The 137,065-nt window shown below is 41.7% G+C and overlaps 2 protein-coding genes and 1 long non-coding RNA gene across 8 annotated transcripts; 2 read left to right on the top strand and 1 right to left on the bottom strand.

Annotated features, from left to right (window-relative positions):
* Positions 1 to 19,573: 19,573 nt before the first annotated feature.
* Positions 19,574 to 53,489, bottom strand: ptpn18 (protein tyrosine phosphatase non-receptor type 18). 3 transcript variants are annotated; one of them, XM_085443602.1, is made up of 17 exons: positions 53,066 to 53,489; positions 41,982 to 42,090; positions 41,475 to 41,551; positions 41,122 to 41,217; positions 39,758 to 39,796; positions 39,341 to 39,409; positions 39,111 to 39,173; positions 38,272 to 38,414; positions 37,853 to 37,919; positions 37,354 to 37,431; positions 35,378 to 35,467; positions 35,199 to 35,234; positions 32,443 to 32,480; positions 25,377 to 25,502; positions 24,614 to 24,798; positions 23,794 to 23,883; positions 19,574 to 20,075 (listed from the first exon to the last, which is right to left on the bottom strand). In XM_085443602.1, exons 1-17 carry the CDS (start codon positions 53,135 to 53,137, stop codon positions 20,002 to 20,004), a joined length of 1,452 nt encoding a protein of 483 aa, XP_085299728.1. In that variant the 5' UTR covers positions 53,138 to 53,489; the 3' UTR covers positions 19,574 to 20,001. The 3 variants fall into 3 exon arrangements, with proteins under 3 accessions (XP_085299728.1, XP_085299727.1, XP_085299726.1); XM_085443601.1 differs by lacking the exon at positions 35,199 to 35,234 and having other exon boundaries at positions 39,111 to 39,170; positions 53,066 to 53,488; XM_085443600.1 differs by lacking the exon at positions 35,199 to 35,234 and having other exon boundaries at positions 53,066 to 53,487.
* Positions 45,632 to 49,017, top strand: LOC146685191 (uncharacterized). The gene is made up of 3 exons (XR_014917199.1): positions 45,632 to 45,685; positions 46,687 to 46,747; positions 48,878 to 49,017. It is a non-coding gene; the product is annotated as an uncharacterized LOC146685191 (long non-coding RNA).
* A 1,123-nt stretch (positions 53,490 to 54,612) lies between the features above and the next one.
* gripap1 (GRIP1 associated protein 1) lies at positions 54,613 to 99,973 on the top strand. 4 transcript variants are annotated; one of them, XR_014917044.1, is made up of 30 exons: positions 54,617 to 54,814; positions 56,248 to 56,314; positions 57,693 to 57,754; positions 57,929 to 57,955; positions 58,668 to 58,775; positions 58,865 to 59,030; positions 60,212 to 60,378; positions 60,705 to 60,744; positions 62,497 to 62,663; positions 65,440 to 65,487; positions 65,623 to 65,654; positions 65,991 to 66,038; positions 66,188 to 66,287; positions 67,390 to 67,467; positions 68,222 to 68,314; positions 72,444 to 72,578; positions 72,702 to 72,797; positions 72,899 to 73,009; positions 73,271 to 73,372; positions 73,511 to 73,624; positions 73,864 to 73,941; positions 79,760 to 79,855; positions 82,795 to 82,851; positions 83,132 to 83,231; positions 86,654 to 86,784; positions 89,645 to 89,761; positions 90,169 to 90,262; positions 93,133 to 93,305; positions 97,111 to 97,331; positions 97,428 to 99,973. XR_014917044.1 is itself a non-coding variant. In XM_085442805.1 (29 exons), the coding sequence occupies exons 1-29, from the start codon at positions 54,767 to 54,769 to the stop codon at positions 97,189 to 97,191; spliced, it is 2,736 nt and encodes a 911-aa protein (XP_085298931.1). In that variant the 5' UTR covers positions 54,617 to 54,766; the 3' UTR covers positions 97,192 to 99,973. The 4 variants fall into 4 exon arrangements, 3 of the variants coding, with proteins under 3 accessions (XP_085298932.1, XP_085298931.1, XP_085298933.1); XM_085442805.1 differs by having other exon boundaries at positions 97,111 to 99,973; XM_085442807.1 differs by having other exon boundaries at positions 54,620 to 54,814; positions 62,593 to 62,663; positions 97,111 to 99,973.
* The last annotated feature ends 37,092 nt before the right edge of the window (positions 99,974 to 137,065 follow it).

The following is a 137,065-nucleotide window of genomic DNA, read 5'->3' on the forward strand; positions in this document are numbered from 1 at the left end:
GCTTGGCTCGGCTCGGTCTGCCCCTACTCCACCACAGACAGCCCCCCAGCTGGAGCGTACCACTCTGCGCTGAGCTGGGAGGGGATACGGCCAGTTAGAAGCGGTCATTTAAACCAATTATCAATAGATTAATCTGCTTATCAAAGGCTCGGTGCTCCTCTGAGGACGTTAGCTAACGCGGAGAGGAAACGAGCATCGTTGAGAGGAATGGGACAGTGAGCGCGCTGTCTTTTTAATTGAAAACCAGCTGTTGTACCCCCTCCGAAAAGCCTCTCATGGTTCAGTCCAACTCCTTAATCTGCTGTTTTTCTCCTCCCAAAACCAGATGTGGAGAGAGAAACTGAGAGAGAGACATATAAGTGCTGTGTGTGAGAGAGAGCCCTATAGAGAGGTGCGGTGGAAATGTATAGTCTGCAAATGTATAAGAGAGAGAAAGAGGGGGTGAGGAGATGCATATCAAAATAAAAGGGGGGATGGGGGAGTGAAGAGAGATGGTGTAAAGACACATGGAGACGAGAGGGATAAAGAAACACAAATGAGAAACTGAGACGTGTGAATGAGGGAGGGAAGAAGCAGAGCAGTGAGAAGAAACCGAAGCAGAGCGATCTGATGGAGAGAGAGACACACAAACTGAGCAACACATTCAGGAGATTTCATTGTGCCTGATGATAAAATTGCTGCTGCGTCTCCCAACAGGTGTTGAGTCATCGAGAGATACTGAAAAATAACAATAAAAAAGTTTAACCCTGTAAAGCCCGGCACAGCAGATCACCTGCCTCCAGCTCACGTCTGCCACACCAACCTCTGCCTGTCCTCCTTCACCACCAGGAATCGTCTCTGTGGTCTTCCTTTTCCTTCCTGCCTTCAACGAACTTTGTCCAGCACATCGGTCTTCCCTCCTCACACATGTCCAACCTGTCTTTGTCTGACCTGTCCCTCAGATTCTTTCTTTTCCAATTCTGTTCTCCCAACCAGGTCTCACTACGCTTTCACTCTTGTGTCAAAATCACCCCTGACACTCATCTCCACCCTGCCTGCTTTCTCACCCCCCCAGCTTTGGATGGGCACTCCCGGATATGTAAACACATGTATCTGTGTTGCTTCTGCTCTTCTCTTCAGTTCATGCCTCCACATCTCCAGCCTCTCCTCCACCTGCTCCATATTCTCACCACAGATCACAGAGTCATCTGCAAACACGATCGTCCACAGAGACTCCTTCCTGATATCATCTGTCATCCTGTCCATCACCACCCCAAACAAGAAGGGGCTCAAAGCCCATCCCTGATGTAATCCCACCCCCACCTTGAGCCCATGTGCCACTCCTACCTCTCACAGCTCACCACAGTCTCCCTGTCCTCATACACGTCCTGATTTCCTCACGCAACACCACACTTCCTCTCTTGGTACCAATATCATATCTTTCTCTCAATCCACAAAGACACAGTAAAGCTCCTTCTGACCAGCTCTACACTCCATCAACACACCCTCAAAGCAAACATCACATCTGTAGAGCTTTTTCTCAGCATGAAGTCACACTGCTGCTCGTGGATCGTCACCCACAAGCCAGTTTCCTCCCGAGGCCGGATAAATAAGGAAGGTAGAGTCAGGAAGGGTGTAAAATCTTTGGCAAATCAAAAAAAACACTCGCGAGAAAAGAAATAAGATGGTATTTTATAGGGGTGCAACGATATTCGTATCGATATTGAACCGTTCGATACAGTGCTTTCGGTTCGGTACGCATATGTATCGAACAATACAACATTTGTAATTTATTTTATCAACTTTCCTTCTGACGATGCTGTCTGTGTTGAGCGCTCAGTGAATCTGCGTTCGACTACTCCGCCTAGGCTGCACTGTCGAGCGCAGATCCACTGAGCGCTCCACACAGACAGCATCGTCAGAAGGAAGAGCGCAGGGCAAGCTAGCGAGACAGAAGTTAAGCTCTCCTTACAACATGGACCTCCCCCACCCTCATTCAGATCTGGCGTTTGGAATTATTTTGGTTTTCATGTGACGTATGACCCTGAAGGTAAGCGAGTCATGGACTAAAGTAAAACAGTATGTTGGATGTGCCACTCAATGCTCAATTACATGGGTGGGAACTAGTGTGTTAGCGCAGTTAGCTCGTTAACGTGTTGGCCGTCTAGCCCCATGCACGGAGCGATCGGCGGTAGCTCGTTAACGGAGATTTGCCGTGTTGTGGCGTTAAGGTCATTTCAACGAGATTAACCTGAAAGCACTAGTGGGAACACAACGAATATGACTGCACATTTACACCGACATCATCCTAGTGCAAAGACAAAAACAACAAGCATGCTACTAACTTTAGCCGAGTCATTTAGACAGCTGTTAGCACGTGATTCTCCTTATGCTGCTGAGAATATAGCCCAGAAGAAGCGGATAGTATAGCTTTTATTTTGGAAAGAGACATTTCTCTGTAATAAACTCTCTTTTCCAAAGATGAGTGATTCCTCAATCAGATACAGGGCTTGCAATATCGCTAGCCCGACGTCCCGGAGCTAGCGATTTTTTCAGTCGGGCTACCAAAATCTTTCTCTTCCCTGCCCGTCGGGCTATTGTAGGAAAAATATATGTCAATGCTTTTGCATTCTTTCAGAAATGTAGCTGGGTAATTATGTCATTGGCATCGGTGAGCCACTGTCAATATGTGACATATTGAAGTCGCGTTTGAATTTGCGCTTGTTTTTTTGCTTTCACTTTGCAATCGTGCGAACTGTGTATAGAGAGCGACAGCACTGATCTGTGAGTGATGATAATTTGTGCACCAATTCCTCTGACATCGTCTTATTAATCGTTAGCTTACTATGCAAACATGACAAGTGAAATCTCCCGCAGCTTAAACATGTGAGAGGTTGATCGCGCAGAGAATCGCTGAGCTTATGTGAGTGAGCGTGTAAAAGCATTTCAGTTCTGCTGAGCCAAATAAGACAGGTCAGGGTGAAGAAGTGACAGCCAAAGAAAAGCTTACCACAAAACGGAGAAGTTATGACAAATCAGACTATAAGGCAAAAAGAAAGTGCAGCTTTATGGTTTCATGGACAAAAGAATTTCTGTCAGCTGCAATATGACGAGCTAAATAACCAGGGCTGCACATAAGTGGTCCGCAGGTGCGCATTCGCTGTCAAAATAAAAAACACGCACAAGGGTTAGGGTTAAATTTAAAAACTGTACTTTTGAGTTAAAATATATATTTATAATTTTAATAAATGACAAATTAAAAAGGCATGAACATTTTTTTTTGTATCGAAGAAATATCGAACCGTGACACCAAAGTATCGAACCGAACCGAACCGTGAATTTTGTGTATCGTTGCACCCCTAGTATTTTAAGCTCTTAGTGTGATTTCTTTTTCTCTATCACACATGATCATGAAGCCTCTGAGCACAGGTGTGAAAAGGACCCCCCAGAGTCTCACAGAGGAGACAGAATTAAATCAAGAGCGTTAATTAAAGTCTCTGTTTAGCTGTTTTAAGTTGCTTCTGCTGATTTCTGTCTCTTTATAGATATTTTAAGTCTTTTAAAGTAAGCTACTTTCAGCTGCTGCCTTACCACAGGCGTCGCCACAGCTGGCAGCGCCTGAGCGTTACGCTGCATGGCCTTCATGCATGCAACAGGAATCAAACCAGCAGCTTTTCTTATAAACGTGCTTTTAGTTGTTTTAAGTCTCTCTGTCGTAATTTCAGGGGTCTTTCTCATTTGTGTCTCCCATTTCTTGATGCTTTCGTGTCTTTTGTAGTTAAGTCTCTTTTTAATTGCTTTATGTCTTTATGATGTCATCTTAAGACTCTGTCATCATTTAAAGGCTCTTTGTAATGTTTTCAATCATTTTGTGGTTCTAAATCTTCTGTTTTGTAACCGTTTTCATGTCTGTTAATTTTTTAACTGTCATCATTTTTTAATCTTTTACATGTTTTTTTATTTTGTCTGTTTATTTTTAATTTGCTTTATAGTTGTTTTCTGTCTCTTTGCTGTCATTTTAAGACATTTTGTAATCTTTTACATCATTGTGTAGTTTTAGATGTCCGTTTATATATTTCATAGCTTTGTCGGTTTTTTATGTCTCTTCTCATCATTTTAAAATTGTTTTTCTGGTCTTTTAGAGTTTTAAAACTATTCATATATATTTTAAGTTGCTTTGTAACGTTTTATTCCTCCTGGTAAGTGTTGGTAAGACTCGTCTGTCTTTTGGAGGCTTTTTGTGATGTTTAAATCCTTTTTGTAGTTGTGTGTCATTTTTACTTGTTTCAAGTTGCCTTGAGTTGTTTTCTGTGTCTTTGCTCTTATCTTTTATAATTTTTTAATGTGTCTCTGTAATCTTTTACATCATTTTGTGTCTTAAAATCCTTTTTAAATATTCTAAATTGCTTTGTAATTCTTTTATATTCCTTTATGTATTTTTTTACCGCTTTCTTTTTCATTTATTTGTGGTCACTTTATGTCTAATGTATATCCATATGTACTTGTATAGAGTTATACTGACTTTGTCTTGCACATCCGTGTACAATAACACAGACGTGTCTACTTTTGTAACGAGTAAAAGTCTTTTTATTTGACATAAATGTGCAAAGATATTTAAAATACAGTTGTGGTAAAAACGTTGCTCAGTTTAGAATAATATGGATTATTACTGAATGTACGTACAGACCCACTCATATGTTTATCACCATTAGTAAAGGGTAACTAAAGCAGTCAGACACACTTTTTCGCACACACTTGGACGTCACAGGTATAATTAAGACAAAATGTAGATGCTTGTGTAAAATTTTAAGCACATTTCATCGCTGCCTCTTGAAATGCAGCTGAAGGAGAATCTAACAACAACAGAAAAACACACTCCCTGTAATAAAGCAGAAGTGCGTGATTACAGATTAGTCACATCCTGACTGACTGATGAGTCAGTCGACAACCAGACAATAGGTGTGTTTCCACTGCGGGACTTTTCCTCGAGAAACAGAAACCTTTTGAGGAACTTGGTTCCACCATAAGACAAAAAGAAGAAGGTCCGTACATATTTGGACATTAATGCTTTTCTTTTTTTTAAACTTTTAATTCAGTCACAGTTATCTGATGTATGTGGGGTTTAAGTGCAGGCTTGCAGCTTTAACTTCAGGGCTTGAACAAAACTATCGGACACCCACTGAGGATTATAGTAGCTTCCAGTAGCTTCCAGTAGCTAACAGGATCTTCTGATATGAAATTTTCATTGTGTTGAGATTTCTTTGTCTGATGTCTGGACGGCACCGACATCCCCACAGATGGTGTTTCCTCCTTTGTGGTGCTTTTATTGCAGCTCTCTCCTGTTTTTGTTGTTGTTTTCTACTTTTAGTTTTGTCTTCACTGAATGAAAAACAGTTTGATTGGCTGGAGATCCGGTAAATCTCTTTGTCATTGGTCAATATTTTAATTTTACCTTTTCCTTTACCTACAAAAACTCGACAGTACTTTGGGGTCATTAGTGTGGAGTGCAGTCAGCTTGGCTGCATTTGGCTGAATGTGAGCAGAACATAACTCTGAGCACTTCTGAATTCATTCTGGACACATTAAAAATCAGAATCAGTAATCAACAGTAAAGCGAGGCCGAGTAGACGCCGCATGTTCTCACGCATCGCCCTGCCTCATGTATGTTTCAGGTTATCAGCTGTTGTTGGTTCAGAGAAGCCTGAGCAGCTGATCTGGGCATCTTAGCTTTTTAAAGGTGAGATGTAAGCACCACAGATTTATTTAATTATTTGTGTCATGACGCTTTTCTTTTTCTTTTTCTTTTTTAACTGAACCTAGGAAGTAAACCCAGACGGCTTTAGGCAGATTTATGGAGTTTATTTACAACAAGCGATGTAAATATGAGTGAGCCGGGTGGCCAGGAACAAAAGAGAGCGCCAGACGTCCGAGCGGGTTTGATGTCCAAAGACAGACGATGATCATGGTACTTGCAAGAGGGCGGGCAGAGTCTACAGGTGAAAGGAAAGTTTGTGGTGCTGGATGAAGGGCTGGACTTGACCGGTGACTGGAAACTCCTCCACAGGTAAGAGTTTTCTGGCTACAAAGCTCCCCAGAGTGGAGGTAACGATCAAGCAGAGATCCATCACCATAGCGGGATCATAGCAGCCTCTGAATGAGACCTGCCCAAAGGCAGAGCCTGAAATGATCCCTCCCAGAGCCACCCAGAGGGAGAGGAGGGAAAGAAGCGGCCAGCCTGGCCCAAACATGAAAATGTAGTTATTTAACTTTTTGTTTTATTTTGTCAGTAGTTTTCACCTTTGTACTTTATTAGGTGGAGACTTCCCTTCATAAAAGACATGGACAAAGATCTGTCTACTTCCTGGAGAGGGCTCTTCACATAATTCTGAAGAAAAGACCTTGTGATTGTCTTCAGGGTCATTCTTCCAGGACTCCTTTATCGTGCCGAGCACACCACAGTGTTCTTGTCTCTGTTTAGTCATCTCTCTGATGGTTTCTGTTCACTTCACAGTCTAAGGATGACCTCGCCGCTGCTCTGCGCTCTTCTGTGGATGTTCTGGGTTTGACACAACTGGACGACTGTCTACGACTTATATATCATCTTCCTACTCAGCTGAGCACCCAAAGCGCTTCTCATTCACCCAATCTCACACACACACACACACACACACACACACACACACACACACACACACACACACACACACACACACACACTCAGACTGGATGCTTCAGGGGTTCAATATCTCGCCCAAAGATACAAACTTCGGGGATCAACCCCCTGACTTTCCACTTGGTAGACGACTCGCTCCACTTGAGCCACAGCCGCCCTCCTAAAAGCAGACACACATTTAAACCCCTCATTGATTACAGTTTTTTACAGACGCTAGGACACATTTCCCAATACTTAGGTCACTTTTGCAAAACTCTTCACACATTTCTCCTAACTGACCCTCAGCCTGGCAAAGCAGTTCATTTCACATTCAAAATGCACTACAACTACCAAAACACTTCATTCAGGTCTCAAATAAACTCATTCTTCCAGAACACTAGCAAAGGTTGACAGCCGACAAACACACTTTGTCACCCACAAAACAATGACCTAAAAAACACTAACAACATGTAGCATTACACAGTGTTTTCTTGTGTAAAACAAGGACACATCTCTGTTTATAATTTCAATATATGTTACTGGAATGAATCAGACATCATGTATTTATGTTTATGTATTTTTATTTTTTTGCACTAAGTAATCCCAAAATACAAGAATTTGTATACACACCATCCACTGATACACATACAGTAGTAATGCTAATCTACTCGGTCTTCCCTATTTGGCCACAGGTTCTCATCCACATCACATCTTATGTCATCTAGGGCAATACACCTAGGAAAGAATCTTCTGGCTGCCAGAATTGAAGGAGTTGAAAAATTGAAGGAGTAACACCTGTGTAGATGTTCATCTACAATGAGAATCAGCTGTGGCTGGTTAAACTGCATTTTTAGATTTAAAATATGTTTCACTAAAATATTGCTGTTGCATTTTGCTGTCTTTTCAAGTTTTGCATTGTGTTATTGTTTTGACCATGAGTTTAACAGTTTTGAAAACAGTATGTAAGCACATGCAAAATGTCCTGTCCGTACAAAGCTTTTTGGCAGTTGTTGTGTCTGAGTGAGAAGATGATTCATGAAATTTGAGAGATGTAGTCATTGAATGCATTTTGTGCCAAAACAATGATAACTGGTCCTCAGTTTAGCCCACATAGACTTCTGTTGTGCTCACTGTGTGAGGAGTTTTGCAAACGGGACCTAAGTATTGAGAAATGTGTCCTAGCGTCTGTAAAAAACTGTAATGGTTATTATAATGACATATAATCAAGTTAAGCATCAAAACAGTAAAAACAATAATTTTTCTATCAGACACTAAAATCAACCATCTAAAGTCAGCTATCAGAAGCTAATAGAAGCTAACTCCAGCTGAGGCTACGCGATCTGTGTCATTCAGGGCGTCGTGAGGATGATTTAGGGCAAATAAAACTGAAATAAAAGCAGCAGAAATGAGTGAAGTCGGAGAGAGTTGGATGTGGTCTGTTAGCAGCAGACTCAGTGTTTCCACACCGAGCATGCTGAGCCTAAAATAACGAGAGGGGGGACTCGGGCTGGTCCGGGTTCAGGTTTAGGCTGGGGTTACTTCTGGGTCTGCAGCACAGGGTTGGCCCTGTAATCAGCTGACAGCTCTGGTTTCGCCTTCGATCTCTCTGTAATTTTCTTAATTGAAGCCACTTGAGGGGTCGAGCGCTCAGTTCATCCTCCTTTTTTTCCCTTCTATGTTGCCTGCATCCTGCTTCCTTTATTTGGTCTCCTATTTGGTTTCCTTTCAATATTTCTTTGTCTTTATTTTTCTTCTGTCCCCTGACTTGGTTTCATTTTCTTTCTTTTCCTATTATTTTGATTCTTAAGTGCATTCCTTTCCTATCATTCACTTTCTCCTTTCTATGTTTCTTCAGTCTTGCTTTGTTTACTTTTCTGCTCTTCCTTTCCTTTCCTTTCCTTTCCTTTCCTTTCCTTTCCTTTCAATAGTAACTCGGGGTGAGAAAGAGGAGGAGAGTATAAGGGTCAAAATAAAGTGATGATAAATGTTTTTGTTTTGTCGTTTTTGTTTGTTTTCCAATTTAAAAATGAAAATAAAGCTTGGGAAAAAAAGTGACGATAAATGTTTAAATTAATGCTCATTTCCTTTTTTTATGTCAGTTGAACCAAAACTTTGTGAATTAAAAAAAAAGAAGATAAACTCTCGTCTCCTGCATTTGTCTTTTTATTTCTCCACCAGGCTTGTTTTCGTTCTCTCGATCATTTTCTTCTCCCCCTCCCCCGTCCGACCCCCATCTCCCCCAAAACTCCCATTCTTCAGTGTAAATTGATGCTGATCACCCGTTAATCTTTTTAAGTTGCTGTGAAACAGCCAGCAGCATGCATGACAATGGTCCTCTCTGTGAGTCTATGTGCGTAAATGACAATGGCTCTGTGTGTGTGTGTGTGTGCGCGCACATTGTGGTTTCAGGGCCTACTGTATGCTTCCTTTTTTACATCGCTGCTACTATTACTGCACATCTGGACCCTGCATGTGTGCGTGTACTCAAATTACTTGTGTTGTGGGAACTCTCCTCCATTACAGGGACTCAGCCCCGCTGTGTAAATTAGATTTATGCATGTAAACACAGTTTTTGGTTAGAATAAATCTTTGGAAAAAGAATCAAAGTTAACATAATGTCCTCTCAAGTCTATCAGCCATGTTGTGAGGGCAAAATCCAGATTACACATCGCATTGTGGGGACTTGATTTCCTTTAAGAAAATAAACAAAGTTATTTATTCATTTTTGGTGTGAAGACTGAAGGAGTAAGTCGTCAGGAAATGAATGGAAAACGGCGTAAAGTCCTCTGAAGTGATGGAAAACACGTGTTTGTGTGTGTGTGTGTGTGTGTGTGTGTGTGTGTGTGTGTGTGTGTGTGTGTAGCTGTTAGTTTAATCCTGAGTGGAGTTTACGAGGTTGAAGCCGCAGAGCAGAACAAATTCTCTGTGTCTCTGTCTTTATTTATTTTTACTTCTCTTGAGGTTTGCCTGATATCCAACACATCTGCTTGTTTGTTTGTGCGTGTGTGTGTGTGTGTGTGTGTGTGTGTGTGTGTGTGTGTGTGTGTAATCCAGAACCCAAACACACTTAGAACAGGGAGCACAGTTTGCAGCTCTAAGCTTGACGTGCGCCCTGCCCTCGTAGATTTGTTTCTGGCGGCGTCTGTTTTCAGTTTAGGAGCTGTAAAAACCTCTGACTCTGACCTGCCCATGAGCAAACAGCAGAATGACACAGTTAGAGACGAGCTCGTGAGCAACCAGTGAATCATTCACCAGCTACTTTCCCTCAGGCACTGGTGGAGGCCAAAAACTGAGCTAAAACATCAGGACTCCTTTACTAGGACTCATCAGCCTAACCAGATCATCCATTGCCCATAAGCACTGCAGTAGCATTACATGTTTGTTAAATCAATCAATCAATACACGAGTAGGGATGGATATTGATACGATTTTTACGATTCTGATTCCATTTTCGATTCTTATTTTTAAAAAGGAGAACACTAAGGTCGATTAGCTCAGAACTTTGTTTTATATCTTCTCTTTGAACAAGATAGAAATTTAGGAGTAACATGGCCTTACAAACCCAACAGTGAGATCTTAACAGAGCCACAGCCTACGGCTCTTCAATGGGTCACAGGGTCCCCAGGAAAAAAAATTGTAAATGTAAAATAATAAAATAAATATTCTTCTGTAGCAATAACAAAGTATAACATAAATTATTCTGTAGCAATTACACAAGAATATCCAGTAATGTCCCTGCCTACAATTAAACACTTACTGAAAATCGGGGCATCTGCTGCGGCAAATGGGTGCAAGCCTTTGACCACAAACTGAGTCACTGCTCGGTGACATTCGTCTATCCTGGCCTGAAAGGAGACACTACTGGTAGATACTGGTAGAGCGTCTGAGCCGCCATGTTTCCTGCCAGGTAAATGACGCGCCGCAACGTGGTGACGTCATTCGGGGCGACTGGAATCGATAAATCAGAATCAGAATCAGAATCAGAATACTTTATTAATCCCGAAAGAAATTAGGGTTACAGCAGGCAGCACGCTAATGGCGAATGCACACTTACAAAGGAACCTTCTGACCAACTTTACACAAACATCACATTGGGGAGACATGTCAGAAAGGTCGGCTGATAGGAAAAAAACAACGAAAATACATAACATTAGGTAAGAGAAGGAGAAAAAAAACTCCACTCAGACTGAGCTCCTAATGGGAGAACAGTTTGATAACAGAAAAAACACCTCAGCACAAAAGCACATGACTATCAATACAGCATAGAAACACAAGACAAGCAACAGGGGCGGGTAAAGGGTAAGAGAGAGCCGGTGTAGACAGCGCATCCGGTCCTGCAGCATGTCTGCGCTGGTCCAGTCGACTGCCATCTTCCCCGGTAGGGCACAAGCATCGAAGGCGTTTGGAAAGGGAGGGGGGATCAGTGTGTGCATATCAGTGTATGTGTGTGTGTGTGTGTCCAGAGTTCAGCTGAGACAGTGTCCTTCGCCCCGCCAGGCTAAGTAAACAGTCTTCCAGCCAACCCAGGTGGCCTTGCATGGAATGGGAAGGAACAGACTAAACACAGTCGTTATCAGGGTGTTTTGTTCAGCTCCAGCCTTGAGACCACAGCTGGCGCCGAAGGGGTCTCCGCATGAAGTGATGATAGTTTTTACTTTAGTGCGAACAACTCATATGAATTTCAAAGCAGTTCTAACAGTCCAACACTGGTCTCTCAATCTCCCGTTGGAGAGCCGTGAGCTTTCTATGATGTTATCCAAACTTACGTTCCGTGATGTTGTCGTTCTTTTTGCTCAAAGAGCAGGTTCTGAGAACTCACGACCGCAGTGCACATCCCCAAGATGTGATTGAATTTGCGCTCAAAGGTGTTGTTCGAGCTAGCCCCTCCAGATGTAATCCAGTTTTTCACTCAGAGGTCTTATTCTGAGTATTCACGGCAGCCATCAGCCTCTCCAAGATCTTCTCCGTGCTGCACTCAATGAGCCCATGTTTAGAAACTCACGCCTCATCCCATGATTTCAATCCCAGCGGGCAGCCTTGTGGGGTTTGAACAGCCGGTTCCGCTTCCTTAATTCTTCGATAAGTCAGGGCCGAGCCAGCTCCGATCAGCAAGATCCCTGTTATCATGGTTCCGAATAGGTAGATATCTTCAGCAGTCAGGCTCACCCGAGCCCAGACTTCTCGTTGAGAAGGGGTGTCAATTGCATTCAGAGACCAGTTGATCAAATCCAAATCCATAATTCCTCCTTTAGGTTTTAGAGAACAGACTGTGAGAGAGTGTTCCAGGGAAACGTAATACAAAAAACCCCACGAGACTAGACAAGGACATAAGAGGCTAAGCAGGGAAGCTAAGGGAGAGGAGGAGAGGAGAAAAAGTGCGACGGCTGAGAGCCAACTACTCGTTGGGAATAAGGGAATCGTTTGCAAAAATGTCAAACAATTCCAAGGAATTGAAACAGTGGGAACCGGTTCTCAACAAGAACCGGGTTTTGATACTCATCCCTGTACACGAGTTGTGAAATTAGCTGCTTATTGGACTAAATAAGACACATTACTAAAGACACCTTTTTGTCTTTGGCCCTGCACTTATTGTTTGTGGCACAGTTCTACAAGGAAACAGAGATTGAGGTCCATAATAACATGTTAGCATCACACAGATTTGCCTGTCAGCTGAGATTCTCCCACAGAGGGATTTCCTGAATAGAAACAAAGGACAGACTCATTGACCCTGTTTTACAGCACCTGGAACTGAATGGTCCAGCTTTGCTTTGATATCACAGGAAGTGATTTAAATGTCTCAACTTCAAAGCAAATAATTGAGACATCAGTCAATGAAAGTGCAGCATATCTTTTATTGACATGTCAGAGGGTGGGGAGGGTTACCAAGGCAACCAGAGCCTGGAATGCCTGCTAGCGGTCGACCATCATCAACAAACTGATGTGCGATGAGTAAATCGTTTCTTGTCTGGACCCCCTTAAGTTCTGGAAATGTGTTACTGTAACTTTGGTCCATCCAACATTCCTCCTCGTCCTGTGGGTCGTTACAGGTGAACATTTGCGGCTTCCTGCCTTTAGCGTGGTCCAGGATCAACATTGCAACTAACCAATCCTGTTGTCTGGCAGTTCAGTTAGCGTTAGTGAAAAAGTTAGTTAATGCAATTAAAAACAACCATGAACAAGTTAAATTTGGCTAGCAGCAAAACTACTTTAATAATATATATTTTTATATTGCATAAATTAATAAAGGAAACACTTTAAATGCTTAGAGAGTTTTATATAAACAAAGACATGTTTCTTTCTTTTCCCTCCATATTCCAAAGCTTTGACATCACCACATGATCAGTCAGTAGCAATGCTGATCCTGGGCCGACATTATAATGATGATGCAAGGACAACAGCAAAACTGGGATATCATATACAACTTTAGTTTATGTATGTAGCTGTCATACTGCGGTGTGTTATTAATGTTGCTGACTCAAATGCAGGAGGTGAGAATCAGGAGCTTAAACACAGAGCAGAGCTTTTAATGTCAAACAATCGTTACAAAGTCCAGAAAACAGGAGAATAAACTAAAGCAAGTCTGGGAATCCAAGGTTTCCAAAAGTTAAACATACAAATACTGAACTAAGAGACACACGCAGAGGAGGACTTGACAAAGGACAAAGGGAGACTAGGCAATATATACAAAAGACAAAGACTGAAATGGAAGCAGGACAACTAACCAAATCAGACGAGAAGCAAAATTCAACACAAGACAGAGAGCAACTAAACTATAAACGGGAAGAGGAAAGGGAAAACATGGTCAACTAAAAAGGGGAAGAAGAAGGACAAAAAGGTTAACACAAAGATGAGCTCAGAACAGAAAGGGAACCCTCAAGTGGTTTCTGCTAAACCACCATCTGTCTTTTATAACAAAACAATAAAGAATAAATAGTCATCAGAAGATAATAAAGCTCACTATAGTGCAAGGAAACACAAAACCACACTAATAAGCAGAAAACTGTAGAATGTGAACATAAATCACTTCTCAAAACCCAAAAGGAATAATGAACTAACCGCAAAACCAATGGCCCCAAACCAAAGACACCATAACAGTAACAGGACGAAAGCCTACATTTCATATTTGGTGTGAACGCACCGTAACAGAAAGCACCTACGAAGATTAAAAATAGTTATCCACTTAAGGGAAGGAAGGAAGGAACCACAAACTGACCCGGATAAGAGTAGAGGTCATGATTTCCTCATGTTGCAACAGCCAAGTGAAACCACCTTTGAATGGCTGCTGCAACATTAGGCAACTACAGCTGAAACACTTGGTTCTTCAAATATTTGGATGCAATCTATTCTTCTTGGCTTTGTGACAGTGATTTCTGACAAGTTGTTCAGGGAAAACCAAGCAGCGATTTAAGGTAAGTGCTAACTTAGCTAGCAGCGTTGTCATTAGCCAAAGCTAATGACAACAAAGAAGAACTCGTAGACTGCGGCTCGCAAAGGTGAAGAAATCGTGACAACGAACGCCATGAACTCATGCCGTGAGGTTTTCTTTAAACCTTAGAAGTATGCAGCACATACGAGGAATAAGATGAAATACTGTGCTGAACAGGTGTCAGAGCTGAGCTATGATTAGCTCTGACTAAAGAGGATGTTATACTGAATAGATGTGTCTTCCAGAAAAAGAATAAAGCTTCGAGATAAACTTCTAATTCTAAGACAAAATCGTAAGTGAACAGCCCGAGGTTATTAAAAGAGGTGCTGAAGGATCAGATTCATGTTCTTTGTCTACTTTTGGTTTGGTTTTTTTGTAAAAAAGTGGGTGCTTGCATTATTTGAGGTTAACGCGTCACCGAGCTGATCATCAAGCTTCTTAGTGACAGAGTCAGCCTGAAGGAAGTCTAAGCTGCCAGGGTGAAGACAGACACTCTGTTGTTAACAACAGAGACAGAGTCATTGTTATTTACCGATGCATAGGATGGATTATGAATTAAGTTGTTTGAGGAGGTCTCCGCAGAAGTTGCTTGTCAGAAGTTTACACACATCATGGGCATGGTGGTCACAGTAATTTTGGACTTTTAATAATATTTTTGGACTGTTCTTTTCCCCGGGCTGGAATGATTGTACAGCACGAGTTTAAAAAAACATAAACTGGTTGCCCAAATTTGAAGACATACACAGAAATACATACATGCACTCACTTATTTTAATGAGTGGTGCTGAAGGTTCTGCAGAGTCTTTTAATTTGACAAGGCCAAAACCTATTAGCTTCCCATTAGTGACCATGATTGACTACAACTGGTAGTTTCACTCTGCCAGCATACAAAGGTTTTGTTTAACACTCTTCATCGGAGTGGCCAATGTTCCAAACAATGAGAAACTCCAAGAGACTCAGTAAAGATAATAGAAGGAAAACTGAAACAGTTGTACGCACGTTATTTGAATGTGTAACCACTTTGTCAGCCTCTAGTTTCACTGCCAGGAACTAAGAGGACCAACGAAGGAAGGTCTTTCTCCAAATTCAAAACATTCAAAACCAGCTGAAATTTAAAAGCACTCACATGGAGAAGGCAAATATCTTTTCCAGAAAAGTTTTATGGTCAGACCTAATTGACCAAAACAATAAAAGGTATGTTAGGAGGAGTAAAGGTGAGGTTTTTAAACCCAAGACCACGATACCAACTGTCAGGCATGGTGGGGGTAGCATCATCCTCTGGAAGAAGGAAGGAGAGGAACTATTCAGTTCAATTCAGTTTTATTTATATAGCACCAAATCACAACAACAGTAGCCTCGAGGACCTTTATTATTAAAGGTAAAGATCCTACAATAATAGGGTCTACTTCCAACTTCTTCATCTTCACCTCAGATCAACAGTTAGATGGTTGAAACTTGGATCAGGAGTTTGGTGATGGCTACCAAAAGGATATGGTCAAGGTACAGCTCGCTATGACCAAATATTAGTGGGGGGTTCTGTAAGCGTTTGACCCTGAATGGATTACAGAAAATCCAAAAATAAATTCAAACTTGTTCACCTAATTCTTGAGTTTTTAAAAGTCATTGAAAATGTAGGAAAAAGAAAAGCTCAAAGAAATAATTAAAAGAAGAAAATTGCCCTGACACTATGCCCATGATGAGTGTGTGTTCAAAAGTTTGCCCTGTGACTATGATAACTTATGGATAAGATTTCCACCACACAGTTAAAACTAGTAAAACTCTACTGCGCATGTGCCAGCACAACAATACGATTGGTACATTTGCTTCCTGGGTCAGCTGTGGATTGGCTCTCTTTGACAGGAGGCGGAGGCCAACTGCCATCTTTGCCATCACACAGATTTATATTTAGTGTCCTCTGAGTACCCGATGTCTCCGTTGTAATGTGTCTGCCCCCAGCTCTCCTACACAGGATCACCACCTCTAACTGAAGGAGACACAATATGTTGTTTTCAAGGTTTTTAAGATCGTTTTCAACTCCAAACATTTGGTGAATGTCTTGTTTGTGTCTACAGACACTGGTAAAGTCGTCTCTGCTGACACCGTGCCATCTGATTGTGGTTTAACTTCAACCTCAGAGTTTCCCCCGGCCCAGAGTTTCTCTTTCTCTTCAGGGATGGGATGGCCACCAGGCGTGGTGCTGAGGTGGTTGCTATGGTTGCCACTAAGCCTCGCTCTGACCTGATTGTTCAAAAAGAAAAAGAAAAAAAAAACAAAAAAAAAACAAAACAATGAGGGAAAACTTCAAAGAGGAGCTGCTCAGTTGCCTAGCAACAAGGCTCAGTGGCAGGACTGCGCTCTCTCTCTCTCTCCCTATCTATCCCTCTGTTTCATCACTCTCTCTTTCTGCTAAACCACTATCTGTCTTTTTCATCACTCTGTAGGTCTGCTTCCATCTGTCTCCGTCTCTCCTTCAGCCCTCACAGGCTTTATCTCTTCTCTCACTATTTTATCACTCCATTGCTAGGCTTCTGTTTCCCTCTCTCTCTCAGTCTCTCTCTTTGAGTTTCAGCCCCTCGTCTCCTCATTCATCTAAAGTTGCTCTTTCCCTCGGCCCCCCCATTTTTCCCTCTCTCACTCTCTGTCAGCATCATGTAATGGAAAATATGTGATGAACATTTATTTTTTTATAATTTAATTATGGATAAAAAAAATAAAAACAGGGATAGATTTAAGGCACGAATGTGGGATCTGGAAAGGGAAGCTAATGCAGAAGAGACTGCATGTCCAGCAGGGGGCGCCTCCTGTGGCTGTAAAAAGAAGTCCCTGGGTAAACGGCTCAACTTTTCCCTTGATCTGTGAGCTCAGCACGCACTTTCATTATCAGTGTGTGGTGTCTAGTTTCAAGTCCTAATGAATAAAACATGATTTTAAAAAAATTACTGCTCCCAAGGTTATGCTTGATCATGTGACTGACAAATTCGTTACACCAACTGCACAGCACACGATCAGTACTGTGACACAAGTTCAGTCAGAAGCTGATTAACCAAACGATTAGAGTTGGAACTATTCCACCATTTTCTTTTCATCACACTACACTAATAAAAAACTACACACACACAAACACACAAACTTCTGTTAATTAAGGTAACAATAACTCACTATGCAAAGACAAACTGTGTTTCCAACTGTAGAGTGAGCCCTCCACAGTCCACCAAAACCCCCTACCTCTTTCCTGAAATTACCAGGAAGAACTGGAAATGTATAAAACTTTGTGGAGGAAGAATTTATAGCAGTGCTGTTGGATTGGATTGCATTATACTGCACAGGTGTTCCTAATAAAGTGCCCGGGAAGTGTACAGCTCACACATACACACAGGCGTAGATATGTGGACATGTGAGTGATGGGTTTAAAAAAAAATCCTCCTTTAATTTCCAATATCGCAGTCTATCACTCGATTTCATCGCTCTCCTTTTCCCTTTCTCCCTCCCTCTTTCTCCATCTATGGATGCCTGTGGTCTCTCCTCCACTGAAGAAGCCAACACCCATGACCTGTGTGTGTGTGTGTGTGTGTGTGTGTGTGTGTGCGCACGTGTAAAATGCCTGTAATAAATGGAGTGTGCTTTGCGGCAAACTGGCAGCGCAGCTGGCAGCACGAGAGTTGCATTTAGTGGTTTTTTTAGACTCAAACCAAGGGACAGACAAGTGTGTGTGTGTGCATGTGTGTGTGTGCATATGCATGTGCATGGATGCGTGCGTGTGTTGGTAGACTTCTTTGATTACAGCAAGGCATGATAGAGAGCTCAGCCCTGTGGTTGCAAAAGACAAAAGACACAAAAATGCACACACACACACTTTGTTGTACAGTGTGTGTGTGTGTGTGTGTGTGTGTGTGTGTGTGTGTGTGTGTGTGCTGAATCATCTCCTCTTTTTTTGAACCTGATTCAGATCTGATGATGTCAGTCTCTCTCTCACACACACACTTTTGTGTTTCCATCACTTCAGAGGACATCACTTTGACTCATTTCCAGCATCACACTAAAAGTTGATGATTTGCTTTATGGGGACTTCTTTTTATCCAATTAAAAGAGTTGCGTTCCCACAATGTGGTTGTGTGAACACATTTATGTTCCCACAACACGAGTAATACAAGTGTGTCCACATGTCGCTGTGGCAAATAACCCAAACCTGAACCCTGAAACCAGGTCTGAACCCTCACATGGCTCTTTGAAGCTCTGTGCCAAAGTCAGCAAATGTCCTCACAAGGTCTTAAACTGACAGTGGTTCTCACAAAGACAGCCCCACACACGTGCACACACACACACACACACACACACACACACAGTGACCACAGTCCAGTGAAGCCAAAAGTTTAATTGAAACCACCTTTTTCCCTCCCTCAGTGTGTTCTTTCTGTTCATTCACACTGCTTCGGGAGCCTCTGTTCTTCTTCTTCCCTTTATTGCTTTCACACACCAACAGGCTCCAGGCCTTCCTGCTGTTGGTTGGTGTTGCTCTGCTGCCTCCTGGTGGTCATCTGGGACACTGTGTTTTAGACACCAGGTTCAACAAACATACACAACAAGTGAGTTTCATAGGGAACATGTGTAATGTCATCAAGGTTGCTTTGGAACGGGTTACTTGAAAGTCTGCATTACAAAGTGAAGAGGCTGCCTCTGCATCCCATGTGTTCTTTGCCCCCGTGTATTAAAGAGGGGCGGTACTCCTCAGGAGGAAGGACTCCTCTACAAACAGCCAGGCCTTTGTATTCAGCAGCTGTTTCAGCTTCATGCTCAGACTTTGTTCTTCACCATGTGTTTGTGTTTTAAAAACAAATGTGTTCATGTTGTTGTGAATTTAACCCTAAATATATTTTAAAAAGTCAGGAGCACTAAAATGAGATGATAAAATACAGCTGCAGGGCTCGAACAAAACTATTTATGATGCAGTTGGCTCAAATATATTTAATTGATTTCATTTAATTGCTTTAAAATGAGGCTGCAAAGCAAGGTGGTTTTATTTTGTTAAATCCCAGTTTCCTTGGCTCATCCTTAGAGTGACAAGAGGAGTCAGGGATGTGCAATCTAGCACATGAGGAAGGCCAATATGAGGTGTGGCGTTTGGACAACCTGGCTGCAGGCAGGAGCTAATGAAAAATCCCATCAGGTGTATGATGGGAAATGTAGGCAACCAACCAGGAATATTATTCCATAGTGACTGACTGTACTGAGATTAGCTCTAAGGACTTCGAGGACTTCTGCTTTGGTGTGTTTGAGAGTACTTCACTTGTTGATATAATTTCCTTTTTTTAGGTACTTCACAGACCAAAGAACCATTTTGTGAAAAGCAATCCTGCGTGGATCAGCTTCTTGTAGCATTTGTTTAAAATGTACAAAGCACAAAACCTTCAAATATAAAAACTTAAGGTGTGTTGAGCCAAATTAATCCTTTTCCCCCATGAAACCTTATAGTTAACAGAAATCCTTTATTAGTAAAAAAATTAATTACGCTCAGCAGATGTGATGTTCCATTTTTATTTTTACAATTTGTCATTAACACTCACGTTACAAAATCAAATGTTAGTGATACTGAGCTTTTGTGTCTTCAAATGATAGTGACAGTGAAGATTCAACATCTAAAATAAGATAAAGCCCCTGGTCAGGAGGTCAAATATGATTTAAGATTGTGGTCAAAGTCTGTAAACGTCTATTCGAAATAATTAACATATTAAATTATTCCCACCAAAAAGGTAAATTGAACCTTTAAATACATAAAATACAGACACGTCAAGCATGATTTCGATAAATATTTACAGGCAGCTTTCTGAACCCGGTCAGATGATCACAGTGACACCAGTTTAGCAAATCAAATCACACAAACAGTCAGATTCAAGTCTAATTCAGTCCAGTCCAGTCCAACAGTCTCTGATAAACCAGTTAAACCAGTTCATCTCTCCACCCGAGTCCACTCAGCTGGAGGATCTCTGGGTCCTCTGGGCTTCTGAATCCGACAGTTAAACCCTGAAAAATAACAAAATAAAGAAAATCAGAGAAAGTATAACTTCACTATGTGACACACAAATGCAGCAATAAGAGAGCAGTCCAACTGTGAGTAAACCGTCTTCTCTTCTGTCATCACCACTGCCAACTAGCACATTTTTTATCACCATCACCTCCCCCATACCACCTACACCATGTTCAGTATTCATAAGCAAAATTTAAAATAGTTAGTAGCACACCACAGTGTAGCTGTCAGATAATAGTAATAAACATAAAACAATCCTTATTTCTGAGCAGCTAGAAAAGCTCCAATGGAACACCCAAAAGGTTTCCAAGAGCACCTATTTGACATCTTTACTCATTTTTGGAGCAAAATCTTCCTTCAGTTCTGAAAAACAGAGACCAGAGAGTTAAACAGTCCAAACTCTTTCTCTCTTCGCAGGACTACTGACCAGATCGCGACCCCCTGATAATCCTCAGTCACTTGGGAAAATGCGTTTTCCCCAGCTGGTCAGCAAGTGGTTCCCAGTCAGCAAATAAGTCAAGTCAAGTCAACTTTATTGTCACTTCAACCACAGTTAATACACAGTGAAGCGAAACAACGTTCCTCCAGGACCAAGGTGCTACATGCAACATAAATTTACAACATAAATAAACAGAAAACACTAAACTAGCTAACTAAGAGGCGTAGTTAGCTGGCTAGCAGAGACAAGACAGACTGACCTAACATGAATTACAACATAAATTAACAAAAACTAACTAACTATCTAAGGATGACTTTTTTTTTTCTTTTTTTTTGTTAACAGACAGCAGACAACAAAATGCACGTGCAAATGTGCAAACAAGAGCAGCAAAGTGACAGTGTGACAAAACAAACAAACAAACAAACAAACAAACAAATAAACATTTTTAACTAGACTGACAGGTCTCCAGGGTTGGGCAACAGAGTTTAAATGATCAGTGTAACTAGTCACAGGTTTTATAATATTGCTTAATCCTCTTTCATCCATGAAAGAGAGGATTTACAAAGTTTAGCTAGATGTTTAGCTAGACGTTTAGCAGTTTAGCTAGAAGCTAGCAGTTTAGCTAGTTTGTTTCCATCTAAAGATTAAATACATCAGTAAGAACATGTTTTAAACTTTGGACACAAACTAAGATGGAAACTAAATAACAGTTTGGAGAGTTAGTATAGTTTGAATGGCTGACAAACAAAGATGTGATACCTGGTGACTAGCTATGGTTAGACTGGTTAAAAACACATTAGCACAGCTGTGTCTATGCTGAACGAGGGTTAAATTGTTCTTAAAGAAAGTTCATTTTTAAGGTCCCTGATGGGCAGAGTGTAACACATTAATCAGGCGGGAAGAAGAAACTGAAAACCGACCAAACTTGAGCCCAGACAACGTCTGAGACGATCCATCTACACAGAGGTCAGACATGGTTCACATTACTCTCTATAAAAAAGTCCTGACCCAAAGCTTAATGTCCACACCGAAATCTCAGTCTTAGTATTTCTTGTCGTTCTTGTCACTCTTATGCTTAGCTTAAAGACTTTCTGCCTATGAGCAGCAGCCAGTCAGAAGTATGTTAGCTTAAAAGTGGCTTGAGTTTGATTGAGGATGAACAGCACCAGTAAAAGACATAATTATTTTGAACTGCAAGTCCTGCCAACTACCCATTGAGTCCTTGGATAAAAAAAAATAATATATGAAGCTAGAATGAGCACAATACATGCCCTTAAAACACTAACATGCAACCACTATATCATTACATACACATTAAAATGACATTTCTTAGTTGCTATTACTCAACCTATATTTACACACATGCTTTTTAGACACACCGACTCTCTAATTGGCCTAATGTGACACAGTGAGCACTACAACACACATATTGTGTAGTCCGAGCCCGGCACCGAGAGTGTGGAATCTCCCATTCAGGATCTTGTGTTTGTTTTCTTTTTTTGCTCTATTTTTTCTTGTGTGTTAGCTGGTTAGTTACAGAATCCACAGAGTATTTGATTAGGTTAGGAATGAGTTGGACTGGGTTAAACGATGCCCCTTCTCTGTGTAGAAAGATGATGCTTACTGAGTGTGTTCAAATGTGTCAAGCGCAGTGTTAGGTAAGTTACTTTAAAATAGTAATTTAGTTACATTACTAGTTACTTCTATCAAAAGTAACTCAGTTACTTCAAGTTACTCGTTACTTTCAAAGTAACTAGTTACTAGGCAAAGTAACTTTGACCGCCGCCATGATTCTAGCCTACGTCACAGCGTCATGTTCCCTTTTACATCCAACACAAAAACTGCAGTCGTGGTGCTTTGATTGTACTCAGAACTCAGAAATTCTGCCGTCTGAATAGGAAGATGTAGGTAACACCAGACTGCAGATGAGCTGCTTACAGGGCTGGACTGGGACAAAAAAATAAATAAATCGGCCCGGGCATTTTGACTAGAGACCGTCCCGCCATTATAGGAAAAATCATAAAGCCTTTGAATGAAAACAAACGCTGTTGTGACAGTGATGTACACTGTTCTGATGGTATATATGCATCAATCTATCAATCATTTGTTGCAAGATTCAGATAATTATTTTTTAAAAGCGAGACATTTTAAATGAGAATAAGAAAGAAAAGTATTTCTTTGTGCCCCCCTCTCCCTGTTAATGCCCTACCTGCCCCCTGGCAACACTTTGCTAGAGCCGCCCCTGCACAGTTACCAGCTGTCAGCTACTTAGAAAAGGATCCTGGTGTTCTTTGTCTCTCAGAAACAGTTCATAACTTCCCTTCAACTCATTCATGTCACCTAAAAGGTAAACCTGTTTCTCCATCACCTGTTCAGCTCTGATGATTCAGTAAGGACATCTCCTGGTTTCATCTTCATGTTTCCCTCTCACCACATATCCAAACCAACATCATGACCAGCAGCTTTACAGCTGTGGCTCCAGCAAACATCAGCTGATACTAGAAATTAATATTAAATAAATTCTAACAACAGCTGATCAAGCTTAAACGTGCTGCTGTTGTTTAACGCGATATCCGCTGGTTTCCTCTTTCTGGCCCAAAGTGGGCGATAAACAAACAAGAGAGAAAAGCCGATCAGCTGATCACTGATCAGTTTCATGATTGAAGTAGAAACAGGAGAGAGAGGGGAGACAATGAGAGGAGAAGAGGCAGCTGCAGCGTAAAGACGCAGAATAAATCCAGCTTTGTGTCTTTTTCATTCTAGCTGAAGTCACAAACTGTGTTCCTTTTCACCTCAATACGAAACGAAAATATTACAAAACGAGACTGCAGGTCATAACTTCTTACCTGAAGTTCAGTTCACCTGACACTCGGACCGGCGGCCGCTTCGGGTCTCTCCTCCTCCTGCCTCCCCTTTCCCTCATCCACCTGCTGGCCTCCACCACTTGCTAATGTTACTGAATCTGTGGAAGCTCCGCGATAGCCACCACACGAAGCAACGAATAACGAGCCTATCTAAATCCCAGTAACGACTAACGCGTTCCTGGTTTTGGCATAATAACTAGTTACTGTGCTCGTTACCACAATAATTACGTAGTTACTGTAACGCGTTACTTAATAACGCGTTAGTCCCACACTGGCCAAGCATAACTTTACAAGTGTCTATATACAAAAAGTTGAGAGGGAAAGACCTGAAATTATGAGTCTGTGAGGTGTGACAACATGAACAACAAAATGAGGTACTATTACATTAACTGTGAGAACAGGTGTACTGACCGATGCTACCAGGCGAACAGAAGCTGGTCACATCTGAGACTGAAGAGGAAAAATCTTCATAATCGTTACAGTCCATTGAAGATTTCTCAGCTGCAGGAAGAAAAGAGTGAATTTACTTCTTTAGTAGGCTTGATTACTGTAACAGCATCTTTACAGGTCTACCTAAAAAATCAGTCAGACATCTACAGCTCATTCAGAACTCTGCTGCTCGAGTCCTCACTAAGACCAAAAAAGTGGACCACATCAGTCCAGCTCTGAGGTCTTTACACCGGCTGCCTGTCCGTCAGAGGATAGACTTTAAAGTCCTGATGCTGGTCTATAAAGCTCTGAATGGTTTAGGACCAAAATACATCAGTGACCTCCTGACCCAGTATGAACCTTCCCGATCCCTCAGGTCATCTGGATCCGGTCTTTTATCAGTTCCCAGAGTCAGAACCAGACACGGAGAAGCTGCATTCAGCTTTTATGCTCCTTATATCTGGAACAAACTCCCAGAAAGCCTCAGATCAGCTGAAACACTCAGTTTATTTAAATCCAGGTTGAAGACTCACCTGTTCTCAGCTGCACCAAATCCACACTTTTAAGCTTAAATTTCAAAACTTATATTTTAACTACTGATTTTATCTACTGATTTTTTTAAATCAATTTTAAATCATGCTTTTTATTGTTGTTTTTAATGTCTCTGTAAAGCACTTTGAATCACCTTGTTGTTGAATTGTGCTATACAAATAAACTTGCCTTGCCTTACATTTCGAGTCTTCACGTCCCCTTAAATCCCAAACAGCACTCGCCCGCCCCTCCTTCACCACCCTCTTCTTACCTGCAACCAGCTGATAGTCTGAGCCCTCCCCAGGCTTTTGACCGGTCGGTGATGCTATGTCATAGATGGGTGTCACTGAGGGTGGCAGGCTCTGCTGTTTAGCTCGGGGTTTGACGGTGCTGTAGATGGGAGCAGCTGACACACTCTTGGGGTCGTTGTCATAGTGATGGGAGGTGGGCATTGTCCTGAAAGGACAAAACAGCCATGATCAGTGAGTGGAGGTCTTGTGGCTCTATAGTGTAACAAGTGAAAGATCCTGGGACAAATCCCTTTGCGGTTGTGTCAGGAAGGGCGTCCAGCAAGCATGCCACGCCTTTAGGGTGGAGGTGTAAAGAGGCAAGAGGGAGTGAAGGGGTCAATCAGCCAAAGCAACAAAGAAAGGTCGGGAATAGACTGCAGGCAGAATGGCGAGGATAAGACAAAGTTAGAGAGGCAAGGCTGCGATTGGTTGGACATGTCCAGAGGAAGGAGAGCGGATACACTGGACAAAGGAGCTGAAGATTGAGCAGCCACTACCACAGAGAAGGATCATGTAGTGAAGGAGGACCAGCACAGGGTTAGTGTGACAGAAGATCTGTCCACACAGGATGCAAGCGATATGCTGAGACGACAGCAGACGAACTGCTGTGGTGAAGTAGAAGACGGCGAGGATTTAGGGTGTGGAATGAGACTTTTCATAAACAATAACCATTTATTCTTTTTACATGTTTGTGCATCACAAAATCCTAAAATGTCTGCATAAAGCACACTTTAGTTTCTTTACCTGCTTCCAGGATTGGATCTGGACAGGGGTACAGCTGAGTAGGTGGGAGCCGATGGGGGTGGATGGGCGTGTTTGGGCTTGTTGACCACAGCGTACGTATCATTCATGACAACCTGCTGTGATAATCTGCATGCAGACAGAGAGAAGGACAAGTACATCTGAGCTGCTGTATGAGGCCACATTTTCAATCGTGTGCAGCTCAGTGATGATCAGGACCAAGCAGTGGTAAAAATTACAGTAAAACGTCCAAGTTTACAGCAGCAACAACTCCACAGCCTGTGACTAAAAACAGCTTTGGTTTCTGCAGCTAGTTTCCCCCTTTGCAACACTTCTTTTTAGGGGAATGACACGTAACCGACGAACGCTAACACAGGAAGCTGTAGCTGCTGCTCACCCCAGCCAAGTCTCTAAACTGGACCATGTTTGTGCTGTTGTTGCCTTTTGGACTGATTTTAACAACGCACCAAATAACATGTCAGAAAATTCCACAGCTTGTCCACAAAGTTTATTTTCCAGTTTTGGGGTATTAAATCCCAGCATTTCAATATGTTAATTAGTAAGTGCGTGTTTATTTGTGTACATTGCACCTGTACGGCGCACCAGAATTAGCTCCTGAGAGCACCTGTCAAATGTGGCCACATTTAGTTTCAGAAGACCAGATATAGAATCCACAAAACCCCTGCATCACATCTTCCTATTTACGTCAGCTTGTTTCCAGTTTGGATTCTTTGTATCCAGTTTGGTTTTCACAGAAACATCTTTATATTCTGACTTCAGAACAAAGATGCACCACGTTGTTTATTAATAGTAGGTATGTTTCTAGTTTTGGACAGAGATAGGTGACCACTTCCTGACAGTAGCAAACACAAAAGCATGACGTTAGCTTCCTAAACTAACCTGAAAATGACTGTTTAAGGCGTGACATGCTTTCACTCTTCTCCCACCAACAATATGACTGTTGATTAACAGAAGAAATAAAAATGTTGAAGTAGACACAATTTGAAAAGTGCCAGAGGCACACCAGAAGTGCGAAGAAACTGTTAGACTGGTGCGATCAGAGGAGAGGAAGCTTGAGTTTCACAGGCAAAACTAAAAAAAAAAAAAAAAGAAAAGAAAAGAGAACTCCCCTGCCCCCAACTCAAAAAAAAAAAAAAAGAATTAAATATCGCAATTAAAAGTAAGAACTCAACAGCAGCAGTGTGGTTTCATATGTGATGAGCTGCAAAACTGAGCAGATGGGGAGTGCTGCCAATGTGCTACTCAACACCACATGCAACAGCATACCATCCCACTCGTCAACAGCTTTTCATTTTTATTTTGAGAAATGTAAGTAATATACAGTACTGTGCAAAAGTCTTGTGTCAGTCTTTGTCCGGGCTTTCCGAAGGTTTTGTGGCTGCTGTCTCACCCAACGTCAATGCAAACTTATTACTGAGCATTTTCACATGAGTGGTTCATTTTTGGGGTTTGTTTTTTTTAAACGCCATTTAACACTGACCGATGAACCATTTGCTAAAAATGAACTCAAAGTAGCGTCAGTCAGATTTTGCTCCACCATAACATCTAACTACAAAATGACAAGAAAGCCGTCTAAGAGCTGGGATGAAGAAACAATGTGGTCAAACTCAGTACAGCAGCTAAATGCTAACACGTATGTTTGCATTTATGAAAGCTGATGAGTGCGTCTTGGATATGAACACAGTTTCTAATACTTAAATGAGTTCAAAGCAGTGGGTGTATCATTTGATCCTCTACTGTTAACTGAAAGGTTTAAGGATGGCGTGACCTTTTAACTCCTATTATTAAAACTTTAAAATAAGCTTCGACTCAAATGTGACAAACGAGTCATGTACACGAACAGTTTCTTCCGGCTCTAAAACCTACAGACTAGAAGCTTTTTTGAAAACCCATCAGATTGTGGAAAAGGTTACGCATGGTTACATTTACTCAGGTTAGTCAGTTTCACTTCCTCATTTGCAGTCAGCCCAGATTAATCACTTGGACTCAGATTACTCAATGTTAGCACCTTTGCATGGGATCCCTGTGGTGCTGCTTTAATTAAAGCCTTAACACTCCCTCCAGACGTCCGTCATCCTGTGCTCAAAGTTCACCTCAAAAGGGCCTTTTGGACTGTGGGAATGATCCATGTGACCTCAGACAAGCATCAGCTGTGACCCACTTTAAATCAAAGATAATTAAACACTTCCTTCTTGGTCGAGCTTTTGGAAAGTGCTGATATCCGAGTTGTCATTTTATGTAACTAGCAGAGCATCTCTTCACCATCTACACTGCAGACTTCTCCCACAATTCCACCCAGTGCTTCCTGCAGAAGTTCTCTGATGACTCTGCAATAGTCGGCCTCATCACTGATGGGGACGACAAGGAGTACAGAGGTCTGACCCAAGACTTTGTGGACTGGTGCCAGCTGAACTACCTCCAGATCAACGCCAGTAAAACCAAGGAACTGGTGGTAGACTTCCGCAGGCACAAGCATTCTCCACTGCAACCACTGAACATCCAAGGTATGGACATTGAGGCTGTGGACAGCTACAGGTACCTTGGTGTTCATCTGAACAATAGACTGGACTGGACTCATAACTCAGACGCCCTCTACAGGAAAGGGCAGAGCAGGCTGTACCTGCTGCGGAGACTCAGGTCGTTTGGAGTGGAGGGCCCACTCCTGAAGACCTTCTATGACTCTGTTGTGGCTTCTGCTATCTTTTATGGTGTGGTCTGCTGGGGCGGCAGCATCTCTGCTGGGGACAGGAAGAGACTGAACAGGGTGATCCGAAGGGCCAGCTCTGTTCTAGGATGCCCTCTGGACCCAGTGGAGGTGGTGAGTGACAGGAGAACGGCGGCTAAGCTGTCATCCCTGATGGACAACATCTCCCACCCCATACAGCAGACTGTGACAGCACTGAGCAGCTCCTTCAGTGGGAGACTGCGGCACCCACGGTGTGGGACGGAGAGATTTCGCAGGTCTTTCCTCCCCACTGCTGTCAGACTCCATAATAAATACTTTAACTGATCAAGCACACACATCCATACATATGCAATAATACTAAGTGCAATAATCCTTTCTGTCATCGTTGTATTTTTACTCAGTTGTATATAGTATTTGTATTTGTATTCTATTTTTATCTTATTGTATATTTATTTTATTTTATTCTACTGTATATAGTATTTTATTCTATTCTGTACAGTTGTGTACTGTATTTATTCTTATTGTATTCTAATTTTTGCCTCATAACTTTTGCACTGTCCACTTCCTGCTGTGACAAAACAAATTTCCCACGTGTGGGACTAATAAAGGTTATCTTATCTTATCTTATCTCACTGGTGATGTCCACAGGTTCTAGACTTCAGCCACTCGCTGAACTTCACACAGTGGACAAAACATGAAGTGAGTTTTTACAGCACAGCACTGTGGAACTATAAAAATGTATCGTTGTAAACTACAAGCCCCATGATGCATTGCAGAACCGAGCGTTCACATTAACACCGTCGATCTGATATCTTTATATTGTGGCTCATGCTGTCACTGTAGCACTGCTGCCGTCGGTTAAAATTTGCATCTCTGCAGGAAATCACAACTCTACTTCCTGCTGCAGCCTCGTGATCACGGTCGTCGTGGTTACAATGATTGCAAACACTGTGCACCAACTGTGGTCCCGGAAGGAAGTAAAGACTGTTTAATTGATTGAGCTTTGATCTGAGTTTCATCATTTGCTCCTACTCTAACCTCCTTGCTCAGCTGCTTCCTTACTTCCTCATGTTTCCTCTGCGCTTTCATCATTTTCTCCCTCTCACATTTCCCTTCAGTTCTCCTTTTTTTCCTTCCCCTCTTCTTTTTATGTCATTCCTTCAGCATCCCTGTCCTCCAATTCTCACCTCCTACATCTACTTCCTCACCCCGTTTCCTCCCCTTCTTTACCCGCTCACTCTGTCTCCACGGAAACATGATAGCATATGGGAATGGAGGGTGGGAAGGTGCTAATTTAACACCTCGGGGTGAAGCATGCTGTCTATATCGGTCTCTCTGCCTACACAGACGGGTGTCAAATTAAAGAAAGGGGCTGAACTCTCGACCCCCTAAAACGAGGACATTTTCCTGTGTGGTGAATTTTTATGCACCAATTTACAATCTTGTGCATGAATTTATGGTGAAAATGTCTTTGCAAAAAGAAAACACACAAAAAGACTCTTAGAAAGCCTAATTCTCCTCGACGTTCTCATTTATTATTGCCCCTCACACACATGCAGGCGTGATTTACTCTTCTGGTTTTTTGCCCGTTGTCTCATATGAAGCTGCGTGTGCGTCTTTTGTTTGGGAAAGAAACCTGCTTTAATGCGCGTGTGGCACCTGTCTCCCTCTGTGATATCTTAAATCTGTGTAATTGATTTTTGATCCCTGGATTCTAATAGCTCAGGTAGGTTTTAATTAAAACGTGCTGCACAGTCACAGATCTCTTATCGCTGCGCTTTAGATCGCAGCTTTGTCACCGAAGCTGACTGAAAACAAAGATGACAGGATTATCTAAAGACTTGGTTTAAAGCCTGACTGATATTAGGCCTCCTGATTTTCCTTCTGGCTTCTCCACGTTTGTGATCGCAGCTCTGAATGTGTGCAATGCAGCTGGGATGACCACTTATCACAAACACACTGGGAGTTTCCATGAGACTCAAAAATACCGACTGATACCAGCCGAAAGAACATTGTGAATAATCTTGTAACTATTCTGCCTCCTTAATGCTTTTACTGCAGCAGGATGAATGCATGCATTATAAACGTGTATGCGGGACTAAAATCTTTGCCCCTGAGTGAGGGGATGAGGTGACTCTGCTGCCGCGGGGGTCGTTTTGCTGACATGGTTTGGGTGCTCTTGTCTCCTCAGGGCAAAAGGTCAATACAAATCAATGAAAAGCTGTTTTAGTGAAACATTTCCAATCTGATGGATGTGCCCTTCTCTGCAATGACAACGTCTCCATTCATAGGACATGAGTGCTCACTGAAAACGATGTCAATCTAATGCCATAACTCGATCTCAGACCAATTCTACTCCTCTGGGAAATACAAATCACATGAGGGCCCGTCACGCAGTTTATCGACAAGCTTTAATTTAGTCAATAGCGCACGTGCCATAAATCATTTCCTTGTACATTTTGGTGCATATAAAACCCTCAGTTCTGCTTCCAGAACAACTGATTACATTTCTATTCAGCTCATAGAGCTGAATCTGACAGCTGCTGGTTCTATGGAGCACTCGCTAACACCAAATATATCCTGACGCTAAATCAAAATAATGGACCCTTACATTTGTTCTTGCAAATGTGCATGCAAATGTCTCTCAGCCTGATTCGCAGGCCTGAACATGAAAGCTCCCTGATGGCATAGATCACTGGTAACAAACAGTCCAGCATTATACCATGAAGCTGGCTGCACATAAAACTTAAACCAGCCTTTGGCGCTTCGTCCCTTTGAGATTTGCCTTGAAGTAACATTCTGCTGTAGCTGCATGCCTCTTTTCAGCTCAGTGACTCTCCGGAGCGCCTGTTCTCTCCCTGTGACTCCGTCTCTCTGCTGGTGTGTGGATTCGAAAATCAAAACAAGAACGCAAATTATGCTCTTTGAAGACAAGGCGGCTACACGGGCCTCCGTTTACACCCAGTAAAGTTTTCAGTCTCCCACCTCAGTGAAAACCTTTCAGACCACAGCTATGCTGGTTGGGCCAAAACAAAGAGAGCAGGTCAGCTACTATTCTGCAAAATATCCTTGTTCTAGAAACGAATCCCAAGTTTCTCTCTGATGCCTTCACTGGAGTATTAATGTGTGAATGTTAGAAGCACTTAAGCATAGAAAAAAGTGGTTGTAAGAATAGATGAACGGGGCATGTTGTATAAATAGCTTTGAGTGCTCAGAGTAGAAAAGCGCTATAAGAACCATCCATTCACCTACTTAACCTGACACATGTGCCTAAGATGGTACAGGCCACAGTCTGCTGTTCTGAGACCATCATGGTAAATATAACTGACTCTTTTCTGGTAGCACCTGATGGCTCTACAGCTTCCTCTACAACTTTTCCACACGTTACCTGCAGGGCACGCAACAAAGCAAATGACTCAAATTCAGCATTAAATGGCCTTTAATCTACTGGCTCCCCATTACGATGTGTGTGTGAGTGAAACTGGTGTGTGCCTGCGTTGTGTCTGACAATGAAAGGTTAAAAGAAAGACCTCCGAGTAAACAACTTGCCTGCTCCAACTCCTATAACCAAAAATAAACAGTTGGGTCGAGAGTTAGCTCACCTCACTACAACTTCCAAGCTAGCAAGACGTACTAACAGTGCCTATACACACACGCATCACATATTCACAGCATCTAGTAAAGACAGGTGTAATGACGACAATAACAAACTAAAACACACAATCAGAAACATCAGGGTGGATAAAGATATAATTAGTTTTTGGAAAATAAATGACACCGACCTCTCCCACAGGGGAATTGTAGCAAAGGGGAGAGGCCAAAGGGATACCCCAAACCTATAGGGCTGCACCAAAGAAGAAGAAAAGGATGAGGAGGGGCTCTAGCTTAATAGTCTGGAGCATTCACAGCTAGTGAGTGTTTGTCACGCTCACTGGCTCCATGTTCTATCCGAGCAGCACCCTCACTAAACCCAACGGAGCATTTCCTAAACATTGTAGAGACCAAAGAGGTCCACGTGAGGAGGTCGGAGGGTTGGCAGGGGCACGTGCAGGAAACCTTTTGTGTTTTGGGACTTTTCCAATTACACTTTACTTTCAGCTTTACTCACTGGAAAGGTTTTGACACCATGAACTACGTGGTTAAAGTGCTTTGGGTTCACATTACCGACAGACACCTCTCACCAATGACAGCATTAGGCACGGATACCGAAAGACACATTTTGTAGAAATCAAACACACCAGCAGCTTTGGCAAAACCGCATTACCAAAATTGCCGGGAATGAGACAGATTCATGTGTAAAAGCAGATTGTGTGTTTTTTTTAATATATGTATGGTGCCTCTCTGTAGATAACATGCACGCACCTGTTGCTGGAAGATGCAGCTGTTGTGGTTTTCTTTGTCTGAAAATAGAAAAGAACAGTTCAGTTCATCTTGAAGAAGAAATTAAGGATTTCTGTACAGCAGATGGAAAAGGGCTTCTGGGCAGAGTGAGACAAAGATGACTGAGTAAACGTATGTAGCACACAGGCCTCCAACTGTGGAGCCAATCATCACTTTCATATTTATGGGGTGTGTCCCAACGTTACCCCTCACAGAGTAAATGCAGCAGCAGAAATTCAATTCAGTTTTTTCAGATCACCCGTGTTGACAATATGCACATCGATACGTCTCATTTCTGAACTTAAGCGCTTTCCTTTTATTTATTTCGGACCTAAATCCACAGAAATGAGGTCACGGGAGATGAAGATCACCTCCGAGTCTGACTTGAAAACGTGTCGGCTTCGCAGGCTGGGATTTGCATGTTGCAGCTTTAGCAGAGACTGCTGCAAGTGAGAGAAGATGCTCGTCAGCTTTGTTTGCGTCGAGCACTGTAAGTGTAGATCAGAATAATTCAAACCACAACACTGGAGAGGCTGCTTTTAAAACTCTGATGTCTGTTGTGTGTGTTTAGATCTAGAATAGCCATTGTGTGTCTGCAGACAGCAGCTCAAACTGGGGAAGGAACACTGATTTAAGAGGTTGTTTATGGGCTTTTTTGTGCGTTTTTTCCCCCCCATTTGCCGTCTTTGTAAGGAAACAGGACGTGCCGCTTCATGTGCTTTGATGCAATGGTTAAAAGGTGCATGAAGTTGTCATTTATCTGATGATCATGATGTTATGTTGTCCAGTATAATTCAGCAAGTCCTTCATCAGATCCTTAATCCAGTCACAGGTACAACATAATAAGGACGGCCCAACAAACCTCTGACTGTGTTTATCGTGCTGTTCGGCTATTTTAATACACGGATCACAAACCTGCAGCTTCCCCCGTCTCAAGAGGTTTGATAAAACATAAATAGAAATAACACAACATGACTGAGCTATATTACTAAAGCTAACAACACGTTAGCCTTCAATCAGTTGGACTTGGAGGGTAACTACACACCTAAACAGCACACTGCAGAGCACTCGTATGTGATAAAATAGGATTTATTTGCATCTAATAGTGATGTTGAGAAGCTAATTTATATGTAACAGTCTAAAATATGTTTTGTTACTCTATTCGTGTGGTTTTAAATTTAAAACTCAATATAGGTTTTTCGATTGTAAACGTCCACAAACCCACTGATGGGCGAAGCTTCTTTGTCCTGAAAAAGACCCGATTGTTTAGAAGTCGATGGGAAACAGCCCGGCGTGGCTCTGTGACCTGTGTGGCCTGTTTGTGCTGTTGCAACAGTGAAAACACAACCTTCACAACTGAGTGCTCTAACCCCTGCATCTGTCCATCATTTATCTACAGTCTTTGCGCAGAAATAAAAAAATATTTTAACCTAAAATTCAGAAAATGGTTCAGAAACGCTCATTCTGGTCTGTTTAAAAACTTACTGCTGTATTCAAAAATTTACATCAGAGTTTTTAAGAGGTTATATAAAATGAACTAAAAACAACAAACGTGTTAGTCATTTAAATATACTACATAAACTCTTAAATTTATTTACTTACACTAACACAATACACAGTTTTAATGTGGCAAATTTTCTGTAAGAAAAAGTAACATGAGGCAAAAGCTGGTTGTACGTTTGGTTTGCATACGTTACAAGTTAGAACTGCACTGAATTTCTTTACACGCTCACGCAGCACTAATACTGGGTCCTGTCCCCGGACAGGCTTCCAGAAAGCGAGCTTTTGGAAGAGAAGCCAGTTAAATTTCTTTAATGCAAATACTGTGTACATATATTACTTTACTTATCACAGTAAAGACACAGATAAGTGTACAGCTGTCATTTTTCCTCGGGGTCCTGTGTCCTTAAAGTGAACTCTCACAGTATTTATGAGAGCTGCTGTTCATGTCGGCGCTCTGGATCGAAGGTTAATGAATCTGTAACGTCACAAAACGGCGCACATTTGTAGCTGAAGGTGGTGAAATAAAAGGATAAAGATCATGAATGCTATTTTGTGGCAATGTCGACAAAAGTTTGATGCCCAGAAGAGCTTCGAGAATGAAGCTGTAGTACCAGGTAAAGAAAAATATTTACTTTAATAATGCCAATATGATCCACTGGAAATCACCCCATCAGCCTTAAACGTAGAAATAAATAAATAAATAAATAAATAAATAAATAAATAAAGGCATTTGAGAAAATTTGGAACTACATTTACATTTAATAAAATTAAATGTCAATTATTAATAATTGTATTTATGCTACTATAAACAGAACCATCTGTGTGCTACTTCCTATCAGAGTTTCTCTCTATTGTGTGACCCACTGCTGGATTTTTGTTCCATTTGTACTCATTTTTATTATGTCAGCTTAAACACAAATACATTAAAAACCATTCTTGCACAAATAAAGTACAATTCTAACTTAAAAGGCGGCTCTCAGTTTAAATTCAAGTCCAAGATAAAAATAAAAGAAGGAACGTGCCAGTGTTTCTAAATATCACCAATTCCCTTTTTGTTCAGCAATAGAAAAGCGAGCCATGGCTCTCAGCTCGCGAGGTGAAAGCAGAGATACCACTGAAGCAGAGACATAAACAACAAGGTTAAACTCAGATCACCTCAGAAAACTCTACAAAACTGATGTAGCACAGAAGAAAAGCACAACAAAAATAAGCCATGTTTGTTGGAGTGGACCTACCTTCCGCCTCTGTGCTCCGAGCACTCTGCTGTCAAACTGCGTGCAGCAGAGGATTTGCAAAGAGGAACTCGGAGTTAAAGAACATTTCCTCTTTCTGCAGCTGCTCTCAGTCTACTTCCTCTGACTCCAGCATACTCATTTTGTTGTTACTGTAACACAAATAGATATTCGTGTTTTACCTGTAGGGTGCTGTAGACCTGCTCCTTAGATGTCTGCAGGAATTGTTCAAACATAGAGATGGCAGCTGTGTAGATGAACTGGAACTGATCCTGCGAAGAACAAAGGAAGAAAAGTTTCCTCTCAGCGTGGAAGACTGATGGAAGCTGACCGCGCTGGGGTCGGAAAACAAGACGAGTCATAAATGCAGAAATAAAGCCACTAACAAAAAAAAAGAAAAAGAAAGAAAGAAAGCCACTGTTATTCTGACGCTGTGCAACACAATACATTTTAATCTAAAAGTCACAAAGTAGGGAATGAAATGTTTCCATTACAGAAATCTAAAGTACGAGGAAAAGAGACAAACTTTCTCCATAAATATACACCAACCAGACGTAACATTCTGACCACTGACAGGTGAAGGGAATAACACTGATTATCTCTTCATCATGGCACCTGTTACTGGGCGGACTCAACCTAACATTTTATCCTCAAAGTTGACATGTTAGGAGAAGGAAAGATGGGCCAGTGTAAGACGGTGTGATGGTTAGACGACTGGGTCAGAACATCTCCAAAAATGCAGCTCTCGTGGGGTGTTCCCAGGCTGCAGTGGTCAATCCAAAGTGGTCCAAGGAAGGAACAGTGCTGAACCGGTGACAGGGTCGTGGACGGCCAAGGCTCACTGATGCACGTGGGTAACGAAGGCTGGCCCGTGTGGTTTGATCTGACAGATGAGCTACTGTAGCTCAGACTGCTAAAGAAGCTAATGCTGGTTCTGTATAGCAAGAGACCCGTCAGGGTGCCCGCGCTGACCCGTGTTCAAGAATGGAAACATGAACATCAGAAGTAGACCATGGAGCAATGGAAGAAGGCGGCCCGGTCTGATGAACATGCTTTCACATCCTGGTGGATGGCTGGCTGCCTACATCGCTTATCTGGGAGGCAGCCAGCTGGTGGAAGCAGTGTGTTGGTTTGGACGGTGTTCTGCTGGGAAACCTTGGGTCCTTCCATCCACGTGGATGTTACTTTGACATGTACCAACTACCCAAGCATTGTTGCAGAAACCGTGCTCGCTGATGGCTGTGGCCTCTTTCAGCAGGACAGTGTGCCCTGTCGCAGTGCTGCCCCTCAGCCTGTCAGCAGATACAATTATGGTATCAATTTCAAAAACCATTGCTTTGTTTTCAAGTTGTTGCATTCACGAGGTTTTCAGAGAACCTGAAGCCGACCTTGAGGTTCACAAACTAAGATGACCATGCTGCATGCCGCTGACAATACCCCATCAGCCTTTTACGGGTGAAGGGTAAAAATGGTTGAGGAATGGTTTGAGGAGCACAGCTACAAGATTGTGATGGTGACTTGTCTCCAAATTCCACAGACCAAATCCAATCAAGCATCTGTATGATGTGCTGGACAAAGATCCACATCCCAGCGTACAGGACTTAAAGGCTGTGTTGCTAACATTTTTGTGTGGACACCACAGCAAACCTTCAGGAGTCTATGCTTCAGGGGGGCATTATGGCATGATGCTATGCCTGATCAATGTACATCCATCCATGCATTCCTATCCCAGCTACCATTGGGCGGAAGGCGAGGTAAAGCCTGGACAGGTCGCCACACAGGGCTAACACAAGGACACCAGAAACATTCACACCTATCCACAATTTAGAATCCCCAATTAACCCAACCCCACTAAGCACCTGTCTTTGGACTGTGGGGGGAAGCTGGAGCACCCGGAGAGAACGAATTCATGAACTGAAAAAGAATAAAAATTTTAAACTTTAACTTTTTAAGCTAAAGAGTTACAAAGGGAAAGATGTTGTGTGTCATGGCTGCTGTTGCGTTATGAGATAAAGTGATTTCACAACATTTTAACCGAATACCATTATAATGTGAAATTGACTCCCTTGCTGTTAAAAAGCAGCTGATGTTCTTTAAGTGCTGTTCCTGGGGATTAAATAACTCCTAAACTCTCACACTTGCTCGATGAAGCACTTACTTTAGTTTGCACTGTTGAGGGTCTCTGCCTCCTGAGCTCCAGGACGATGTTCAGGATGCTGAACTCTGGTGTGATCTTCTGCAGAGCGAGCAAACAAACACTGAAGAGCCGCCCCAAAACACAGAGAGGCTGCAACATTCACACGTTACATCTGACATGCCTGATCTCCTGGTAAAAAGACTACGTGCTTTTATCCGGCCTCATCTTCTGGTTTCATTAAAAGGTTTACTCGTCACATTAGGAAGCTTTTAAACACACTGATATTAGCTCAACTCAGGCTTCTCAATCTGAGACGTTTGTATCTTCTGATCAAACTCCATTTATTACTCTTAGGTCACTAAAAGAAAACCATTTAAAATCTTTAAAAAGGGTGAAATGTGTATTTAAAAAAGTGAAAACATGAAAAGAGAACAAAGATTCAGGACACGTCAGATTCAGACATTCAGCAGCCACACGGCGGACCAGCACTGAGGCCATGTGATGTGTTATCATGTGTTACCTTGGTAACCAGCAGGTCATGGATGTAGTCTAGTGCACAGATGACTCCTGTCCTCCCACAGCCTGCGCTGTAACACACACACACACACACACACACACACACACACAAACATACACACACACACACACACTCAGCAACAGATGCAGCATGCATGTTAACTGTGCCATCGTTAGCAGGTGTTACCTGCTGCATATTCACAGCCTCCTGCTTTCGATGTGTGGGCATGTGTTTGCATGTGTGTGTGTGAGTGCGTGTCTGTTTGTGCACGTGTGTGTGTGTGAGATAAGCTGCCATATGTGTGATCTATCCTGCTGAATGTTAATGACCATCTGACCTGCGATATGCACCAATTTCACAAACAAGCTGCAGTAATGATGAGGCATTACCAGCCGTGTGTGTGTGTGTGTGTGTGTGTGTACCTGCAATGTATCACCAGAGGTGAGACGTTGGCTCCACGGCTGCTCCTGGCTCTCTCCAGCATGTCCAGGACTCCAGCAGTCTCGTAGGGAACGTCATGATCCGGCCATGAAAGGAACTGATAATGAATCACTGACCGGCTGGCCTGGAGGAGGAGGAGAAAACAAATTATTTTAAAACTGAAAAGGTCAAGTCATTAATATTAGCATTCATAATGATGCTTTAAGTTATTCAAAAGGTCCGTTTCCAAAGAAACTTCGGAATTAAAAACAAAATGCAACGAAAATGAAATCATTCTCCGTTTAACTGAAAATGGTACAAACTGAAAAAAAAAAACTGAAATTGAGATCATTGTTGGATGTGATGCCAGCAGTTCTTTCAAAAAAGGTTTTGATGGCCCAGAAAATCCTGTAAAATGTTTGTAAAACTAAAAGGAGAAGAAAGTTTTGAGTGCATTAACCCATAAACTCGAAACACTGCTGCCTCCTAATTAAGACTAAAGCAGAAACATCTCGTCAGAAGGAAAACGTCTCCTAGAAATCGCTGCCACTGTGTCCTCTGGAGGCTGTGCGTCTAAACTGGTTTATTCCAACAGGATGGCTCTGTATTGAAAAATTTGGGAGCTTAAGTGGCCTTTCCAGATATCCCGCCCATTGAAAGCACAGATTATGAAACAGAAAGGAGAAGTTTGGATTTTAAAGAACAGTTTCCAAACACACAAAAGAAGGCGTGATGAAAAACGTTGTCTTTGAACTATAGCCAATGAAAGCATTCTGCTTTGTAAGGTCCAAACTTCTTGTTAAGCTTTTTGAAACCACTCACTCATGTGAAAACTTCCTACCTGCTGGAATGTGACGGTCAGATTTCTCACCACTATATCTTCATTGGGATGTGTCTCCTCCTGCTGGAGACACACAGGAACAACACGTCAGAATCACTCCAGATTATTCTGGATTTGTATTAAATAAAAGGACTCAATACAGTCTGAACAGTTAACATCGTTAATGAGGAGGTGAACTGTGCTGTATGTTCTGTGTTAATCAGATTTATTAGCAGCCTGTTTGTTCTTACGTTGCTGACAGTAAACGGTCCAAATGAAGCCGACTGCTGAGCTGCAGCCCAGTAACACTCACACTTTCTCTGCAAAGGAAAATACAGACTTGTTAGTTAAGAACACGAACCTTTAATTCTGTTTTTATTATTTCTGGTTGCACGCAGCTGTTCCACATGTACAATCAGTGATGAAATACATGCATATGAAGTGTGAGATTCCCTTTCATTATTCAGGTAAGACTATGCCATACTTCACTCACTAATGCAATGATATTTTGGTAGTTATAGATTTGCATATTTGCTCTATTTGAGTAAACTTGAAAAAGCTTTGAGGTTCGAGAGGTTAAAGAAAATAAAGTAAAAGAGAAGAGTTTTTAAAATCTGAAGTCAAAGGTCTGAGCCAAGAAAGAGATCAAAGGGCAAAAAGGAGTTTACCTTTCCCATCTCTATCTCTCTGCAGGCCATGACTATCACCTGAAACACAGAGTCAGATGTTAGTCAGAGCCTCCTGAGGAGAAGCTGCTGATCTGATGAAGAAAACGTCCCTGTGCCTCAGCGATCACCGACTTCAGCTTAACAGTGCGTCTGACATGAACAACCTCAGAAGCTGAAAAGAGCACAGCTGTGTGTGTGTGTGTGTGTGTGTGTGTGTGTGTGTGTGTGTACGCTTTGTTCCCCTGCTACACATTTTGGGACACATTTCTAAAATCTGGCTTTTATTCAGCGCCTGTGAAAAACAGGGAAGGCTGTAATCGTGGGCTGAGTTCAGGTGGCAAATTTCAGGACACTGCAAATCTCAAGTTCTCCAGATTTCAGCAAATATGATGAACAGGACAACAAAGAAAAAGAAATGCAGCTACAATAATTATTTACTTAGAAATGTAGAGGCATGCAAACAAAAAGGTGTAAATTTATGCTTTGTGTGCTAAACCTGGAAATCCAGGCTACCTTCAGGGTATGAACAACAAAGACAGCTTCTGATTTCCTATTTTCAAGTCTAGACTTCTACACACAGCTCACATGGTCCAGACAATCCTTAGTTTAAACTAGCAGACCCTACTTTCAGTCACTGTATTTGTTATCATCAGAAATACATTTCTTTGGGCCTTTCTGGATCCATATTTTGGATGCTTGCAGTCACATATTCAGCCACCATCAGCCACCATCAGAAGAACATTAAATAAGACGGAGAGAGTTTAACTGGTTACTAGTCGTCCATTCGTGTGTAGGCAGCATTTTATTGCACCGTCTGGTTGGATTAGAAGCAGCCAATCACATCGCGACACATTTGGGATGCTGGATCTGAAAGAACTGGCAGACTGTTACAGCGCTGCTTACTAATGTGAAGTTTAGCGTGAGCCAAAACATCATGCTTCATCTGTTTGGAATCCAAAAATCTGAGCACAGAAAACACTTAAAAATTTTCCCTTTAAATGCAACAGAGTGGAAGCCCTAAAAAAATAAGATAAAATAAAAATCTAGTGTTTCTGCCAGAGTGGCTTTGGTTGATTTACATTTCAGTACAAGCCTTGTTTGTCTCATCATGCATCTTGGAGCAGCTTCCTTTTAAGCCAGCTTTTGCTCTGATTGGCTGCCCCCCGTAAGCAGCAGGGCTGAACAGTATAAGACCTGCTCTTTGTGACGTCATACCAAAACCTGAAGCCTAAGTTTCAGGAAGAAAAACAAGAAAAAGAAGAGTCCGCTTTAATGATTAAACTAAAGTTTATAAACACCATTTGTAGCTCAGACTAATTCGTGGATATTAACTGAATGCTAATGGTTTGCGTTGTGCGTTTGACCTTGACGTTGTACTGCCAGATCATCCTCCAGAAATCAGTCACAGTGGAGCTGAGGGGCCCCTGGCAGCCAATGTATTTGCAGTCTCCTGTCGCCCCCTGCAGGACAGACGGCAGCATTACAACCCCATCAGAAACAGCCAAGCACGAATCGTTAAACACAGCAAACTGAACGCAGTGTGACATAAATCTGATTGTTTGACAGGTGTGGAGTTAAAATGATCTAAAGAGCATGCCTAATAGAATACAGAAACATGTAAGGGGCCTCAAACCGTGCTGCACGTGTGAACCAGGTGATGTTTTCACATTTAGAGGAACAGCTTTGAATGATTTGTGTGAAGGCAGACAGCGTTTACCTTGATGAAGCTGGCGTTGATGTAATCAGAGTTGGAGTCTGTGGTCGGCAGAGAGAGCTCCACCCGAGACTGGTCATCTACAGACAGACAGACAGACAGACAGACACACACACACACACACACACTTACTTAAAGGACACGTATTTGAGACCATTAAAGCAGGTTTCACTATAACTGTTCTTCATAAATATTCGATCAGTCTCTGCTGAGCCCAAACTGATTTCGTAAAGCACTTTGTTAGGATCCGTGTTCACTACAAGCAGTCGAGCTACAGAACAGCCACAGGGACCCACAACAACCAGAAAAAAATGCACGGCAATTGAAAGATTTCATGAAAGTTTCCAGAGATGCAAAACAAAGCTTTGTGTCTCTTGATAAAATGTTTTCCTCCTTCGCTGTTCAGCTTGTTTGCAACTTGAAAATAAGCTAATCCTTACAGGAGAGGGAAACAAAGGAAAGAGGATGGAGGTATGAATGAGAGAAAGGCTGAGAAGGGTGAGGACATACATGGCAGGATGTCTTTATATCTGTTCTTCTTGATGTTTTCCTTCAGAGCTCCAGCCTCAGAGGTCAAGCCCAGCTCTTTCTTATACCCCAAAGACCGTGAACGCACCATCTGTCACAAGACACAACAACAACAACACACAGGTTAGTGTGTGTGCAGGTCTAATGCACACCAAGTCCAAGTCACAAAGAAATGAACTTTTTCAATTCATTCATGTTTATTTCAGGGACAAAGTTGATCCTTTTTGCTCCAGAGTATGTAGTTAGAGGTCTATTCGCACGTGCATGTTGTAATTGTGTAAATGTGATGTGAGAATTTACTCCTTATGTATGAATGCAGTGCAGCACATTCATGTATAAGAGACAGGTGTCAGCAGTGAGTCAGGACTGTGTTCACATCATGAACTGAACATTTTGTAAACTTATTACACGGTGCTGTTAAAAAAATAACATAAAATAAATTATGTGCGCGCGCACACACACACACACACACACACACACACACACACACACACACACACACACACACACACACACATTATAGCATTTGAAAAAAAATGTTGAAAACTATTCTCAGTGTTTGAAATGGTTACAAAAAAGGTTTGTAAATTGAGTCCAGTCTAATAGTCCACAAAGTTCCCTCCTCTTATTCCCATAATTTTTCTTTGACCTGGAAAATATCACGAGGTGAACGAAAGGAGTGAAGCAGACTTAAAGTGTTAAATTGCTCAGTATCAGTTTTCTGTTGCATGTTTGATGAGACCAAAGACTCATACATCAGGGTACTTTTTTGTTGATTACAGCTCCGCCTTCAGTACCGTCATCCCACACAAGCTGGCAACACTCGGCCTGCACCCCCACCCTCTGTGACTGCAGGACTTTTTGACTGGCAGGCCTCAGTCCGTCAGGATCAGCAACAGGACCTCAGCCAGCATTATCACTAACACTGGCGTTCCACAGGGTTGCGTCCTCAGTCCCATCTACACCCTGTACACCCACGACTGTGTCGCCTCCAACAGTGATAACAGCATACTGAAGTTCGCGGACGAAGGTTCAGGAGTGTGAAACCCAGAACATCTCGACTCAACAACTCCTTCTTCCCCACTGCTATCAGACTCTTGAACAGCTGACCTATTTTAACAGTAATAATAATTTTTGCACATCAGGTAATCTCACATATCAAACCAGCATATTAAGCTCATTGATCTTTTGCACATAAATCTATTTAATACTTCAATTTTTTGTCTCCATTTATTTATTCATGCTATTTGTATTGTATTTTTTATTGTACATATTAACTGGCATCTGTGTGTGGACAGCAGAGAAAGAATTTCATTATACAGAGAAATACTTTTTCTTTGCACACATGACAATAAACACTTTGAATCTTAAATGTTTGGAAAAGCAGCCTCAGATTGAATCATTGGAATTTTATTTACCATTTAAATAAAGTCCTTCTTGGGGATACATGTCAGTTTCACAGTCAAACTAAATTGTAAACATGTTTTAATTAGTTTCATTAGTATAACCTACACCGGTGGGACAAACAAGCATTCATTTAAATCCATTTAAATTCTGAAGCAGACATGGACCAATCTGACTGCAGGCGTTTTACCTCAAGTGACCACATCTTTAACTGTCCTGTGAGAAATCAAGCCTCACTGCCTCAATGGAAAATAAGAGGCTCAGTAGCAGCAAGGTTCAGCATGTCAGCACCTCTGCAAAAGCAGACGCTTTGGCAGTTTGCTGGTCCGGAGCGTTCAGCTGTGTTAATGACACGATGACGCTAATCAGAAAAAGACTGAACAAAGGAGGGTTGCTAGCACAATGCCTCTTATCTCTAAAAAGAACATGGCAGTAAAGTTTAAGCTTGATTTAGACTTCTGCAGGAAATCTAGTTCCAAACTTACAGTTCACCCAGAAACCTTTCAACCCTAGACCGCAACTTTCCCCTCCGTCTTTGCGGGCTGCGTCCACCTGACGCACAATGACATCAGATTATGTGAAAGGTTGTGGCGTAAGATGAAAAAGGGGTTTCTGATTATGTTGTAAGTTACTCATTTGCTACAGAAATCTACGTGATGGATTAGGTTTGCAAAGTAACATCTCAACAAACCACAAGTCTTCTGGTAGAATGTCCTGTGGACAGACGAGACCAAAGTGGAGTTTTCTGGCTGTCATGCAAAATGCCACAAGTGGAGAAAACCAAACACAGCGTATCGGCACAAACACCTCGGACCAGCTGTTAACCACAGCAGTAGATGGGTGATTTGGTTTAGTTTGGCAGCCACAGGATTCTCGGCACCCTGCAGTCATCGACCTTGAACTCTGTTTCGGATAATTTCATTGATAAAAGTGAGGACGTTTGTCTAATTGCTAAAACTTTGGGTTACTTAGCTGTGCTCGGACAATGATCCTGAGGTCAGCTGCAAATCTCTACGTCCAGACCCCGACATGATTGAAAGGCTGTGGTGGGACCTTCAGACACCTGTGCATAAACAGGTCTCAGGTTCCCCACAGCGATATGAAAGACTAATGATAACTTATGTATTGTGAAAATTATTTTTCACATGTCATTTTGCACAGTTTATATAATGTATTGCTTTATTGTAGGTGTTTCTGCATGTTTATCGTTTATGGCTTCCTATCTTTAAATAATAAGGACATCAAACAGTGATGTCACAGTTGCTTCAGCCTTTTATATACAGGTCACGGACCCGGTGTCTGTGAGCAGTGTGGATTATTATTATTATTATTATTATTATTATTATTATTAGTAGTAGTAGTAGTAGTAGTAACTGTCCCTGAGACAGTTAAAATAAAGTTGTTTATTTCATGTTGCTGTAATAGATTCATGCTTAATTTAGTTCATTTATTTATAAGATACGATGATAAAAGTGTAACACTGATTAAAAAACATGTCTAAAATATGTGATTACAAAATATGGGTTTGTTAAATATGTAAAGTGCTGTAATGTTTGTAATGGTCACATGACCAGGTTTGGTTGAGAGCACAACCATGGCACGGTGGAGCTAGCATGGATACATGGCTACAGATGCATCTACAGCCTCAACGTTAATGTCATTCTGCATGTGGTCCAAGAGGCGCACACGGTATGCTTTCATGTATATTGTTTGCATAATGTTGCATACGTGTTCTACACTGGTAATAAGAGGACATTTATGTTGTAAACATAAATGTAAACTTTGTGTTTCTTCAGTTTTCACGGTGTCTGAAGACAAGAGTGAGAGAGAGAAAAATAAATTTGATGCGTGGCCATTGTTTGTTGGACCCCTGTAGTTACATTATTATTATTATTATTTTTGTGATGTGTGCGTCTTCTGCACGATGCTGTCATGTCTGTGTTGCACTTATTGTATGTATGCATGTATGCATGCATGCAGGGGCGGAGCGTGGGGTTGGCTTACTGGGCTTAAGCCCGGGGTGTTTTGTCAGAAGCCCGGGGTCTTTTGGAGTGTAATTTTTTCATAGTTAGATGTCTGGCTGACAACAAAAGTACACACAATATTCGAAGCACATAGTGCACACTGTGGGAATTTACGACTGTGCGTGAATCCCCCCTGATATTGGTATGATCTGAGCTCAGGCACTGAGGACTGAGCAGAGGGCGGGGCAGCTGCTACCTGTGAGTGCGCTGTTGGAGAAACGGAGCCAGCCATACTAAGGAGAGCTTAAGTTTGACCAGGTACCAAAGCAAACCATTCGTACCGTACAAATAATGTAAATATGACGGTGAATCACGAAAGATTGATATCAAACTGATCGCTTGACCCATATTACGTTACTTGCTCTTCAAGTGAATCAACAAATGGCGAAATGAAAAGCCGAACAACAACAATGCTGTTTTTTTAGAGTCTTAGCTTACATGTGTTTATTTTATATTTTCAGTTGTTTCCCTCCATGGCTAAATAAATCGGTTTCAGTTATGTACTGATATACAAGAATGGACATAAGGGGCTTCTTTCAAAGAAAAAACTCTGGTAGTATTTTATATATTATGCTTTGTATATATTTTGTATATATATTTCTATGCAAAACAAGAGGAACTTCAATACACAGCAGGATATTCACAGTTGAAACCAGATATTTACACTTTATGGAAAACACAAGAACATTTTTTTACTGTACAACATCAATTTAGAGTAAACTTGTTTGTTTTGGTTAAATAAATATTGAAATATATTTTGAATTAGTTAAATGTCAGAATAAAGAGAGACAGCTGTCTATTTTTTTATCACTTTCATCAAATTTAAGAGTACATATACACTAAGTTTATTGTTAATTAATAAGAAACTCCAGACGATTCCATTCTGAGCTGAAGAAGCTTCTGATAGGTTAGTAGAGTCCATGTGAGTAAACTGGTGGCACAGCTGTGGATGCATATAAGGCAAAACACAGAGGCTGTTTCTGTGACATGGGAACATCAGGAGATGTCAACCAAAACACCAGGAACAGAATTGTGGAGCTCCATAAGTGTGGCTCAGTTTTGAATACAATTTGGTGCCATTTACAATTAAGAAATACAGACAGTTTCTCTCTTTACTCTTAAAGTTAACAAATATGTTATTGATAAATAATATATTTATCAATCTAAAAAAAACAACATTTAGTCTGATTTGATGTTACAATTAAAAAGTGTTTTGATCTGAAGAGTTTGTAAATATCTGTATATTTGATGATTGTCAGCACAAAGAGGGACAGAGAGGGAGATGGAGAATGAGGACAGAACAGAGATGAACAAGAGCAGGTGAGACACACATGTTAGTCAAATGGTTGTTTACCAAAAGTATCATAGGTACTCATGTATCTCGTACCTAGTGTTTCTTTTTAGGTTTGTTATTTTTCAAATTCTACATTTATTAAGTTATGCAGCTTGTTTGCACAACAAGGATAAATAATTATATAAACTTTTCTCAATCTAAATAGTGGACTTTGGTAGAATTAAAAAATAAGTGTAGTGCAGGTCTATGATGATTTTTAGTGCTGCTATCATCTAGTTCTGATTCTGGTTCTGTCTTGGTTAAGTCCTCAGTAGTCCTGATTTTGAACTCTTGTAGTCCTGTTTTAATTCCGGATCAGTTCTGGGTCTGGTTGAATTGAGGTTTAGTCCTCGTGTCTTGATACAGCCCCGACTTTGCATATGTGATATATATTTTTCCCTATATGAAGTCATTCTTTTTTGAACAAAACTCAAAACAGAGCCAATTAATCTTTCAGTCATTTCAGCCGTACCAAGGTCGAGGCTGGTTCATAGAGGCGATCGAGCATTTGCAGTCGTAGCGCCTAAGCTGTGGAATAATTTGCCCCTATATGTCAGACAGGCTCCTACTGTCGGTCTCTTCAAATCTTATCTTAAAACATTTTTATTTACTGGCTTTTAATACAGAGTTATTTGTTATTTTATTAGGTATGTTGTATTCTTGTGCAGCACTTTGGTCAACGCTCCTGTTGTAATTAAATGTGCTATATAAATAATTAAACCATAATAATCATGTAGTTATGTTGAACTGCAGTGAAACAGAAGTGCAAAGGCACCACAAACAGGTCCCTGTTCCCCTCGTTCCAAATCTCACTTGTTGCCTTATTAAACCTTGCATCGACATGTCCTGCACCAGTAAGCAAACACCACACACTTACTGCAATCTAAAGCTGAGACCAGTGTGAGGAACAGTGGTGTGTCCCTCAGCACTTTCACTGGATGAGTCATTTCAGGAACAACAACAAGGAAGCTGCTGTGGTGGGTTAATCATAAACCAACCTGAGGGACAGAATGAGGAAGCAGGATTATTGACTAACCAACTTCTGCTGCCACACAGGAACAAAAAACCAACCTAGCAGCTCACCTTAAAACAGACAGCCAGAAAAAAGCTCAAGAAATGCAAAGCAGCCTCTGTGTGCACGGCTAAAACAAGGGTGTGTCTCTGTCGAATTAGAAAGTCCCTCAGGGTTTCATATGCTCCGACAGGTTTTTAGAGCAGGAAATTAAAATCTTGTAATGCGTGAAAAATAGTAGGCTACTCAGCATTTCAAATGAGCTCGAGGCTTTTTGTCACGTGAAGGTGGTTTTATTTTAGAAGCAGGTTGTTTTCAGTTAGATGCTGAAACCAAAAAAGGCTGCTGCCGTAGCCAAACTGAAACTCAGGACATTTCCTCTCCGTTTCGATCTCATTAGCTCCCTTCAAATAAACAAGTTCTCTCCTTTTTCCAGAGAAATCTTGGCGATGTTTTCAATCATAGTGTTTGGGAGTCGCTCCAAATCACAGGAAGTTTGGGAAAACCAGGTCTTATTAACGTGATGTTTCCTGAACAGCTCAAGGAGACATAATAATAAAAAGATATTGAAGTGATGATGTTTTAAAGCCACATGGTTATGCACATAGACTGTATATAAAAGATGGACAGTGTCACCATGGCAACCACGATGAGACTGTACCTTTCTTAGTGTTTTGAAACCAGATGTCACAAGTCTGGAAACATGTCTCAAATGAGCAGTTTGAACTCCTGTGAGTCAGCCTTCTTCTGGTTGGTTGCCCCTCTCAACAGAAGTTGTGAACTACAGGTGGGTGGAGCTTCTGTGTCTGAAGTGGAATTTATAGGCCAGCATATATCCATCTGCATACATGTTTCGGTTCCGAGAGGGGGTTTCACACACCAGAGTTGCACTCCTGTGCAGTCCTTCAACATCTTGACTGGGTGTTGCTAGAAACAGATGATGTATGCGTCTGCCGAATGCTGATTGGTTAACACGTAGTCCAGAATAGGGCGTAGAGCAACAGAAGTTCACCGAGAACGTGCAAAAAGCACAGACAGTAGCTTCAGTGGACACTTTTCATTGTTTTTAAAACACCAGTTTTCACTTCAGCTTCTTTGTTTGCAGCACAAGCAAGAGTGAGCGGTTGTACAGACTTTGTACAGCGCCTCCATCTGGCAGCGGAGCCCTCTGCAGACAGACAGGCCTGATCCCAGACTGGAGTAGACGTGTTGATGATGATGTTTGCACTGCTCTGTTCTGATTAAAGAACCAACACATTTGTCTAGTTGAATGTGTCGTCATGCTCGCTGGAGCACTCGGTGCATCCCACTTCCTTCTCTTTGGGGTAAAGATTATTTCTGGTGTTCTGTGGGTGAGTATTACACACTGTTCTATGAAAAGTTTTTTTTTTTTAGGTGAAAGAAAAATCAGAAGAAATGAATCAACATTTCTTAGAATCAAAATAGTTTTTCCAACATGTTAAGATTATAACGAGGCACGGAGGATGCTGCTTTGGAGACTCAGCTGCGGTACTGCTCTTATATTCACCCTTTGAGCCTTGCTCACATACTTGGAAAATGGCTTTGTAAGAATCACTCAGCCTTGATCATTTAACGTGTCACTCAAACACAGCAGTCTTGGTTACTAGAGGGAAGCAGATTTAATCTTAAATGATTGTCATTGAGAGCATGCTCACCTCATTTAATGCTATATTACATGAAGAACACTTTTTTTCATAAAAAGATTGTAGTCTGTATAGACGTGTGTAAATTGTAGCTTCATGTTTTCTGCTGCTGTCATTTAATTACACGAAAGACAAAAATAGCATCATTAAATGTCATTATCCAAAATAAAACCACACAAATTTGAGACAAATAACAGCTTTACCTACAAAAGCTACAAAAACAGAAACCTAGGCCTGTGGGTTAAGCTAAATTTATGTCACAAAGTAAGTCTCAGCTCATGTTGGATATTTTAAGAATATTGACCTAAAATGAAACCAAGTTCTAAAATAGAAGGAAGACAAAATAAATTTGAACCAGTGTTTAGATTTAATTACTGGCACTTCATCGCTAATATAGAGCTACAAAGGCAGAAACAACAGAAAACGCCTAAACTTAATTTAAGTTTTCATTTTCACATGTTTGGTTTGAATAAAATGTGATTGATTTTTATTGTAGTCCATGAGTACATGAGTTAGCGTCATGGCCCCTGAAGAAAAAACAGCAGCTTGCGTGCGTATGTTTTGTGGTGAATGGTTTCAGTGTAATGTTGACACTAAACTCTGCTTTTAGTAACTCCGCAGGTTGTTTCTGCTCATTTCTAACCTCACCGTGAGTTTAAATTCATCTTCTCTCAGAAATATGTGAGCAGAGCAGCAGCGGCAAAGTGACAGGCCTGAACACAAATACATTTTGTGCCCCAAAATAATTAATTTAGCAGCGCCATGCGAGTTCACATCACTATTCACTCGATCCAATTACATAGGATGTAATGCCCGATCAGGCCATGTGACTCAGCCACACACCGATTAAAAAGTAGCAGAAAAAAGGCCCTAAAAGGTGTGAACTGTACTCTGATATAAAGAGACAGGAAAACAATAGCAGGGTGACCATTTTAAATATTGGATTATGAAATATGCTGCACACAGATTAACCTAACATCAATAAAATTAAAGAAAATTTGCAGAAAGCTGCAGTTTCCTTGCAGCTCAGCAGCAACAGCTGCACAATGTCACCATGCTTCATCGTTTCGACTAAGAGTTGTAATGTGTACTTAAATGTATGAAGATAAATAACACATTTAGAGGACAACACCGTCCTGAAAGGATTGTTTGGATGTTCCTCTGACCAGTGAGCCTGAGAGCAGAGGACAGCATCAGTTTGATGTCAGGAACATTTCATCTTAATTAGCGAGTACCGCGCTGCACTGCAGACAAAGCAAAGGTGGAAATCTCTCAGCATTGATATTTCAGACACTCGTCTGCTGTTCCTCCACAGAGGGACGTTGGGTTTGACATGTTAAATAATGGAAAACAGTTTGAGCAGTTTAAGGTCAGCGCTCACGCGACATACATGACTTTCAGACTGACCACAGCATTAAAGCATTTATAGTCCGAGTTATTGTACGTCCTGCTGCTGTAAAATAAATTAGCCAGTCCTCTCAAATAAAATGCATTTCCTTCTTGTTTTATGTTATAAAATAAGGATGTAGTTTTAGTTTCACAGAGAAATAAGATGATAGTTGGACAATGTCAACAGTTTGTTTTAGCAAAAACAGGCTTCCTTGTTTGATTCAACAGTAAAATGGAAAATTAGTTACCTGATATTTAAATTTATAATTACACTGGATTTGTTTCTGGACATAAATTGTATGTGACTTTGAAGCTTCATTACACAACGTTTTTAAAGAGTCTCTTATCCAAGCAGCCATTTTGGAAAGACAACAGGATAAAGGATACTGTGCAGTGGGGTCGGGTTCATTCATGAACAGAGCACAAAGTGGACCCAGAAGATGCAGATGGAGGACAAGTTAAAATTTCTGAAAGCCACAAACGAGGGAATTTACTACAACCCCCCCCCAAAAAACAACGCCTTGATCCCCGAGTCTGACAAAAAGCCAAAGACTCACCAGCACGTATATCGACACCTTGACATCCACCTTTGTTGTAGCGTTCGTGTTGCATACCATCACATTACTGTGACAATGACCACGAGCATTAGGTGGCACTTGATTGCAATGGAAAACTGGTCAGTCCAGCTCGCCCTGGCGAGTTGATCCAAGTAGGTAGTGATGGAAAAGAGGCTATACAAAGTTGATGGAACAAACAGGGAAAACAGACAATGATGGAGACACAACTCTGGGAGACCAGACAGACATGGGGACGTGACCGGGGAGAGAGAAAGGGTAACGACACAGAAACAGGAGTGACTTCCACAGGAGACGCTGATGATTGAATTTTTATGCAAACTGGCCACCTGCATATAAATCTAGTTCCTGCAGCTTTTTCAGGAGCACGAGTGGATATTCTGTCAGTGTCTATCTGGCACATGATGATTTGGACCATCTACAGCTTTGCTGGTAAATTACCATAAGTGTGTCTGTTTGTATGATCATGGTAAAACATCAACCTGGAAACGCCTACAGAAGTGAGTCTCGTCTCTTTGTCATGTTCCGATAGCTCACAGTTGCTGTGGCTTTTGTGATCCAGTGGAAATTATTTTTAGTATTTTCTTGGCCTGAGTTTGACCTCTGAGGCTGAACATACACTTAATAACATACTAAAATTAAAAAGAGACATTATTTTTGTTTTCACTCACTGTTCGGGTAAGGTACCAGTGTGACTCGGTTCAGATTAGAAAAAGGCCTTATTTTGGGTTCAGATAAGCATGTTCACAGTCTTAACCCTTTGCATTTTAAATGGCATGCCGAAGAGTATCGTGTAATTGAAAGTGACACAGAGGAGTTTGACGTATGATGGACCGAGTCATAACCTTTCTGACAATGAAGAGGACTATTGGACCTGTGTGAGGTTTGTAAAGAATTGGTCTGGACCGCAGGTGTTTATTCTAAAAATAAACTTTGAAGAGAAATGGACCGAGATTGGACCCCTGAGGAACACCCGTGCAACCTGTCAAAATCTGGTTTGAGGTCATTGAGACTTAACTGAAGTGAAAGCAGGAATCTTTGTGTTGAATGAAGACAGGTAGGATTAACAGAGCAGGTTTTTGAATAGGTGGAGGAAAAGCTGGAGCTCTTAGAGAATTCAGGACCCTCTTAATGTCTTAATGTTAATGCTTAATACTAAAAACAGGGTATAGTGCTGATGGGGGTTCATGAAAATAAGAATATCTCCAGTCTGAAAACAACCTAACATGGTGTGCATGTTAGACTCGACCTATTTAGCTTTGCATGTTTTACACACACCAGCCTCACGTGACTGAGTTTATCTGATTATTGGCTGCAGCTCATTTAATTAGATGGGTCAGAGTTGAAACTAGGGGCAGGTTTTTCCAGGAAAGCACATAAAAGAAGTCATTGACAGAGATGAAAAGCAGCGAAAGGTCCACAACATACAGAAGTTTGTGCATTGCGTATAAATGTGGCGTATAGGAGAAAACCTAACGTCAAGCACGACCTCAGAGTTACTCAAGCTGTTCTCAATCGTTATCTGAACTTCACAGTGCGTTATTACTGCACTTTTATTTCTATAAATACTTTTCTGACAAATAAGACGTTGGACTAGATTGTCGAGGATGTGAAAGCTCTCAAGCCGGCTTTCCCATAAACTGAGGAATGAAAACAAACACTCACACTGTACTCCTGATCCACAGTCCTGGAATCGACTGTCTTCAGTCTGGACAGCAGCGAGGGCAGCAGCTCCATGTCGAGTCAAGTAACATCCAACACCTGAGCCGAGCTCGTGCGCCTCACTGACTCTCCTCTCCTGGCTGCAGGCTGATCAGCCAAAACTGAAATTGAAATAAGCCTCTCTCTCTCTCTCTCTCTCTCTCTCTCTCTCTCTCTACCTCTTAGTTGTCTCTTTCCCTCTCTGTGTCTCAGTTCTGCCTCTGTCTGTCAGTTAATAATTTAACACCAGCTAATTGAGCCTCTCTCTCTCTTGCTCTCTCTCTCTCTCCCTGTCTGAAGAACAAGGAAGTATGTGGACAGTTTGAAGGAAATACAAAAACTTTATGACTGGTTACTTCACTGAATTTTAAAGCGTGTGTTACAGAAATATATTTCCTTCCTGAAGCACACAGCTAGTGAGTAATCTGGTACAGGCTGCATACCCATGTATGCAATCAGGCAACCTGTTTCACCTGTGTGTTCACCAGACAGCGTGCAGAGATAGATAATCTTGATAGAGAAGTGTTGACAGACGTGGAATTTAAAACAACTGCCTTGTCTGAAGCTGAAAGATATAGGCACGTGTTTAAAAACACTGAACTGTGATGGACACGTGATTAATTCTGCTTTTTGCCGACCAGGCGTGGAAAGGTTACTAGATAGAGATCTTATGTAGTTCAAAAGTTGAATAACCACTCTCACATAAATTGGAGGCAATCTTATCTAGCTCTTTTCTGTTCTACCTGAACACACCTCATTCACACACACTCATATAAGCATTTTTCTTTTCCTGTCCTTAAGTGCTTTCTATCTAACAAGGATATTTGGCATGCCAGGGCTCAAACCACCAACCTTATGGCCTGCGCTACCTCCTGAGCTACAGCCCCTAAAAACACTAGAGGCAAAAACCATCAAATACACTCAGACACCTTGCAAGAAACAGGTTTGACTCCCTTTTACCTTCTTCAGTGAGTGCTGGAAACACTCCTCAACAATTTTTGTCCATATTAACATAATTAAATATGGATACATTAAAAGCCACATACACAACTAATTCCCATTACTCTGGATGTGATATTTTCTTTATTCATTTATTAATTCAGTAATGAAATGACCCTGGCTCACCATTGCACATCTATTACAGCTGTCCAGAACCTAAAATGACACCTCAACAGTGCTTGTTTTGCTCAGTATTCAAACAACAGCCTTAAGGAAACCCAGAGTTAATCTATAATGAAGAACCTCAGAAAGAAAAGGACAGCACGCCCTCACATGTGAGAAGCTGGGAGCGAAAGGTTTTTAAATTTATTTACTGGAATTATTTTGTAAAAGCATCACTCATTTGGCCTTTGAATGTTAAACAAAAGTTCGTATTTCGTTATCTTTCATGACATTTATATGGACATATCGCCATATATTTAAATCTGACCTCTTAATATTCGCAGGTCTTGAGTAAATGTGATTTGAGTGATCGAGGTTTCTCTTAGGTTCTCGGAAACAGCATCAGAGTGAGCGCTCTGTCATGGCGGCTACTCTGTCAGCTGCTCGGTTCTCAGAAACTGCGTCAGAGTGAAACCTCCATCCTGTCTCTTCCTCTGTGTCAGCTGCTGCGTCTCCTCCTCCGCTAGCTTAGCCTGCTAGCTCGCAGCAGCAGGGAAGGTAAACATGGCTATGTCGCAGGCTCTGTCCGAGGAGGAGTTCCATCGGATGCAGGTGAGAAAAACTACGGCGATTGTTCTTTTGGTGTGTAGGTGTCAGTGTGGTGAAAAACACCTGTGCGGTGCAGCATCACTGCCAGGGGCGTTTGCCCAGTCTGCTAATCGTGAGCCGTTGCTAGGTGGGAGCGGTTAGAACGGCTAGCTCGGCTGACATTATTCATTTAACGTTGGCAGGAAGGTAACGGGCAGCCAGAGCTTTGACATGCCTCCGGGCGATATACTTAAGAAGGGGAGGAAGCAGACACAATGAGAGAGAGCTCAGTTCAACACTTAGCCTAGCTTACACCCCCCCTGTAAAGAAAAGCACAGCGTAGCTAACCGTTATTTCTATCTGACAGCGGGCTAACATGTTAGCATTCACGGGACTCTCGCCCTGCTGAGAGTCACGGGGTCCTAGGCAAGCTGCCGTGGGCTCCTCTGTATCGGAGACAGGGCCGGGAAGCGCAAACACCTGTTAACATACTAACCACTGACCTCCCCGACTACTTTAATAGGACTGTTGTTCTCTGTTGTTGCACGAAGTGTAAGAACAGGAATCTTGACTGTCTTCACACATGGTAAACAGCAGTAGGGAAGAGTTCAAATATATTTACCACAAAAAAGCCGTTAATACAGCTGTTATACTGTAGTAAACGCATTTTTTAATTTCTTTAAATGCAGCTGTAAGGCCCCTCTGGGGCAGTAAGGTGGGTCCCCTCAGAACGTCATGCTGTTTATGAAATATTTAGGAAGAAAGATCTTTCTAAAAGATGGAGGTAGCCACTGGTGTCAGCAGCTGGTTTTGGACTTTTATAACTGTCATTGTTGTGTTTTTTGGTGTCAGCAGTGAGTGTATTTAGGCAAGTGAATAGAGTGCTCTATAATGAGCATAAACAGCATTTTGGGTGGGTGTAGCTGCCATGATGTCACCCGTTGGTTTGCGAAGTCCTGCTACAAAGCTTCAAGATCAGGGTGTTTAATGTCGCCCTCTTGAAACTGGATATCTGGGATGGATCCGACTATGAATCCACTTGTGTTAAGTGCTTCAGTTGAAGGCAGCTGGACTTCTTGGTTCATGAAGACATTTCATCTCTCATCTCAGGGGCATCTTCAGCTCTGAAACCTGATAGGGGGTCCCAGGTATTTAACTCTTTGGGGAGGGGTGGGACCACCTGTGCATCACCAGCGGTTATTTTGCCTCTTGCTGACATTCATTGATCTCTGGTCACCATGCTGCTGCTTGTTACAGTAATCAGTTTATTTACATGTTAGATTTGTTTTTAAAAAGATGAATAAGCTCATCTTCAGTTGACCTACTGGCCAATCAAAAACACAACATGATTCATGCAGTTTCTAAGTAAAGCCGGTCATAAATTAATACTGGTGTGTGTGTGTGTGTGTGTGTGTGTGTGTGTGTGTGTGTGTGTGTGTGTGTGTATCCTTGTGCAGGCCCAGCTGTTGGAGCTGCGGACGCAGAACTACCAGCTGTCTGATGATCTCAGGAAGAACACGGCAGGTAAAACCTTTCACTCTTTGTCCTTCTTGTTCCTGCTGTTTCATCTCATCAACACTTGAAATGACCACAAGCACACGAGAGGCTCTTTAAAGCAACAGATTTTTTAAAAACACTGATTAGAAGACCCACAGCATAAAACCAGTTTTCCTGCTCCACCTGAGCAGTTTTTGTCCAGGTGAAAGTTTTATTAAATTTCTTTTTCGAGAGCGACCTTGCCAACGGGGCAGCAGACATTATAAGAGACATTAGAGGACAAGTGCAAATGTCACACAGTGCATGAGAGAGAACACAACATTGAGATTATATGAAATACAAAATAAAAGGTCAAGGTCAAAATGACTTCAAACTCATTTTGTTGCAAGTTTCAGAGAAACCACACTGACCGAGAAGCTTTTGTCTCAGGGTTTACAAGTGACTGATGCAAACCGTTAACTGTGGGGTTGTTTACGACCGTTTCAGGTCCGTCTGCATATTATTCCAGGAAAACAGGACCGGATAGATGAATCTTTGTTTGTGTAGAAAGGGCTGGGATTAGCTGGATTTTAAAAAGTCATAAAATAAACATGTGTAGTTGGAAACACTGTAAGGCCAGAGGAGGATTTTGGTGTAGTTAACTTGGAGCCGTCCTGTGTAAAATGAATCCGTGCCTTGAGTAACAGGCCCTCAAGAGTGCACAGATCTGGGTCAAAAACTTCTGGCCTTATTTTGCCAGCATTTTTAAGCCCTCATAGGTCCATGAGTACAAGGATATCCACAAATTTCAGAGTTAAAAGACACATTTACATGGCTGGACAAAAAAAGAAGACAGCATAAATAGATAAACAGAAAGGTCTTCTTTCTACCTACATTTTGATATCAGGCTCATCTCTAGCCACAATTCCTTCTAGGTCGTAATCATTCTGTAATATAGTCATGGTATGAAGGTAAAATTTCCATGGCTTTGTTAAATACACGGAGGGGCTCAGGTGGGAAGCATTTTAAGTGGAATGGTCCAATAGTCATAGTGATGGTATTTTTATTTCTGTCCCACTTTTTAAAATGTACATATTCACACAAAATAAATTGCACACAGATAAGTGTGTACATATCACAGCATAGCCTGCATGAAAGCAAGCAGGGTCCTTCACTAGAATAAAATAACACAACATGAGACGGTCTACGAAAACGCAAGCCTACAGGAGGGAATCTGCCCCCAGCCCCCTGACATTCACCGATACAAGCAGGCTTTAAATGCAGTCGATGTACAGACTCCACTTCAGCTAACGAACATGAAATCATTCATCGGATAAATATTTGATTGGCCCATGTTAGCAGTAAAACTTTAATGAAGAGGAAACGTGTGTTTTCTATAATTAAATGTCGTCCTGGTGCATTTCAGAGCTGAATGCCGTCCGTCAGAAGAATGTGGTTTTGGAAAGAGATTTTGTCAAAACACAGAAGGTAACGAACACTTTATTACTATGTAGTTGTTTTTGTAGATGAGTAATTGGAAAAAAATAACCTGCTGACCTGAATTTGGGGGTTTATTTTCTAACAAAGCTGAGCGAAGAGTTTTCCTCATCTCTTCATGTTGTTGATTTACATTAAATGTTTTTCCACTTTTCTTCTTTTCAGGCCTTGACTAAGAGTAAGAAAGCTCAGGTAAGCTGTTGTTTGATGATAATTGTTACCTCAGTGAATTTCTAGAGTAAACATTTTTCAATTATGTCCTTTTAATTGTTCCTTATTTTGTCATTGTTAATGCTTTATGGCTTCCTTATTATGCTAACACAATCACCAATAATCTGCTTATTGGAGGTTATTTCTGTAACTGAGACAAACCGCAGTGCAAACATCGCGTCTTCTTGTACCGTCACATCCCAGGAGCTGTTTAAGCTCTGCTTCTCTGGTGAAAGCTGTAATGTTTAAAGGTCATTCAGGCAATAGGTGAACTGGAAGTGCATCAGAAAAATAAGAGTTTAGTTTTTGGCCGTGTGTCATTTCTCTGTTCTGAAGAAAACCTGAAGTACGACTGAACTGTGGTTTTAAAGTTTGTGTTTATTCTCACCTGGTGCTGACGTCTTCTCTATTTTTGGCACTGTAGTGTTTTCACCGAAAATGTTAATTCACTCTGACTGCAACATGTTCCACTAGCTTTCTGTCGCATTGTTTGGCACAGACACCCAATCACCCGCCACTGTTTGGATGGTTTAGTTGCAAAGAAATGACAGAGATATAACAATATGTCAAAATACTACATCATGAAAGTTTGGTCAGTCTGTCTGTGTGAGTGATCTCAGTTGGAGTTTCTGTAACCTGCAGTCAGCTTTTTATTCTGAATGTATTATTTTGTGTGTTATTTCTCTGTGTGTAGGAGGTGGATGCTTTGCTGAGTGAGAATGAGATGCTTCAGGGGAAACTCCACAGTCAGGAGGAAGATTTCAGACTACAGAACAGCACACTGATGGCTGAACTCTCCAAGGTGAGTCTGAGTGTTTGTGTGTAGTTCAGGCACTGTAGAAGCTTCATATCATTATTGTGATCTTAACATTATAACATTTATTTTTCCAGCTGTGTACACAGATCGAGCAGCTGGAGCAGGAGAATCAGTGCCTGAAGAAGGAAGGAGGAGCAGCCTCTGCATCCAGCCCCCCACCTAACCCTGCATCCAGCCCCGTGGATGGAGAACTGCTCCGCCTCCAAGCAGAAAACTCCACCCTCCAGAAGAAAATGAAGGGTGAGGTGACATTTAAAAGGTGTAGATCTATCATCTCTGCAGTTTTAGAGGCTCATATTTTAATATTTTTTTCACATAAAAATCGTCCTGAAGGTGTGTAGAGCCAAAGACAAGTAAAGGAAAAATATCACGATCTGATAGTTTATCTTCAGGTGTCGAGCTGATATTCGCCCACCTGTGTTCTCTCTCTCTCTTCCTGCATCAGCAGCAGTGTATTTAAAGACTTTGACACGCAGTAAGCAGTGTTGGGGGTGGATAGAGCTCCTTTAACTCCCCACAGCGTCGTATTCTGTGCAGTTCAGGAGACAGACAGAGGCTACTGTTGTTTTTCGGCATATAAGTATTAATTTTCACAGGTTTAGAATTCATCATTTAAAAAAATGTAATCATAAACCTTCCTGACACATTACAATATAAACTCAACTCTTCGTCCACAGAAGGCCTTTATCATTAAACATTTGCTGACATATGCAAACATTAGTCATTTTCGTCTGCTGCCCTCAGTTTTAACTGACCAGTAATTTTTGAGGAAATTAGGTAATTTTGAAAGGAGAAGTGTTGTATGAAACAAAACCCCAAACAGGACTCAGAGAAGGATGCTAGAAACTAGACTGATGAGACGAGCTTGTATAAATCTGTACGGATGGAGAAACGGCACATGTGTAATTAGCTGGGTGTATTGTGTACTGATGACTGAAGGTATGGACAAAAACATTGTCATCATACTCATGAATTCTTAATGTTCTCACTGTGAGAGTTAACTTGTGTGTGTTGGGGAACGTTGTCGGTACGTGGGTGTGATTTTTAGATGCTCTTTAGATTGAAGTTTAGGTAGAAGCTCCTATTGGCCAGACAGACATCATTTACTGATCTGGTTGATCACAGCATGTTTGCAACATCAGGCATTCACGGTTGACCTCGTTCACATACAGTGACAAATAATTTGTGACAAGTGGACAGATGAACAAGTAAAGTTGGTTTAGAGTTATAACTTGTGCCTGGTTATTTATTTCCCTTTTTGAAGGTTTTAATACATTTTCATGTAAAAAGTTATGAAGCTAACCTGGGTGCAGTGACCGCTGGGCTTGTAGTACAGCTGTGGAAACCTTGTGATTCCTGTTAGTCCTTCATGAAATGATTGACTGAATGAATGAATGATGTGAGCTGCAATTCTCCTCCAGCCCTGCAGGAGCGCTTCGACAAGGAGCTGCAGAGACAGGCGTCCGTTCAGGGCACCCAGAGTGCGACCACAGAGACTGACGGATCAGCAGGTACCAATGGAGTCTCTGATGTCACAGGGACAGGGGAGGAGTCATTGCCAGGAGGATCCAATGAGAGACTGGAACAGGTGATTGGAAGTCAAAGACACAGCCGATGCAGCATGTTTGTGATATTTTCAGCCATCGAAGATGATGCGTTCAGATTAAATATATTCTTTGACCAAAAATCCAAAATCCTCAAATATTAAGTTTACAGTTTAGATATGATGAAGAAGGTGCTTTAATCTTTTTAAGTTGAAATCTTGTTTCAACTTTAGTGCGAGTCACCTGATGTAGTGCTGCTGGACTAGAGTTTACTGAGTGCTTCTAATATTTTGTCCCGTCACGTGTGCTCATGTTATAGCACACTATACTGTAATAAGTATGCTTTTTTTTTCCCTTGTCTGTTTTTCAGGCGGAGCCTGAGCTGCGGCAGACGGAGAAACAGCTACACGGTGAGTTTACAGTTCGCTCTTTTGCTCACACGGTGTTTCCACTCAGAGGAATAACTCCTGTTCTTTCATGTGGTAATTAGTAACTTCCTGAAGAATAGCATTTAAAATATATGCTGTTTATTACATAATTAAAGACTAAAGTATTGAAATGGTGTCTGTCTCACTGTAAGTACTTTTATTGCCCTGAAAAAATGACCATGACGTACTTATAGAAGACAGGAAGCTCAATGAACCGTATGAGCTTCACATGCAGAGACAGGATTTCTCCTCCACAGTGGGTTACACTGAGCTTTGCTTTCTGCCTCCACTTAACATAAACCTCGAAACATAAACACTGGATTTTGATGTCAAATGGAGTTTTGAGTTACAGAGAGAATTTTCTGATGGTATTCAGGGTTTTTCTTGCAGTTGGCAGCCCCTGTGCAACAGGACCTTAATCTGTTTTACTGAACGTTCTAATTGTTGGAGCCTCTCAGCTTTGAGCACACTGGCTCTAAAAACACTTGAGTGTTTTTTCCCTGTCTTGGTAGTAATGAAGGTGCCTGAACAGCAGTGTGATTCACTGATGTGTCTTTGAAGCAGCAGTGAGCTCTGAGTTGATAGATTTATTTTCTATCTGCACAGGGGGTTTGTTGACAAGAAGAATAATGCTGAATATCACAAGATTTTAGGTGTAACATGTGGGCTTTAGCATTTGAGCTATTTTTATTTATGTGCTCATTACCACATTACATGCAAACTAACTGTATCAACATGCTGCACGAAGATGATCAAAATGGTTTTATTTTGTGTGTGAATGGATCTGACAGCTCAGACTTCAATAAGGTCATCTTCGTGCAGCGAGCTTTATAAACCGATTTACACCTGAAGCCAGCAGCTGAAAGGAAAACAGTCTAAAACCTGATCGCCACGCTGGTCTGAAGAAAAGCTTTAATCTGTCAAGCTTACAAACGCACGCTGTGTTTTAACAGCCGTCTTTTAGTTTGAATTTTTGGCTTCTGTAAGGTGAACCCACAGCTGGCTTTATAGGTGCAGAGCAGCTAGCTGGCTCAGGGCAGACACACACTACAAGCTGAAGCAGGGAAAAACAACGAAATCTGTTAGGAAGCCGCAGATTAATTAGGCTTTAATGTGGATATAACAGCTGAGGCTGCTTGAGCAGGTATTCCCTGTTAGAGCTGCAGAGCCAAACTCATTTCCACCTGTTATAAATAAAATCTTTGTTTTTGGCAGTCACTCCTGCAGTCTCTGCACTTTATGGAGACGCTCAGAGAATTTCTTGTAATATGAACAAGTGATTATTAATTTCAATACATAATTAGTGTGAGACAATCATACTGAAAATGGTAAAAAATAGCTGTATTTTGCAGCAGCCTGTGAGTCAAAGTTACCACTGGTTATTTTTCTGGTAACATATAAGTGAAGTGAAGAAATGTTGCGCTGCTGTTCTCTGTTTTGATCAATGTTGGATGACACCGCCTCTCTACAAACAAATGGACCTGAAAGTGAAAACCTGCAGAGTTCATATAAGCATGCTGTCAGTGAACGCAAACTCACAAGATGCAGCAGTTGATGTTTGACTTTGCAGCTCACCCGGAAAATCCTGGGCTCCGACTCTGTCTGCCTCCTCCAGAGATTAAAAACAAAACAAAAGAAAAGCCCAACCTCTCAGACGGCGTGTAAAGTGAGGAGCTGGTGTAGTGTGTGTCTGGCCTAACGGACTGCCCCTGCTGTGTGCGGCGCCCCCTTTAGGCCTGTCAGAGAAGAGCGTAGAGAAGATTGTAGCTAAGCAGGCAGCGCTAGGCTGGTCGGCTGCTCTCTGTCCAATAACTCACTGCTTTGGACCAGAGCTGGAGATGGCCCTGAACACCGAGCAGGAGGAGAAGAGGCTGCTGAAGGAGCAGATCCACACCCTGGAGGTACACATGCACACAACAAACACAAAAAACACATTTGCACTCACATATATCAGAGTAAGTTCTACTCGAGTACTTCCTTTATATATTTACTTCACTAAAAGTCTAAAGCGATAAAAAACTTTCCCCAGAGTAATGCTTTCAAATTCCCAAGAAAAAAAATTCCAACTAAAACTACTTAAAATGAACTGTTTTACTCTGTAAAATCTAAATGAGCAAACCAAAGTCAGGTCATAATTTCCTGTTTTATTGTCCAATGTTTGTGTAGGACATGTGCAGAAGTGTAACTCAGCGTTAGTTCACCTTCACTTGTGTTTCTTCTGAGAAGTACATGGATGCTTACACAAGGAGGCTGCTCCAACACTGCGGGCTCGATTAGTACACTGGATCATGTTTACCAGAAATAACTTTGAAGTAACAATCAATAATTATTGTTCGATAATACCTTAGCAAGCTAATTTTAGGTAGCATCCCACACTGAGCCAAACAAACATGTTTTTGATGGATTTAGCTGAGAGTGAACTCCTAAAATTTCTCCTCCTGAGTTTTTGGCTTTGAAACAACACAAAAATATGACGTCTCAGTCTGTGGACGTCTGCTGCTGGACTCCATAAGCTCCACGTGTGGACTGGTTCAGTATTTTCTCTGGTTCTGCAATCTCAAATGAGAATATTCACAGATGAACGTATTGACGTATTGTATGGAACATATCGTATTTCCAGGCCGATCACAGCAGATCATCGGATCAAATTTTAAAATTGATTCCATTCTGCAGTAAACGGCATATGAACAGGAATAACGTTTAAATATTAGACAACATTATAGAATATTACAGTAACATCTACTTCTTCTTTTTCATACTGCTTCTTTGTGGTGTAATGTTGCTCGATCTGTTGTGTAATTAACTTCCACTTATCCAAAAAGCCCAAAGAATAAAAAAAGTCTAAATGTTGGCAGATGAAACAGTTGTATGTCGTGAGTGAGAGAGGAAACTAATTAATTCATGACAGGAACATAAACGGCAGATGGAGAGCAGCGGTGAAATGTCAGCGTGACTAACGGACGACTGTGTCCTTTCCTCAGCGTTCACCCGCTGATGGAAACACTGAGGCTTTTTATGGGAAACATGCCTGAAGATGATTGTGATTTCTTGACCTTTAAATTGGTTGAACATTACAGGTTTGACAAATGAGTACTAAGGAGGAGGGGACAAAACATCTCGAGTGGTAAATGGTCTGTATTTGTAAAGCGCTTTTACTTGGTCCTAAGGACCCAAAGCGCTTTACACAATCATCCACACATTCACACACTGGTGATGTGTAGCCACAGCCACCCTGGGGCGCACTGACAGAGGCGAGGCTGCCGGACACTGGCGCCACCGGGCCCTCTGACCACCACCAGTAGGCAACAGGTGAAGTGTCTTGCCCAAGGACACAACGACCAAGACCGTTGGAGCCGGGGCTCGAACCGGCAACCTTCCGATTACAAGACGAACGCCCAACTCTTGAGCCACGATCAAGAGTGTTCGTGCTGTAAACCAAAACAGCTAAAACGCTGTGTGCTGCCCCTGTTTGAGTCCAGCTTTGAATTTGAATGCTTGAAAGTATTTAAACAGAAGAGCTACAGTGTGCATTTCAAATGAGCCAGCAGGCACAGCTGACAATTTGAGCCAAAGTCACAAGTCTGCTGTTAACGTGTCATTAAATTAGGTTTCTGTTTTTACTTTTTGATTTTGAAAACTGCTGCTAGCTCTGTCAGGGTCACCCACACTAGAAATGATTTTTGTTTGGTGGATGATGACTGTGTGATTGATACGTGAACCCTGAGCTTGGACAGAAGGCTGCACTTCTCATAGCCTTTGTTTCCACATCATATAAACACGTTTCTGCTGCCACAGCTCAGCTAGATTTTCTTTTTTGTTGGATTTCCAAACATGTAGCTTTGTTTGGACTGTTTGACTTGTTTTGCTCTTTTTTTTTTTTTCCTTTTTCCAAAAGTGTTGGTGTCGAGTTCATCAGCATGTCATCGTCATGCTGCTTTCCTATTGGTTGTTCAGTCGTAGCGCATCGTGGTAGAAGTGCGTTATGAGATGCTCTGATTTAATCTCTGACACACTCCTGATTTTTCACACATTATATCACCACAGACCTTTCATGATTCCAGATTCTCACGGTTTATATTCAGCTTAAAGGTTTTGATAACAGAAGGATCTGTTGGTCACATGACACCTGTCAAAATCCACTTTCATCACCCAAATGCGATTTAAGATTACTTTAATATGTGAACTGTATTTCTTTTGGAAAGTCATTTGTGAATATTTGCTGCAGGATTATCTGTTTAACCAGAGTTATTAAAGTTTTAAACCTGGGCCTTATTTTCATATCACCTTGATGGTAAAATTGTTAATGGGAGCAAATGAATCTGAAAGAGCTGCACGTAATCCTAAAAGGCTCAAAGATTTTTGGAAAAACTTATCGTGATGCTGCAAACTGAGTTTCTTTGTGTTCGGACTTCCAAGAACCAAAACTCTGACTGCAGTTACCGTCGTTGGTCTAGGAACAGACGAGACATCCATTCAGAGGAGCAATAAGTTCACTTTGATTAATAAAAGTTAAGGAAATGTAATTCAGAGCAATACTTTTTAGACTCTTTGGACATTAGCCTGCATCGGTGTACTTAATAAAGTGGGGAGGATCTATAAAGTGAGCACTGAGCATGCTGTAAGTGTAAGTGTCTCTCTCCTCAGTTGACTGAACGTTTGCTTTCTGTCTGCCTCCAGGCGTCCAAACAGGCTGAAATCACCAAACTGCAGGAAGAAATAACAAAGGTAAATCTTCTCAGGGCTGACAACACACAACCACTGTGTAATAGAGATTTATTTTGCAGTAACTATGCCAGTGAACTGATATTGGCTATTAAAGGTGCAGCTTTTTAATGCTGTTTCCGTCTCTTTGTCCTGCAGCTGTCTGACAAGCTAAAGAAGAAGCAGGAGAGGTGAGATGACCTAACCGCAGTCACATTCACAGCTTTTTGACACAGTTATCGGCCAGTAATGTAGCAGCAGTGCTGTATAAACTGCTTCAGGCGTGGCTCAGTTCACTTAACCTTCACAGCAGCTGGATATTGTAGGTAGAACACCCTGCAGTACTAGAGAGAGAGAACCCCAGCCAAGTAAGAAATGAATAAGGATCATCTTAAACTGTGAATCAAAGCTACTTGAGTAGAGGTGAAGATTTAAAGAATATATATCCCGGTCTGGAAACAGATTCACCATCATGTTAATCTGTTCTGGGCAACTAAACCAAAGCTTATGTTTTTGTTCTCCTGCAGTTTCCAGCGTCTGCAGACAGAAAAGGAGGCTCTGTACAACGACAGCAGGTCAGGACTGCCGGCACCCCGCTGCTCTTACTCCCACTAGTGTATTGACGGCTCTAATGTCCACGGTTCAGGGTGTCTGCTTTTTTTCCCCTTTAAATGTGCTGCTTGTTGTGGAAATGTTGACCTTTTGTGGTTTTGATTCTCTGCAGGACAAAGATCGATGAGATCAACCAAAGAAAAGAAGAAGAGCTGAAGGCCATGAATATCCGTGTCCAGAAACTACAGACGGACCTCATGGCAGCCAATCAGGTTCGATCTCGCTAAGAAATCGCACCAGTCCATTACTATGTACATTCCCCCAGCTCCTCTATGATTCTTTCCCCAGTCAGGGTAATGTCCTACAAGGAAAAGTAACCATGTTGGAATTATTTATGTACGATAAAAGTTTACAAAAAACTAAACACAGGAAGTCTTGCTCGATGTTGTGTGGTGTAAGTTTAACCACTGAAAACAAACAAAGCACTTTCTATCTGAAATGAATTTTTTATGTGCAGATTGTTCATAACGAGTAATCCAAACCACGCAGCAGCATATTATTGACTAACCTGGTGTTGTGGATGGATCATCACAGATGTTCTCTTGACTGAAGTTGGGTCCTCTTTTAGTGCTTTTTTCCTGTCTTATGATTTCATTTGTCTCTGTCCATCTGGGACCACCACAATAGCTTTTATTGAGGGGGAAACTTTAATGTTCATCCTCCATCTTGGCTGTGTTAATGTGTTTATATTGTCCTAGCTATAGCTCTGTAGCTAGATACCAACTAGCCCAGCGTTAATGACACCACAGATATTGCTGCTGTTTAGTTTTCTTCAGTTATGTCTGAAGTGAAAGCAGAACAATACTTTTGGGTCTTATCTAACAAAGAAAAGAATCAGTGAGCTGCTGAGATAATTACACAGTGATGAAAGTTTGGACTTGTTTAAGAACACACCATGTCTTCATTGTTTGGACTTTATGTTTTTTTTAATTGACAGAAACTCTTAAAAATCAGACTTTGTATCATGAAAAGTAGTTCATGTCTGTGGCTGACGTCTGTTGAACACCTTTGGGTGTTATTGGAGAATCTGAATCAGACTGAATCCATTGGACACACTGAATAATTAAAACATGCATTAATAAAACATTCATGCTGTTTTTCCTTTAAACGTGACGTCACATTTTCTGTACGAGTCCAAAAACAAAAAAACTTTGAATTCCAAAGTTTGCGCACTTCACATGTCATTGTGAACATAGTGAAAGAGTCACTTTCTGTTCGGTTTTCTCCTCTGTAACGATCATTTCACCCTCGTTATGAACTTTGACTTTTTACTTTATAAACTAATCATTTGTGTTTGTGCGTTTTCTTGTTCAGACGGTGTCAGAGCTGAGAGAGCAGCTACAGAGCAAAGAGAAGGAACATGAGGTGGCTCTGCACACACTGAAGGACGAGGTAATGCATGCGTGCACGCACACACACACTCTGAGTCAGAGATCGTGAATCCTGCCACAGACAGGCAGACTTCTGAACATATTTCCATGTCTCAGGCGCAGCAGGAGTGCAGCAAAACACACACATATAAAGACGTGACGGCACTCTTATTTAGATATTTGTCCACATCCAAATTCTGCACACACATATTAGAATAGTTTTCTTTTTCTTTTTTTTAAATTGAAGAGGATAAGGTTGAGGGAAAAGGGGACAAGGGAGGAAACAGTGTGAAGGTTGTAGGAGTTTGATTAAAGCTGACTGTTTTCGGTTCTTTCACTTCTCTGTGAAGCTGCTTCTCTGCCAAAGTGATATAAATGTTTAAAAAGAATCCGTTTTCACCAAAAACAGGTTTTTAAAATGAAGGAAATGAAATGAGAGATGGTGGGATGGAGAAAGCTCCTTAATACAGATGATTTTTTCTTAATAAAGTACAAATATGTTTTGGAATATCACTCTGGTAGTGGAACTGGTACTTCTGTGTGTTTCTGAACTGCTTTATCCTTCTCTAATCCTCGACTCTGTTCTTTCTGTCATCTTTGTCATTTAAAATTTCTTTACCTGTACACTCTTACGTTTGTGTGTGTTCTTTTTGTTTTGTTTACCTCCTATATTGCCTTTGTTTTTCTCGCTTTCTTTATTTGCTCTTTACTGGTTTCTTTCCCATCTTATCTTTTCCCCTCTGACGCCCCCTGCTGGTGGTTTGGTGCAACTGCAGGTAGCCAGTCAGAGTGCAGTCAGTCAGGAACAGGTGGACAACATCCTGCAGGAGAACGATGCTCTGAGGACAAACCTAGCTGCTCTAGAACAGGTAATAAACGTTACACAGCATGGAGAGAGTTAACGGCACTAACTTAGTGGCCATGAAACCCGGAGAACCCCTCATAAGCATGACGTCATCTCTGAGCACTAACCCAGCTACTTTTAACATGTAATAAAACTGATGAACAGTACCATAACCCTGACAGTACATCATCTCTGTGTACTAGAGAAACTGACAAGAACGTTACACTGACCAATGAGGAAAAAGTCATTAATACCTCAAAGACCATCACGCTGCTGCTAATCACACAACAGTTACCTGATCCCAGTTGTTGCTTTAGAAAGAAATGACAAAAATGTGTCAAGTGGAAAAATAAATTCACATTACTGTGATTGTCTGCAGCACCTGGACTTGGACCATGCTAACACAAAGCAAGTAGTTAAAGATCAGAGCCGTGCGAACCAAGCAGCTGAAGCTTTTTAAAGGTTAAGAAAAATCTACAAAATATTAGCATCTTACAAAAAAGAGGAAATTTTGCTTATTAGAATGAACTGCTGTTACAAGAATTACTTGTAATCGACTTGTTCCATATATACACTCAACAAAAATATAAACGGAACACCTTTGTTTTTGCTCCCATTCCCCATGGGATGGACGTAGAGACCTAAAATTCATTCCAGATACACAATATAACCATCCCTCCCAAACAGTGGTCACAAATCAGTCCAAATGTGTGGTAGTGGGCACATCTGCCATATTGAGATAATCCATCCCACCTCACAGGTGTGCCACATCAGGATGCTGATCTGACATCATGAGTAGTGCACAGGTGTACCTCAGACTGCCCACAACAAAAGGCCACCCTGGAATGTGCAGTTTTTTGCGCTATTGGGGGTCTGGGGACCCAGAACCGGTCAGTATCTGGTGTGACCACCATTTGCCTCATGCAGTGCAACACATCGTCGCATGGAGTCTATCAGATTGTCAATTGTGGCCTGTGGAATGTTGGTCCGCTCCACTTCAATGGCTGTGCGAGGTTGTTGGATATTCGTGGGAACTGGTACACGCTGTCGTATACGCCGGTCAAGCACATCCCGAACATGCTCAATGGGTGACATGTCCGGTGATTATGCTGGCCATGCAAGAACTGGGACATTCTCAGCTGCCATCTGCCCTGAACAATGTGAACCATGATTCATCCGTGAAGCGCACACCTCTCCAACGTGCCAGACGCCATCGAATGTGAGCATTTGCCCACACAAGTCTGTTACGGCGACGAGCTGGAGTCAGGTCAAGACCCCGATGAGGACGACGGGCATGCAGTTGAGCGTCCCTGAGACGGTTTCTGACAGTTTGTGCAGAAATTGTTTGGTTGTGCAAACCAATTGTTCCAGCAGCTGTCTGGGTGGCTGGTCTCAGACGATCTTGGAGGTGAACCTGCTGGATGTGGAGGTCCTGGGCTGGTGTGGTTACACGAGGTCTGCGGTTGTGAGGCCGGTTGGATGTGCTGCCATATTCTCTGAAAGGCCTGTGGAGACGGCTTATGGTTGAGAAATGAACATTCAATGCACGGGCGACAGATCTGGTTGACATTCCTGCTGTCAGCATGCCAATTGCACGCTCCCTCATTGCTTGTGGCATCTGTGGCATTTTGCTGTGAGACAAAACTGCACATTCCAGGGTGGCCTTTTGTTGTGGGCAGTCTGAGGTACACCTGTGCACTACTCATGATGTCAGATCAGCATCCTGATGTGGCACACCTGTGAGGTGGGATGGATTATCTCAATATGGCAGATGTGCCCACTACCACACATTTGGACTGATTTGTGACCACTGTTTGGGAGGGATGGTTATATTGTGTATCTGGAATGAATTTTAGGTCTCTACGTCCATCCCATGGGGAATGGGAGCAGTAACAAAGGTGTTGCGTTTATATTTTTGTTCAGTGTATATGTGTATATGTATAATATGGAACACTGGATCAGGCTGTGTTAATGCAAAGAAAAGCGTGTCATGCTCCGCGCATTCAGCTTCAGCTGTTTAATAGCTTCATTTACTGGTTACAGGTTAAAGACAGACAGCCCAATCAGAAAGAAGTTTAATGTTTTATATAATTCTGACCTCAAAACGCTGGTTTGAACCACTTACTGTTTTTTGTAATTGATGTCATTTCACGTGAGGTTTTGTAAATCTGACCCTGAACAGGATCATCCAGAACACTTTACTCACACACTATCAAACTGTAACTCACCTTGTAGGAGAACAGTGCTCTGGGGACTGATCTGTGCACGCTTGACCCTAGAGTAGAGCCCTCATCTAGGACCCTAACCGTAGCTTGTTTTTCTGGACTAATGTGACTCTTGAAAACTAAACTACATACTGCTGCACCGAGTGCTAACAACAGAACACTTTAGAGAGGCTTACATTAAATCTTTTGTGCAAGTGTAAAATTCAAAGCGCTTGCAGGAAACTAGATGATAGATCTGTGAGGGCTGCCCAACTAATGATGGTAGGTGGAGTTAATCTAGAATAGCTTTTTTAGAGAGAGTATCTAGAACCTGTTTGTTTATTGTAGCAGCTGTCTTTAATGTCAGTGTGGAACACGTGTTGCAGGAGAACAGTGCTCTGAGGACTAATCTGTGCGCTCTTGAACAGGTAATTATTTCCTGACTCCTCATGTAGAGTTTAGCATTAGATTGAGGTCCTGAAATGAACTTTGATTCCTAGAATCTTTTCTAGAGGCTTTTTTTAAAGATTGATCCCCTTAAAAATAAAATAACATGACTGTGTATGCTGAGTAGAATGTGTTGATGTCCTGAACCAGAAGCCTAAGTAGAGTGACTGGTTACAGTGACTGAGATTAGTTGGTTGGAGCTCCTCAAAGTAATCACGATGATCAGTTTTTCCTGCTTTCCAGCAGGTTCCTGCTTTAATTCTGATTTATGTAATGAAAATGTTGATGCTGGAGGAGGTCAGTAACCTCAGCTGTAGCTCATTAGGGTTCACATCCATGGTCCATGTTGCTTTCTTTGTTTGTGTCTAGCAAGATATATATTTGATGAAATGTACGACCTTTGGCCTGATTAGATCTGTTCGTGTTGTTCTTTGTCGTCATTCTGAAACACTTTATTTTGGAGAAGAACAGAGGATGAAGCATTTGGAGCGTCTCGCTCCAGATGCTTCATCCTCTGTTCTCAGACGAAACAATCCATGTGCTGACTTACACAAATCTTTGTGTGGTTTGTAAAGCCAAAGTATACATTTACACTCTTCTCACTTAAAGTCACTGTGCTGTACACGTGAATATTCTGACTAGAAATCAAAATAACACAAAAACATTTTTCTCCCAGGAACTTTGTGATGGTAGTAAAATGTTTTTTGTGTTTCCTCTGAGACCTACACACACACACACACACACACACACACACACACACACACACACACACACACTGATGTTCACACCAAACCTGGCCGTGTGGAGCTGTGCTGCTTTAGAACATGAGAGCATGACTGCTGTCAAAGAAACTGGAAATTAAAATGTATTTATCAGATTCACTGCTTTGGGTCTTACTAATGCCGGCTAGTTCGCTCTCTGAACTGGACAATGTTATGTTTAAAAAACTGAAATGAATGTTTTGAAATACCTTACAGTAAGCAAACGGATTTTTGGAAATCACCACCAGTTTAATCAGAATTAGTAGCTGAAAATTGCAGCTAGGCTGCTACCAATCAGAAGTGTGCAGTGGCACAAACTCTAGAGTCTGCTTAGACAGCCATCACCGTGGTGGCTCCAAAGGGTGTAATCCTACAGCCTGAAGGGATATAAAAGAGGGTCAACTGATGTGGGTGACCTATAGAGATGGACCTCCGACATGGATCTATATGTAGATAAATGATCTGTGTGTGGGGGTTCATGCCATTGTTATACCTAAAAGGCCAAATGATTTAATGCTACAACTTACATCTTATTTAACCTGTGGTCATTTACTGTTCTCTGCTTCATCTTAATCATCTGTCGTCATCATTCTTTTCTATCTAATATTTTCTGGCAGTTGTTATCTGTCCAGGACATTCTTGTACATGTACGTGTTTAAGTTGGACAGGTACTGCAAAGAGTCGTTCAGGAATTAAAGTGAACACTGTAAAGAGAAATAAAGTGTTTGAAATGTGTTTGTAGATCCAAACGGTGAAGACGCAGGAAATGAACCTGTTGCGAGAGCAGCAGGAGGCGCTGACGGGCGAACTGCAGCAGAGACGAACTGAACAGGAGAATCTGCTGGCTCAGAGGGATGACCTCAACTCCCAGCTGCAGGTAGATTAAACAGTGGTTTGTTTAACCTTTGGGTTTTATCTCAGCTCGTTCTGCCGATATAAACGACTCTCCAGCTGTTTGTTTACACGTGGCTTTCTGCTTCTCTCACTTTACGTCCTTCAGGAGTCGAGTTTTGCCAACAGGAAGTTGTTGGAGCAGTTAACCGAAGAAGGACAAGAGAAGGATAGACTGCTGAGAGAGCTGGACGAGGCTAAGAAGGTACACACATAAACAACAACAACACACAGAGTGCCACATGGTGTCTGTACACAAACCAGCTGAACCAGTAAACACACTTACACCTGTTTGTGTGTGAGCAGACAGCAGAGAAGAGGAAGGCCATGCTGGATGAGATGGCCATGCAGCTGAACCAGGAAAAGTCTGACCACAAGGAGGCGCTGTCAGACCTCAAACTGCAGCACGAGAAAGAGGCGAGTGGCCATGGATCTGCTGCTTTTAATGGCTTTTATCCATCACAGTTTTCATGTCTTCTTTGTTTGGTTTCTCTATATAGTTTCTTTGCTTTGAATTATCGCTGATCTGTTTTTGTTTGTGTGGTTTTTAGTTTTTAAAATGTGCAAAAATAAAGAAAAGCCACAAATTTTCATCAGATTTAGTGAATTCTTTTTGCTTTTGTCTCTTCTCTGTATTCCCTGACTCATTTTCTTCTTCTGTCTCCTCCTCTCTTTCAGGTTCTTGCAGTGAGGGCTCGATACGAGAAGGAGCTCAGAGGACTTCATGAAGACAAGAATCGCTCTGAGGAAGAAATCCGACAGCAGCTTAGAGATGAAAAGGTAAAGAGGCACGCAGGAGGTGAAAGTGGGTAAGGAGACAAAAGAAAACTCCTGATGTGTGTCTTCCAGATGTCTCGTATAACACGAGCAGCAGAGTCGTTATCGCACAAGTTCACGATACGCTTTGTGAGTTTTCAGGCTCGGACGAAGGAGCTGGAGGGTTTACAGCCCCGAGTGGAGGAGCTGCTGAGTCAGGTCCAGTCCATGGAGGGAGCCAAAGGATGGTTCGAGAGACGGCTCAAAGAGGCTGAGGTCAGTATCTGCTGAGTGCTGGCTGGTCACCCTATAAACCAGCGGTACTTTTCCGCCAATTCGTCCTCCAAATCCTCCGTAGTTTAAAGGTCGAGTTTGCACATTTGCATCATTATTTTAAAGTGAAAATGCCAACATTTACAGTTTTTAGCTTCTCGGCTGAGCAGATTCTGAGTTCCTTTGATTCCAAGTGTTCCTCTGTGACTGACTGTACTTTATCTGTCTGCTGATGCGAGCAGGAGAATATAGAGAAGAACAATCTGCAACATCAGGAGGAAATCAAGCAGCTGTGGAAAGAACACAAACTTCAGCTGGAGGTACACACACACACACACACACACACACACACACACACTTTCATTTTGTTTTATTTAATCAGGTAAAGGTGTCACTGAGAAGAGTAATGTGTTTTCTGTGAGCACAGAATGAAAGCCGGTGTTATAAGAACAAAAGCAGACAACAGACGATGACTGTCACACTTGATGAGATTACACACATTAAAGCGAGCACAGAAACATTGATTAACAGATCCTGTAGAAGTGACTTAAACTCAGCAGCAGTAATCAGCTCTGACAGTTTCACCTCCGTCTCTACTTCGCCTCAGGAAAAAGATGCTGAAAAGATGCCGAGACTGTCTTCACTCAACATTTTATAGATGTCGCTTCTTTATGTTCAGCACAGTTGAGGAAGATCATCTTGGGGTGGAGTTACAAACATGTATAAAAGTCACTCGATTGAAATGACGGACAAGAAAAGCTCCTTATATCCAACCGTCACACCTTTGACAGGCGTTAGGTCAATTTTCAGGCACTGTGTCAGTTTTTCTGTTTATCATCAGTAAACTGTGTTTATCATAACCCACTGCATAACCGTTCCTTTGCATAACATTACGTTTCCTCCTGTAGCCTGTCTGGTAGAATAATCATGTCTCTCTAAACTCCAAATGGAGGATTTGTAACAAGAAAAGTAATGAATACAGTGAGCTGTGTTTAACATTTTGCTCCATTTGCATTTATTTTATCTAATCAGTTGAACTCCTCGACTAAACTGCTGAGCAGTAATGTGGATGAGATGATATCAAACCCAAACTGCCTGCTGCACACCTGTGAACTATAAAAATACAATTTCCCATCTTAGTAGTTATTATGGATATTTTCTTCTAGGAGATATTGTGCTATTTATCCCAGCGTGTTGGTCTCATGGACCCAGAATACACACACCATGTATGCAACGGTTTTAAACTGGATTCCTGTGTGCATACGTGCAGTGATTGGCCTCCTGCATTAGTGCACAGCCTGTAGTAAGACAGTCGCTTCAATCACTTCACAGCGATGTCGCAAACCTGCTGTTCAGTTACGGAGATCTGACGGGCTTCAGAGGTTTGAAATGCAGATATAACTGCAGAGCCGGGCTCAGCTAAACCTGCTCTCTGAGACACACAGCAGTGGTGCATCAGAGAACCGTGCAATGATTTGTGTGATTGCTTCCCAGCATGCACTGGGACAGAGGATTTATCATAATTTTTCATGTGTTAGTGTGCTCTGTAGTGTTTCCACAAGTGATGCTTTCCTCTGTGATTTTTTTTTTTTGGTCCCCATGACTGCATGAAACATTGATAATCTGGTGAGACATATGCAGTTTAATTAATGACTCGTGCTAATCAGCACACATTTAATTTGTCAGAGAATCGGTTACATTTCTGTGCAGAATGAGATGAAATGATACAGAATCTGTAGCTGGTTTAATAGTAATTCACTTTAGTTCAGTCTTATTTATATAGTAAAGCTCCAATTCACAACAGCAGTCATGTCAAGGTGCTTTAGTTAGATTAAGAAGCCTGAACTCCAATATAGGAGAGAAGACCCCATCAGTCAGACCAACCTCTATGAGCAACCCCCAGCAGAACCAGGCTCAGGGCTGGGCAGCCATGTACTATGATCAGTCAAGCGGTGAGGGGGAAAACAGGAACAAAAGGGATAGAAAGCTGAGAACAAAATATAAACTACAGGAGAGAAAAGGCACAAGATGAGGGCTTGCAGTAGTGGGATATAATATCCATGGAGAGTGGATGTGGAGAAAAGTGCTAAGTGTTTCTTGGGCCATGAGCAGGACTAAGGGATGGTTGAGGGTCAGCTGATCCAGCCCTACCTAAAAGTTTTATCAAAAAGGAAAGTTTGACGCCTGTTTCTGAAAAGTTGAGAGAATCTCGTCTCCCAAATGTACAGGAACAACTGAAGGCTCTGCCTCCATCCACAGAGCACAGGCAAGGCTGCAGTCTGAGAGCGATGTGATGTGAGATGGTGGCGCTTGATCATTCATGCCTTTGTATCTGAGAAGAAGTATTGTAAATTAAATTTTGGATCTAACAGGAAGCCAATAAAGATGAGCTAATGCAGGAGAAATATGATCTCTCTTTCTGGTTCCTGTCAGTACTCAGACTGTGGCCTTTCTGATCAACTGAAATCTTTCAGGGAGCTTTAGAACGGCCTGCTGATAAGAATTGTAGTATTTCAGCCTAGAAAAATCAAATGCATAGACAATTTTTTCAGTAATTGTGACCTCTTAACAGTTGCACTTTTGAAGCTTCTACGGAGGCTTGAAATCATTTCTGAATGTTAAACTGCAGCTCAGGTGAAGACGGAGCATCCGCGTCCAGAACAAGACGTTTCAGAAGGCGCCTCTATAAATATCAACACTTGTGTGCGTGTGTGTAGACAGGCACACAGTGCGTGTAGGCATGTACGTTTGTGTGTGCGCTCTAATTGAAAACGTTTCTAATTAAAGCGTAGTTGTCTCCATGGTAACTTGGAGAGGTTAAGCTGTGTTAACAGCCGATCAGAGTGGAGGCGGCTCATGTGAACGCTGACAGTCTGCTGCAGACACCCTGAACGCTTCACGCCATCTGTCAGCAGGACGGAGTTCAGCTTGTTGTTCAGCGCCGTGATTCTCGTTTCCACACTGACCCGTCGTCGTCGTGCACTCACAGCACAAAGACGAGGCTTTGTTTACAGCGTGCGACGAGTGGATACCGCTCGACGCGGTGGTGTTTGTTTCCAGTCTTGAAGCTGATTGATTTTGTTTGCAGTGTTTACAGACATCTCTGTTGTGAAACGAGGATGGATGGAGGGCGCTTTTTGGACCGCGCTGCTGTAATTGGTCACTGTGACACACTGTCAGTATTAAGAAGCACTGGATTAGCTCTGTCAACACTGTTTCTAGAAGAGTTTTGTAAATGAAATGGCTCCACTAAACAGACAAAAGATGCTGAGATTTTTAAACGTTGCAGATGTTTGTTGTTATTGATGTAAGGTGGGCCGCCAAGTTCAAATAATCCAAACATAAACACTAAATGTAATTTGCAGCTAAAACAAAGACTGAAAGGAGAGCGCTTGCCACCTGCTCTGATTCCTGCAGTGGATATAAACACACTTAGTGTACAGAACTCCACAAAGACTAACTGAAAGGAGTAAAGACCCAAATATTAACACAGTCTGATTGTGGCTACAGCTTGTGGAGATACAGAAATGCTGCCATATAATCTGCATCATTATAATTTCATTAATAACATTCTTTACAGCATTATTTCATCTAATAATATTTCTCACAGTATTGATACTGCATTACAGTTGTTTATTGAAGATGTTCATTTGAGGATCCTTCCATTATGTTAACTTTTATTACAAGTACGGTTAGAAGTATTTCATACACATTGCATATTTGCGCTTATTTCGAGTTGATGTTCGGTTCATTAAGGGTCTTAAGCTTCACTGGCGTGACTCTCCAGGTGATACATGCTGAGGGAAACCAGAACATAGAAGGATAACTGCAATGCATGCTCACAGTACATATAACACATATAATCTAGGAATGTGTCCAGCCTGAGGCCTTAACTCATTTGGTGTCTTAATATATTTTATTCTACTTGGTAACAGACGATCAGAGTCAATAATTAGCCCCAGAGACCCTGAGGGCTTGAAGTTTATTACCTTGTATGGAAGGTGTTATAGAAAAGAGAAGTTCTATGTCTGTTTATAGGCATTAAAGATGTATGATTAACTGTGACTAATGTCTGGAACCTATTTTAATCTGTCATTGACGCCATGGGGGGGCGTGTACCCCACTGCTTTATAAGTGTCCACAACATGTATTTTGGTCAGAAGACATAGGCTGATGTTTTCTCCGGGCTGTTAATAAACTCATCGTTTGATTGCACTTCTCTGGGGCTTCCGTGGTTTGTCTCACTGCTCTACATTGATTGATTTCGCGACAAGCTCCATATGTGGTTACCATTCGAGTCTCATAACCAATAATAATTCTCATTACTGATGAGCGTAATTATTGGTTATCAGTAACGAGCCCTTTCAGCAGATTAGATGACCACGGTGATCGTGTATACGTCTGTGAGAAAGTCTCTCCTCAGAGACCTGCTGCACTGATTAGTTTGTCTGCGTGTGCGTGTGTGTTTTATCTGCTGGATAACAGCCTGGTACTGAAACCAGAGTGAGGAAACTTAATAGGAAAAGTTAATTAATGATGGAAGAAGTCTAATTAGAGGGCAGGTCAGGTCCCGGGCAGGTGCTCCACGTGTCGGGGGTTTGACTTTCAGCCGTCACATGTCGTTTCCTGTCTTCGTTCCTGAACATCAATGCTAAGGTTTGTTAAACCGAACGTTAAATGGCAAATTAAAAATAATCAGTTCACCCTGTTCTCTCCAGTTACATCAGAACATGCTGAAAAAAATAGCTGATTGTTCATAAACCTTAAAGCACACGAGTCCTGCAGCCTGATTTTACAAATTTAAATCACTCAAACTGCTCGAAGCATTCTGTTTGTAAACGCTGTTCACCATATCTAATCATCTGCATGAAAATACATTTTTTCCGATGTTATAAATTATATCTTGTAATATGTTCACCTGATGCACACAGTTATAATAAAAAAAATGATAGTTTGGAAGAAATTAAGTCAAAATTATAGAGGCTGGAGAAGCAGGTATTTAAATGCAAGTCTTATCTCTTATTCCACAAGGCTTAATCCTGGAATTCAGGTGTTTTAATTCCCATTGCTACAGATGTGTAAAATCAAACACTTAGCCATGAAGTCTGCTTTCTTTTGTAAAAGAATGGGTCACTCTTAAGATCCTGCTGAAGTTAGGAGTGGTACCGTAACAGGATGCCACTGTTGCAAAACAGTTTGTGAAGTTTCTTCAGTCCCAGATGTTCCACGATCAGCTGTCAGTGGTGTTATTTCAAAAGTGGCCGACCACAGAAAGCTACCAAGGGGAGCCATCAACCAAAATGATGAAGAGTCTCCAGCGCTCTGCTGACTCAGTAGCTGCAGAGCTCCAAGCCTCCTCTGGCTTTAACATCAGCACAAAAGCTTTGCACCGGGAGCTTCATGCCAAGGGTCTCTGTGGTCGAGCAGCTCCTGCAGGTGTAATGTGTAGGTGGCTCAGGGTTTTTGTCCACATGCTGTACTTCTTGTAAATTTCTGTATTTGAGAAACTGTTTCCAATCTTCCAAACTAATGCAATTAAATCGAGTATGAAAAACTGTGTCAGTGCCCTTATGTCTAAAACATCTGTGTGCTGCAATGAAGAGGGAACAGCTGGCAGGTCATCAATGGCATATTTTTATTTACAGTAGCATCCTGTAAGAAAGCAAAGAATAAACAAGTTTTCTTACAAAATGAGTTTAAAACCTGCAGTTTAGAGTTTTTATTATTATTTGTGATTTTTTTTTTTTAAATAAATAATGTCATACATCTCAGTAAAGTCTCAGAGCTTCTCTCCCACCACGTGGTGAGCTGTTGATAGAGGTGTAAGACGTTACAGGGAATTAACAGACTCTTGTTTTCCTCCAGAATGACATTTCCCCCTCCCTCTGTCAGGTGAGCGGCTACAGCCTGCAGATGTTTTTAATGTAGATTTTAGTCTAATTAATTAGCGGCAGAAGATTAGAAGGGAATTAAAAGCAGTTTCCTTTTTCAAATTAATCTCTGTGTCAGATGGATTAAGAGCATGGGGGCATCGCTGGAGGTGCAAATGTAGCTTGTTTAAATGTTTTTCGCCGCATTTCTCCTCCAGATGTTTGAGCTGCTGAACGAAATCCTGATGTGTCGCTTTGTGTCCTGCAGGAGAAGCAGTCAGAGATGGAGAAACTGAAGCAGCAGCTGGTGGAGGTGGAGAAGCAGAGGGAGGAGCACGGGGACACCATCGGGAAACTCAAACAGGTAATAGCTTTGTATCAGAGCTGATATATCTCGTTCCTCCAGTGTCCAAAGACTGCAAACTTTAATTCAGACCCACTCACACGGTTCTGTCTACGAGACCAAATGTGGTTTAATACGCCGCTGTAAATAGTCCCTTATAGTCCTTTTCCTACTGTTTATAATGATAGAACAGAGAGCAGCTTTTAGGAGCTTTATAAAAATGGAACTACATTTGTGATTTTTCGTTTTTTTTGTAAATAAAGGTTGATGTTTACAGTATGAACCAGCGGGCTGAGACCATACACTGTATGTACAAGATGGACATAAACAGACACAAATACCTGCTGTTTCATATGCAAGTAAAATGCTATGAGAAACAAACATAACAGAAATTAATACTCGTAAATTTAAATTGATTAATTTGTTTTTTAATTTGTCAGAAGCAGGTAGCACGGTGGGATGGTGATTAGCACTGGTCCCTTTGGGTTCTCCAGCTTCCTCTCGCAGTCCAAAGACATGCAGTTAGTGGGGTTAGATGAAGTGGTGGTTCTAAACGGCCCATTCAATTAGATTTGAATCGGGGAAATTTTGCCTCAGACAGTCAGAAATATTATAATTCTGATCATGCATCAGTACATTTCCATATTTTTATATTTATAAAAAGAAAGCTGAGACTTGTGAGACTTTATCAAAGGTGTGAGCATCACAGCAGAGGCCTTTGTGTCAAAGTAGCTGAGGATGAAACAGAAAAACATGAAGGAGATTTTCCTGGCCTGAGATTTTATACAAATATTCTGCAGTCGATCAAAAACGGAGGAAAACCATTAATCAACATATGAACGTGACCTGATGCTGCTGAGGTGAAGCAGAGCAAAGTTACAGAGGTTTGATTACAGACACAGCTGAGAGTTTTGCAATTTTGCATAAATGTAAAAAGTTTACATTTGTTCAGCAGCCTGTTGAACGGCAGAAATTAGGTTTTCTTTTTGGAAGTAAGTAAAAGAAAAAAAACCAAACCAGGGGCCGACAGGCTGTAAACAACTTGTGCGTAACAAGCAAGTGAATAATGCAGAAAACAGACTTTTAGACGGGAAACTTCTTGAAGTACTGAGAGAGAGAGAGCTGTGCATGAAGTGTGATTTTATCCTGGTGGAAGCAAAACAGCAAAAGTCAGAGTGAATTCATGACGATGTTTATGTGAAGCGCAGTTTGGATCTTCTTTTGCTGCCGGTTCAGTCAATATTGTTTGGAGAGAGATAAAACCTGCAGCTTTTGAATCTAGAGCAAAAAGGGCGTGAACACAAAGCTCGACCCACCGAAACATCAGAATCAGCGCGCTGTCGGCTTTCAGCCCCGACGTGTCGGTGAGAAAGGCGACATCTCGCTGATTCTGATCGGTCAGCGGGTCGAGCTTTGTGTTTACGTCTTTGTGCAGAATCTGTGTTCCTGCTCTCAGTTACTGTTTTAGCTGTTTGATGGTTGTTTAAATTTTGTGAGGTTTAACCTGAGGGCAAAATAAATGTATATTTAAAAATCGATTCAGGATTTTAATGAATCGATATCACGTTATCCGAGCTAGAATCGATTTTAATCGATAAATCGATAATCAACACCCACCCCTACACAGAAGCTGTCAATCATGAGTCTCTGCCCCGCCCCTCCCCCTTCTTACATACACTTCTTAATAAATGACAAAGAATTTTACAATAAGAAATTAATAATACACAAATACATTTACTTATTTATTTCTAGCCTTTCGAATGCTCTTTAAATCATTGTAACTCCGGTAACCTTTGTGCTACAGACAAAATTCCAAGGTGAGCTTTTCAGGGATCACAAAGCATTCACAACGCACTGCTGTCTGAACACGGGCAGGAAAATCCGTTCTGCCGAGACTTGAGTAGGTACGCTTAACGTTAGCGCTGCTGCTCATCTTTTTTGAGCTAGAGAGAAAATTCAGAATTCTAAAACAAGTCTATCACTGTATGATACTTGGATGATAAAGGGTGAAACACTTCTACAAGAACAAAGCAAAGAACATGATAAAAAGAAACAATAATGAGGAGACACAACGGGATCGAAAACATGGCCACACCAAAGATTCACAAAAGCCTTTTAAAAGAGAAAATTTAAAGACGAGATTTAAAAGAGTATTTTGGTGTGAAGGGGCAGACGGTTCCACAGTTTAGGAGTCCTAATGGAAAAAGCCGATCACCTTTACTAGGATTTCTCCCAGCAGAGCTGAAGTGGTCTGCAGCACTGCAGCAAAGCTTTGAGCAGGTCCTCTGAAAGGTCTTTACATGGTTGATGCAGCGGCCCACGCTAGAGATAAAAGGAGACGGTCCCTTTGAGGCCGAGGTTTTTAACCTTTACAAATGTGTCACTTTGAACCCAGGAACTGTGGACCTGTTTAAAAAGCACCAAAATCTGTTTACTCTTCTCTTTGTTTATTCACCCAGCTTATGTGTTTTAGTGTCTGCCTTTAGCGTCACCCTCCCTTTATGCTGTGTGGAGGTGCGAGCGTCTGTTTAGCTTGGTGTTTGCACGATGCTCTGCAGATCACAGCACAGAATTTGTGGGCCAAAATGTTAAGGAACCAAAATAATTTGCTGAGCAGATTTAAAATCAGCTACAGGCTTGCTTTCACTTTGACATGGTTCTGGCTGGTTTGGGTTTTTTTTCGTGTTTAATAATTTCATCAATCGTGACTGCAGATGAAAATGTCCATTTTAAGCTAGATCTGGCACGTTTACAGTATGGACCCAGGTGTTCATGTTTGGTATTGTGCATTTTTTTTAATAGTATAAAATGCCCTGAAAAAGTCAGAAAATATAATGTCTGACAAACAGAAGCAGTAAATTCTCAGTTCAGGAAATGTTTCTGGCGTTTTTACTTTGGAAATGAACTAGAACGATCAGAGTAACTGACAGTGATGTCTCTGACCTGCTTTCTTTGTTTAGGAGATAAAGGACACTGTGGACGGTCAGAGGATTCTTGAGAAGAAGGGAAGCGCAGCGGTAAGTTTACTGTTTATCTGACTGATGCTGCCAGAGACAAAGAGACGGATGGACTGTGTGAGTGACAGACGCAGACTGATGAACCGATACTGCAAGACGAGAATCTGAATAGCAATGAGAAAGGAAAAATATTTAGCAGAGTAATTTGAGAGCAGTGGTGCATGGAAAATAATAATTAGAAAATAAACCTGTGTGTGTGTGTGTGTGTGTGTGTGTGTGTGTGTGTGTGTGTGTGTGTGTGTGTGTGTGTGTGTGTGTGTGTGTGTGTGTGTGTGTGTAGCTGAAGGATTTGAAGCGGCAGCTGCAGCTGGAGAGGAAGCGAGCAGACAAACTGCAGGAGAGGCTCCAGGAGATTCTGACCAACAGCAAAACCAGGACAGGTACTGTACGCACCCCGAACTGTGATGCTGTCCTCACGTCTGCATGCCTCTACGTTTAGTTAAATGCTGGTATTATCTGTTCATTCTTCAGTCCCACTGACGCAACATCAGCTTCAGAGTCTGAAAACCTTTAATCTGTTTCCTCTCATTCGGTGAAATGGTCAATTTTCCCATCAGGATTTACAAAACCAGAAAGAAGCCCCACCTATTTGCTCTGGTAGTTGCTGTTAGCAGGGCAACCAATTAGAGGCTTAAACAGTGCGACGGGGAGGCTGTGGCTCAGGAAGTAGAACAGGTCATCTGTTAATCATAAGGTTGGTGGTTCTCTCCATGGCTGCTCTGATCTGCGTGCCAAAGATACTGTAGTTGCTGAGTTGCTCCTGATGCATTTGTTGGAGTGTGGAAGTTAAATAGAAAGGCCTTGGATATAGAAAAATGATATGTGAATGTGTGTGTGAATGGGTGAATGAGACATGTTGTATAAAGCTTTGTGCCTAGTATAAATGTGCTGTACAAGAGCCAGTCCACTTGCAACCACGCAAGGGAGAGAGTGCAAGCTCCACACAGAAAGACCGAAGGTGGCTGTGGATTTGAGTCCAGGAGCATCTCGCTGACAGGGAGGTGACCGTGCTAACCACTGTGCTCCTGTGCTGCCTTGTAGTACACTTTAAAAGGAAACTATGGAGCTTGATATGTGCGTACATTTTTTTTTGTTCATAGCACTGCTGTCTATCGTTACCGATTCTCTTTCATGTGCACATTATGCTCAGAATCGCCCTTTTTCACAGAACAGATGTTAAGTAAGCAGCCCGTAGTTTTAAAAGGTGAGTCTTCTGTGGAGTAACACATGTACATTACATGGAGAAAAAACTGCCCCCTTGGTGTAAATAAGGTTTTTGATGACGATTTGATAAATTCTAATAATAGCTTTTTAAAAATGAGTCTATGTAGGTTTGTCCTGATTTATGCCTGTAATTGTTAAAAACGTTCCAGTAAAAAAACTAAAAGTCATCACAGAGATGCCTCAGGACACAATGTACAAGATTATGCTGACGTCTGCTGCTGACGAAACATTCACAAACACAGGGTATATGAGAAGCATGAAACATGTTGACACCATACCTGAAGTCATGTCACAGTTATTAGGTGTCGTTTCAGTAACAGTGGTCCAAGCTTTTGCTCGATGATACACTTGTCACAATCATGCCTCCAACCAATGAGCCAAGAGCCTTGTGCTCATGCAGCACAAGTTCATCCATGATCATCAGCATCTGTGCTGGAGGCTGGAGCCCTGGATGGCAATCAGTCGGTGTCTAAAGCAGGCGACCCACTTATCCTGGAAGAGCTGGGCATTTTAAAACCAGTTTCATGTCCTGTAAAACACCTGGTGTGATGTGCTCTGGATGGGAAACTCTGTTCCTCTCTCGAGTAATCTGTAGACATTAGCACTGCATGTTTCTGCAGGTTATCGATTGCTGCACACTTAGAGCTCCATAAAGCTGAACCTGACGGGACTCTGAAACTTAGAGGTAGAGGACATAAATCCCCGAACAGGATGGTGCTCCCATTTAAATACTCCAGGAAGGAGAGACAGCAGTTTTGGGTGTGTGTGTGTGTGTGTGTGTGTGTGTGTGTGTGTGTGAGAGGCCAAGATGTGATTGTAACGTGACCAGTCCGATAATAAGCGGCATGCTAGCCCTGCGTCAGGAGGTTCTGGCTCAGTCCGGAACCTCCTGCTTAATATTTAATGGAGCGCTCTGGTTCCCAGAGCTGAGCTGGACACACTGGCGTCTGCTGGCAAAACACAAGCAAATACACACACAACCAAAACACTTCTTGCCCACACCTGCATCAAATGGAATTTTGAAAGTTTTAACTTTTTCCACTTAATATTATTTAAATGTTATTCTTTTATTGCATATTTTCTTATTCTCTGGTGCTTATTTAGCAGACTCTCTGTTGTCACACACAAACACACACACACTCTCAGTTGGAGCGGTGCAGGGTAGTTCTGAGCTTCATGTATAATCTATGAGCAGTGCTGAATGTTTAAAAGCCTCTTCTGCACAAACCTGAGAATCAGACATTTTAAAGTAGCTACTTATCCATCTCTCCCAGTACCTGCCTTATAGGGACGTCCCAGTGCCTTAAAGGGGCAGTTTGTCGTTTTAACAGGACAGCGTGCTGCTTTAAAAGTGACAGTCCACGGTCTTAATGGTAAAGTGGGATGTCTTATAGAGACAGTTCATTGCCTTGGACAATAAAGGGACAGCCTGAAGGGTCGGCCAGTTGCCTTAAAAGGACATCCTTAAAGGAGTGACTTTGTCCTTTAAAGGGACAGTTCTCTCACTGCTGTCTTACTTGGACAACTTGCTGCTTTAAAAACACAGTTTCACTGCCGTAAACAGACAGCTTACTACCTCAAAGCAACAATCACACTCTTACAGGAACAGCCCACATTTAAATGGGCAGCTTACTGCCTTAAAGGGCTGTTTGCATTCCTACAGAAACGGCTTGCTGCTTTAAAAGGATGTCCACATTTTTTTAAAAAGATTGTTTGACAGTCCAGCAGCTTAACAGAGCAGTTTGCTTTCTGAAAGCAATAACAGCCTTTATTGCCATAAATAGGTCTTATATGAACAGGAGGCTTTAAAATGATGTTCATATACTAAAAGGAATAGTCTTGGTCTTTAAATGGACTGTCCACATGCTTAACATGGTGGTCCAGTATCTTACAGAAACACTGTGGTGTTTTTAAAGACAGTTTTCTGCCATAAACGGCAACTTGCCACTTTCAAACAACAGTCTTAAAGGGGCAGTGTACGTTTTAATAGACAACTTACTGCCTTTAAGGGATGTTTGCAATTCTAAAGAGACGGCTTTCTGCTTTCAAAGAACGTATGCTCTCTTAAAAGGTATATTCACCAATCCACTGCTTAAAGGGATCATTTATTGCCATAAATAGACCTTATGTTACTGCTGTGCTTTGAACAGTGTCCTGCTTTAAGCACACTGAAGAAGAAAAGAATCAAGATGTTGCAATGCTCCAGTCCATGTCCAGACCTCAGCCGGATTATAATGCTCTGTCAGGACCTTAAGACAGTTGTGCGAACATGAACGCCCACAAACCTCAATGAACTGAAGCAAGGTTGAGTGGGCCAAAATTCTTCCCCAGTGATGTGAGAGACTGATGAAGTCATATAGATGCTGCTAAAAGTGTTTCTACGAGCTACTGAAACATGGAGTGTTCTTAATTTCTCACAGGACTGAACAGACTCAAAGTAAAAGGCTACGTATTAAAGGCAGTTGAAGTAAAAGTCTTTGTCAAACAGCTGGGGGATTTAGAGTTTGTCTGGGGTGGACTGCAGCTTTAAAGAGGTGAATATGTCCTGATGCTTAGAGTGAAATTGTTGTTCTTTCAGGTTTGGAGGAGCTAGTTCTGTCAGAGATCAACAGTCCCAGTCGAACTCAGCAGACCGGAGACTCGTCCTCCGTGTCCTCCTTCTCCTACAAAGACATGATGAAGGAGTCTCAGTCGACCAATCAGAATAAGGTGGGTGGAGCTCCTCGCCACCTTAAACACAGAGCTTGATGTCTGTGACACTTCAGGCTTTGGTGTGGACATTATCCCAGCCAGCACACTCAGCTCCAACTTACAGAGCAGGCAGTGTTTTTCAGTTTGCCTGATCATGGTGCGTTTGAATGGCTGCCATGCACTCATCTGTTCTCTCTGTTGACTGGTGTTTGGACCTCGTCTGGTTCAATATCTCACGTTATCATTTATTTATTTTTCATTGTACTGATGGTGGTTTATGGCTGAAATGTGATCAACATCATGAATCTCAAAATCCAAACACAAACATGAACATCTGAGAATATGTCCTGTCAGCCTGGAGTCAGCAGCTGCTTAAGCCAGAATGGCGTTCTGGCTGAACGCCTGAAAATGCTGAAAACGTTCCATCAGTACTTCATACATGACCAGCAACAGCAGCTGGATCGTCTTCAGGATGTGGAGATTCCGGCCGGCTCTGGATTCAGCCGTGAGCGAGATCACAGATCGACTGATTGAGGAAACAGTGAAAGGAAAATTTTCTGATGGGCCTTTTAATGCTCCAGCTGCAGTTTGCTGATGTTACTTTGTGACAGATTTACGCATCATTAAAGGCTTTACTGGATACGACTTCTCTGCTGTTCAGCTACTGGAGCACACATTGAGTGCTTACACAAAACCTCAGGCAAGTTGACGAAATCTCAATTTCAGATGAAGGTTTAATTGAAGTGCTACTTTGTGTCTGCAGCTACAAACTAATGCTGTTGGAAGGACACATTGTTTTCATAGCAACAGCTATAAAAGGTTAACATCTGAGGGTTTTTTTTTTAACCTTCTACAATAATAAACTGAGTAAAATGTGTGATTAAAATATGTTCACATTCAAGGCCATCTTCTTGTTCACCTCTGGACCATTTCCTGCAAAGACCCAGGTTCAACTCAAAGTTCAGTTAATGTGATGTAAAATTTCAGCCATGCTGGAAGCTGTGTGAATATGCCCAAGAGTAGGATTTTAAACAGGTTTTTATGGAGCTGCTCTCAGAACCTTCTGATAACTTTTGCCTTTTTGTTTGAATACTTCAGGCTTTAGGAAAGTGAAGCAGAAAATTAATTTGGCAGAATAATGGAGAATAGCTCTGACCGGCTGTGCGCTTTCATCACATTAAAATGTAAACAGTGGTATTTATTAAAGCTGTGTTAAAACTAAATGTAAGAAAAAGTCACAGTTTGAAACCTCGACAGATAAAAACTGTCATGTTAAAAGTGGATTAATTAGTGTTTTTAGTGTATTCAGTGAAAGCTAAACAAGCTTCTGCTCCTGACCTCTTAGCTCTGTGTCAGGTCAAATCACGACCTCTGACCTCCAGGTTGTATTGAAAGACAGATTTAACTGTAACATCCCGTCATCCTCTCTTTTGTTCTTTTATTACGTTTTACAACTGATTTATCTTTAAAGTTCCTGGTGCCATATTTATCTCTGTCAGTGGTGTGTGTGTGTGTGTGTGTGTGTGTGTGTGTGTGTGTGTGTGTGTGTGTGTTTCTATTGATAGAAACACTGTAAATAGAGCTGACAGACTCTCTGTATGTCGATGAGTGTTTCTGTCAAAACATGACACTGCAGAGTCCTCCATCACTTCAGTTTACTGTGGTGATGCGGTTGTTATTAGCAACAGCATCACATGAGAGAAAAGAGGGTTTGATGATGTCCTGCTGCTGCAACGTTTCCCATCAGACACCTCTGTGATGATTAAAGCCTCAGCGTGCTTCAAAGGTCCCGTTTTGGTCCACACTTTAAATTTTAATGAGAAACTACAAACTGAATGCTTTTGTGTGCATTCAGACATATAGATCTCAGTGGGCTGATGATGATGACTTTTTTCGCTTGTTTCCATCCGACTTTAAAGTTCGGCTCAGCAGAGTTTAACACGCGAGACTACAAAGTCTGCTTATTATCTTGAACCCAAACTGTGATAGCAGCTGCTGTACCGAAGTGTAAAAGCAGAACAGACTGTGGCAGCAGTTTGATCCTCTCGCACACAACTGAGGTAATGTTCATGTTAGCAAGCCTGTGAAAGGCAGCAAAAGCTTCTGGCACAACTTCACCTGCTTCCAAGATGCATAGAGAGGATGAAACGATTCACAATGCAGGAACTCCAGGAACACTTAAGAGAAGAGGAACAACTTTATTGATTGACCAACGTGTAAATCTGCTAATAAGCTCTCTTATCAAATAGCTCACATGCCTCCATAATGGAAGAGGAGAAGTTCTGTCTTAGAAACCTTTTCTCAGGTGGAAATACGACACTCTCACAGTTGCATTTGAGAGTCTCCTCATGTGGCACCATAAGTTTTTTTTTTTTTAAGACGTCTGTAGTTTGGCTTCACTGTCCTGCCATTAGCACCTGACTGTACCAGCAGGAAGCTGCACATCAGACACTGTAACCTCTGAGATACAGCGAATGATCAGCTTTTGAGTTTGATTAAACACAGAAAAAGCAGTTACAGCGACGAGTCTATTACCAAACATTATTGTGTCTGTTTTCCTGATGATTCTGGCCAGTGTGTTTAACCCAACTTAAAAGAGTGGTTATAAAAGTGTTGTTATTTCAGTCCTGGCGTTCCACACATGTGCAGTACATCAGACACAGCTTCAGTACTTTTTCTTTACAAATAAACTGTTAACGATAAGGCAGCCTCAACCTCATCCGATTCTTTAGGACTCTTCCCTGTGACGTGTCCAATAATGTGACGAATTCCCTCTTGGTTGCATAATGAGCTTCTGGGTTTGAATGAGCTCTGAAGTGCTATAAAGCAAGGCAGCAGAGCTTTCACATTAACTGAAGCCTCTGTGTGTGTCTGTCAGTCCGGAGGAGGCAGCCCTCAGTCTCAGCGCCCCGCCGAATTATCCGATGATGAGGTCGGAGAGCTGTTCCAGCGGCTCGCTGAGGTTCAGCAGGAGAAATGGATGCTGGAGGAGAAGGTGAGGAGTCTTTGGCTAAACCAGAAAGCAAACTATATGTCCTGTTCCTGAAGTCCTAAGCACATGACACAGGAGTGGAAAACTAACAGAGAAAGCAGAACATTCTCCACGTCCTGATTTAACGCCTCACTTGTGCCTTTTAGAGGCTTTAATGCTTCTCTTTGTTATTCGAGTCAACAGTAAAACGTCTGTCCTGTTTTTAGATGCAGGTTTGTATTTTTAGATGCATTATTAATGTCTGTTTAATATTTAGGTAGTTTGTATAGTAGCACTGTGAGGCCAGTGGATAATTCAGCAGAACTTTATTAATCACTTAAATATTAATAAGTTGTTTCAGGTTTAATGATGCTAAAGAAAGGACTTAGTTTGTTGTTACATAAACACATTGTGTTTTTTGTCTGTTTCAGGTGAAACATCTGGAGGTGAGCTGTTCATCGATGGCTGAAGACATCTGCAGAAAGAGCGCCATCATAGAGACGTACGTGATGGACAGCCGCAGAGGTGAGAAATCGTTTCATCTCCTCACAGAAACATCTGGAACTTAACTGTAGTTAGTTATGGAGCATCTGTGATTCAGTTTTTGTTTCAACCACAGACCAGGAACATTTCTTTTAGCAAAAAAGGCAAAGACATGTCAAAGTTGGCGTCATGAACGTGTGTGCAGGCAGGAGTGGTCAGAAAGTGGAGATGTGGTGTCGAGTCCCAATTCATGGGAAACAGCCATGAATGTCATGTCAGGACTGCTGTGGACATCCACTCTGTGACTCAGCATTATTAATAATAGTTAGCTCCTGACCTAGCTAGCTACAGTTCAGCTTTTTTCTTCTGTGGAGCCGTGCTCGATGCTCACAGGTGTGAGGTGTGGTGATTTTGGGTCTGTATATTGTCACTGAGAGCTGAGCGTTAACATGGTCATCTCATCTTTAACTGTGAGTCACGAAAAGCTACTTTAGTTGAGCCTAAGACTAAAAACATGGAGCTGGAAATGGATATGATATCTATCGATACTCTGTTTGCTGCTACAGTTTTGTAAACACCGGAGCTGGAAATGCTGTCCTCACAAACTTTATGACATCACCATTGCTAAACGACTCCGGGCTCTTTTTCTGCTTTATGATCTGTAAAGTAAGCACCAGGTAGGAGTGTGATGTAGTTCAAAGAAAAAAAGAAAAAGATTTTCTTTAAAATGCTGATTATCTTCATTTTTAGTGTTTTGGAACATTTAACAGACCGAGGTACAAAACGGTTATTTAATATGTCTTTGAAATAATCCTCGTCTCAGTGGTAAAACTGAGAGAAGAGTCGCTGGTGCAAAGTGCTAATCCAAACTCTGAGGTACTTAAAGTGCGTCAGTCAGCAGAAAGTTAGCCAGCTCAGCACGTCGTTTATCTGACAGTGACACTTAATTAGAACCACTTTAATCTGCCGCTTCACTTACCTGCGCTCAGGTTTACATGGACTCTTTGTGTTTGGAGAAAACAGGAACAAGCGGTGGAAAAAACAGGCGTGCTTAACACTTTCATGTGCCGCTCGTGCCGAGCCGTTTCCACTGCAACACGACGGAGAGAAGTTCGTGCTGGACGGATGTCAGGACGGAGAAACTCGTTGGTCTGAGTGATTTTCACTTTCCCACGTCTCTGTAAATACATTTGTACGTCTCTGATGTTTCACCGCTGCTATATTTATCCGCTCGTCCGTCTTCAAAAGGTGACGCTGCCGTGTGTGAAGTGTTTTTAATAACTTGTTCAGCTATCAGCAGACTTATTTTTCAATTAAGTATCGTCCTCCTCGTCTGGCTGAAGTTATGTTCAAGGTCATCATTCCTGGCCTCACATACACTTTGTTTGGTCACACCTGGACCATTTGCCAGATTTTGACTCACCTGAGGAGCACCAGTGTTCACCGCACAGGTGTAAGAGGTGCAGAGGTCCACTTCAAGCGACTGATTTCAGCTTGTGTTGTAATAAATGTGGCTCTTTAGAATGAATTAGAAAGTTGGTCGCTGCTGCAGAAGGATATGATAGATATTGTGTGCCTTATTTTTGTGGCTTTGATTTCTGTGGTAAAAAAATCAAATTAAAGCCGTAAAATAGAACAATCTGAACAATCGTGCAGTCTGAGTGTGAACTGCAGATGGACTGAAACGTGGCAGGTTTGGATTTTAAACAGAAGTAAACAAAAAGCAGCTTCTCATGTTAATCCTCTCGCTCCCCTCAGTGTAAAACTCTTTGAACGACTCTGTGGGAAATGTGCTGTATAAATAGTTACCTTTCCTCCATCCCTCCCCCCCTCGTCCCGCTGCCTCACGCTGTCCTTTCTCTCCTGCTGTTTTCAATTTCATGTTTGACTGCTTCAGCCCTCCTCTGTCTCTCCATTCCACTCCCATTAACGCAGTAATGATGGTAAATCTAATGGGCAGTAAAACTGAGAGCGGAGCTGCTTCTCTAAAGGCTGGACTGTCTGTGTGTGTGTGAATATTTCAAACTGCACTCGTTAGAAAAGCACTCGCACACAGTTATATGCTTTACATTCAGTGTTCATTTACATTTGTTTAAAACTTGTCTTGAAAAGCTGACTGAGCGCGCTGCAGTCCGTTTAACCAGCTGCAGAGTTTCCAGCATGATACGAGGAGCAGTTGAGTGGGCGGTGCCTTGCTTGAGGGCTTCTCGGCAGCTCCTGGCGAGATGATGACTCACTGATATTGTGATCGCCAGAATCTGGGTGAAACAGCTTTGGAGGGATGACAGAGTCACCCCAGTAAACCGTATAAACGATTTATTGTGATGATAGGAAACACATCGAATAGATGAGCTGCCGATGATTGATGACGGGGTTAGCTGACTCGGCTACCAAAAACGAAATGTTCAAAGCCACCTGTAACTACCCAGAGTGTCCTGCACCACAGACCTCGTAGATAATGTCCATGATCTGTGTTGCAAACTAGCAGCGTGGGAAGATTTTTGATGTAGAACATAAATGGCTGTGTGTCTGCTGTGCTCGAGTAAATACAGACGTAACTATTCAAGCGGTGTGTAACCAAGCAGGTGAGCCTGCTGGTACTATTAGCACTGCTAATGTTAGCCACGCTGTGTTTTCTTACCGTTAGAGTCAGTTTTTAATGTCTGTTTCCATGATTGGTGGCGAGCTTCACCTCTGTGTTTTTGTGTGCAACGTTTGGTTAGAAATAAAGGAAAACACCAAAACAAACAAACCTCCTGTTTCCACTCCTCACCCTCCTCTTCATCTCCTTGTTCTTATCTCCTTATTTCCCTGTTGTGACTGCTTCTGGTGTTTTCTTCGGGCCGTTTGACCAGCATGTTTCTTTTAAAACGAATCTCTGTTGAATCTCGCGTCTTTGCTTTTCTGCTCAGATGTGTCGGGGAGCACGGTCGGAGGTCACGGAGGCTCTCAGGGAGACCGGGGAGGTCTGGGTTCGGTCCTAAGAGAGCTGGTGAAACCAGGAGACGAGAATCTGAGGGAGATGAACAAGAAGCTGCAGCACATGTTGGAGGAGCAGCTCACCAAGAACATGCACCTGCAGAAGGTAACGGTCCACACCAACATGCTACATGGACAGTTTCCACGGGGTGAGGGTTTAGTTCTATAAAATATCCTTTAAATTACCGATTCAAACACACACAGGGTGGATGATTTTCATCTTCACCGACTTGACTGTTTAGACCAATAACAGCAGAAAGAACAGCCTGGAAGTTTCACAGGTGGCTAAACAATGTTTTTTCAGATTGGCTGAGACTGATTGAAGTGTTTCCACAGGTCTTATTATTAATTTTTAATCTGCTAATCCATCAGTTTGCTGCATTCATCTTTGTCCAGGAAATCTTCATTGATCTCATTACTGAGAATGATTAATTAATACAGCTGAAAGAAATCTGATAGAAACATCAATAAACACTTAATAAAAGACTGAAGATGAAACACGTAAACAATGTATGTACAGTTTCATTAAGGTAATGTACACACACGGAGACCATCAGCCTTGTGGGTTTCTTTATGTGGTCACTCCACCCTTTTCCAGCTAAGAACCATCAGCTCAGACTTGGAGTTGATGGTTCTCATCCAAACCACTTTGCCCCAGTGCGAGGTCATCGCCAAAACAGCGAATGTCCATGGTCTACCACTCGCTTTTATCTCACACAAACAATTACACACACGCAGTAACAGCAAGTGTAGCAATCTGTGCTGTGCATACGGGCGCTTTGATGAAAATCTAACAGCACGCCACGTCAACGCAACTGCTGTGATTGGCCTGTTCCGTAACATTGATTCCTCCTATGCTTTTTCCTCATATAGCATTTCACCGCAGGTTTGAATGAATCACTGAGAGAATATCAATCATTGTCTCAGCATAAGGAATAATCATCGCTCTTTCAAGTGTCAGATCTTCCTAGAGGGAGATCGTTGAAAGCATCAGGCGTGAGGTAAAGTCCAAAGATGTGGAAACACTTCAGGGACAAACACGTTTGACTTTGAAAAAGAAACAAAAAACACACTACAAGAAAAAATGGGGGGAAAAGTCCTGACATATTATTTTTTTCTATCGTGGCTGGAACACACACACACACACACACACACACACACACACACACACACACACACACACACACACACACGGCGAAGGTGAAGTTGTACAAAGATTCGCTCAGAAGTCTAAATCAGCCATAAATGGGGATGTTCATGGTTTTTGAATAAAAATAAAATAGCTTACAAAGCTTAACCTTACGCAAAAACAAGTTTGTCATAAAATATAAAAAAAATTTACGTTTTTACGGACATCTGTCCGATCTGTCTTGTGCATGTAGTGTACCACTACCACCACAAGGTGGCTGTAATCTATCTGCCAGCTGTTTGCCAGCTTACAGTTCCGACAAAAACGGAGGAAGCAGATGTTGTGTGTTGGATTAGAAACGAGAGCACAAACAGGAGAAAGACGCACAGCCAAGGACGACTTCAAAAAGTAATCGAAAAATTCGGCCAGGTAAAGCCCAACTCCCCATAAGTCTGCTGCATCTAAGATCAGTTTTTAGAGAGCGAGTTGGTTTAGGGCAGAGCTTCCCAAAGTGTGGGGCCCGCCCCCTAGGGGGGGGCGCAGAGCCATTGCAAGGGGGGCGTGGCATGAAAAGGGGAAAAAAAACAAAAACGCTTGGACACTGCTAGCGTAATGGACAGGTTTTTGACGGGGCTCCACACGAACGCAAAGCAGGAGATGAAGCATCGCTGAATATGTTTCCAAACCAGCTTCCTTCCAAGACAAAGACTAGAAAATATGGTGAAGCATCTTCCCTTTGGTTTCACCTGCACAAGTGCCAAAGTAGGTCTCCCTGCAGAATTGGTTTTCCCTTCATCGGGAGCAGCGCTGGGCTCTTCAAATCACGGACAAACAGGATCCCACATTCTTGGCTTTTAGTTCACAAACACTTGTTGTAATGACTAACTGCTCCGGACTAGGGATGGGTATCGTTTAGGTTTTATCCGATACCGGTGCCAAACCGGTACTTTTGAAACGGTGCCGGTGCTCAAACGGTGCTCAAACCGGTGCTTAAAGAATGGAGAACACAAAATTGGTCCAAAAACCTCTCATGTTCAGCTGTTTTTTGTAAAAAGATAACAATGTTAGCCTTTTCTGCAGCTATGGGGCATATATGGTATCACTCTTGGATGGAAGCAGTGCTTAAACAATGGAAAAAACACAAACTTTATCCAAAACCTCTCATGTTTAACTGTTTTCCACTTTTTCTTTGGTCATTTTAGCCTTTTTGGCCAGGGTGAAGGGAGTATCTGCCATCAAACAAGAAGACAGCCGCATGTAGCTATGATGATGTTTGCTAGTTCACCTTACATGCATTAATGTAATAACGTGGTTAGCCTACTCAACGTAAATTACACACGAACATTAAGCTACTCACGCAGAGAAGAACGGCTGCTGCTGCATCATCATCCTCATCATTTCTGCTACACTGGCAGGGTTAGGGGCCAGGACTCTCCTCTTCGGGCACCGGTACCCATCCCTACTCCTGACAGTTTAGAGATGTTTGCTCTTTATACAGTAAAGTTACAGCGGGATACAAATAACATCAGGCTGATCCTGCCGTAATTTGTTCCCCCGGTTCAAATCACAGACAAACAGGATCCCACAGCTGTTTGTTTTTGAACCCATTTTGCACAGAGAGGCATTTTTTGATTTGATAGTAATACTGAATAATATTACACAGGAAAAAAACAACTACACGCAAAATAATCACACCGTGACACCTCTGCCTTTGTAAATGGAGGGACAGTAACTGTGTGTGTATGTAAGCCTGTAAAACCTGCAGACAGTCAGATTAACAGTATTTTGTCTCTATCTGCTATTCATCTCATGTAAACAATAACGTGGCCACAGCATGACGTGAAAAAAGGGTCATACCTTTGACGCTGCGTGACGAACTCTGTATTCCTCGTCCACACATAAACGGAAAAAAGGAGTTTTAAAAAAATCTCCGTTTTCGGTGATTCGAAACGCCGTTTACGTGGACGAAACGGCTGCGTTTTCAAAAATACCCGTGTAGGTGCGGACGCAGCGTAAAAGAGTCAGTAGATTATTTTCGTACTACCTGCAGATTACTTGTATTTGCTTAATTGTTTAGTAAATGTTTGAGGTGTGAAATAAACCGCAATGGAGCAAAATATGGGCGTGTGTGGTTGGAGGACGTGTTTTGTTTTTTTCTTGGGGGGGGGGGGCATTTTTCTTGTAAAACAAAGAGGGGCCTAGCGAAAGAAAAGTTTGGGAACCACTGGTTTAGGGGGAGAAATTCAAAGAATTGACTTTAAATGTCCCATTTGTCAACATTTTATTTTGAAAAATCGTTTTCTGCTGACCAGTGCAGCCACATCCCATTCAAAATAAAATGGCTACATATCTGATCAATCAGCTGAGAGAAAATTCAGTTTTCAGAGCCTTCAAGCACAGATCAGTGGCTTTAATCATGGAACAACCTTTTTCCATGAAATGTGTCTTATTAAGTACTTGCGTACTGCAGCTGTTAGTAACAGATGTTGTAAATTACAAAATGATGTTTTACTTGAGGCACTTGCTTGAAATCATTTCAATTACTGAGTTTACAAATTTATAGCTTATAGGTTTGTAATAATTCACTTTTGTGATACAGACTATAGTCTGGGCTCTGCTGTTATTTTCTTTTAGCTGCAGATGAATTAAATGATAAAAGATTACATCGTATCTCCTGGTCTTCATGTTCAGAGTAAGATTTTATCCAAAAACGGGTGCTGCTGTTTCAGAGATGGGCTGTAAAGCTGTTGATATATAAACATTTTCTTTCTGTTTTCTGCAGGACCTGGAGCTGTTGTCCCAGGAATTAGTTCGTCTCAGTAAAGAGAGCAGTCCCGGTAGCAGTGCTGCTGGGTCAGGATGAGGCTATCACCTGGATTAATCCATGCAGTCACTTCCATCTCACCACTACCACTCACCTCAGCTGGAAGGTGTCAGCCAGACTCAGGCTAACACCTGGAACCAAGTTTTCTTCCTTACCCCATCTCTGCGCTAAGACCTGCTGTAGGCTCTGACTACTGCCTGAAGCTGTTATGTTTTCACCATTTCAGCCTGGGTTGTGACTAAATGCTGAAATAATGTCCATGTCATGCTTTTCAGCCTGGAGGAAGCAGTACTTTTTAAAGGTGTAGAAGAAGACACTGAATGGAAACACTGAGGATATTAAAAGCTGGCCTCAACTCATGTACGTCTATGTTGAATGTACTGTCATTAGAGCGCACTGCTCAGTTTGCTCTGAGTCCTGGCTACGACCTGCAGTGGTCACATTATAACAGACTCGTGCTTTCTGTTGTCTGTAAATCTTTGCTTTCACTGGTTTCTACTTTATGTCTTAACACTCTGTCTGTCTGTCAGGGCCTGGCTATATCCTGAAGGACGCTTATCCTAAATGACTGACATTGGTTCCTGTATGCAGTAACTCTGTTGTGATCTGATTATGTCCCATCTGCTAACGAATCGCACATTACTGAGTATGTGGGCTATGTCTATGCTGTCAGCTGACCTTTTTGATCTTCTTAGGGAACCAAATGTAAGATTTTTATGAGGTCATCATGACACCTGAGTACCCCCCCCCCCCAAATTAAAAGATGCAGTATTTGCATATTTTATTCTGAAAGTTCAGTTCGCCACTGCCTTGTCTTTCCTGCCTGCATGGTGGTCAGGTCTCTGTTGTGGTGTCCTCTATGTCGTTCAAACTCTCGTCCAGATGTGTTCACTTCTGACTTTTATATCAGTGGCTACGACCATCTAACCACCAACAGACCTCCAGAGCAGACCGTAGACTCTGAGGTGAATGACGTCAAAGACACCACAGAAACTAGGCCAGGAAAGTAGTACGAGGCTAGCTGTTTGTCAGCAACTGAGCTTTCAAAATAAAATACTTACTTTGGACTTTTTAAGCAGTTTCAACCAGAGAATGAGCGATAATCCACCAGCTGTTGCAGCTTTAATCACCTTTTCTTTGGTGAAACTCAAGTTTTACACGTTATAGTGAAACTGTGATGACACTAAAAAAAAAAAACACTTCTTATTAAGTGTTTTTCTAAAAGAACTTCATTCCATAGGAAAGCTTGTTTGCTTTAACAGATTTAACATAACCACCAGAAAAAATAAATGCCTGTACCTTAAAGACTACCTACAAATGTTCACGTTAAACTTCCTGTTAATCTGTCAGCTGGTGTCACACGTTAACTGATTGTGTCCTTAGATTAATTAAGAGTTGCTTTATCTGTCTGTGTTGGGCTGTGGCTACGTCCAGGAGTTCACAGTGTGAAATGTCTTAGGCGTCACAGGTTCTCTGTGCAGCTATTTTGCGTCCCGGCCTTTATTTATTGCTTTTTATACACTTTAGGATGCAAAATGGTCTCCCGTGTGTTTCAGCGCCTGCCACCAGAACAGTCATTAAAATTCATCAGGGATGGCAAAGGGATCCAGGCTTAGACTATTAGCTGGATTTTCAGACACAGTTTCTTTTGTCGAACCTAGTGTGACCGTGTTTCTGTGTTTCGATGGCTTTTATTCAAAATAACATCTCTGAGAAATAAAAACTGAAATGCTAAAATATTAAAACAGCAGATTTGGTGATTATGTTTCCCTTTGTTTTAGTCGGGTTACTCTGGATAAAACCTGGTTTAAAAACATCATTGATGACAAACAGCAATCAGTAATAGCTGGACAAGGAAAAATCTGCACAGCTTTAATTAGCGTGACGCAGCCTGGGATCCACAATGGTTCAACAAAAGCTAAATGACTGCCTTGGTGTGGTCTGTGTCTATATCCTGGATGAAAAGAGCTCTAACATTTCTTGCACTATTATCAGTTTGTGAATACTTCCCTCTTTACCGGAGTCACCAAATGGCACACAACAAAGACAGTTTTCAGGGTTTTTTTTGCTTTTCTGCAGGGTGGGTCTATTTCCTGCTCTATAATGTTCACTGACTTTGACCGTATCGTTGCATTTATTTCTGTTTCGTGAAATCTGACAGGAAGTGACAGACACTTCCCTTTTGCTTTGCCTTTGTTTCTTCTGGACTCTGGCCCTGGGCCCTGACTATGCCCTGGATTATACTCTGCCCCAGGCTAGCTCCATCTAACTGGGCTGTGATTATATCCTGGACATTATGCTTGTAACAGATTTTGTGTTTTATGTTATAACTGCCTGTATATCACTGCTTTTTTTTGTTTTTTTTGGGTACACTGCAGCACATATCCAGCACCGTCTGATGTTAGGAGTTTAAAATGTCAACATGTGGGAGGAAAACTCGAGCTGTTTCTGGTGCAGCTTTAAGGATTTTCAAATCTTAAGCTCAAGGGTGTTTAAACCAAACGTTAAGCAACTGAAAATTCCCCCAAAATGATCACTTAGCAGTTGAGCTGCACCACAATCAGATCTTTTTTTTTTTTTTCCACTTTTGCTTCAAAGATGGCACTAACCTGATCCACTGGGATTGGTCTATGTGCTGGACAGGGACTCGGCTGGAGCTTTTTGTTTGCAATGTTTAAATCTGTACATAAACGCTGCGATATGACTTCTAACTGTATGAAAAATCAACTGATCTATTTATGAAGCTGATAATGATCATGACGCTAATTACTGTAACTATGACGAAATGTGATTTAAAAAAAAAAATACTGTCTGAACATGATGATCACGTGTTCGGGTTTTTTTCGGCTCAATTTTTCCAACATTTTACTGCCTTTAAATCAAAGCTTGATTTTGGGGATCTGAACGCAGAATTCTCCTTCATGCCGTCAAATATGCAGGACGAATGGTGGTGCTGATTAGGCCTGGACATTTTATCAGATTTTAGTTTCAGTTACGACTTTGCCTGCCAATGAATATGAAAGCGGATCTTATCAGGCGCGCCCCATTTCTAACAGGGCTCAGTGGTGGCATTTGATAAAGCAGCTCAAAAAGAAACCAAAGGCTTATTTCTCTTTAGTTTCAGCTCTTTGTGTCAGTCCAGACTAAACCTTTCTAATATTATTAAATTCATCCAGTGTTGAGAAGTCCTACCAGACTGAAGTTTAAAGACTGTACAACAGCACAAAAACTCTCTGTGGGGTCATCGAGGGGTCACCAGCTGTTACCACCTAAAAGTGAGATGTTGCAAACAGTAAACATTGTAAAATATTGTAGGTTAATCTGTGGAGGATGATCTGGTTGCCTGCAGCCGTCTGTTTCTCAGTTGTTTTTGCCCGTCTGCGAGACAAAGGTTGGTTGTTGGCTGCAGCTCGCTGTGCTGGATTGGTATCTGTCTCACAGACATCGGGCGGCTCAGGTGGTCGACCAGGTCGTTTACCAAACTTCAATCAGAAGGGAGTGGACGGATCCCGTCCTCCTGTGCATGTGTCAAAGTATCCTTGTGCAAGATGCTGAATCTCAATTTGCCCCTGATATACATCGGAGTGTGTGTGTGTGTGTGTGTGTGTGTGTGTGTGTGTGTGTGTGTGTGTGTGTGTGTGTGTGTGTGTGTGTGTGTGTGTGACGAAAGACTGGTTCGTTTACCATGATCATCACTCCCAGTACAACCCTGTCTCCCCTGTTACCCCAGACTTTATATTTTATCTGTTTGCCTTTTGAAATAATTTTTAAATTCAATGAAATCCATATATTTTTAAAGTTTAAAGTGCCCGACGCTTGTTATGAATAATATGAATCATCATGTTGAATAAAATCCTAATTTTGGAGTCTCCCATAATTTAGCAGCAGTGTCTGACCAGTTTGGGAGGCCCTGAAATTAAGATAAATGGACAGAAAAATAAGAAACAGAGGAGTGAAGAGGAGAAAGGGAGCAGTCGGGCTTTGAAGGAGGCTGTAGGAAATCACACACAGGTGTTTTTCAGAGTTTTAGTTCTTAAACATTTCTGCTACTTTAATCAGTGGCACGGCATGAAGTTGAAGTGTTAGTTTTTTTTCTTTAGCTGGACAGTCCTGATCAAAATAACTGAAGAATTATTATTTTGAAATGATTTAGGGCTCTGTCTAAGTCCTGGATTAGGAAGGAGTCTGAGTTCTGGCACCACATGTTTGAGGATCAGCTCCTAAAAATCTTCTAAAAGTTGAATGAAGTTCGGTTTCTTCTGAAGTTTCACTCTTCAGACAAACGTACAGGAGGGCAGACTCCGCCCTCTCTGCCATCCCACAATCCTCGCTGTTTCCTTTTTTTCAGAATCCAACTCTTTGTGTTCGCAGTAAAGTTTGGAGATGGAGGTCGAGCTTCGCGGCTCTCTGCAGGGAGATGCCGCCTGGCTCAGCACTAATTAGCTCTCGGGCGCTTCCTGTCCCACAGAGAGAGGCGGATTAAAGAGGTGACCGCTCACCGCAGACGGGGTCCACCTTAACGAGATAGCGCCTGATTGGCCAGGCTGTGGGTTAATTGAAGGGGAGAAAGTGATGAGTTTTAATTAAAAGGAAACCTCAGAGGGAGGCCGACAGCCCGAGAGCTGTATTTCTCTGATTCGTCACCAGCTTTACTCTCAAACTTTTTAACTATTCGTTTTTTGATGACACTGATCTGAACCTGCAGTTTTTCAATAAGAAACACTTGTTTTCTACTAACTTTGTGACTTTAATCTTCAAATTTTCATGAATTTCTAACTTTATAGAGGCAGCACGGTGACGCTGTGGTTTTGTTGCCTCACAGCAAGAAGGTTCTGAGTTTTCACGGGTTCTCTCCGATACTCTGGCTTCCTTCTTTTCTCACATATTAATCATATTCTGATTTTGTTCAGTTGTCAAATTTAGGCCTATATTTGGATCCAACAGTGTTATTGATGCTTTGCTCCCTAATCTTGTGAATCACTGCCTCATTATTAGTAACGTTTCCTAAACTCTTCCTCGCAGTAATTATCACTGTAACTAAATGTTTTTCAAAAGAAGGACAAACTGCAAAAAAGGCAGGAGACACTGGGAAATGAAAGAAGAGAGGATGGAATAAAAAATAGAAATGACAGGAGGAGATGAGTGGAGGAGAGAAAAAGGATGAAAGGACCTGAGGCCTAGAGGGCAGGAAGTGAAAGAAGAGATGAGATGAAGATGACAGTGATGAGGGGAGGAGATAAGATGAGGAGGTGAAACAGTAGCAGAGAGATGAGGAGAGGAAGGTTATCTTCTGGTGATCGTTTGCATTAAAATCTCAAATTCACTCATTTCTGTTCATAAAGATGCTCAAAGAACCTTAAAAGGGTCCTATAAACTGTCTGTTTTGTTGCTATGGGTTACATGAACTTTACACTCTCCGTCTCCATTGTAGAGATTTGAGGACTTGAGTATGTGGGTAAAAAGTGCAAACTCACTCTTCTTATTTTCTTTCTTTGAGGTTCACTTTAGAAATACACGTCAACGTTACGGTCTCAATCTCATCAGATGCGTCACAGCACCAAGCGCCAACGGTGCCCAGCTACTCACTGAAAAAATAATATAGTGCTGGGTTTATTTTTTATTGAAGGGCTGCACAGAGCGGATGACAAGGGCATGAAGTCCGACAGAGGAACAGAATAAAGAATGTGCTCAGATTTCAAAATAAAAGACCCCATGCAGAGTAAAAGTGCGAGTGGGAGTCATGCAGACCGCTTCACAGACATGAACCAGGTGCACTGCCAGAGTTAATCTACCGTTTAACCTCGACATGCTCATGCGTTACACAAAAGTTGGATGTAGCCACTGTGACATCATAAAGTTTGAAGCCTCAATTTGAGTGTTTGGAGTTGGAGACAGAAGAGACCATATTTAAGAGTGTAATATGGAGGGTTTCATCTTGGTTAGCAAGGTGGAAGTCTCACAGACTCAGATACAGATACCTGCTGATTAGTGGTAATATTTTAGTACTAAAACACTAGAACTTCATTCACCAAGTGTGGAAGAGACATTTGTCGAACTGACCACACACAAAGCTGAATAGCAGAGGTGAGACCTAATGGAAAGTGGCCACGCCTCTAATAATGCACTTAATTATTACTCACACAGACGTCTTACTTAGATGCTTACTTAATTCAAACCATTTTCCCCAACGGGTCAACAGGAGATGGATTTACTTTAATTCTGGATTTGGTGGAGATTTCACAACAAACCGGCCTCCTTACTCAAGCTTCCCGTTTATCCAGGCTGCTTGTCTTTACTCCCAGCTGTGACACAAAGACCTTTTTCTTTCCAGACACACGGGTGAGTTATGACTGCACTTTTATTATGAAAAGTAATATTAATTATGAAGACCAAAAGCTATTCTTGTAGCAGACTGCAAACCTTTTAATTCTGCTCTAAAGTTGAACATTTCAACTAGTGATGCCAGCCTCAAGTGGCCATTTGGGGAACTTCAGTTTTTCGAGCACTGCCTTTATTTTTTCAGATCACTGCTGTTTCCTGAGTAAAACGTCGTCCATTTCCAAAGTCAGACTTTCATTCATAACAATGCCACAGAACAAAGATTTGCAGACTGTGGGATCAACTTATTAGTGGATGTTTGATAAGTAGTCAGACTGAAGACTTGATGAGATGGAAGCGGACAGGCTGAAGCTCCTCAGGTGAAAAGACAAGCTGTCGTGTTTCCTTTTGGTTTGAGGGTGTCGGGGAACGTCCTCACAAATCCAGATGCAGAGACGTGTGTGAGGTCGGGGTGATTATGTAACTGGACTCTCTTTTTGCCCCGGGAAACCAGGGGCTTGCCGTGGAGATCCCCTCATATCTGAATGAGGGTGCGACAGTTACACGGAGAGGGAGGAGGAAGTTGGTTTACAGAGTTTAAAAAATTCACGAGTTTTCTCCTGCAGCAGACTGCTAAATATAGACTGTGTGTGTGTGTGTGTGTGTGTGTGTGTGTACGTGCGCGATACAGAATCCGTCTCCACAACAGAGAGGTCTTAAATGCATCACAGGATGTTGGTAAATGATGCACCATAAATAGTCAGTGGACATCATGAGGATGAACAGTAAACGCATCACCACAGCACACAGCCAAGAGACCAACAAGTCTGTGAACACATCACCATATGATCATGAGAGGAAACACAGACACAACCAACAGACTGCAAACATGACGTAAGAAGGAACTGCGTGCTGATGAATGCATCAGCAGAAAATCGGCATCACGAGGGAGAGCAATAAAGTCAAATATGAGAGAAAGGAAAAGAAAATGAAACTAAGGTCATCATCAGAGATAAGGAGGAAAGAAGTAAATGCATCAGCTGCACACACACGCAGTAGTCCTCCACAGTAGACGCTAGCTGCATCACAGTGGAGGACATTGAAGGCATCATTGGCAAATTCAAACAAATAAACCATGAATGAACTGAACCATAATCTGCTAATCTGCTGATTTCAGATTCAGTCATCTTCTCAGAGATGTTCAGCTTCCAGCTGCATCTTTACACCTGTGTGTTCTGTGATTCACCTCAGAGGTGTGCAGAGTTACTGAAAAAGTGGACAGTGGGAGAGTCCATAGTTGTGAAGTCTGAAGGCACTGTGGTCTTCCACTACACCACCCTGACGGGAAAACTCAGACGCGGAGCAACACAAATACACCGATCAGGCGTAAATAAAGACCACCGACAGTGAATGACGCGTATTATTTCTTCATCATGGCACCTGTTAGTGGGCGGGACTAAACTATGACGTCTTGTTTAACACATGATTCTTCTTCATTCTTTCTTATGGCCAGCAGGGGGCGATTTCTGTGGTTGTATAGAAATCCGATTGAACTCAACAGGAAAACGACCTTACTGCTCGCTTGATGTTTGATTTCACTAAAGACTTTTCTGATGAGTTCATGGTCTCTGTAACAAGCTTTACATTCTGCTGAAAGCAACACGATGTTTGTTTTGTGAATAAACGTCCACATTAGTCTCCGGAAGGATGACAAACACAGCTTTAAGGCGGGGCTACCTTGTGATTGGCAAGTTGCTAAGACATCGGCGTGCACCCCTCAGTCATCACGTCTGAGGCCTCACTGCCATGGCCACATCCATCTTTAATAAGCAGTGCAGGACAAACAACAACAACCTGAACTCACATCAGCTTCAGACTTGCTGCGTTAAACGGACTTAACTACACACACACACACACACACACACACACACACACACACACACACACACACACACACACACACACACTCAGAGTGCACTGTGGCCTCAGAGGCCTCTGAGTATTGATTGGACTCTTAGCGTGTGTAATGAAAGCCGCTGCGTTTGTTTTTAGCTTCAGAGTGGGAGGAGAGAGATGTGGCACTGCGGCAAGACACACACACACACACACACACACACACACACACACACACACACACACACACACACATGCAGTATCAGAGATGTACATGTCTTTATATAGACTCACTGTGAGCTGTGTGGGAGGCTGTAATTGAGAGGAAACAGCCTGAGGTCTGATTACACCACCGCTCTCCACTTTCCTCACTTCTTTCTTTCTTCATGTAATTTATCTTCTATTCACTTTGTTTCTCTTTGATTTGTTGTCCGGTCTCCTTTAAGCCTCCAAACCAATACCTGGATAAACTCTAAGTGGATTTCCATGAAATTTCATCCATTCTACCCCTGAGCATGAAGTTCAGATACGTTTGGGATTCTCTGACATTTCCTTTATTTTGACTTTTTAACCGAGGTGAACCTTTGTGAGTGTGTTTGGTTACCTTCAAAGGGAAAAGTTGAATGTGTTGGAAAATTCTTTGTAGTAACTTTTAGCTCAGGTTTTGGTCTCTGCCAAGCGGCACCTTCAGAGGGCTGAATAGGAAGCAACCTCAGACGTGCTCAAAACTGCAGTTTTGGTTTCACTTTACAGTTTTAACGACACATGCATTGCTTAACAATATCAAAGCTATGCTTCATTAAGGGTGTGGCCTCATTGAGTGACAGGCAGGTGTGCTTGGTTTTACTGAAAGTCTTTCTAAGGAGTTAGCTGTTTGATCTTTACTAGCCAAAATTAGCCTCCTGTGTAATATCACAGCTGCTGTGTCTCAAGTTGCATTTGTCAATACAGTAGCTATTTTTGAATGACTACACAGATGGTGCACCCTGGTCACTTCTCATCCTCACTGGAGATCGTTACGTAACAGAAAAGCCCCATTTCCATTAGTACCCAGACTGACTCGGCACAGTTGCTTGGAAGCATTGCTGTGACAATGACCACCAGTGTTGGTCAAGTTACTTGAAAAAAGTAATCAGTAACTAATTACTGATTACTTCCCCCAAAAAGTAATCCCGTTACTTTACTGATTACTTATTTTTAAAAGTAATTAATTACTTAGTTACTTAGTTACTTTTTAAAAACCCGATTTACAACCTGAATAGGTGATAAAGTGATAGATCTTTCAGCCCAATTCTACTTTTTCTACATAATCCATCATATAAAATGTAATCAGATGGAAAAGTCTCTTTTTAAAACTTGTTTTATTAGTTTTAATCTTTTAACTTTATGCATCAAGCAAAAATGTAATTATATGCAACATTCTCTGACTGGAAGAAATTTGTTTAACATTTAAACCTATTTTCTGCAAATTCCAGCACATAAAATATTTTTTGTGTTTACACTCAGTCTTTCAAATAGATGCAAGTAAAACACAGCAGAAAATAAATAAAACCAAAGACTCAGCGGTCCTGTTGCTCTATTTTCACCTGTAAAGCAGGAGTGAGGCAGGTGGAGGTTTACCCTGGTGCAGGTGTGCCGCGGTCAGTTGAAGAATCCGCGAGTTTCTCTGTGAGTTTCCCATTACGTTGTTGCGCACTCGGTGTTTGCTTGGAGGTTTAGGGGTTTTTTTCGCTGTAAAAAGAAGTTTTCTTCCCACGCACAGCGGACATGTAAAATGAGGGGTACACTGTGCACAGGTTGGCAATCTGTTGTAGGGCTGTAGTGAAAAAACTTCATTTTTTAAATTCAGAAAGGATGATGATCAAGCTACTATTTTCACCTCATTATGATCCTCATTTAAAGTAAGAACAATATAAGTGTGCAGAGACAGATATGTAAATAAATGATAACCCAGAGAGCTGCATCGACCCCGAAAGTGACCCGAGCTGCACATAATTCATGAAGTCTTAAACATCAGTGAATAATTCCATACATCAGATCTGAGCACAGGATCATGAACCCAGCTGCATGTATGAATCAGACGTGATGAATAATAAAATCTGAGGTTCATCTCTGGGTCACACACATAGAATGTATGTCCTGCTATAGATCCAAATCTGATTTCATTCACTTATTCTCTGCATGCTTAGTTACAGTATTTTAAACCTCTGACTGTTTTAACCCCCGAGCCTTCGGGACTGTCATACTCTGTATTTTCCCAGTGACTTGGCTGCAGGTTAAATAATTATTCTGTTTCTATAATTATTATGTATCAGCTGGTTCATTTGAAAGATTAACGAGTGAAGCCTGCTGCGTGCTCACTCAGTATTTGTTGTTGGTGCAGGTGTGTGTTGTGTGTGTGTAGTTCAGACATCAAACCAGACTGACCTAACTACCAGGTCACATGACCCTACTGTCTGTCTGCCTCACCCCCCGCCCCCTCTTGTCTTTGCTATGTGACCTGATTGGACTTAATGAGGTTTCATTGGTGCAGCAGGATCAGGTTCCCCAGAGCTGCTGCAGGACGACTCCTGACAACTTTACAGTGAAGCTGCTTAGTTTGCTTTTTTTCCCCAGCATAACATTTTTTTGCACTTAACAACAACAACAAATATATATATATAACCAGACTATTTACAGTCATGTGGAAAAAAGTAGTAGCCAGGTGCTGCCAGTCAAATGCACTCGATCAAATCGTCATCAGCACCTGTAAAAGCAAAAGTCCTGGCGTTTCCTTAGCACAATGCTAAGGAGGAAAGGCTTCAGCAGCAGGTTTAGAAAAGAAACTGTTGCTGCAAGTTAGTTTGAAAAGGGTCATACATATGACCATGATTCTAGATTATTCACAAGGCAGTTTCCAATCTTCCCAGGAGTCGACATCCCAGCAAATTCACCCCAAGGTCAGACCGGCAATGCCCAGAGAAACTGCAAAAAATGAAGTGAATCATATCTACCACAGGCTGTGACAGGCTCGCTGAAGCTAAAACCGACCTGTGTGGTTTGATTCCACAGAAGAGGTGGACTCTGTGCACCACACCTGCAGTCTCATAAATGCCCACACCTGAGTTTGACCCAAGGAGCACATCCTTACGGTCAAGCACGGAGGTGGAAGCATGCTTTGGAGATCTTTCCCCCACTGGATGCTTCCTGTTCATTGGGAAAGTTATTTTAAATGTTTCCTCAGCGAATTAATGAACATTTATTTCAATTTGTACGTTCTTGTTTTAGTTTGTCCGGCTTACTGATCATTTCTACTACAGGCAATATTATTAGCATCTCTTTTTGTCTCCACTGCACATAGAAGTTTATCCTGCCTCCACCCCACACCAGCCCAGCCCTGATGCCAAGTGAGTGTTTAGTAAAACAAAACACTACGAGTGTCCCAGCTGGCAGACAGGACGACCCGTCGCCACCTCTGACAGCCGAACACAAACTGAATCTGGGGTCGAAGACAAAGCTTTGCAGCGCACAGACAGAGTGTCAACTCAGCGCGTCACTGACTGATCCACAGGTAGATAAGGACGACAGGTAGGCTGATGGACACACGCTGAACATAATGAAGCCATCAGGCTGAGAGAAATCCTGACCCTGAACACCTGAACGCCTCGCAGACTGATCTGCTGCAGAAAAGTGAAAAAAGACATCAGAGCAGATGAGCATAGGACACAGGGCCGGACATTTTTATGATAAAATTATAGTAAAAAATATCATTTTTTCATGGGTTCATGGGTTAATTCAGTAATCTCTCATTCAGATGCTGTGGGACTCAACATTTTCTCGTGTGAGTTTGTACTTTGTGAACAACTGTAATAAAATGATAACGTTGGTTTTGGTCATTATGTATTCACGCTCATAGAATTAAATATTGACCGAACAGGTGCAGCCTGAAGTGCCAGCCCTATTTTTATAACCTGTTCTCAGCCCTTTCACCAGCAACCCCACCCACATGTGATCATACCTCAGGTGTAACCGCTTAGCTCGTTCACTGTGGCAGCTTTGCTGGATCCATCTCTCAGACTTTCAGGATTTTAGACGCTTCTCATCTTAGGCTGACAGACCAGGTGATTTTTTTCTCTTTACTTTTTTCCTTTATCGTTTTCTCCATGATCCACTTCACAGTAAGTGGTGGCATGGCAGCAAGCAGATGGTGAACACAGGCTGACTATGAGCACCGAACAGTGCGCATCATGAACGTACTTTCTACTCATGTATTAATGAAGGGTGAGCACAGTTTTGGGACATCGCGTCCAACAGCTGTTTGTGAAAACTGAATAACCTAAATAATGTTATTCAGACTTAACTATTCTGCCACCTATGGTCACGAGCTGTGCGTAGTGACCGAAAGAACGAGATCGCGGCTAGAAGCAGCGGAAAAGGGTGGCTGGCCTCTCCCTTAGAGACAGGGTGAGAAGTGGGAGGGGCTCAGAGTAGAGCCGCTGCTCCTCCACATCGAAAGGAGCCAGCTGAGGTGGTTCAGGCATCTGACAAGGAGGACACGCCTCCTGGGTGAGGTGTTCCAGGCATGTCCCACAGAGAGGAGGCCCCTGCGCAGACTCAGGACACGCTGGAGAGATTATATCTCTCGGCTGGTCTGGGAAACCCTGGAAAAATGTGGCCAAAGATTGTTTTTGAAAATTAGTTTATTAGTTAGTTAATTAGTTAATAGTTAATTTCACAAGTTTAAGTAATTTGTAGTATACAGTTTCTCTTTGCATCTGTTTAAGAGATGATTAAACATGTGTAGGAATGAATGTTCATGTCTAAGTCAATGAGACGTAAGTCTACGATGGATGATGTGTACATGTTACATTAACAGGATTTCCAACCCACATACACAAAACTGCACAAAACACAGAAGTCAGATTTAAAGTTTTTGTGAAGCTTTTTATTAAGAATCAATATTAAACCTTTAAAAATGCTTTAGGGACATTTTCTGTGTCATTTAACTCTATTGTGAAGTCTTAGTGTTGAGCTATGTGATAAACGGGATGTAGGATATTTTGTTCCATTCGGCTGAATCACTGGACAATACTGCATTTCTTTAAATTCCATGTATCTAAACATGAGCATGAATGCACAGATGCAATTATTTAGATTCCACATGGAACAAGTTTGTGCTTCACTTCTTTTGTACCAACACATCACATATTATGTAATTGTTCTATGCATTTATGATCACAGCAGAACAATGAGTCCCGTGACAGTCATGGTTCTGCTGTGAGTGCAGGAAGGATGCACAAACAGATAAACGAAACCATTTTATTTAATGGAAAGTTGAAGTCCAAATTCTTCCACAACTACAAACACTGAAAACAAACTAATATGTTTCATGAAATGGAAAAAATAGATTTTACTGTTTTGCGCGAACCAAACCTGATGAACACTTGATGGATTTATAACCTTTTTTTCCCACCTCATAGTTACACGTCCACCCTCATGCCTGCTGCAGATTTCAGTCCAGGGTTCATGTTTCATAACATACGTGGTTACTTTTAGATTGTTTTTATTTTTTCTTTCCCCCCATGTAAATACAGTAGTTACATTGTTACACAACTTGCATGTATTTTAAAGAGGTTTTCTGTTAGCTGCACCGTTGGGCAGCAGACAGATTGAGAGGGACGGCTGCAGACAGAAAGCATCGTGTTACATATGAGAGACAAACGGGTCTGAACAGGTAAGACTGTGCAGGGAGGATGGATGGACAGGTGAAATGACAGGTAAGAGTCACAACTGATCCTGTTCCTGTGGTGTGTGACACTACAGCTGGACACAAAGACCAGGATCTGGGGACCAGACAGGCAGAACCACACAGAGCATCGGGTTTCCTTCGTCCCTCAAAGTTTCCACAAACACTCAACTGCAGACTGACAGACACCTCCCACAGCAGGAGTTTCAAATATGTGGTGGGCGGTGCCTGAATCAGCTGACTGGATGTTGTTGCAAAGTGTGAAAAATCAGTGAGGTCACTAATTAAAATGTTTTCAATAAAATGCTGCTGTTCAGTCTTGACAGGCTGAATCATAAATACTTCATAAAATACTCCATGAAGCTGCAGGTTTTGGGCCTTTCTGTCACTCTGATCTGGTTCACAGATCACAGAGTGGAAGACACTAGAAATACATAGGTGCTGGTCAGTGGGGTTTTAAACCCAACAGGAAATAGAAATATTGATTTTTCACAGCTGAGCTTTAAGTTCCCCAATCAAATTTATTGGCATACCCACTCCAAATTAAAGACAAAACCTTGTTTGTTTAGGTGAGTCTGAGTAATATTTTCTGAGTATTGTTAGTTTCAAAAGAGAATCTGCAATATTTTAATGCCTAAGAGTTAGACTAGAGAGAAAAAAAGAATACTTTAATAATCCCTAAGGACATGATGGGGGTTACAGCTGCTCCAAGACCGTAACAGTAACAGTAACAGACTAAACTAATTAAATAATACGATATATTACAATAGATCAATTATAAATACCAGGAATATTACAGAGGTGAAATATTGACCACTGACATGTGACTGTAAAACTTTGTCATTTGTTATTTTACTGTAGAGCGTTGCAATGAGTACAGTGTATATTTTGGAATCTAGGACTTATTATGGAGCTCTTGTACTCTGGAGGCTATGAGCGCTCAGAAATGCTGTAAAATATGGCAAAATAACTTAAAACGAAAATAAATGGTCCCCAATTTGATCCCCACCTACACTTGATTCGATAGACCAAGTTATTTGTTTGGTAAAACAAATATGAAATCAGGCAGCTCAGTGCATTTGGGTGTGTAGACATGATCTATTGAATCTCAGACTCAGCATCAGAACATCCTTTTAACACAGCATGTTAGTTTGTGCCTGACAGGCTGGTGTTAGTATTTAAAAACTGATGAACTGCCTGGATTTTCTCACACAATCATCTTTAAGGTTTATAGAGAACGGTCTGAAGAAGAGAAAATATCCAGTGAGTGGAAGTTTTGTGGGTGACAATGCCTTGTTGATGTCAGAGGTCAGAGGATAATGGCCAGACTTCTCTGAGCTGATGGGAAGGCAACATCTCTGGATACACAACACGTCAAACCTGGAAGCAGAAGACCACACTGGGTGTCACTCCTGTTAGAGAAACTGGCTACAATTAACACAGGCTCACCAGATTTGGAGAAGATTGGAAAAACGTTGCCTGGTCTGATGAGTCTGTTTGTGCTGTAACATTGGATGGTAGGGCCAGAAATCGCCATAAACAACATCCATCCCAGCTTGTGTTAATGGTTTAGGTTTCATGGCACACTTTGGGCCCTTTAGTGAGCCTCAGTGAGCATTGTTTAAAAATCGCAGCCTGCCAGGATGTCCTTGCTGACATTATTTTATGATCACAGTGCTGCTTCCAGCAGGATACCACATCCTGTCACAAAAGAACATCTCAAACTGGTTTCCTGAACATCACAATGAATCCCTGTGCTTAAACAGCCTCCACAGTCACCAGATCTCAGTCCAATAAAGCACCTTTGGGTTATTGTGGAACACCACAGTCGCATCATGGATGTGCAGCTGACAAATCTGCAGCGACTGTGTGATGATGTCATGTTAACATGGACGAAGATCTGCGAGGGACGTTTCCAGCATTCAAATCTTTAATCTGTGCAGTTCAGAGGCAAACCTGGCCGATCCCAGCACAAGCAAGGTGTAATGAAACGAGTGCATGCATTTGACAGTAAGTTTGCATCACTCCTTGAAATACAGCCCAGTGAGTGGGTCAGGTGGACTGCTCTCAGAAGGTTTCTTTTGCTTTTTACAGTGTCTATTTTTTAACGATGGCAGATTATTAAATATACACATCAAAATAAAGGAAAAATACATTGTCACATATTCAGGCGATAGACAAACTTATGAAAAATAAGTTTCATGTACAGATGGAACCTCATTAACACTGAGAGTCAGATCGTCTCTGCAGTCGTCACTGCAAGATAAAAATACGTCTCAGTCTCATTGCAGCTGCTGTTTGTGCGACAGCTGAGGGAGAAGATGGATTTATGTGGCACAAAAACGGCACCATTTGTTTCCATTAGTGGGAATCAACAGTTTCTGAAATTGAAGCTTCCAGCTGAGTGATATTATTCATGTGACATTAAAATATAGTTTTTTGCAATATTTCATAAACATGGTGTAGATCGTGTCGTGGCAGCAAACTGCCGTCTTTTTTCTCACATTGAGCACGGTGGACACACTCGCAGTTTAAACCAAGGACAGCCGCTTCTGTCAAACTGCACTTGAGCTCTTTTGACTCTAAAAATAAAAACGCCACAGTTTTCCTGGTAAAGTTCACTGACCTGATTTGATTGGTTTCTCTGTATTAACATTAAAGCAGCACAGACTTGGTAAAATCTTGTCATGTCCCATTATCTAATTGGATTTCCCGAAGATAATGTCATCGCCTGGGGCAGCAACGGCGCTTGTGATTGGTCAGAGCTGTCAGCCTGCAGCAAAACGCATTTTAAATTAATGTATTTTTTTGATATATTGATTTGAGCTAGTTTATGTTTTGAATGCAAATTTCTCTTTTCATCTTCTTCTCCGTCTTTGGTTTCCTGCCTGCTGTGTGTAAAGCTGCCTTTGTGCGGCTACATAATGTCACGGACCCGGTTCCGGGGACTCGGGGTTCGTGAACAGTGTGGACCTTTATTGTTATTAGTGTATTGGATGTATGTTTGCTGCACTGTGTTCTTGTGTTCAATGCTGGTGTGTGTATGTGTGTGAGGCTGGAGGATGAAGGACAGCCACCTGCAGGCCTGATGGGTGTGGCCCTGCCAGCTGCTGGTCACGCCTAGCTTACCACACACCTGCTTCTGATCAGGATCGTCGGGGGAGCTACTTAACAGAGCGATGGAGCTTCCTCCGGCGCAGGATCGTTGAGTTAGACTCCATGTCAGTGTTTGTAGTGCTGGTCAGTGTATGCCTGCTGGAGTTGGTGCCATAACGGCTGTGTCTGTGTTTTTTCCTCAGGAGAGTGGAACACAGGACTGCAAGACACACGGGGTGTGTGAAGGCACAGGGGCAGAGAGCACGGGATACCAGCACTTGGGAGAAGACACGTCACGGGAGTCGAGGGAGCACTTTTGGAGATTCAATGTGTGGTGTACATTTACCTCACTGTAAATAAACCCACTGTTCATTTCATTAAGTCCAGCGTTTGGGTCCTTTCTCCAACATCCCCCACGGTCTGCCCCCCAGACCGTGACACATAAGCCAGAGAGAGAAACCATTAGAAGCTTTCTTGCGCTCCTCCTCCAACCGTCACTTCCTTATTTCTCATGTATCTACTCCATCCTCTCACTCTTGACCTCCTCCTCCTCCTTGTATCAGTGGGTAGATCATTAAACACCAATAATTACTTCTTCATGTTCTTTTTCTTCTACAGTCCAATTCTGTGAAACACCCCATTATCCACCCGCCTGCACTCTCTCCCAGCTTCTCTGAACTCTCATTAATTTTGGCTCAGCTGAGACCACCATGCAGCTCTCTCTTTACTCCTCTCATTTCAGTCCACTTCAAACAAATGTGACTGAAATCAGCTTTTAACTGTTACTGATCAATCACAGCCTCATTACAGTAAATGGCTAATCTGATGTAGGGTTAGGATGTTGTTTATGGCATTTAATGGTACATTAAAAAGCGTTATCTTGTGTTGTGATACAATATGAAATCATTTGGTGTCTTGTCGTTGTTACTTCCTGGTGCCAGGCTGTGATAAAGGCTGCTTCACACGGTTTTTCATGATCTCAGGTCTTCACCTGCTTTCCTTTCAGTAGCTCTGCTTGTTAGGCTGCAGCTGAATAATTAAATGAACATAACTGCAGCTCCACGTTGCACGCTCCTACGTTAATGTCATGTGACACTCTCACAAACAAGAACACGGTTTAGAAACGCAGCGTGCTTACGGGAAAGTAACAGTAATCTGATTACTTTTTGGACAATAGCAATCCATTACTTTACTCGTTACTTGAAAAGGTAATCAGATTACAGTAACACGTTACTTTTAATGTGTTACTGCCCATCTCTGGTCATGGACTACACCGACTACACCAACCGCCTGACTGCCTCTGTTGTGTGTGAGTCTTTTAAAGGATGTTTACTCAGTGTGTTGCACTTGCGGAGTTTATGGATGCTGCTTTCATCCATATTTGATCACTTCCAAACAAAAAACCACCATGGAGACATCTTTGACGCTAGTCTTGACATTCAGACTCACGGTTGACATCACAGCGGCTATGTCAATCTTTTATATACATATTAACGTCCGTAAATGTAGAACAACTTTTCCAGAGCAGCCTGATGGGCTCCTTTTAAGCATTAACCGAATCATAGCTCGGTTAATTTGTTGCTTCTGACAAACAGTTTATTATAAAACACAGTTGGAAAGCTTAAATATTAGTACACTAATAAATGCTCCAACTTAACTGTTCATGTACTCTTTATGTAAGCTTGTGCAATTAGTGCAGAGCTGAATTTCAACTGGGTCGGGCTGAGCAAAAGCAAAACAGAAATCCTACACACTGGTGTGAATACAGATCACTTTCCTAGAGTACGATAAGGTATCGGTGTCTTGTCTTTAGCAGAGGATGTATTCTCTGCATGCCTTTGGCGGTTTTAACCTTTAAATGCATATTTTTGCATCAGTCATCAGGCAGTGAAACTTGCCTTTTTTTCTTTGACGTATGCTTGAATCCCTGCAGGACACATAAACACACATGAAGACATTTATTGTAATTTCTCAGCTGCACCACAGCTCTGAGATTCTCAGACACACAATACAGGTCGCACATGTTTTCGTTACTTTGTGTCTTTTTAAATGTTTTATATCATGTGTTGCGCTGACATGTGTGGTGTTTGTTCTGCACCGCTCTGAAATCTTTTTTATTGAGTTTCCAGCAAGAAGTCTGAACATTTCACTGCAGATGCTCGGGCCCAACAAGCCCTTGGCGTTTTGGAGGGCTCGGGCCCGGTGAACATGTTGAGTAATCCATCCACGTGTGTATTTTTGTGAAACTGTGGCAGGAAGGATGGTATTGTGTATCTCGTGCAGCTGGAGTCTGATGTTGAGGACGACAGTTTAATTATAGAACAAGCATGTCAAGAAGATGATACCAGCCTCAGAGTGAGGGCTGGCTCAGAGCGCGTGTGGGTGTTAACTATAGATTTGATTTGATATTGAATTTCTTTCTAAACAAATGACAGTTTTGTCACCGTGGACCAGACAGTGCAGAGTGACGTGGGTCGCAGCTGTCTGCTCGGCTTTCCAAAACGACCTTCAAGGCACGAGTACAGTAGCCTAGAGTGCTAAAAATAAATGTCTGGGTCTTCCTGCACCGTGAATTATTTACTCTCATCTGAGTTTTTAGGAGAATCTGATTTCGTCCTGACACAGTGCCTAAAATGCAGCTCTGTGGCCTCAGATCACTATTGGCTAATAAACCAAAACATTTAGACACTGATCTTCTGAATTTCCTTCATTAAATCAGAATTTAAACAATCAAATTAATTAATTAATTTTCAATTAAAAGCATCACAATAGGCTTTGCTTTTAACCCTCGTTACCCTGACCCTAACTCAAAATGGTCAGTGAGACCCTGATTTTTACAAAAGAAGAAAGAAAGACAGATAAATAAACTAGAGGGAAAAAAATGTCCAAAGACAGAAGCAAGATAATGACAATCAGAACTCCAAATAGACACTGAATGACACAGCACATCTGTAGGACACACAGCTGGAGGTACAAAGGGATATAAAGATGAACGACACTTCTTTGGTTTGTGGTCGTCTTCTTATCTCGTTCAGAGTGGAGGTCTTGGGGGGTTGGTTGTTACGTGGGGGGGTTGACACATTGTTTGTGCCAGGAGCCCTGGGATTGCCTCCCAGTCCATCCATAATGAAAAGAGTCCATGATGCAAAACAGGATGGGAATTAAGTCTCCCAGTTTGTTTCAGTGCATGAATGAGTTAATATGAATGAATATGAATGAGATTTAGAGACAGTGTGTGAATGACTCTGTGTGTGTGAGAGACAGAGACAGAGAGAGGTAGAGAGGATTGCGTGAGAAGGAAGTGCTTCTTTGCTTTCTCTGTAAATGTAAATCGACCACTCACTGACCTTCCAGTGTGTGTGTGTGTGTGTGTGTGTGTGTGTGTGTGTGTGTGTGTTCAAGCATATAGTTTGCGTGTCAGGATCTGCATCTGTTGGCCTCTGGTTGCCTGATCGTGTGCAAAAACACTGTCGTGCAGTGTAACATCTGCAGCTTTCGACCTCCACACTGAGACATTTAGTCTTTAGATTGTTGCGTGTTGAGGATTCTGACTTGGTTGTAAGGTCAAGGTTATAATAAAGTTTGTGTTTATAGTTGTGTGTGCACCATAAAGACTTTTTTGTCTTTAAAGGGAAATGGTCTGTATTTCTATAGCGCTTTACTCGTCCATAAGGACCCCAAAGCGCTTTACATATCCAGTTATCCACTCATTCACACACTGGTGATGGCAGCTACATTGTAGCCACAGCCACCCTGGAGCGCACTGACAGAGGCGAGGCTGCCGGACACTGGCGCCACCGGGCCCTCTGACCACCACCAGTAGGCAACGGGTGAAGTGTTTTGCCCAAGGACACAACGACCAAGACTGTCCAAGCCGGGGCTCGAACCGGCAACCTTCCGATTACAAGGCGAACTCCCAACTCTTGAGCCACGATCGCCCCAAAGACTAAGAAAAGAAGCATGTCTTAGAAAAAGAGTAGCAAAGTCAGATGTTTTGACATTCTTGGTGTCACCGCTCGGGGCAGCGGCTGTGTGAAGAGTGGAAGGAGGACTCAAATGCAGCACTTATTCAGACGTGAGGGTAATTTATTAACAATACCAAACATAAAGTGGAGATGGCAAAACAGAACTAAGGACGAACTAAACTGGGAGAAACTACACAAAGGAGTAGCAAACCTGAACATGAAGGGAGAACAGCAGGGAGAGCACGCAGGGGATTTCACAGGGTATGAACACAGACGACGCGACGAGGAACAGAGGCAAACACACACCATAAGTACACAGAGACACTGGGAAATCACACGCAGGTGGGAGACACAGCTGGACCTGGTTAACCCGACGAGACAGGGGAACACTGACACCAGGGACCAATAGAGGGAGCACAAACCCAGAACCCAGTATCTAAAATCCCAAAACACAAACCATCCCAAAACAGCCATGAATAATAATGAAAGTAATAACAATAAAGAACACAAACACAAAGTCACTGAGTCATGGCCGCAGGACCATGACACTTGGTGCTTTGTACTGTGAATTATTCCTTCAGGGATGGATGTCTGCAAATGTCTGCCCTGAGGGAACACCACCACAAACGACCAAGACTGGGATTCTCTACAATGACAACAGATGCTCACAGTGTGTTGAAAGTGCATGAATTTTGGCTGCATGAGTGTAATCATCCCCAGGGTCAGACTATTAACACAGAGTTATTCTGTAATGCCTGCTGTGGAAGGGGTCACACAGTAGACAAGCACACCTTGGAGTAAAATATACTGTCTGATTGTATTATTATCATGGAAAATTTTGTTTCAAGAAACATGAATTAACATTAATTTTGCCCACTGCCATGAGACTGTTAGATGGTGGCAGTAGAAACACGTCTAAAAAGCCTGTGATGCTTACATGAGCATATGTAAGCATCACATAGGCAAGCTCTGACTCTAAAATCTGCAGTACCTCTTGTAGCCACTTGAGGCTGACTTGAGCAAGAAAGTCAGTCCCATAGACTCCTATTTTAAAACGGCCGAGCTCATAGCAGAAATTAATTATGTTCACAGCTTAATACAAAAACTAAAACAAAACAGTTTTGACCCCATGAATATTTCTCCCTTGTAATTACTCTGCAGTGGGTGAACTTAAATAACTCACCTTTTTAATTCTATCTCCATTATGTGGGGTAGACCAACATGTGCTTCAGTTCTAGCATTTTATTACTCTGGTACTTCATAATATCTATATGGATGTTAATTTTGTTCTTTATCGCTCATCTATCCAGTCATAGAACAGGACCTGATGACTGCAGAAGCAGCCCACGCAAAATCATATACTCCAGTAATGGCATTAGTATGACTGGTACTGATTAGCATGTCTTTATATCTGTTCCAATGTAGTTTATAGAGATGGCTTGCTAACCAAGCTTGCTAACATTAGCTGATCTCATACAAAGATGGTCTCTACTGTACAAAAAACACTCAACACGGTGATTTCAGAGACGCTGACTCTTTCCTCCAGCATAACCTACCTGTTCCTGCTGAGCTGGTCCTTCTTTATCGGTGATCTCACCACATCAGCTCACCTGCCCGTCCAACTACGACTCTGTTCACTGGACTCAATCAAACCATTGGTCCCCATCTAAGAATCCTTCTGTGCTTCTCACAAATGAGAAATCGTACTCGACTCATACACAATACTCTGAAACATTCCTCTGGACTCCTTACCTGGATCAACCCACCTCTCCGCTCTCTCATTGACACCGGTCCCCATAAACCAAACTGTCCTCTGGAAACCTGCATGCTGACACCTCTTTCTTTAATTGCTTGTTGTCTATTTTATACACAGCCTATGCATATGTCACTCCCACGGTATGTTTGCTGAGACTTTGCACAGCTTAATTTTAGTAGATTTGCTTCCTCATGCAGTGTGACCCTCAGAAGAGTATCTTCTATCATTCTGTCATTCTCCTTGTTTTACTCTTTGCTTTCCTGTTGTTTTCTGCTCATTTTTCTCACCTCTTTTTAATTGATCTCTTTAATCTTTAGTCCCCCCTTTTGATCTTTCTATCAAACCAGATCATTTATCCATCTTTTCCTCTTCTTGTTGAGGTCACTTTGTCTCATCTTTCTCTGTTCATCCTCCTAACAGTCTTCTTTTCTCTCTCTCTATTGTTTAAACCCACAAATATAGTTGCACACATAGTGTGCAACTATATTTGTGCCTGCATTTCTTCTCTTATTCTCCTTTGCTGTAGATATTCTCTCTCTCTCTGTCCAAATCTTTTTACCCCCTCCCTCTGCTCTTCCGTCTTTCAGCCTTTAAATGCAGGACTTTGTGTCTGAATTTGGCTCGTTCTGTGTGAGTGGCTCATCTATCTTTCATGAGTGTTAAATTATAAACTGTGGGTCACTGCTCCGCCCTCTGCTGACATCCCCTTGACTCTGAGAGAGACATAAACTAGCAGAGAGAGAGAGTAAACAGTAGATGGATATCAGGCCTCGATGTTATCGGGGTACTTGCTGGTGTTGTCCATTCTCCATCTACCTTGCACTCAAACATTATACTGGGCTCTTGCTCCTCGTCTGTAATGGAATGGGATTCTGTATCATTTTAGGGGATCTGAATCATCCTAAAAAAGACCTTGCTGCTCTCCCTTGGCACATAAAAAATAGTTTCTGCACCAAGTCTCTAAGATGTTATCAGAGCGTTAAAAGACTCTTTGACCTCCTTGAACACACCAGGTCACTGTGATCCGGTGTGTTCCCCAGCCAGTGATTGCTGAAGTTTCTTGGGTTTCAGGTGAAATCAGTCACAAAAGAGCTACACCAGAAACCTCTTTGCATTTGTTTTGGTCACCAACAGACTTCTGTTGCTGCCTGGAAGACCCCTAGGTACCCTGCTTGTCTGCAAACACTCACCAACTACTTTCCAAGTGATACTTGGAGATGTTTGTCCTCAAGATAAAAGTTTCAATCAATACATTTCAAAAGCCGCGGCTCATACTAGCAAAGAGATTTGCTGAAAGGATTGCTTGTGAATGCTTTGTCACCAGGTGAAATTTGCATCTAACTTCTCTTTGTGACTATCAACAGCAGCCTACAGCAACCACTTAACAAGTCGTTGGGAAATGCACACGTTCTCTAGCGACCAGTGGCTACTAGTCTTTAGGCCCCTATGACTGGTAACCTTGCAACCAGTTCCACAGCAACAGCTAGCAACCTCCAGCAACCAGTCACCAACCAGTCAGGGTATGCATAGTTTTCCCTAGCAACCTGTGGTTGCTCGGGGGCCACTAACTAGTCTCTAAGCCTCTTTGGGCCTTGGATAAAATCAGAGCAATCAACAGAAATCTATGGGAGGATCTGTTAGACAACACAGTGCAGGAGAGATTTAAACCGTAGAGATTTTAAACACTAGATATTTGACTTTGTCTTGGCTTTCTGTATCCGTAACTCAAAATGCAGCGATTTTTTTCAACTGGGTGGAACCAGACAATCTGTGTTACTTTGTGCACATACAGTAGAAGTATAACTTGTTTAAGAAAAATGTTTTTTAACTTCATCTTGGGCAAAGTCAACAAACTTTTTTTAAAAGCTTTTTTAACTAGATTTGATTTGTCTGCTGACCAGAGAAATCTTCACCGTTGATTTACATAGAAACTTTAGAATAGGTGTCTACATCACTGCCAGTAGACGATATCAAGATATTGGCCAAGTGTCAAGACTGTCACAGGTTCCACAGAAGCACAGAAGGCATACAGTGCAAAAGTATTCGGCCCCCTTGAACTTTTCCACATTTTGTCACATTACAGCCACAAACATGAATCAATTTTATTGGAATTCCACATAAAAGACCAACACAAAGTGGTGCACATGTGAGAAGTGGAACAAAAATCATACATGATTCCAAACATTTTTTACAAATAAATAACTGAAAAGTGGGGGTGTGCGTCGATCCTGCTTGCTAGATTTAGCTCATAATTAACAACATGAGCAGAATTATTAAAACAAGACATAACGTATTGCTTACCTTCTCATATTGAAGTCTTATAGCTATCCACCGGTCAGCCACTGAACTGCATGCATATGTTTAGTTTTGAAGTTTGTTCCAAGCTAGCTGTTTTGCTATATTTCCAGTCTTTATGGAAAACAAGGCTTAGCACAAGAAATACAGCACTGTGCAGATAGATTGACTATTTTTTTAAAAACTTTGATATATTTTTTCATGGATTGAAAATGTAATTTTTAGACAATGTAAACTTGCAGAATGACGATATCCACTAGTTGATCACAAGAAATTGTAATCAGGGGAACTCCTGTTGATTAAAATAGAACTAAAATTAAATTAACAATATTAAAGTATCATTCAGTTAAATGTAAATCACACAGGAGATGTGTAAAAAAGCTGTGAAACACATGGAGGAAGTAAAAGCTTTATTCGCCCTGGTGTAGTGAGCTGTAGTTTATTGGACAGAGATCATGAACTCATGGTGAAATGTTGGAAAGTTTTTAAAACTGAGAATAAAATTAGTTTCAGAGAACTTGTGTTATATTTCAGAATTCAGAACTTTTGGCTTCAAAATACAGGTTCATGCATTAATAATACAGCAATATAGACAGTATTCCTAATTCAACAGTTGAATTATTGTTGTTGTCAGAAGTGTCCTACTTTCTGAAAAAGTAATCTGGTTTCCCTGAATGGAAAACGCTGAGACACCTGGCGCGCAGGTGTAGCAGGGCACCGCTCAGCTAATCCCGGCTAACCTCCACAGAACTATTTACACCTCTGCATGAATGATTCATCGAGAAGGAACTCTTATAAATTACACATGAAACAAACTCTTAGCTGCTGGGTACATACTACATTAGCACAATCTCTCAGCTCAGCATTTACAACCTCAGGCCCTCTGCAAGAAACACAAAGCCACTTCAGGTTTTATTGCTGGACTCTAAAAAAACATCATCTGATTGGCTGAAAGACGTTAGAGTGAAGCTTTTTTGTAGGAGAGTGGCGTGTTTCCAAAGTAAACTCCTGCACCGAGGGTAGGGAATACTTCACAGTCACTGCCGCTTTTTTAATGTCCAGAGTGAAATAAGCTTGACTTCATAGATCATCAGTACATTATACATATCAACACAGTCAGTGAGTTTATTAGTTTTTCTCTCTGGAGGCTTCAGACCAGACTATTAAACAAGGAGGACGAGCGCGATATTGGAGATGATTCAACAGGGATGACAGAGCGGCGTGGCGAAGTGTTTGTTGATGAGATGAGTTATAAACTTATGACCGATGACGGCGAGTGACTCTTTTGCTTCGGAGTGAAATGAAAAGTGGGTGTTTTGATGACGGAGCTGCTGTTAGGAGGGACTCCAGATGTCTTTAAAGGCTTCTGCAGATACCAGTGTAACATACTGGCTGTGAGTCAGTCTCCTGCTCGGGTTCTGAAGGACTGTGCCTGCAGGTTCGGTGTCTCCAGTGTGCTCAGCCAATCACATGTTTGCTCTGCCTCTTAGTCGCCCTCCAGAGTCATGCTGATTGCATTCCCCACCTCCAAGCCTCCAGACAGTATGCCTCCTGGCCATTCTCCTGAGTATTCTCACCTGTTTGCCCTGGTCCTCTGGCATTTTTGCTTCAATATGTCAATAAACAGAAAAAGATGAAAAGTCCTGGACATCATGGGCAAGATTGTTTAATAACCTCGGCTTGGATGGACTCAGTCAGGACTGAGAATGATGGTGTGAGCAGCAGTTTGATGGCTTTTTACACTGAAGGTAGGAAGTGACTCTGAAGTCTAACATCAGAGGGGAGGAACATGATCAATATTAGTATGTTTTGAATTTGATGGCAGCAACACAGTTGCTGTGCAGCATCCTCTCGTCTTTTAACAACAGCCCGTAAACATCTGGGAACTGAGGACACCAGCTGCTGGACTTTCTAACTGCTCAGCAACCCTGGTTTTTTCTCATATTTCATTCATTTCATGATGTGTTTTCAGCTGGTGAAGCTGGTGTAGGCTGCAGACAGGCCCGTTCAGCAGCTGGACTCTTCTACTGTGAAGCCATGCTGTTGGAATAGAAGCAGTTAAGCATCTATTCCTTTTTTCTATGTCCTATTGTGAATAAAATATGAGTTTATGAGCTCTGCAAATCAATACATGCACTTTATTCTGTTTTTATTTACGTTTTACACAATATTCCAACTTTTTTGGAATCGGGATTTTGGCTTTTTAACAAGGTCCAATGATAAACTTCCTGTGCTGGCAAACGTGTCGGTCAAGCAGCCACCGTTACCTCTAAGCTTTGATAAGATTGAAATGCTTGAATTATACAAAAGTTCACCAGTGTGGAGTTGTAAAGAACAGGAAACAAGCTCCAGAGACCAAAATCATTTTTTGTAACCAGCTGAAAACTTGTTTATGAAAGCTGACTTGCTTTGTGGCCATCAGATAAACTGCACTTTCTGGCACATTCAGATTAGCTTCATTTATCAGCCTCAGAGGACGCTGTCCGGCCAGGTGGGAAAACTGAAGAGTAAAATAAAAAAATAAAAGTGTTTTTTTTGTTTTGGTTTATAAAGTTCAGCCTTTGATATTTGTATTAACTTTCAGTTTGTCTTTCGTTTTATCTTCATTGATATTGTTCAGTTATTATATGACCAGTACTTCCTCGGTAACACATGATCCTGATTTCTCAAAGAAAGATTTGTCCAGAGAAGAAGTCTGACTCTAATCTCCCCTCATTGAACCCTGAGACTGGGAGTTCCCGGTTTGTCTGGGAAATGTCAGTCCACTCAGTACTGATGTCTATATATAGGCATCACACACACACACACACACACGCACACACACACACACACACACACACACACACACACACACACACACACACACACACTGTTCATGTGTTCTTCTCTCCTCCTTTCTTTAGATTCCTCCTTTTTTCTATTCTGTTCTTTCCTCATTACTCCCTCCATCCCTCTGCCAAGACTGCACTGGGCCGCTCTGAATTATTAATGAGGCCACACACACACACACACACACACACACACACACACACACACACACACACACACACACACACACACACACACACACTATGTCTTCCTCTGTGATCAATACAGCCACAAAAAGCTTTTCCTCTGACCCTCCCTCCACTTCATCTTTCCTTTTACTTCTCCGCTTTACTCCTGGCTCATTCTATTCTATTCTATTCTATTCTATTCTATTCTATTCTATTCCATGTTGTGCATAACTGGGACCCATGGTAATATATCACAAACTGTTCTGTAGGAGGATTTAATGTTACGAGTCCTGGTCAGTTTAATCTGTGCATATTTCAATCACATCCAAGTAGTAGTTTTAGCTGCAATTACTTTTTTTTTAAAAAAATCTCCCATGAATTGAAATCTACTCCAGATCCATGCTGTTGTATTTTAGAGTGAATTTTCCTTTTAACTTGTTCTGTGAAATTTGACTTTTGTGTTATAACTGTGAAAGCCAGAAATGTTAGCAGCCTCGTAGATAGAAACACCCACATATGAACCCTTTTAGAAACCAAAACGATGACAGTGATGAGCTTTGAGATTCTGCTGTTGCCTTGTTTGCTTGTTTTCTTTGTTCAGTGTTTACTTAGATGAAAGTGTGATGATAATGTGATGAAAACATTCAGCATCATGAAGAAAGTAAGAGGTGAATAAATCAGATGAACTGATTATGTGGAAATGTGAACATAAATTATGAAAACAAAAAGACTAATTTCCACTTTGTACTTTGAAATCCTTTTTAACAACTTTCACCTTTACCCTCAAAGGGGGGAAGATGACCCTCAGCCCATTCTCATTCACCAGGTGTCACTTAATGCCGTTTGTCAAATCTGCTGGCTCGGCTCATTTACATACAAAATGTACTTAGTGTTGGCTGTAGATCGTCTGTCACTCCCAACTTGCCATCTACCAACTTGCAGGGCAATGAAAGGTGCATGTTTGAACCCAAACCTGCCCAGGTAGCTTTAGTCTCCAAACATGACTAGAAAGGAAAAATTAAGTGACAGATGAAACAAAGTGTCATGGTGTGGGTGAGTCACAGTAATTTTCCACAGTCCCTGCTCTCTCGGAGTCTTCATCACTCCTCCCAGGATGACCACCTGAGACTAATCAAGCCAGCTGTATTTAAGACCAGCGTTCACAACCAGCCTTCGTCAGATTGTCTGCTAACCTACGTTAGTGTGCGGCTTCATGACTTCCATGTTTCTCATAGTTCATGTACTTACCTTTGCTCTCTCAGTGGTTCTTTGGAAAACTCCATCATCATCACAATAATCTCACTAACATGGACGCTGGTCTCTACTCAGGTCTCCACTGCCTCTCAGTTTGTCTTCTCCAGTCTCACCTGCCGTCTCTGTTTGGAATCTCGGATCGTTACTCTACTGGACTTACCCAGGCCTCGTCTCCACGCTCCCCCTCTTGTTAAACTCTACCTGCGAACGAGTAAGGCTGTTCCATTCTTCGGATCTGCCGAACCAATTTCCCAAACCAACTCTGACTCAGCTTCTGTTTCAGTGCCTCTCCACCATCGGCTCTCGCACCACAGTTCCCTTTGCTGGTCTTTGTCTATCACAGCTTATGTTCACAGTATCTCATAGCTCCTGTTCATAGTATTCCCCATTCATGTTCATTTACCCTAGCCTCACTCCTAGCTTTAGCACTTGTAAATATTGCTGTCACAACATCACTTAAAGTTCTTGTTCACTTCATTGTGAGCCTCTGAGTCTGCGTTTGGGTCCACTTCACGTTCTGGCTTCGGCCCTGACACAAAGAGAAACAAAATGCTTGCAGGTGTAAAAGTTTGGTGGACAAACTTGCAACTTCTGACACCGTCATCCCTCCAACCTCCTAGTGCAGAACTTTCAGCTCCCTAAAGCTTGACTGTTATCACTTGACAGTCAATACAGCTGCAGCCAGCACAGCAACGTTACAGGACACCTTGTTCATAAAAGGATCAAGTCGAAGCACCACAACTTCTTAAAACTGCATTCAATGATTTCAGCAGTTTTTTGTGTTTTGACCATGAACTTGAACAAAACTGTAACACTGGTTAGGTGGAGGTAGTGTGAAATTGTAGAAAATACTGGCTTTTTGTTGGAGACTGGTTTCCAGCCTAATATTCATGTATATAAGTCTATATGACCATCCATGCCAAGGACTGAGCAGCTTCACTGTATGTAATGTGTAGATCCTTTGTTGTAGTTTAGTTATTTCATAGTTGCTGATTTCTTCTTGGCCTTCTTATGTCTCCTTGAGTTCATTTCCTGTGGTTAATATGTGTCTATTTCCAGGACTTGCTGTCTTTGTTGAAACCCAAAACCAAATTGGAGGTACTGGGAACATGAATTAGGCCTCTGGGCCATTGTGGAGGTGTGCAATGGAAACCTTTCCTGTACTATTTATTACACACATCTTCATGAAATCACTCAAATGATACATTTTTAGAAATAATATTTCATCAAAAATGAGTGTAATTGCATGGTGTGTGTGTGCGTGGTATTTCCTGTGTCTCCTACAGCAAGTCAGTCAACACAATTAGAGCCCAACCTTTGCTTTGACGAAACCAGACGAGACAAATAAAAATGGAAAATGCAAAAATAAATTCAGACCAAATCCAAAACTCATTAAACTCCTTACATTGTGTAACGGGGGGAGTGACACATTGTTATCTGATGAACATTTCACTTCTATTAAACCCAGTAGATGCTGGCGGTTTGCACACCCTCGGATAGATCTTTGGAGACAAATATGCAGGTAATAAGATTATAGAAGACTTTGATTAGTAGCTGTATATCGACAACAGTGACTGACAGTCAGCTGGTTAATTTTATATATGGTTTACATCATCAATAAATAATATTAATAAATAAATACAGTTTTAGTTTGAGGTAGAAGGAAATGGTTCTGGGACCCAAAAGGCAACACCCTGCACTGCAACAGACAGACACTAAACAAATGCTGGAGTCTGCAGGCTGTGATCTTTACCAGCATGAGTATAAAAGCTGGATGTAACTTCAGTCTCCAGAATGAAACCATTAAGCCAAGTGTTACTGGAAAAAACACTCATTTGAAAGGTTCAAATAGAAACTTTGCAAATCACGTCACAGGGGACCAGCCAAACGTAGCTTCTATGAAATTACAAAATACCCATAAGAGATGTAAAATATCCAAAAGGAGACACATAAGTGCATCAGCAAAATGGAAAAACAGTCAAAAAACGACAAAAATGAAACACAGGAGGCTTCAAAGACACAGTAAAGTAAATGAGTGCAATATTAATACACCTGCAGAGTAATGTAAGAAGATCCAAACTGGCTATGAAAAATGACCAGATGGTGTCATAAAGAATCATAATTTCACAAAAGTCATGGCAGCTGTGAGAGCAGACAAGACTTACACTCCATATCCATCACTCTGATTTCCACACTTGGAAGGGATTTTTTTCAAGTCTATTTGCCTGAATCTATCTATCTATCTATCTATCTATCTATTTTCGTTGGTATGTTGCAGTTGTGCCCTGACTCACTGCTCTACATCTGACGCTGGCCCTAAAATTTCGAAGCACTCAGCCTACCTTCCAGAAAGCCATTGTTGTTAATGACAGTCATTGTCGTAAATGAACTGCAGTTACCATTTAGCTGTTTGCATTTGTGTGCAGCTCATGCTTATTCCAAACCAGCACTGGCCAAAATACTGGCAGACTTACAGAGGACTGTCATATATGCTGCACTCTATATAATTATCTTGTACCGTAACTGAGAAACCAACTCACATGTACATCTGAGTGTCAGCATGAAGACGTCAGCCACCAGCTGATGGACAGTGTGTAGCTGAGATACAGTTTGGTGGCAGCTCCTGCTCGATACCTTATGAAGCAAATGTTAATTATTGTCCTTTTTGCTTTTGTAATTTAGTGCTGGCCAGTATCAAATACAGAGCATCATGGCTTATGTTAGAAGGTGAAATTATCCACAGTAACCGGTCAACTGACATTTGGTGATATTTAATTTTTAGCTTTAGTTGATGAAGAAGCCAGAAAATCTGGAGCTAAGTGTCATGGTTGGCTGTGTGGCAGGCGGGCAAGCAGGAGTGGTGGATCCAAAATGCAGGACTCAGACACAGAAGTTCAACTTAAAGCGCAGCTTTATTGCTGGGAAAACCTCTTACTAAACTAAACTCACCAAAGGACAAACAAAAACGCTGGTGGACTAAAACACTGAAGCAGAAATACTGAACTGGAGCTAGAGCTGGAAACAAAACACTGGTAACACGGAGGCAAAACACACACAGCTTGTTGAGGGTACGACGCAACACTGACTCAGAGAAACACAGGGACTAAATACACTGGGAAGTAACGAGGAGAATGAGACACAGAAGGAGAGCACAGCTGGGGGAAATTAGAACTGATGAGACAAGCAAAGCAGGACACATTCACATAAGACACGGACCTACAAAGTAAAACAGGAAGGATCACACAGAGACGCAAACTTGACACAGTGGAGACAGCAACTAAGAAACACAGAGACATAAACCATAAGGCAGAGGACTCTAAGAACCGAGAGACACAGAGGGGAACTCAAACATGCAGACACAGACTTACACAGAACAGAGGGGACATAGAGAAACATGAAGGGCAAGGGATCGAAACTAGAAACCATAGAAACTCACACAAGTACAATAATACAAAAATCACAAAGAACTAAAACGCTGGGTCAGGAGACCCAGGACCCTGACACTAAGTTACCAGCAAGATTAGACCTAGAAATTTGGATTAATGCTCTGACCTTGCCCAGCATATTTCCTTCTGGGGAAGATGACATGCAGTTTATGTGTGTTAGCTAAATGAGCTCATCAGCTAATATTAGCCCAAACCAAGACCTGTCCATGAATGAAATTCCCTGCTTATCCGGACCCTCATTTCCCCCGGCATCTGTCAAATTTCAGATTTTATGGGTAAATCTTTCTTCCAGCAATGTTCGCTAACACTGACTTACCTGCTAAATACTGATTTATACCCGATGTAACAACATGATGGCTAACCTTAGCTTTTTCTTTCACCAGCGTAATATATGAAACCATATGAGTTTAATTGTTCTTTTGATTCTTTATGATGTTTTTCTGACTATCAGTGTTGTGCTGGGGGCCGGTTGTTTGCTTTGTGCACTTGGGGGTCTCATATAGAGCTCAGAGTTGTTCATTTTGGTCTTGACATTATGGTGCTGTTACTGATTGATTTCAGGGATATTTTTCAGGCTGAAATTAAAGAAAATTGCCCAGGGCTTGAGGGCTCAATCAATGGAAAACTCGTTTAAAGGGCCATGCATGTACTTCTGTTCTTTCAGCCCATTAACTATAAATGGTGTACATGTAACAATCCTGCTATCTCATCACCTGTTAGATCACTTTTCATTCTTTCCATTCAGCTTTATTCAGGTTTCAGTATTATGTCACCAGAAAACAAAATCAGATCTTTACATGCAGGAGTCGGGTTAAACAAAGACACATGGGTAATCAACACTGTTGCACAGTCACAGTGAAACAAAAGCATGTGTGGCAAGAGCTTGAATTCTGTACAAAACCCCTAAAAAACACAAAGGTCTTTGTTGGTCTTCTCAGTGCAAAGTAAAAGCAAAGATATCACAAAAAGAGTATCGCAGAAAAACCCTGAAGGGCAGCAGAGCGAGTTACAGTGTTAACACTAAGGAGTTGCTGTGTCTCAGGGTCGTGTAGATGTGAAAAACATCCAAGAAGCCTCTCGGTCAAAGATGCAATGATTTGTGTGATCTGACCCTGTGAAGCTTCACTCAGTCAGGCTTTTTTAGACATCCAGCTGGTCTGAAGATGTGTCTTTAGGTTTGTGTGTCTGTGATGACACCGTGAGTGGCAGCTGACCAAGAGGTTTTTTTGCTTCACATTCATTATTTAGTTGTAATTGAAGTGTGTATATGTGCGGGTGTGCATGTTGTCTCTTTAATCGTGATGGAGTGAGTTGTCAGTGTGGGGGTGTAAACCTGCTGCACTCACACTTTCAAACATGTTGCTGCCTCATGTTTGAATTAACTTTAGTTTTTTATTTATTTCTCACTTTAAATTTGTCATTTTATGATATTTGTAGTGTACTGCTCACTCAAATGTATTCTGGGACAGTAGACTTTGTATGGTCTCCCAAAGCAAACTGATGCCAGCTAACGGGACAGACTTAGAGGTATCCCCAGAACCTTGAAAACGTTCCCTGGATAGGAAACAGGGACCCTGGGAGCCGGAAGGGGAGCTCCTCATGAGCAGGCCTTGAGTGCATAGCGCTCCCCAAGAAACAACAGACTGGGCGACTGACAAAAGTGTGTAGCTGGACCCACATCTGAACTATTGGCGAAGAGCATTCTGATTGTAACCAAAGGGATCTCACAGGGTGTTGGGTACACTGTTGTAAGCTAGGAGTGCGGGAACTCCAGGCCTCAAGGGCCAGTGTCCTGCAGATGTGTCCTTGATCCAACACAGCTGATTTACAGTTTTTCTCAGTTGCTTTGGTGCATTTCTCACAACAGAATTAAACTTTGCACAATAGTCAGTTCAACCTTCACAACATGTAGTCGTTTTGGCACAACCTTGTGGCGGTTTCATGTTCATTTCGGCAAATGCCTTTGGACATGAAGCAGTTGAGTAAGTACAAATATCTAAAGAATGGTCACTTTTGACTTGCTATTCATCACTATCTCCTTGCTTTTATCATGAATGTCACAATTATTTATACTTGTACCGGCTGAATAGTCATTGTCCTTACAACTAATAGTCTTCATTTCATTGCTTGTGTCAGCGCACTCAAAATTGTTGAACATCTTGTCAAACAATTTGTACACCCATTTTGAAAACCCTACTTTTAAGGAGTTTCCATGAAAATCTCCATAAATTACTTTTCTCAGGTGAACCTTATCTCACACTAATGAAAATTGGTGTGTGTTACTCTTACTTGCAACCAATGAAAAACCTCTTCTACCCAGTCACGGGTGAATCGCGTTACAGTATCCCCTACTCTACAAGTATATATATAATGTAAACCAACAGACAGGATTGGCATGAGGTGCATACTGAATCTACAAAACTGCAGAACATGGAACGTCAGCCTTGTGGAAGAGGGGTGAGGATCGGTGGAGGACGAGGACAAAACCGGGTAAGAAGAGGCCAACCACATAGACACGTCCCTGACGAAATCAGGGCAACACTTGTGGATCATGTGATAAACCATGGCCTCACAATGGCCGAGGCTGGTCGAAGGGTGCAGCCAAATGTTGGGAGAACTACTGTAAGTTCCATTATTCAGACATTTCATCGGGAAAACAGGCGAGCATACTGTAATGTAGTTATTCAGCACAAACTAATTTGCTCTGCACTTTCATAGTCATACAGGAGACTTGCATTAGGACATGACCTTATAGATCTTTACATACAGTATAGACGTACTGTAACTGAAGCGCAGACTTGGCCCAGGTGTGGCATAGTGTGCTGTGGTACAATACAGTAATGCTGTAAAGAAAGGAGTTTTGAATGATAGTCCTGTAACAATTACTGTAAGCGTGTTTGCGCTTAAAGGACTGCCAGACAACCTAGAAGAGGTGGACGAGGTCCACTTTTGACTCCGCAGCAAGAGGAAAGAATTTGTGCAATGGTGGCTGCAAACAACGCTTTGAGACTGAGAGAAATACAAAGAACTGTCGTAGAAGATGACACCATCTTTGGAAATATTCAGTCAATATCAATTTCCACCATAGACAGAGTCCTCAGACGGAATGAAATGTCCATGAAGCAATTGTACAAAGTACCATTTGAACGGAACAGTGATCGAGTGAAGGAGCGCCGTCACCAGTATGTACAGGTAAAACATGTTTGCATATGTACCTCTGTTTACTGTAAAAGTTTAGGCCATGTACTGCACTTACATTTATGCATGTTACTGTAATCTTATTTACAGTTCAAACTGTACAATCTGTTGTGCCAAATGGACCATTACAGACTTTTTCAGTCTCATCCTTTGTATAGCGTATCCTGGAATTGGAGGCCAGGGAACCCCTGCACACATTTGTATATCTTGACGAAGCGGGATTCAATCTCGCAAAAGGCAGACGGCGTGGACGAAATCACATTGGCGAAAGAGCCACCATTGATGTCCCAGGCCAACGAGGAGGAAATATTACGATGTGTGCAGCAATCTCAGAAAATGGCGTTCACACCCATATTCCTCGTATTGGTGCATACAATACACAACCCCTGTTGGCTTTTCTGGACGCTCTTTATAGGGACCTAATCCCACAAAATGAAAGGGATGATCCTGGTGACAATCGGACAATGTATGTAGTGGTTTGGGATAATGTTAGCTTCCATCACTCTGCTGTAGTCAGGCAGTGGTTTGCAGCACACGACAGGATGCTTATGGAGTTTCTTCCTCCTTACACTCCATTCCTAAATCCAATTGAGGAGTTTTTCTCTTCCTGGAGGTGGAAGGTATATGACAGGCATCCACATACCCAAATGACCCTGCTAGCAGCTATGGATGCAGCTTGTGATGACATCACAGCAGAGTCCTGCAGAGGGTGGATTCGACACTCCAGAAGATGCTTTCCCCGATGCATCGATAGAGCTGACATTCGCTGTGATGTTGATGCAAATATGTGGGCAGACAGATGGGAGCGTCTAGATATCAATGATTGATATGCAGCAGTGTCTGTTTTTCAGTTTGTTTGTTTTTTGTTTCATAACTACTGCAGTAAGGTTTACTGTCTAAGTGAGTTTATGTTTGCTGTAAAATGTTTGATTTACTGTATTTCCCCAGTTGCACAATGCTGTGAACAGTTTCAATTAAATATTATCAAGAGTGCATATGAAGTGTCTTGATTTTCCTTTACAATTTATGGTTTTCAACATGCCGTGCATGCTGTCCAGACTTGACATGTCATTGGGAAGCACCTACAAAGAAATCCGTCACAATGAGAACATGTTCAAACCATTTGATTTTGTGACCAAAGGTGCTGGTGTAATGACTTGTAATTGTGACGCCCTGACACTTTGATTGATATAAGTACTTGCTTTTGATGAATATATGATCTGTTTTGATTAAGGGACTTGCTTTTGAACAACTGACTTTTCTTTTTGATGAAGTGACTCAGTTTTGCAAGTTATCCACCATGTTTTGCAGTTTGCACTAACTGTTTTGAGAAGAGCCTTAGTAGTGGTGCAGAGATCAATTCTGTTGTGAGAAATGCACCAAAGCAACTGAGAAAAACTGTAAATGTCTAAATGACCTCCTCAACATGTCTCGAAGTTCTCCAGAGGCTGGTAATGAACTAATCATTTGATTCAGGTGTGTTGACCCAGGGTGAGATCTAAAACCTGCAGGACACTGGCCCTTGAGGCCTGGACTTCCCCCACCCCTGTTGTAACCCATCAAATCATTGTATATTCAAGATAAGATTTATACCTACAGTGATGCGAAAAAGAAAGTTTAAACACAGGATTTTGTTCAGTCCTGGAAAACTTAGTAAACTCTTCCTGCTTCCGTAGAAATTAAGAGGGTAAGTAGCAGCCATGTGCTACTAATCAAATAGCCTCTATTAAGTAATCATCAGCAAGTGTGACCCCCGGTAAAAGCAGAAGCTTTGCTAAGTTGGATCATTTATTTGTGTTAACACAATGCTCTTCCCGTGAGTCGGTGTCCCAGCAGATTCATCCCAAGATCAGACCATCTCAGTCTTTAAAGGTCTCAGTTTTGTTAGATTTTAAAGTTCATGATCGCATAATTAGAAGAACACTGAACAAATATGGCTCGTGTTGAAGGGTTGCCAGTAAAAAACCTCATCTTGGTCATTGCATATTTCTCCTTAGTCCTCAACAAAAATGTGACAGACTGATAAAGTCATACAGAAAACAATTACTTTAACTCAAATGCTGATATAAGTGGATCTACAAACTCTCATGTGACACATTTAGTTTTTCACACAACTGCATGCAGTCTTTTGAACTTCACAAACAGAGAGACTTCAGAGGTAAAGCTTGTTGATTTATCAGTTGCTGTAACTCTTACCTTTGGTCATCAGCTCTTGGTAATGATCTCAAGGATGAGGTGAAGTAGCTGAAAGGAGTTTCCTTCTCAGGATGATTGGACTGAGCCTTAGAGATTAACAGTGAGGGGGATCTTGGACATCCAGAGCAAGTTCAGACTACACTTTGAGTTTAAGATGTTTGGGGCATCTGATCCAAATGCCTCCTCCCCTGTGAGGCTTTCCAGGCACCCCAACTAGGAGGGCATCCTGAGGCAGACTTGCAGGAATGGTTGTATCTCATTTTGCCTGGGAGTGCCCTGAGGTCCTCCAGGAAGAACTGAACATTGATATTAGAGAAAAATTCTTATGGGGAAGCAAATGGATGGATCAATATCTGTGATGCAAAGATGATTAACAGGTAGTAGGAGAAATACTTTGAAGGGGACCAACTCTTCTAATTCTCAGCTCCACATTTAATCTAAAAAGCAAAATACAGAAAAACACATGGTTTGCTTTGTCATCAGGACAGCTCACTGGCTCTTTAAATGTTTTAGTGCACAGCTCCAGTGTCCGGCTGTGTGGGTGTTTGCGCGTATGGACAGTGTTTTGTCTGATTAAGTGTTTAAGCTGATTGTGTTACCTTCAAGTGTCTAAGGGAACAAACGAAACCCGACCCTTAAGATGATTCAAGGAAACCTGCTACATTCAAACTTGAATTAAAAACTTCTGTACTTTGTGTCAATAGATTACACATGACTGCAACTTAAAGTCGTATTGAGTATTGTCAGATGCTCTACTTATATGGATCCTCATGTAGTCGTGATGTTTGAATGGGCTGCAGATGGTCATTGTAGGATATGTAGGAAAAAAAAGATATTTTGAGAATTAATATGGAAATAAAATTTTAAATATGTGAAAAAAATCTTACCTGGGTTAAAACTGTAATTTCACCAAAGCATTAGTCAGGGTAAAATATCAGATCTATGTAAAGTCAATGTCATCATGTCACTGTGCATGAAAAGTCACAACAGTGTGTTGTGTAATGGAACATTATTGGAATATTGTCCGTTTCAATATTGCCTAAAAATAATGCTGTGTAAGGTTTCACAATGTAAAGTTTTAACTTTTGTAAGTAAATTACTTTTGAATAAATCAATAGAGATTATATTGCATCAGTTGCCAGTTAAATACAATTATGTTAATTTATAATATTTAGATTGAAGTTCTCAGAATCAGGTGGTGTGAAAGTATCTCAAGAGGTAAAGTTACAGAAAATAGTCATTATAAAAACAAACAAAGACTCCATTCATGACACATCCCTAAAATCTGCCCCATTACAACCCCAACGAACATGTAACACCTCTCTGTTTTTTTAAAATAAAATTGTCACAAGTAATTTAAATTGACACCATAAAGAATAAAGGTCATAGCTACGTTTATGTTTTTAAAGTGAAAATAAAGTTAGTAATTTAACAAAGAAATAAGTTTGCATGCAGAGCACGTGCTAGAATTTGGAGTATAGAATAGTCTCTATTACACAAACGCTGTAATTTTAAGTGTCGTTCTAATAACAAATATACATTTTTTTCTTATAAATAGTGTTTTTAAATTGCAACTTTATTGCACTGTATGTTCGATGAGGGTTTTTCTTTGATAATGATATGAAAGATTTTGTAATGTAATCTGAACACTTTACATCAGAAGTTGTAATTTTCCTCCCCCCCCTCTCTCTGTCCATTTTTCTCTCTCTCTCTCCTTCCAACATGAAACTCCCATCAGTCTGTTTAATGTAGAGCAGTGTGTGTGTGTGTGTGTG

Source organism: Copadichromis virginalis, linkage group LG20 (assembly GCF_057382275.1).
Source record: "Copadichromis virginalis isolate Kocher_CV1m ecotype Utaka linkage group LG20, C_Virginalis_male_GT1.1, whole genome shotgun sequence".
Classification (NCBI taxonomy): Eukaryota; Metazoa; Chordata; class Actinopteri; order Cichliformes; family Cichlidae; genus Copadichromis; species Copadichromis virginalis.

What these genes read in the sequence shown, in the direction of transcription:
- ptpn18 (XM_085443602.1), bottom strand. Translation starts at nt 53,137, where the DNA reads ATGGAGCTGCTGCCCTCGCTGCTGTCCAGACTGAAGACAGTCGATTCC. An exon ending in CCTCTGGTGATACATTGCAG is followed by an intron (nt 37,920 to 38,271) that starts GTACACACACAC and finishes TGTGTGTTACAG; the next exon opens with CGCAGGCTGTGGGAGGACAG. An exon ending in AGACTATCAGCTGGTTGCAG is followed by an intron (nt 23,884 to 24,613) that starts GTAAGAAGAGGG and finishes TTCTTCCTGCAG; the next exon opens with CTGAGAAATCTTCAATGGAC.
- gripap1 (XM_085442805.1), top strand. Translation starts at nt 54,767, where the DNA reads ATGGCTATGTCGCAGGCTCTGTCCGAGGAGGAGTTCCATCGGATGCAG. An exon ending in ACCTCAACTCCCAGCTGCAG is followed by an intron (nt 72,579 to 72,701) that starts GTAGATTAAACA and finishes TACGTCCTTCAG; the next exon opens with GAGTCGAGTTTTGCCAACAG. An exon ending in AGCTGGACGAGGCTAAGAAG is followed by an intron (nt 72,798 to 72,898) that starts GTACACACATAA and finishes GTGTGTGAGCAG; the next exon opens with ACAGCAGAGAAGAGGAAGGC.